This window comes from Bufo gargarizans, chromosome 5, assembly GCF_014858855.1.
Source record: "Bufo gargarizans isolate SCDJY-AF-19 chromosome 5, ASM1485885v1, whole genome shotgun sequence".
Classification (NCBI taxonomy): domain Eukaryota; kingdom Metazoa; phylum Chordata; class Amphibia; order Anura; family Bufonidae; genus Bufo; species Bufo gargarizans.
The window spans coordinates 316,484,394-316,621,121 of record NC_058084.1 but is presented as its reverse complement, the minus strand read 5'-3'; the positions used below and the strand labels follow the sequence as shown (position 1 = coordinate 316,621,121).

The window sequence follows — 136,728 nt, the reverse complement described above, 5'->3', positions numbered from 1 at the left end:
TTGCGGATCCGCAATTTGCAGACCAAAAAATACATATAGGTCGTCTGCATGTAGCCTTATGGTGTGGATTTTCTCACAAATGTGTGCTACTAATCTACAGCTGATCACTGCATATAAATAACCTCAAGATGGCAATAAAAAGATAAAAATACCTTATCTTACCATGTATATATGACATTTAAAGGAGTTGTCCCATCTCACCGCTTCCATGCTGAAATGAAACTAAGCGCTGGCCCTAAGTGGCCGGACGTACGGAAACAGCTGGGTGCCCTGGAGCTCTGCTTTTCAAGTGACTCACATTGCAGTGATTGGGAACTACTCAAACAGCATAGTGGAATAAGATACATTGCTTACATAACTCCCAACAACCCCTTTAATCATCCATTCCCATGAAAGCTGTGACAAAAATGTTCAGGTTATGATGGAATACACTGACATCATGTGGAATATAAAAAATGTGAGGCAGGAAGTTTTGTACATCCAAAGGTGACCAGAGAAGGACTCATTTTTTTCTTGATCTGTTAGATCGATATTTGAGCTGTGAAGGGGCTGAACGTATTGGAAGAGTTTGATACTGCTTAAAAGATCAGACCCAAGAACCAGCCACAGATCATGCAGCTATTGAGGGGCCCCATGAGATAGAGGGCCAACCCAGTTTGGCTATATCCATTAACTCCTTAACCACCTCAGCCCCCCTAGCTTAAACCCCCGTAATGACCAGGCCACTTTTTACACTTCTGCACTACACTACTTTACGGTTTATTGCTCGGTCATGCAACTTACCACCCAAATGAATTTTACCTCCTTTTCTTCTCACTAATAGAGCTTTCATTTGGTGGTATTTCATTGCTGCTGACATTTTTACTTTTTAAAAGTAAATTAATCGAAATTGACCGAAATCTTTGCAAAAAAATAAAAGACATTTTTCACTTTCTGTTGCAAAATGTTTCAAATAAAACTACATTTCTATATAAATTTTTCTCTAAATTTATTGTTCTACATGTCTTTGATAATAAAAAATGCAATAAGTGTATATTTATTGGTTTGCGCAAAAGTTATAGCGTTTACAACTATGGTACAAAAATGGGAATTTCTGTATTTTTAAGCAGCTCTGACTTTCTGAGCACCTGTCATGTTTCCTGAGGTTCTACAATGCCTAGACAGTAAAAACACCCCACAAATGACCCCATTTCGGAAAGTAGACACCCTAAGATATTCGCTGATGGGCATAGTGAGTTCATGGAAGTTTTTATTTTTTGTCACAAGTTAGCGGAAAATGATTATTTTTTTTTTCTTACAAAGTCTCATATTCCACTAACTTGTGACAAAAAATAAAATTTTACATGAACTCGCCATGCCCCTCACGAAATACCTTTGGGTGTAAAAAATGCCCTATGAAATCCTAAAGGTGCTCTTTAGAATTTGGGCCCCTTTGCGCACCTAGGCTGCAAAAAAAGTGTCACACATGTGGTATCGCCGTACTCAGAAGAAGTAGGGCAATGTGTTTTGGGGTGTATTTTTACATATACCCATGCTGGGTGAGAGAAATATCTCTGTAAAAGACAACTTTTCCCATTTTTTTATACAAAGTTGTCATTTTACAGAGATATTTCTCTCACCCAGCATGGGTATATCTAAAAATACACCCCAAAACACACTGCCCTACTTCTTCTGAGTACGGCGATCCCACATGTGTGACACTTTTTTGCAGCCTAGGTGCACAAAGTGGCCCAAATTCCAATGAGTACCTTTTAGGAGGGCATTTTTAGACATTTGGATCCCAGACTTCTTCTCACGCTTTAGGACCCCTAAAATGCCAGGGCAGTATAAATACCCCACATGTGACCCCATTTTGGAAATAAGACACCCCAAGGTATTCCGTGAGGGGCATGGCGAGTTCTTAGAAGTTCTTTATTTTTGGCACAAGTTAGCGGAAAATGATTTTGTAAGAGAAAAAAAATAAAAAAAAAAAACACATTTTCAGCTAACTTGTGCCCAAAAAAAATATTCTAGGAACTCGCCATGCCCCTTACGGAATACCTTGGGGTGTCTTCTTTCCAAAATGGGGTCACTTATGGGGTATTTATACTGCCCTGGCATTTTAGGGGCCCTAAAGCGTGAGAAGAATCTGGAATATAAATGTCTAAAATTTTAATAAGTGACAGGGGGGGGGGGGTGTACTGTAGTGTGGTGCTTGGTGCTACTCACAGAGCTGCCTGTGTCCTCTAGTGGTCGATCCAAGCAAAAGGGACCACCAGAGGACCAGGTAGCAGGTATATCAGATGCTGTTAACAAAACAGCGTCTGATATACCTTTCAAGGGTTAAAAAAATCGCATCTACAGCCTGCCAGCGAATGATCGCAGCTGGCCAGCTGTAGATCAACTCGTTTACCTTGCGATCCTGTGAACGCGCGCTCCTGTTCACGTTCGCGTTCACAGGAAATCTCGCTTCTCGCGAGATGGGCGCCAGCAGGATGCATCCCTGCGTTAGGCGGTCGGGAGCTGGTTAAGGACACAGCCTTATTTCATCTTAAGGACCAGGCCACATTTTTGCAAATCTGACAAGTGTCACTTTAAAAGGCTTCTGTCATCCCCCAAACACCAATTTTCAGTTTTTGACTTAATATATTTGCTAATGTTTACAGATTCGATATATACCCCTCTTACCTCAGGCTGTGGTGTAATTTCAGTAAAAATTGGACTTTAGTGATATGTAAATTTCTTCACTACCAGCAAGGGGTTAGGTCATGTGATATGTTAATAGAGCCGGTCGATAGCGCAGTGACGCAGTGATACCTTATATGTCAACTTTTATTTTTCCCTATTTTTTACCAATTTTTTTAACTTTATTTGGGGAAAATGACGTTTTTGTTGATTTTTACTTGAAACTTTTAATTTTTGGGTGGGAAAACTTTATTGTTTTAACTTTTTTTTTACTTTATTATTTGCCCCACTTTGGGACTTCAACTTTTGGGGGTCTAATCCCTTTTACAATGCATTCCAATACTTCTGTATTGGAATGCATTGACTGTATGGGTAATACAGTGTGTATTACTCATACACTAAATACCATATCGATTCGCTGACCTATCTATTTGAGCACAGTACAATACATGCTATTACCATATTCTGATACTGATCTGATACTAGTGGAGAATACACGATGAACCCTATGCAGCCCTATGGACTCAACATTGAGTTCAATGTGAATAACATTGAATAGGTTTAGTGCATTAAGTGGATATAATATGGATTCAGTATAGGTGGATGCATTGGTTTTTAATGATTTTTTATTGTTTATATGGATATATTTAAGTCACAATAGTAACTTGATATATTTTACACTTGTTTACAGTATTTTATTGAAGCATCTCAGTCTGTCTCCGGATCCGCAGCTTGCCTTTCACTGGTCTATATTTCTCCAATAATTTATGTAATCTCCACTAGTACCCCTGGTTACATGGGGATACAGTTGTTTATATAAATATTCGCTATTGATATCAAGATTTACATTTATATGCATTTATACGCATATTCATATTTATCTCACATATATCCCATACATATTTAAGTGTGGATGAACAGGAGGAGACTAGGAGGAGATTATGTAGTCATGTGATGTTCACATGACCATCATGTGACCAGGGTCACATGACCGGTGTGCTCCCCAGGTCCTGAGCACTTATGGATAATAACACTGACATGCAATGTGAGTCCCGCTGGCTGTGATCAGTGGCGGATCCAGGGGGAAGGCAACGGGGTAATTGCCCCCCCCCCCCGAGCTGGCGGCGGGCGGCGGCTGGGCACAGGGAGATGAGCGCTTCCATTGTGGAAGCGCTCATCTCCAGTCATCTGTATCGCCGTCCTGAGGACAGCGATACAGATGCCTGCCTGTGCTGCAGCAGGGAAGGGAGAGGCGTGTCCCTTTCCCTTCCTCTGATAGGCTGCCGGCCTAGCGCCAGCAGCCTATCAGAGGCCGGCGCAGGCGGTGCGATGACGTCATCGCGCCGCCTGAGCCATACAGCGTGGGACACAGGCCAGAAGAGGCCTGCATCGCATCGCTGACATGGAGGTAAGTATGTGTGTTTTTTTTTTTTCATTATATACAATACTTTTACTGGCACCTGGGGGCGGTTATTATTGGCAAAGGGGGGCTATTATTGGCAAAGGGGGGCTATTACTGGCAAAGGGGGGGCTATTACTGGCAAAGGGGGGCTCTTATTACTGGCAAAGGGGGGGCTCTTATTACTGGCAAAGGGGGGGCTCTTATTACTGGCAAAGGGGGGGCTCTTATTTCTGGCAAAGGGGGGGCTCTTATTACTGGCAAAGGGGGGCTCTTATTACTGGGGGCTGTTATTACTTGCAAAGGGGGGCTGTTATTACTGGCAAAGGGGGGCTCTTATTACTGGGGGCTGTTATTACTGGAGGCTCTTATTACTGGCTCAGAGGGGCTGTTATTACTGGCACAGAGGGGCTCTTATTACTGGGGGCTGTTATTACTGGCACAGAGGGGCTCTTATTACTGGGGGCTGTTATTACTGGCACAGAGGGGCTTTTATTACTGGGGCTGTTATTACTGGCACAGAGGGGCTCTTATTATTGGGGGCTGTTATTACTGGCACAGAGGGGCTGTTATTACTGGGGGCTGTTATTACTGGCACAGGGGGGGCTGTTATTACTGGGGGCTGCTATTACTGGCACAGGGGGGCTATTATTACTGGCACATGATTGGGGGCACTATAGGGGCATCTACTGAGGCCACAAAGAAGGGGTATTTTATATGGGCTCTCTGTACAGTACAATTTTATACTGGGACACATTATGGTGGGTTCTATGGGGAAGGGGGGAGAAGAGTACTATGGGGTCATCTACGGGGGGCACTAAGAAGGGGTATTTTATACTTGCAAATTATGGGGGACACTGAGGGCATCTACTGGACATTATGGGGGTACTAGGAGGAAGGAGGGTGTGGAGCACTATGGGGTCATTTACTAGGGGCACTATATAGGGGCATTTTATACTGGCACATTATGGGGGCACTATGGGGACATTAGCTCAACTGGGGGCATTACAAGGGGGTATTTTTTCCACTGTCACATTATAAGGAGAATTATTTCTACTGGGGGGGGGGAAATATGGTGGGCTTTATTACTCCCCCATGGTATGACCCCCTAGTAGCAGCACCATCCTCTCCCTGCTCTGCTATCCCTCTGCCCCTTCTCCAAATACTTATTATGAAATCTTTCTCATTAGGATAAAAAACATCAGCTCCGCCGAGCCCCCGGCCAAAGTGTGGAAGTGGTGTCCAAGATCCCCAAGGGCCAAGCCAAGTAACTGTAAGTTTTCATGTGAAATATGATTGTTATACACATATAGCCTACACTGTGTAGTCTGTTCTATAAGCACCATTGTTTTGTGGCGGTGGACAGAAAATAATCTGAAAGTACCCCTCCCGAGACCAGGCTCTGGATCCGCCACTGGCTGTGATGAACTAACAATACTGCAGTGAACTGTTTAAGGTGAGCACATGTCATGCACCTGCGGGTGTATGCATTTGAGTTTGATTATAAGACACTATTCATTGGGTGTGATGCTAATTGTAAAATGGCTCCCCCCTTTTGTGGGTGGAGCTGCATGTACTTTAAAAGGGTAGAGATTATCACTCTGTATTAGGCTTGAAAAAGGCTGGGATACAGCCGAAACGTTGCCGCTTGATTTTAGGGCAGACTTTCTGTAAAGTCCACCCAATAAAGGATTCACTGGAGGTCTGTGCGGCGCATTGCTTAAAGCACAGATCTGTCACTTACCAGTAGGAGGAGCACCCAGCCGGTCACAGACCGAGCAGCAGGTAAGTATAATGCTTTTAATATTGCTAAGTAACCATGGCAGCCAGGACTGCAGTAGCGCCCTGGTTGCAATGGTTACCGATCGGAGCCCCAGCGATTAAACTGGGTCTCCGATCGGAACTCTCCGCTGCCACCAATGATGGGGGGCGGAAAGGGGCCGCACTGGCCACCAATGAAATTAATACAGGGGAGAGAGGGGGGGCGAGGGGGGGCTGCACTCACCACCAATGAAATTAATAGAGGGGAGGGAGGGGGGCAGCACTAGCCACCAATGAAATTAATACAGTGGAAGGAGGGGGGCTGGGGGGGTCCCGCACTGGCCACCAATAAAATTAATACAGTAGAGGGAGGGAGGGGGGGGGCCGCACTGGCCACCAATGAAATTAAAACTGGGGAGGGATGGGGGTCTGCCCCCTGCTGCCTGGCAGCCCCCTGATCTCTTACAGGGGGCTATGATACGCTCAATTAACCCCTCAGGTGCGGCACCTGAGGGGTTAATTGTGCGGATCACAGCCCCCTGTAAGAGATCAGATGCTGCCAGGCAGCATGGGGCAGTCATGTACACAGTTCTTAGTATATTCTAACTTGAAGCGTCCCCATCACCATGGGAATGCCTCTGTGTTAGAATATACTGTCGGATCTGAGTTTTCACGATGTAACTCAAATCCGATGGTATATTCTAACATAGAGGCGTTCCTATGGTGATGGGGACGCTTCAAGTTAAAATATACCATCGGATTGGAGAAAACTCCCATAGGGACTCCTGACTTTACATTGAAAGTCAATGGGGGACGGATCCGTTTGCAATTGCACCATATTGTGTCAACGTCAAACGGATCCATCTCCATTGACTTGCATTGTAAGTCAGGATGGATTCGTTTGGCAATTTTTTTTTTTACTTTCCTTCATGTCTGGTGATCCTCCAAAAATCACGGAGGAAGAAAAAACGGACACGGATCACGGAACAATGGAACCCAGTTTTGCAGACCGTGAAAAAATACTGTCGTGTGCATGAGGCCTAAATGAGATCATAGATGAAGTATGTCATAGAGGCCTCATTGATAGTGACTTAAGTGATTACCTCAAAGTGCAACATCCAATCACCCCGCTGCTATATATTCTACCCAAGATTCATAAGAGTCTTGAGGATCTGTAACATCCTGAAGTATGTCACTAAAACTACTGTCACCCAGCTACATGATGTTAAATGTATATGTGTAATCATCCTGTGTAATCTTACATTGCATTTTCCATTATATGGATTTCCTATATCTGTTTTATATAAATTGCTGTAATTCTCTATGTACACCAGTAGGTGGCGGCAATGTGTAGGCAGTCTATAGACTGTTTAGTATATATAGGCTGGAATAGTCCATTCCAGGCTAGCTCCCCCCCTTTCTGAGGAGGAGTGGATTGTTCCCACTTCCTACCTCATGGGGAGGAAGGAAAGTTCTAGGCAGTGTACCAGCCACCCCCGCTGGGGTAGGTTGTGTTATTAGGAGCAGAATACATATACATTCCTGCCACATATTGCCAATACCTGCTAGGACCTAAAGACTAAAGCTGTAACTTGTACGGATTTAAAGCTGCCATTAAGTAAAGACGAGTTGGACTATACCTCCTGTCTGGATCTCAATTATTCCATCAAAACTCCTATTGACAACACTCAATTTTATTGCATGTGATCAGGATCCAGGAGTCCAGCCATACCAAGGTAGGAAACACGGTTGACACTACACAGAGACATTATCCCCCTCTGGCATTCCTCACCTGGTATATGAGCTATAACATCTTAAAGGGCCCTGCTACAGTACCTGCGCAAGCTGCAATTGGCATCACAAACTTTTACACATATATACTGACCCACTGCATAGCAACCCCACTGACCCAGTGTCCTGCTTATTGCAGATCTTCCAGGGGATCAGTTTTTAGTACAATAGCCATTTTCTTGGATAGATTGTTGCGTGTCCATGCCACCAGTGCCCCTTCCTATATAAGTGATACGAGTAATTTTCTGATTAAGTTGCGAGACATTCAGTTGCCCATTTTTATTTGGTTAGCTTTGATGTGGTGTCCCTATACACATCCATTGAACATGAATTCAGTCTAAGTGTCGTCGATGTGGCTCTGGCCAGCACGGGGCTCTCCCTGAATAGGCGCTGATTTGTCCACCTTCTGGAGGTGGTCCTGAAGAATAATTATTTCCTCTTTAGGGACACCTTCTTCCAACAACAACTGGGTGTGGCACTGGGGTCCAATGTGGCCCCAACTTATGCCACCATCTTTATGGGGGAGGTGGAGGACAGACTGGTTGATCCTTCTGCACATCTTGGGGGAGTCCTGTGATGGTGGCACTAGATCGACAACATTTTTATTATTTGGAGCAGGTCTATGGAAGCGCTAGATGAGTTTCATCAGCATCTGAACGGTGGGATCCTGGGCCTACAATTTACGGAGACATCTTCTCAAAGAGTAACAATTTCTAGACGTTAGGGTATATGTAGAGGAAGGTAGATTGTAGACAAATCTCTTTCAGAAACCAACGGATAGAAATAATTTGTTATCATATGACGGCAACCATCCCCAACGTATGCTTGATTCGCTCCCTTGGAGCCAGATGTTACGGGTAAGGAGGGTTGTATCAGAGGATGACACATTTGAAGTGAGAACTAAAGAGACGGGTAAGAAATTTGCGGAGAGGGGCTATCCGAGAAAATTATTGCAGAGTACCAGAGTTAAGGTGGGTTTGGTTGACAGAGAGACCACACTTCATTCCACATCTACTGTTAAGATTGGTGAACGCATTCCCTTTGTTTCTACATTTGGTATGCATAGTGGGGCTATATCCAAAGAGTTCAACAATCCTCCATTGATGTCATGTAAAAGAAGTGCCAGTTTAGGTGATAGACTGGTGAAATCTGATGTGGGTGTAATACGTGAGGATGGACAGCGGTATCTAACACCTAGGAAAATGGGCAACTTTCCATGCCTAGGTTGCTGCAACTGTGGTAACCTTATTAAGGGCGATACCTTTGCCCATCCCTACAGTGGGAAGACTTATAAAATCAAACAGTATTATACCTGTAGATCGAGAGATGTTATTAATATGCTACAGTGTCCGTGCAGCTTAATATATGTGGGAGAGACCACAATGGAGATTAGGGAATGTATTAACAAACATAAGAGTACGATCAGAAAACAGACAATGGACAAGCCAGTAGCTAAACACTTTGTGGAATGTGGTCACTCTGTCAACCAGCTCAGGTTTAGGGTGATAGACTCGGTAGGTGCCCTTAGAAGAGGTGGGGACAGAGCGCTTATCCTCAAGAAAATAGTTAGTGGATTTTCACGCTGAACTCTATGCAGCCCTATGGACTCAACATTGAGTTCAATGTGAATAACATTGAATAGGTTTAGTGCATTAAGTGGATATAATATGGATTTATGCTGTATATCTGATTCAGTATAGGTGGGTGCATTTGTTTTTAATGTTTTTATTGTATTGTTTTATATGGATATATTTATGTCACAATAGTAACTTGATATATTTTATACTTCTTTACAGTATTTTATTGAAGCATCTCAGTCTTTCTCCAGATATCGGGACTCCAGTTGCAGTATCCAGATGTAGTAGGACTTGTGCTTTTTTGGCCCTAGTTCAGTGTGGTTTACATTACATTAGTCCATACCGGGGATGGGCGGGCTGCGGCTATCAGCCTGCAGCGGGGCATGGTGGGATTTGTGGTGTTGCAGTGGCTGGGGAGCTGCAGTTTGCCCTTCACTGGTCTATATATCTCCAATAATTTATGTAGTCTCCACTAGTATCGGAATATGGTAATAGCATGCATTGTACTGTGCTCAAATAGATGGCTCTGCAGTGTGGGCGAATCGATATGGTATTTATATGCATCCTTTTTTAGACCTGGTTACATGGGGATACGGTTGTTTATATAAATATTCGCTAGGTATATCAAGATTCCCATTTATACGCCCGGATCTCACATATATCCCATACATATTTAAGTGTGGATAAACAGGAGGAGACTAGGAGGAGATTATGTAGTCATGTGATGTTCACATGACCATCATGTGACTAGGGTCATATGACCGGTCCGCTCCCCAGGTCCTGAACACTTATGGATAATACCACTGACATGCGTAATGCGCCTCTGGAGATGCGCAATGTGAGTCCCGCTGGCCGTGATGAACTGACATTACTGTGGTGCACTGTTTATGGGGAGCACATGTCATGCGCTGCGAGTGTATGCATTTTAGTCTGATTATAAGACACTATTCATTGGGTGTGCATATTAATTGTAAAAAGCTGTTATATATTGTATTGTCTCCCCCCTTTTGTGGGTGGAGCTGCATGCACTTTAAAAGGGTAGAGATTATCATTCTGTATTAGGCTTGACAAAGGCTGGGATACAGGCAAAACTTTGCTGCTTGATTTTATGGCACACTTTTGTCTACTATCCTCAGGATATGTCTTTAATAGAGATGAGTGAATTTCTCAAAAATCCGATTCGGTCGGTTTGCCGCATTTCTCGACTCGAGGCCTGGAAGTGCTGCATTCTGTCAGCCCTCTGTGATGGTGGTAACATTTCCGCCACTGTTTGTTTGTACCGGGGGTCTAAGTGCGTTGCCACCCAGTACTGGTCCTTGCCCTTTATGCTTTTTATACGGGAGTCCCTCTTAAAACACTGGAGCATGAAGGCCCCCATTTGCACTAAACTGGAAGCTATGTAGTGGCCTGGCTTCTGCTCATCATCCAGGATAATGTCGTCCTCATTCTTCACCCCCATCCACAGACAACACCAGGGATCCCAGAAAGGTTTAAAGCATGCTATTTTTGCTCCTCCTCATCAGCCCCGGCACCATCCCCTCTGAATCCTCTTCAGACTCCTGTTGACTTGTCTCAGATGGAGTAGCCGCCCCTGGGAATTCATCCAGCATTGCGACTTCCTCATCTTCCTGCTCCTCGACGGCTTGATCAATGACACGACGCAATACACGCTCCAGAAAGAAGGCGTAAGGTACGATGTCACTGATGGCACCCTGGCTGCGATTGACCAGTTTGGTGATCTCATCAAATGGCCGCAGAAGTCTGCATGTGCAACCACTGGCGCAGTGAAGAAAAAATAAGCTCCCAAGAACCTGCAGCAGAGTTCGTACAGGTAGTCGTTAACTGCATGTTTCTGCTAGAGCAGCCTATCAAGCATATACAAGGTTGAGTTCCATCGCGTCTGGCAGTCACAAATCAGACGTCTGATGGGCAGGTGGTGTTAACGCTGAATGTCAGCAAGGAGAGCCATGGCCATGTAAGATCTTCTGAAATGGCCAGAGATTTTTCTGGCCTGCTGCAAGATGTCCTGGACCCCGGGGTATTTGGCAACGAATCGCTGCATGACCAAGTTCAAGAGGTGTGCCATGCACCGCATGTGTGTAAATATATATATTTTTTTTTTCTGTTTCAATAGTTTTTATTGGTTTAGTATCAATAAAAGATAATAGAGGACAATAAAATGCAGTTTCCCTAATACAATTAGGGATCATTTGTTTGCTTTTGTTTCCCCCTATGTATGTGTGTAATTTTGCCCTGTTTCAGCGCACTCAGCATATTGGCACCGTTGTCGCACACCACTTTACCAACTGTCAAATTGACTGGGGTTAGCCACTGATCTGCCTGTGAACACAAAGCTGAAAGGAGTGCAGGAGCGGTGTGGCTCTTGGCTTCCAGGCACAACAGATGCAGCACAGCATGGCAACGTCTCACCTGGCATGTCGAATAGGTTCTGGGGATCTTGGAGGGCACAGTGGAAGAGATGGTAGCAGCGAAAAGGAGGAGTCAGCTAAGTAGGAGAGGGAGGATGGAGTAGGAGGAGGAGGAGAAGAAGAGGCAGGCCTGCATGCAATCTGTGGCGGTCTACACAGGTGCCACGGGTTGCATGCTTGACGGCCGTCAGAAGGCTCACCCAGTGGGCAGTAAACGTTATGTACCTTCCCTGCCTGTGTTTTCTACGTGTCTGTGGTCAGACGTATCTTGGCACTGACACTGTGTGCCAGAGATACATTCACTTGCCCCTCAACGTGGCCATATAGCTCTGGGATGCCCTTCTGGGAGAAATATTTCCTTCCTAGGACCTTCCATTGCAGTGTTCCAATGGCCACAAATTTTCTAAAGGCCTCTGAGTCCACCAGCTTATATGGCAGTAGTTGGCGGGCTAGCAGTTCCGACAAGCCAGCAGTCAACCGTTGGTCAAGAGGGTTATCCGCCGTCATCATCTTTTTATGCTCGAACATTTGGGCCACGGAAGCCTGCCTTTTGCCAGATAAACGTGAGGACGGCACGATGAAAGGTGGAGTGGAGGACAATTGGGAGGAAAGAGGAGAAGGAGAAGAGGCTGGACGGTGAGCGCCTGGAGAGTGGCTTTGTGGGTTCTGACGGCGTTGCTCCCACTGGGCTCGGTGATGGGAGGCCAGGTGCCTTCTTAAGGCGGTTGTCCCTAGGTGAGTGTTGGGCTTACCGTGACTTATGCGTTAACAGAAAAGACTGCAGATGGCAACACTATTGTCAGCAGCCGACACGTTAAAAAAAGCCCACACTGCAGAGCCATGTGCCGGTGTCCTGGGAGCGCCAAATGTTACCGTGCATGGTAGATGGCTCGCTCCTGAAACATTAGCAGTCTGGCTTTTCCCTCCTGTGCAATGTAAATTCTGCCTGCTTCTCCTCCCTATATGCTGTTCCAGCAACAGCGGGGACCAACCTCCTTGGGCTGATCTGGGTACTGTCGTCAGTAGTGGCGGCCGTTGCTACCTCCTCTTCCTGATCTGATGCCAAGAATGTCTGCTCATCAGAAATGTCTTGTAATGGATCGGGAAATAATTCCTGTGACTCAGGCGGAGGGTATATGGTGGTGTTGGTGGTGGTGTCTTTGGGGGTGCACACAGCAGAGAGTGATGAGGAGGGTCCAGAAGCGGAAGGCTGAGTGAGCCACTCAACCAAGTCTGGTGCGTCCTTTGACGTAACCGAACGCACCTTCTGCAACTTCTCACTTAGGCTCTGGCCTGGTGCTCCTGCCCTACCCCTACCACCCCTGCAGAAGGGCCTGCCTCTTCCTGTCTGACAAAAGTGTCTAGAGATGCGCAGTGTTTGTGGAAGAAGGTATATCACACCCCGCTTTAATCTGTCGTTTTGGGGGCCACTGGTATATAACACCAGTTATAATACTTTTTTTCCAGTACCATTTGTCACTGTGTGTAGCAGAGGGAACGCAGCAAAACAGGCAAAAAAATTCTGCAGTACCCAAATACACTATTATGAAAGTATATTGGTATATAACACCCTGCTTCAATCTGTTGTTTTACCATATGTTCGTATGTTTGGTGAATCGCGAACGAACAAAGTTTGCGGCGAACCGACCGCCGGGTGAACCGCAAGGCCATCTCTAGTGACAATTCGGCTGTCACTACACAAGCAAGCGAGCACGCATCGGGCCATTTGCGCAAGTGAGTCGGAGGGACACCCTGCCTCCATCTCCACTGCATTCTGCTATGGTGTGTCTGAGTCATCTGCCTCCAAGAAATATATGAGATCTGCACACCCTAGATTGTGGGTGCTCGTAGAGGACATCTCCAGAGCAGACACTGCATATCCAAGCCACAGATCCCTTGATAAAGGTCGACACCGACCGAAACGTTGGGGTTGTACTGCTTAACTTAAAAATATTGCTCACATAATTGCTCTGGATGGAACATTAAATTGATGTGAAAACTGCTATGAATTAAAAATTACTAACTGATAAAATGTATTTGGTGTGCCGTGGATTTCTCAAGTGGGTCATCTGCCTCGTCTTCCTCATCTCCTTCTTGCTCCTCCGGCTGCTCCTACTCCTCCTCTCCTGTCATCTGTGTAGAAAAACCACCCATTTCGGTACACATTGCTTGTGCTCCAATGTCCTCCTCCTCCTGTTCAGCCCCCACAGGGCTCATGTGGCCGTGAGATGTAGGCGCCACGTCGCCCGTCCCCTGAATAGCCAGATTTACCAGCATCTTTTCCAGGATATGAATCAGTGGAATGACATTGGCAACTGACAAATAAAGCACATACAAGGGTCACGCATGAGCTGCCACTGGCTTACATCGAAGTTACACAGTGGAGTAGCTCTGTTCGCCTGTATCATCAAGAAATCGTTTATGGCCTTTCTCTGTTCGTATAGTCTGTCCAACATATTGAGGGTGGAATTACAATGGGTGGAAATGTTCCATATCAGCCTATGTTGGGGGATGCCGTTCTGCCGCTGTTGCTCAAGGAGGGTGTGCTTGGCAGTGTACGAGTGGCTGAAGTGCATTCAAAATTTCCTGGCCATTTTTAGGATGTCTTGCAGATGGGTGGAAGACTTCAGGAAACGCTTGACAACCAGATTGAACATGTGCACCATGCAGGGCACATGGATCAGCATTCCTTGATGCAGCACCGACACCATGTTCTTCCCATTGTCAGTCACCATGGTTCCGATTTTGAGTTGTTGCAGAGAAAGCTAGGATTCGATTATTTTTGATGAGGGACACTGAGCAGTTTCTCCCATGCACAGGCAAACGAGGTGCAGAACAGCGTGACACCGCCATGCCCTGCACATGTGGTATGCTGATGGGGCACTGTAAATTGTCCCTGCAGTGTAGGCTGAAGACATGAGGAAGCAGAGGCGGACATTTTCGCAGGACCAACTGCGTGAGAATGTGGAGGCGGAAGCGGCGTCAAGTTGCTGGTTTGGCTGGGCTGGAACCACATTTACCCAGTGGGCCATAAAGGACATATATTGTCCTTGACCGTAGTTACAGCTCCACATGTCGGCGCTGCCGTGCACTTTGGCAGACACACCGACAGGCTCAAGGACTGGCCCACCTTCTGTTCTACATATGTGTGCAGGGCTGGTACTGCCTTTTTGGTAAAGAAATGACGGCTTGGGACTCTCCACCTCGGCTCGGCACAAGCTGACGGAATTACTGACTAGGAGGAGGAGCTGGAGCATCAGGACCAGCAGATGATGGTAAGGACAGACAGATTCCTTCGGCTAAGGTGGTGGAGCCTTGACTGCCTGAAATCGGGTGCATGCCACTGGGTCATGCAGTTGTTGCTGCGGCAGGCTGGACCACCACATTAGAGCCACGGTTCTCCCATGCAACTTTATGGCGACGCTTTCTGGGCCGGTAGGCTCCTGAGTAGTGGGTGGTCTACCCCGGGCACATTTGGCTCCCGACCTCCCACTGCTGCTACCCTGCTGACTTCTGGTCACGCTATCGACTTGCTAGCTCTGCCGCTGCCTCACGCGCAATCCGCCACCCTCTTCTCCTGATGATGATGAAGCCCCTTCGTCACATGGCTCACAACTGCAAATGGCTACATCATCATCGAGTACTGTCTGCACATCACTTATGCCCTCCTTAACTGTCTCTGAACCAGGAGCCTGACCACTTGCAACAGTAGCTCCCACGCCACTCTCCTCATTACTACTTTCCCACCTACCGGAGGAAGCGGCGGATGTCTCCTCCAGATCCTGGCTGGGCAGTAGCTGCTGACTGTCCTCTAGTAGCTTGTCCTCGTTGTATAGTGGAGCTAAGACCACAGAATATAGTACTTCTCTGGTTGAGGGAACAGAAAAAGACAGAGGCAGGTTGAGGACAGGTGAGGGCACAGGGCCTGCTCCTGGGCCATGCCAACTAAGGGTTGTGTCTGACAACCCACCGACTCTTGGCTGGGGGTGTCTGATGTCACTTGTGACAAAGTCGAAGATCGAGTCGACCATTCAAGAATCGCTGGGTTGCTGTCAAGACACGACTGCTAGCTGCCACTGGGAGCTCAGGCCTCTGGAAGTGACCCCTTCTGCCACGCCCCCTTACTCTGCTGTGACCTGTGCATGCACCAGAAACATTTAGGCCTCTGCCCTTCCCCTGTGCAGGGCCTGTCACTTCTCTGTCTGACATACTGTTAGATCAAATGAGTAAATAAAAAGGAAATTAATACATGCCAAAAAGGGCTTTAATTTTCTCACTTCACCACACAGCAGCTAATAATGCCCATTTTTTATCCCCCACTAATGTGCACCAAAAAAAGGCTTTAGAACATATAACTGCGGCCATGAACGGAAAATAAAGTTTATTTTTTGCCACTAATACACAACAAAAATGTGTCTCCTCCAGATCCTGGATAGGCAGCAACTGCTGACTGTCCGCGCTGTATAGTGGAGCTGAGACCACAGCATATAGTAGTTCTCTGGTTGAGGGAACAGAAAAGGACAGAGACAGGTTCAGGACAGGTGAGGGCACAGTGCCTGCTCCCGGGCCATGCCAAAAAAGGGCTGTAATAAGCCCTTTTTCTTTTCCCCCACTAATACATGCCAAAAATAGACTTTAGAACATATAACTGCGGCCGTGAACGGAAAAAGAATTTTTTTTTGCCACTAATACACGACAAAAAGGGATGTAATTTTCTCACTTCACCACACAATGGCTAATAAGCGTCACTTACACATGACAAAAAAATGCTTCAGAACATACAACTGCGGCCGTGAACGACAAATAATTGTCACCGCCAGCTCTCTGAGAAGGTCTGGCAGACGTTCTTCTGTACATTTTGCATGATGTTCTTTGTTTTGGTTTCACTTTGTCATCTCTTTTCCTTCTCCCAGCTGTCACCTATTCACACTAATTGCCTCCCTTTATATTCCCTCTCATACTGCCTCACTTTGCGGTTTATACTACTGCCTGGATTGAAGTGATCACTGCTGGAGACTTCTGTTACTGCGTGTTCAGATAAGTCCTTTCTTGTATTGTGTTTCTTTGCTGGCTTGATTCTAGGTGACCCTGACTCCCTCCGTATTAAGTGCAGGGAGCCGGTGGTCGTGTCCCCTCACTATTATAGGGTTTTCAGGTGTCACACAGTCTAGGTACGAGGGCATGCAATTGTCTACCTCTGAGACCCTTGTATGTGCTTAGCAGTCAGGGTGAACTCTTAGGGTTTTACAGGGGTCACCTTTATGCTCTTTAGTTTGGGATCAAGCCAGTCGGATGTTTATGCATAACTTCCAGCTATCTGCAATATCATCCGTGACAATAATACGTTTTTGATTAAATTCTCCACATATATTGGAGTGGAGAAATTTGTAAGGAGATTGTGTCTCAAAAAATATTTGATAAAGAACCCTATCCTCTCCAATTGTCAGGAAGAACAAGAATATTCACACACTACTCTTAGAGAAAAATATAAAAAATATCCTAAACAAGAGCCTGTTGAGCATATAGCGATATTTAAGAAAAACGTTGAAAGAGAACTGAGACAACTAAATATTAGTAGAATCCCAAATAATCTCAGTCGCAAAGAAATTGAGGTGATTTAACTACAAGAGATGCATGACATCACAATACGCCCTGCGGATAAGGGCGGGGCAGTGGTGATTTTAGACACCTGCCTGTACAGAGACGATTGCCTGAGGCAGTTAACTGATGTAATGACTTACAGACTATTAAAGGGGTTGTCCCACTTCATTAAATAGGGTTTAACTAATTCATTTCCCCCACTGAACATATCCTCCTATATATGTCATTTTCAAAAAGTTCGCATTCGTCCTAAAAAAGGTTCTATGAGAACCCTTTGTTTATTATTGTCTCCCATGGATACGGCCTCATCTCGCCGGCCGCATCCATATGCCGCGCCTGCGCACCACAGCCGAAGACATTCATCGGCCAGCCTCTTCAGTATTACGAGAACGCGCACGTCCGCGCATGCGCAGTATATCCAGCGTGTCTGAGATAGAGCTGCGCATGCGTGGGCATCCGAACAGTTCGGGCGAGTCAGCGGAGTGAGCGGACGGACGTCAGAGGAACGGGATACTATTTCCTAAAAGGTAAGTATAATATCTACTGGCCCACTAATCCACCAACGATTATTGAATACTGGGCAACACCTGGGGGGCAACTATATGCTATATATGGACACCTGGGGGCAACTCTATGCTATATATGGACACCTGGGGGCAACTCTATGCTATGTATGGACACCTGGGGGCAACTCTATGCTATGTATGGACACCTGGGGGCAACTCTATGCTATGTATGGACACCTGGGGGCAACTCTATGCTATATATGGACACCTGGGGGCAACTGTATGCTATGTATGGACACCTGGGGGCAACTGTATGCTATGTATGGACACCTGGGGGCAACTCTATGCTATCTATGGACACCTGGGGGCAACTCTATGCTATATATAGACACCTGGGGGCAACTGTATGCTATGTATGGACACCTGGGGGCAACTCTATGCTATCTATGGACACCTGGGGGCAACTCTATGCTATATATGGACACCTGGGGGCAACTGTATGCTATGTATGGACACCTGGGGGCAACTCTATGCTATGTATGGACACCTGGGGGCAACTCTATGCTATATATGGACACCTGGGGGCAACTCTATGCTATGTATGGACACCTGGGGGCAACTCTATGCTATGTATGGACACCTGGGGGCAACTCTATGCTATGTATGGACACCTGGGGGCAACTCTATGCTATATATGGACACCTGGGGGCAACTCTATGCTATCTATGGACACCTGGGGGCAACTCTATGCTATATATGGACACCTGGGGGCAACTGTATGCTATGTATGGACACCTGGGGGCAACTCTATGCTATGTATGGACACCTGGGGGCAACTCTATGCTATATATGGACACCTGGGGGCAACTCTATGCTATGTATGGACACCTGGGGGCAACTCTATGCTATGTATGGACACCTGGGGGCAACTCTATGCTATGTATGGACACTGGGGGCAACTATATGAATTTTATGCAGACTGGGGGCAACTATATTATATGAATGGACACTGGGGGCAACTATATGAATTTTATGCAGACTGGGGGCAACTATATTATATCTATGGACACTGGGGGCAACTATATTATATGAATGGACACTGGGGGCAACTATATGAATTTTATGCAGACTGGGGGCAACTATATTATATCTATGGACAGCAGGGATAACAGGGATATGTAGCAGAGCTAGGTATGCGCTGGTACATTCTCAGTGATCGAAGAGGTGGGGATTATCAATATATGTCATATAAAGAATGGTGGAGAGATATTACAGGTGTAGGACTGAGATAACAGGGATATGTAGCAGAGCTAGGTATGCGCAGGTACATTCTCAGTGATCGGTGAGGTGGGGATTATCAATATATGTCATATAAAGAATGGTGGAGAGATATTACAGGTGTAGGACTGAGATAACAGGGATATGTAGCAGAGCTAGGTATGCGCTGGTACATTCTCAGTGATCGGTGAGGTGGGGATTATCAATATATGTCATATAAAGAATGGTGGAGAGATAGTACAGGTGTAGGACTGAGATAACAGGGATATGTAGCAGAGCTAGGTATGCGCTGGTACATTCTCAGTGATTGGTGAGGTGGGGATTATCAATATATGGCATATAAAGAATGGTGGAGAGATAGTACAGGTGTAGGACTGACATAAAATGGATATGTAGCAGAGCTAGGTATGCGCTGGTACATTCTCAGTGATTGGTGAGGTGGGGATTATCAATATATGTCATATAAAGAATGGTGAAGAGATAGGGTAATACACTGATATGTGGCCGAGTTCCATATAAGCTGGGTAATAGGTCAGTGATAATATCAGACACCGGGAAAGCTGGGTAATAAGTCTATAAGACTTATTACCCAGCTTTCCCGGTATCAGATATTATCACTGACTTATTACCCAGCTTTCTCGGTATCAGATATTATCACTGACTTATTACCCAGCTTTCCCGGTGTACAATATTATTACAGACTTATTACCCAGCTTTCCCGGTGAACAATATTATCACTGACTTATTACCCAGCTTTCCCGGTGTACAATATTGTACACCGGGAAAGCTGGGTAATAAGTCAGTGATAATATTGTACACCGGGAAAGCTGGGTAATAAGTCAGTGATAATATCTGATACCGGGAAAGCTGGGTAATAAGTCAGTGATAATATCTGATACCGGGAAAGCTGGGTAATAAGTCAGTGATAATATCTGATACCGGGAAAGCTGGGTAATAAGTCAGTGATAATATCTGATACCGGGAAAGCTGGGTAATAAGTCAGTGATAATATTGTACACCGGGAAAGCTGGGTAATAAGTCTGTAATAATATTGTACACCGGGAAAGCTGGGTAATAAGTCAGTGAATATATCTATCTATATCTAGCACAGATCATATGGCTACTAGCTAACATGCATTTATGCTGTAGTGATTTATTGTTTTTGCTGCACAGAATGGGTTTGTAACACAGGTTTTATGTGTAAGTGTATTAGAATGCAGGACAGCCACAAGTTACTCCATTAGTTCACTAGCATTGGTCAGTGGTCACTGAGTGATTCCCCAGCAGGGGGAGGGGCTTTACATACTCTGCAGGCTCCATGTGGATGACTCATCCACATGAACGAGCACGGACTGAGCTCTGAGGGTGAGTCATGAGGAGGCGTGGCCTTCACTCAACTGCCTGAGAAGCAGGAAGTTATCAGGACATCTACTGCTGGTAAGATTGAAACAGCAAAGTGGGACAACCCCTTTAACATCAGATCCCACGGATGAGTACTATAAAAAGATAGTCCAAATATATAATAGAGGTTTGAGGGAAGGATTCATGATTGAAGAAGAGACTAAATTTATCTTGGGAACGCAGAGAAGAATACCAGCCTTCTACTGCGTCCCAAAGATACACAAGAATCTAAGATCTCCACCAGGGAGACTGATTGTCTCGGGCATAGACAGTATTTCCTTCAATCTGTCAAAATACATTGACCAATGGTTGCAACCATTGGTCAAAGAGACCCCGTCTTATATCAAAGACAAAACTGAGATAGTGAAGGTTCTAGAACAGATAGAATGGGAGGACCAGTATATTATAGGAACTCTAGATGTCAGTTCTCTATATACAGTAATAGAACATAATAAGGGCTTGTTAGCCGTGGAGGACCATCTAATCAAGAAGGAAGAATTAAAAGTGGAAGAAAAACAGTTCCTTGTGGAGACCGTGAGATACATACTGTCCCATAATTATTTTATGTTTGAGGATCAATTTTATTTACAGTTAACCGGTACAGCCATGGGCACCAGATTCGCCCCCAGCTACGCCAATCTCTGGCCCATTGGGAGGATGAGGTCATCCGCCCTCGGCTGGGGACGAGTCTGATGCTCTGGTGCCAGTATATTGATGAGATTATTTTTAATTGGCAGGATAGTAGAGAACATTTAGATCAGTTCCTGGCTGATATTAATCAAAATACTAGGAACTTGCAATTTACCCCAACAATAGATTCAGGGGAAGTTACTTTTCTAGATCTCAATATCAAAATAGAAGCATTAAAGATGGTATGTAGCACACATGAAAGAAGTAGCAAGAAACAGCTATATACGTTATTCGAGTTGCCACCTACCCAGGTGGCTCACTAATATACCGGTGAGACAATTCAGGAGATTCAAACGTAATTGCACAACTAATGAACAATTTGAAGAAGAGGCCCAGCAACTTAGTCAATTATTTATTGATAGAGAATATCCCATCACAACCATAGACGGTGCACTGCATAAAGTCCGGGACATGAATAGGGCTGATTTTTTTCGGGCCAAGTAAATTGACACCACCAGATGAGACTATACATTTAATATTACCATTCCACTCTCCATATCGACGGGTCGAAACTATTATCAATCGTCACTGGCACTATTTGCGGAATGATAAGATTGTGGGACCTCTATTGACAACAACTCCACGAATTACTTACACCAAAGCTGCTAACCTTGCTTCTAAAGTAGCACCCACTGTTAAAAGAAGCTGTGATATAAGTACAGGTTCCGACTGATTAAAAATGAAGGCGTTTTTTATGTGTGAAAAATTTCTCAATTGTAAAGTAACCCCCTTTTTCTAAGAAAACTAGAAGAGTGAAATCGACACAGAATGCTTTCTTAATTGATATCTGTGACAGAACCATCTGTCTTTGGAATTGTATTGTATATTATGTGAGGGTACCCAGATAGCTATGCCATGCCTGTTCGTGAAATTTAAGACTTTGGCTCCATGTTGAGTTTATTGTATTCGTGTAGTCTGAGTGCCATTCACCTAATAATATGCTCTCAGACTTGAGCTATCTGGGGATATGTTAAATGTCTGTGTTTACTGTAAGCACCAAAAATTGTTAGGTCAGCACTACTCACTGGAGTCCCAGTATTCCGATTTGTGGTGGTGCCTGCAGCGTTGGATCCCGGTCTGGGGGTTCCCATAATAGATAGCAACAAATGAAGAAGCTGCGGCACTCAGATGGATCAATCCCAATTTCTTTTATTTCACCTCTTGTGGCAACGTTTCGACCAAACAGTCTTTATCCAGCACAATACAACCATGGTATACTGAACATATAAATACCTCCCCTTGGCCTCACATTGGTTACAATTTAGACATACCCTTTTAACCCTCTATGTACATTCTATACCGTTTCAAGCATATAATACAAAACACAAATCCTCATTAATTCAGTTATTTAGGTCTTTGCCTACCGTGCCTCCATGCTGTTCGAGCCCCGCCCGGACCTACATCGCTCCGGTGTATTAACACACTGTGTATTTCCTCGCCTGGCGTCCCTCAATTCCAGCTGCGCTTGCGCCGGTAACGTCACTTCCTCCCTTCTGATTCACTTCCGCCAGTCCTTCTGACATGCGACGGAGTTCCCGATCACATGACTGGAAGTCTATGGTGACGTATTGTCACCTGATCATAGGTTGCTATGCTACCGGACGCCAGGCTCTAACAATATACACACAGCTTCTGGAGAGGGTCTTTCTGTGACATAATGCGGGCGATCCAGAGCACACCAGAGCATACCCATTCAATCCAGCATTTATTTTATTTATTTTTACCATACTGTACATGGAGCACTGTAACGCGGGAACTACTGATGTCATTCAGGGTCCATTTTTATATTATATTGCATTTAATTTCTTTTCTGGGTGAACCACATGGTGCTAAATTAAATCGCTGTTTGGCTTATCCACCATTCAATCCACAGCTGGTGCATAGACCATAAGCTCCAGGGGGGTCAATCCCCAGCCCTCATGGCCATCCAGCCCTTAAATCACATTCATTCTTACGGGATCTGGGGAGTGGGGGCTATACTCCAAAAATTGGATAAGCCCACTCCCTTACCCCTTCTCCTTTTAATTTTTATGGATAAATTGCCATTTCATTAACCAGCTCAGTCACCATCTCACTCCATTTTCATTACCATTTATCCCTAAAATGACAGCAGCAAATTCCCCCGTTCACAGTCACCGGTCATTAAATCCAATTTCTCCAGTATACATCTGGATAGCATCACACTACCTTCCAGAGACTCCCCTGATGGATCCACTAGTAAATCTTTTATAGATTCCAGGTACGGTTCTCGCACAGCATGTGCACGGCTGCATCTAAAAGTCAAGATAAAAATAGAAAAATATACATAAAAAATGAGGACACATAAAAGTGAAATAATATGGTACATAAACAAAGGGGTCAAATTATATAAAAGGAAAACACACACATGGCTATTGGCCAGGTGTGTAGATTGCACATCCTGATTTAGGGTTCAGAAGAGTGAGCCAACCTTAAATTCCCTATTCAAGCCTTTTGGCTCCATGGTCTCTAATTCATAGATCCACGTGGCTCTTTCTTTTTCAATAGCTTCTCCCTATCACCACCTCTCCTCAACTTGGGAACACTATCTATTATCCTATATCTAGAGGTGAAATAAAAGAAATTGGGATTGATCCATCTGAGTGCCGCGGCTTCTTCATTTGTTGCTATCTATTACGGGAACCCCCAGACCGGGATCCAACGCTGCAGGCACCACCACGAATCGGAATACTGGGACTCCAGTGAGTAGTGCTGACCTAACAATTTTTTGTGCTTATGGAGGTCTGAGGGCATGCACACTCGTACAGCATATTCTTTGTATTTTATGCTGAAATTGTGGGCGGATTAAAATGGATTCACCTAAAAGCCTTCTTTAGACAAGTGAACAAATTTCGCACATCCTGCGGGGTAATAAAGATGAGGGAGCATTCCTGAACAAACCCACAGTGGATTTAATCAAACGAAAATGGGAGATAGAAAAGAAACAGCTGATCAACACCGAATTACACCTATCCACACTTAGGGAATACTATAAGGCTGAATGCATTCCAAGAGGGATAAGGACACATTTAAGACCAATTTTGTTCCCAAATAATCCAGAATTTCTGACGAAATTTAAGTTTTTAGCAGACAGATTTTCTATGGACATGATGTTGCTGAATATGGACTATCTACAAAAATACCTACTAAATATACAAATAAAAATATCTGAATATGAAAAACAATTACAAGCTCTTCAGAATGAACAAGAACATCAATTGATAAAGGAACGGATGGGGCAGGATCTACGGAAATACCGTGAGAATATAGAAACAACCAAAAGGCAAAAGTGGAGTAGAGACCAGGATGATTACAGTAAAGGCAACATCTATAAAATTACAACAACAAATAGAAATAAGTATGCAAGGACCCAAAGACGATATAAGACACAGACACCGAGAGCAAACCGGGGAAATTTGACGGATACAGAATCTTCAGGGGAGCAAAGTGAAGCTTTTTTAGGAGAAAGAACAAGAGAAACACAAGGAGAGGGGGATTAAAATGCCAACACCGGGGACAAAGGAGAAGAAATGGGGAGAGTTACCCGATCGAAGAGACCACCGACGGGAGCCAGATATTACAGGAAATGAAAGAGGGATTGAATACTACCTTGGTGGTAAATATTTCCTCCTATGAGTTATCTAGTGATGAAATGACACTGCTTAATAGGGAACTCTCTTTCAGCCCTGTGGCTGAGATTGATTGGTTCTAGGTAGAAATGGACCTACACAATTTCCTTAGACGGATTAAGCTTAAAGTGCATTTTAGTGAGAATATACCATCAAAGAATGTAAATGTTAAAAAAGAAATGTTATCACTTAAGGATGTAGGCCTTTTTCTAAAGAGTGACTTTCAGCCGCCAATATATAATAAGGCCATTGAGACCTTTGTCTCCCTCGTCAGATTGGGGATAGAGAAACTTAAGAGAACTAGAGTGGATGTTAATATCACCAATCTGACCAGGGGCGAGAAAGTGGCACTGACGGCACTAAAAAATAGGAGGGAAATTACCATTAAAAAAGCAGACAAGGGAGGAGCCACTGTGGTGATGGATATGGATAGGTATAAAGCTGAGGTGATGAGACAGGTAAAGGATAGAGAAGTTTATAAACCTCTAAGTCAGGATCCAAAATGGGCCATTATGCGTAAGATTAGGTTAATACTAGATAACGCTTTTGCGAATTATCTTATTGATGTGAATCTACATGCCTATCTTGTTCCACAGAACCCAGTGACTCCTCTCTTGTATACACTCCCAAAGATACATAAAGGGCTAAAGGACCCACCAGGACGTCCTATAGTGTCTGGAATAGGATCTGTATTCTCAAATGCCGCTACATTCCTTGACAAAATTCTTAGATCATATGCAATGGAGGCCAGATCCTATGTCAGGGACACTACAGATTTTTTTTATCCAAACTTGCGACACTGGAATTTCAAGAGGGAGATTTATTGGTATAATTTGACGTCACTATCCTATATACGAGTATCGATCATGAGCTGGGTTTAGAGGCAGTGAAGTGGGCCTTGGAGAGATCTGATTTTGGACTTGAAATTAAGTCCTTTTTAATCTCCCTTCTTGAAATTTTACTGTACAATAATTATTTCCTGTTTGAAGATGTGTATTACGAGCAATGTCGGGGCACCGCGATGGGGTCCAACGTGGCCCCGACATATGCAAATATATTCATGTCCAACTTAGAGGAGTCATCTATATACCCATCCACCTTCTTTTTGAATGTGAGGGGGTGGATGAGGTATATAGATGACATTTTCCTCATCTGGAATGGTACGGAGGTAGATTTGCATGGTTTTCATAACTTTGTGAATCAGTTGCATGACCAGTTAAAGTTTACCATAGTATACTCGACAGAATCCTTACAAATCTTAGACACAATGGTTTATGTTAGGGAGGGTAAACCGACAGATAAAAATAGCATGCTTTGTTTTGACAGTGCACACCCAAGGAGGACAGTGGAATCCCTGCCTTTGAGCCAGTTTTTACGGGCAAGAAGGATAGTATCAGATGAGAGTATGGTAAATGATAGGTTACAAAAAATGGGACAAAGATTTAGGGACAGAAAATATCCCAAAAAGTTGATAGATCGACATCTTGAAAAAGTGAGGAACCAAGATCGACAGCAGCTATTAAATACAACAGAGAAAAGTAAGGAGCAAAAAGCTAGTCGAATCCCATTTGTATCTACATACACAAAGATGAGTAATAAGATCTCCAATGTACTAAGACAGAGTTGGCATATATTAGGACAGTCCTTTCCGAAGGTATTAGAATTTCAATCTCCCCCGTTAATATAAGAGACCAGAAAATCTTAGGGACAGCCTGGTGTCGGCTGATGTAAAAATTAAAAAGAAAGAGGATGGAAAGAGGGGATGTTACCCTTGCTTGGGCTGCTGCAATTGCGGCAGCCTAATCAAGGGCGACTCCTTTTTCCACCCGAGAACAGGGAAAAAATATGACATCAGAGGACATTACACGTGTAATACAGAGTTTGTTATTTATAGTTTGCAGTGCCCATGTGGCCTTCTCTATATTGGTGAGACAACACAACCATGCAAAAATAGAATAAGCCAACACAGGTACACAATACACAAGCTATTTGCTAAAAAAGAAAGTCAGCAAAACCAGGATTGTGAGGATGAGGTCAAGCTACCGGTACCAGAGAATTTTTGGAAATATAGGCATAATGTTTCCCAATTAAGATATAGGATAATAGATAGTGTTCCCAAGTTGAGGAGAGGTGGTGATAGGGAGAAGCTATTGAAAAAGAAAGAGCTACGGTGGATCTATGAATTAGAGACCATTGAGCCAAAAGGCTTGAATAGGGAATTTAAGGTTGGCTCACTCTTCTGAACCCTAAATCAGGATGTGTAATCTACACACCTGGCCAAAAGCCATATACGTGTTTACCTTTTATATAATTTGACCCCTTTGTTTATATACCATATTATTTCACTTTTATGTGTCCTCATTGTTTATGTATATTTTTCTATTTTTATCTTGACTTTTAGATGCAGCCGTGCACATGCTGTGCGAGAACCGTACCTGGAATCTATAAAAGATTTACTAGTGGATCCATCAGGGGAGTCTCTGGAAGGTAGTGTGACGCTATCCAGATGTATACTGGAGAAATTGGATTTAATGACCGGTGACTGTGAACGGGGGAATTTGCTGCTGTCATTTTAGGGATAAATGGTAATGAAAATGGAGTGAGATGGTGACTGAGCTGGTTAATGAAATGGCAATTTATCCATAAAAATTAAAAGGAGAAGGGGTAAGGGAGAGGGCTTATCCAATTTTTGGAGTATAGCCCCCACTCCCCAGATCCCGTAAGAATGAATGTGATTATAGGGCTGGATGGCCATGAGGGCTGGGGATTGACCCCCTTGGAACTTATGGTCTATGCACCAGCTGTGGATTGAATGGTGGATAAGCCAAACAGCGATTTAATTTAGCACCATGTGGTTTACCCAGAAAAGAATGGACCCTGAATGACATCAGTAGTTCCCGCGTTACAGTGCTCCATGTATATTATGGTAAAAATAAATAAAATAAATGCTGGAACAAATGGCTATGCTCTGGTGTGCTCTGGATCGCCCGCATTATGTCTCAGAAAGACCCTCTCCAGAAGCTGTGTGTATATTGTTAGAGCCTGGCGTCCGGTAGCATAGCAACCTATGATCAGGTGACAATACGTCACCATAGACTTCCAGTCATGTGATCGGGAACGCCGTTGCATGTCAGAAGGACTGGCGGAAGTGAATCAGAAGGGCGGAAGTGATGTTACCGGCGCAAGTGCAGCTGGAATTGAGGGACGCCAGGCGAGGAAATACACAGTGTGTTAATACACCGGAGCGATGTAGGTCCGGGCGGGGCTCGAACAGCATGGAGGCACGGTAGGCAAAGACCTAAATAACTGAATTGATGAGGATTTGTGTTTTGTATTATATGCTTGAAACGGTATAGAATGTACATAGAGGGTTAAAAGGGTATGTCTAAATTGCGGCCAATGTGAGGCCAAGGGGAGGTATTTATACCATGGTTGTATTGTGCTTGATAAAGACCGTTTGGTCGAAACGTTGCCACAAGAGGTGAAATAAAAGAAATTGGGATTGATCCATCTGAGTGCCGCGGCTTCTTCATTTGTTGCTGTGTTTACTGTAAGGGTTGTGACATTGTATGTTTAAATGGTGATTTCTGTCCTGTTGTCCCCACATGTGTATTGCCGATTTCCCTTTGTCCTGAGAGATAATTGAATTGCTCCTCGGTTGTCACCAGGGCAGAGGGGAGGAAACCATGATGCATTGTGGGGATGTATTGTGTCTGTGTATCCTGAATTGCTGCATATCTGTCCTGTGTCAGTCTTCCATCTGGTCCCCTAGGGGAGTGTCCACCAGATGGGGACCTGCATAAATACAGGCGGGTAGCCCTCAGTAAAGGTGATTTCTGATTTACCCTCAACACAGAGCTTGGTCTCGTTTTTTTTTGGGGGGGGGGGGGGAGTTCTTCTAAATAGCGGTTTCACCCTCTCCTGCCGAGAGGATCGTAACAATTGGTGGCAAGCGACGGGATGAGTCCCATTGCCCAGAAGGACAGCTACAAATGCAATATGAGGAACTAAATCGGATTGCCCTTAAAAAAAAATATATATTAGTACGCCGAGGACGGCCAACAGGTAATCTCAAGAAAAGGGAGATTATTGCTCAACTAGTGGAAATGGATACAGTGCAAGGAATAGAGAGAGCTAATGTACCCAGCATCCTGAACTTAACACCTGAGGAAATACAATTCAACCGGGCAGTCCAGATAAGGCTGGCACATTTTGGCCCCAACCCTACAGCAGACATTGTGGAACGTGTGCAAGCGGCAGTAGTGGCACACTAGGCACTCCAAGGAAGAGGAGCTGCAGCCGAGGGAGAGATTGAGGGGTTCCTGGCTGATTTTGAAAGGCAGTGTGCCTTGCACAGGGTGCCCACGGACAAACGGACCATCCTCTCTGGGAAATTATTAGACCATATTGCCAGGGGACGTTATCTCGCCACCATAGACCTGTGTAAGGGCTATTGGCAGATTCCCCTGGCCGGCATTGTACCAGTTTAAGGTCATGCCATTCGGGATGAAAAATGCCCCGTCTACCTTCCAGTGTATGGTGGATAGACTCCTCGATGGCTTCCAGGAATTTGCATACCTGGACGACATTGTGATCTACAGCGAGTCCTGGGAGGAACACCTGGTCCATGTAGGGGTGGTGCTGGATAAAATTTGGGCCGCTGGTCTGACATTGAAGCTAGAGAAGTGCCATCTAGGTATGTGCACTACCTGGGTCACAGAGTGGGGTGTGGGAACCAGAGACCGGAGCCAGCCAAGGTAGAGGCAGTGGCTAACTGGCCCACACCTACCAGTAAGACTCAGGTGTTAGCCTTCTTGGGGACAGCAGGGTACTGCCGACGCTTTGTCCCTGACTACAGCGCTATCGTTAAGCCACTGACTGACCTGACTAAAAAGAATCTTCCTAAGCAGGTCCTGTGGTCTCCGGCGTGTGAAGCCGCGTTTCAGGCACTAAAGCAAGCTCTTGTGAATTCTCCTGTCTTCGCTGCCCCATCCCTAACAAACGCTTTCTTGTTCATACCGATGCTTCCATGTATGGACTGGGGGATGTGCTGAGCCAAGTCTGGGAGGATGGAGGAGAGCACCCTGTCGCATACCTCAGTAGAAAGTTACTACCTCGGGAAGTGAGCTATGCGGCAGTGGAGAAAGAATGCTTGGCCCTGGTCTGGGCCCTAAAGAAGTTGAGTCCCTATCTGTAAGGGCAGGAATTTTCCCTTGTAACTGACCACAACCCATTGGTCTGGCTTAACCGGGTCTCTGGGGATAATGGCAGGTTGCTACGCTGGAGCTTAGCCCTGCAACCATACAACTTTACCATCAGTTAGAGACCCGGTAAGTACAACGGCAATGCCGATGGGTTGTCCCGACAAACAGACCTCACTCCGGCTTCTTAGTTCCGGTTATCCCCAAGTTGACCCGAAATGGGTCAAGCCGGGTCTACCGGAGTGTCCCACAAGGAGGGAGGCGTGTGACAGAACCATCTGTCTTTGGAATTGTATTGTATGTTATGTGAGGGTACCCAGATAGCTATGCCATAGAGCCTGTTCGTGAAATTAAAGACTTTGGCTCCATGTCGATTTTATTGTATTCGTGTAGTCTGAGTGCCATTCACCTAATAATATGTACTCAGACTTGAGCTATCTGGGGATATGTTAAATGTCTGTGTTTACTGTAAGGGTTGTGACATTGTATGTTTAAATGGTGATTTCTGTCCTGTTGTCCCCACGTGTGTATTGGCGATTTCCCTTTGTCCTGAGAGATAATTGAATTGCTCCTCGGTTGTCTCCAGGGCAGAGGGGAGGAAACCATGATGCATTGTGGGGATGTATTGTGTCTGTGTATCCTGAATTGCTGCATATCTGTCCTGTGTCAGTCTTCCATCTGGTCCCCTAGGGGAGTGTCCACCAGATGGGGACCTGCATAAATACAGGCGGGTACCCCTTAGTAAAGGTGATTCTGATTTACCCTCAACACAGAGCTTGGTCTCGTTTTTTTTTTGGGGGGGGGGAGTTCTTCTAAACGGCGGTTTCACCCTCTCCTGCTGAGAGGATAGTAACAATATCCAGGAAACATTAACATGTGATTCAAAGGATGTTTTTTTATCTATTAGAATGTAGTTGTCATAAAAAATATCTAGGCCGAACTAAGAGAACTTTAAAAGAAAGAGTGAGGGAACATATCTCCAATATTCGTAAGGGTTATTAATTTCACTCCCTTTCTAAACATTTTAAAGACACTAATACACAACAAAATGTGTCTCCTCCAGATCCTGGCTAGGCAGTAGCTGCTGACTTGTCCTTGCTGCATAGTGGAGCTGAGACCACAGCATATAGTACTTCTCTGGTTGAGGGAACAGAAAAGGACAGAGGCAGGTTCAGGACAGGTGAGGGCACAGTGCCTGATCCCGGGCCATGCCAAAAAAGGGCTGTCATTTTCCCACTTCACCACACAACGGCTAATAAGCCCTTTTTCTTTTCCCCCACTAATACATGCCAAAAATACACTTTAGAAAATATAACTGCGGCCGTGAACGGAATTTTAATTTTTTTTTGCCACTAATACACGCCAAAAAGGAATGTAATTTACTCACTTCACCACACTTATACATGACAAAAAAATGCTTTAGAACATATAACTGCGGCTGTGAATGACAAATAATACTTTTTTTTTGCCACTAATACACGCTGTATACAGGGCTGTATACAGGGCTGTAATTTTCTTACTTCACCACACAATGGCTAATAAGCCCCTCCCCCCCTACTTATACATGACAAAAAAATGTTTAAGAACATATAACTGCGGCCGTGAACGACAAATAATACTTTTTTTTGCCACTAATACATGCCAAAAAGGAATGTAATTTTCTCACTTCACCACACAATGGCTAATAAGCCCCTTCCCCCCCCCCCACTTATACATGACAAAAAAAATGCTTTAGAACATATAACTGCGGCCGTGAACAACAAATTATACTTTTTTTGCCACTAATACACGCCAAAAAGGGCTGTAATTTTCTTACTTCACCACACAATGGCTAATAAGCCCTTTTTCTTTTCCCCCACTTATGTACGCCAAAAAAGACTTTAGAACAGATAACTGCAGCTGTCAACGGCAAATAATATTTAATTTTTTTGCCACTAATACATGCCAAAAAGGGCTGTAATTTTTTCACTTCGCCACACAACAGCTAATAAACCCCTTCCCCCCCCCCCACTAATACACGACAAAAAAAGGCTTTAGAACATATATATATATATATATATATATATATATAACTGCACCGCTAATAAGACCCCAATAACAAGAACGGTTTGCTGCAATTACAGAGGTATCATATATTGCAAACCTGAAATGAGCAGCAGTATAATGGCAATTTGGATCCCCAGTCAGTGCAGCAAGGTGTAATAGGTTTGTTCCTATTACCCAGGCTGTACACTCCCCTATTGAACCCTGTTCTGCTTCAATAATGTGGAATAATTCCTCCCTATCCTTTCCCTACACGTCTAATGCCCTTTCCCTGAACTTCTATTGAGCAAAATATAAGTTTTCAAGTCTTTCCTAGCACTGTCCCTAGTTCCTGCTAACGTCTCTCCCTGCACTAACTACACTGGAAAATTGCTGAATCCAAGATGGCTGAGGCTATTTATAGGGCTGTGACATCACAGGGCTGACTGGCTGCTGATTGGCTGCATGCATAGCATTGTGGGTGATTCCTCAGTCCCAGAGTTCTTGGCTCCATGTCCTAACATGTGCAGCAGCCATTTTAGGAAAAAATGCAATTCGTTACCACAAAGCGTGAGAAAATTCGGATTCGGTGCAAATCTAATTTTTCCTGAAATTCGGATTGAATTCTACTTCATCAGCTTCAATACGCTCCTCTCTAGTCATCAATATCTGATGGCAGAATGTCACACCTGGCACCCCCACCAATCAGGTGTTTGCAGAGGAGGTGGAGCTTCATGCAAGCACTGCTTTCTCTTTATTACAATGCCTGTCGTCTCGGAAGTCTCGATGGGGCAGTGTTATTCGAAAGTACTCGCTACATTCAAGTGAATGGAGTGAGTACTTGTAATTACACTGTGCCATTGCTACAAGGGAGACAATGCGCAGTGTAATGAAGAGGAAGCAGCGCTCACATGGAGCGCTGCCTCCCCTTCAAAGAGCTGATTGGCGGAGGTGCCATGTGTAAGACCCCTGGTGATCCCATATTAATGAACTATAATCATATATATTGCCTGCACAACCCCTTTATTTTAATAGGAAGTGAGAACTTTTGCGGGGATCACTTTGTGTAGCCTACAATTCAAGCTTCCAAAAATGAACTAAGGCTGAGAAACTCTGGGAGGGAAAGAAAAATGTCACTAAACTTTTCAAAGCTACTTATTTCCAGTACTAAGGCTTCTGTCCTCGTTACTTCCAGTTCCCGGCAGACCAGAAGTGATGATTTCCAGTTCCCGGCAGACCAGAAGTGGTGATGTCCTATTGGTGGTTAGATGGACCGTATGACCATATGACCGCAGTTGAGACATATAATTTCTAGTTCACTTAGGACAGCAAACAGTGCCAAAGAAAATGAAGCAGCTTTGAAAAGGGGAGTGGGTGTGTTTCTTTCCCACCCACGGTTTCCAGACCTAGCTCTTTTTTTTGGGGGGGGGGGGGGGATGGCACAAGGTCACACAACTGCTTTAACCCAAGAAACATGAAAAGGACAAACAAGAACTACCAGGAGGGGCCCCATTTTACTTTTCTCCATGGTGACTCTTCACCTCTATGTATGGTCCTGATCAGACTTTCAATCCTTACTATGCTGTCATCGATACTGCCACAGTTGCGGTTTTGTGGCCAGTGTCAGTGAAATTTCTGTCTATCAGACTGGTGATACCAATCGCTTTGTAAATGAAGCATGTACCTGTAATACCCAGGGGTGGAATTTCCATTTCTGCACTCAGCCACTGTCTCTAATGGTCTAACATTAATGCCATCTGTGTATTTATTTCCAGGTCCTTCAACACTGTGCATTTCTATTATTGATATGTAACTGTTATGTTCATGTACTATGCCTGGTTCACCAGCAGGTGGCAGCATATATGGCAGAGCTATAATTAAATAGAATGGAAGTCACCATTCCATTCGACCCCCCACCCCCCCCCCCCACCCCCCTTGGGCAGAAGAAGTTTCTGTCTGAGTTGCAGCAGCAAAGAGCACCAGAGCTAACAGTAGCAGCGATGAGGATGTTCCGCAGCTTAAAGAAGGACTTTTGCACCCTCAACTATGGGACCCAGGAGGAAGACTCCCAGCCTCCCCATCTATTGGACTACTGGAGCCACTACATGGACTGAGTCTGAAGGTTGAGAGCTTGTTGGCCCGCTTGCTTTTTTGTTGCCCTGAGTTAACTCTCTCCCAGAAGAGCACGGATTGTTAGGACTCCACTCAGTTGCTAATAACTTTATCTCCAAGTTACACCCAACAGCGCGAAATTCCCTTTTCTTTCCCCTTCTCAGATTAAGTGGGAACCCCACCTGCTTGAAGGGTTCTTATTAAAATTGCTGCAATTTATAATGTTGTGCTCAATAGTGGGAGCCCCGCCTGTACTTTTTTTCAAGCACCTTCCATTCGTCATTTACAGGTCGGGAGCCTTCCATATTTTTGCACTAAAGTTTTTATCGTTTAGCAACGTTCAAGTAATTTTGCTTATTATAGTAACACTAAAGTGGATAGCTCACCTTCCTTATGGTATGGAACTGGTGCTCTAGTCCAAAAACTGATCACCCAATCAGTATAAGGAGGTTAAAATGAAATAGTATGAGACTGGCACTTAATTATGTGGATCTCATAGAACGCGGCAATTTATTCCTGTAATAATTGATATAAAAACACATATATCAATATACAATAAAATACAATAATAAAAATACAATTAAATAGTACAAATAATCGCAGATGGTGTGCACACTGGCGCAAGCTGCATGGGGTGCATATATGTCTGGTCCTTCAGCTGATTGGCTTATAGAATCACATAAAGTTCATAGAGAATACATCCAGGTATAGGACTGAAAGGGTTAGACTGGTATATATCAGTTTTGTAAATGTCACTGCATACCCTTATTGGTATTCCCTAGATTAGGGATAACACGGACGATGAATATAGTCGAAGGCGGGACCTTGATATGCCGGTTTGTATAGTTATTGAGTGTAGTTTAGTGGATAGGGCGTGAGATAATTTCTTACCCCTGTTGCATCGGGAACGCCACTAAGATTTCCACTCACCACTCCGTGCCGGCGTCTTCTCCTCCCGCTTGGCGTCCTCGTCCGAGACTTCCGCGTCACGTGATATCTGTCTCGCGGGACATGCCTGTTTGGTCCGGTCTTTCGTACAAATATCGATTTGGAAGATTTGTATGGAGCGCTCCGCAAGTAATGTAGTCCTCAGTCCTGTGCACTAGATCCGGATCTTTCTTTATGGGGGTGAACTCTGCCAACTCTGTATTTTATTGTATATTAATTTTGCTTATTGTATGGATTCTTTTATGGGTATCACAATGTGACCTTTTTTGCATTTTAGATGGACTTTGGACTTAATACTGTTAGCTAGATAGTGTCCTTACTTCCTTGCTCATATGGACTGCCTCTGAGGACGCTGAATACTAATGGTCCCACTTTGCCTTGTGTCAGTTTAGAAAGTCTAGGTATTGTATTGTATAATTTGTATATGCCATTAACCTTTTTCTCTCCACAGACTTGGGAGGGGAAGGAGCCAGTATGTCCTGTGTCTTGGGTTCATGTGCTGTTGCTACACAGGAAGGACCAAGTGGTAAAGTCACAAGCAGTCTAACATCATTGAGGGTAAGGGTACTTTCACACCAGTGTTAAAGTTTTCCGGTACTGAGTTCCGTCACACAGGGGCTCAATACCAGAAAAAAAAAAAACACTTCAGTTTTATACTAATGCATTGTGAATGAAAAGCAATCCGTTCAATATGCATCAGGATGTCTAGAGTTCTGTCCCTTTTACGGTATTTGGCCAGAGAAAATACCGCAACATGCTGCAGTATTTTTTCCGGCCAAAATTCCGGAACACTTGCCGGAATGCTGGATCCGGCATTAATTTCTATTGAAATGTATTAATGCCGGATCTGGTACCAAGTGTTCCGGAAAAACGGATCCGGTTTCCCAGTCTGCGCATGCGCAGACCTTTAAAAATGCAAAATATAATAAATACCGAATCCGTTTTTCCGGATGACAGTTTTTCCGGTATTTCAATGCATTTGTCAGACGGATCCGCATCCGGATCCGGAAACAAGTACTATCCGTTTGCATACGGATTTCCGGATACGGCACTCAGTTCTGGCAACGGAAATGCCTGCCGGAAAGTACCTTAACCCCGCTGCTAAAAATGTGCGTTAAGAAGGGATCAGCCCTCATGGGAGCTAAGGAAGGTGGGCTTGTTCCTCCTCCTAGTTATAGGTGCCTTAAAGTACTGTGCACTGCCTTAGAGAAAATGTTTGAAGCTACCAGTTCAGAAATCAAGGTGATGAAGCATAAAGCATTATTATACCTTGGACATAGGAAGGGATTACAGGATGAAGCCACCCTTCTATTTACAGGCTTTCATAGTATCGTAGAGGGATTACAGTACATGACACTCCCACGCTTCGTGTGGTACTAGGGATTGGTATCCACAAAAGGGAGCAGTGTCGGACTGGGGTACCTAGGGTCCATCAGTAAAATTTATTTTGGGGGCCAACCCTAAGGATACATTTAAATATTGCCTATGCACATAGCAGCAAGATGCTACCAGATGATTGAATATGGGGGTCCCTGCAGGTCCTGGTGAGAAGAGGACACTTGTAGCTTTCCTCTATACCTAGAAGTCATCTCAGCTTTGATCATGTCTATAATAATAAACTGTGGAGTTTTTTATGTAAACATAAGCTGGTTGACATGCTGCACATTGAATATATGTATGTAGTGCAGTAAGTCTAATGTGTTGTGTGCCACTTGTGCAGGGGGTGGGAGACTAGGGGCCCACCTTGCTCAGGAGCCCATCGGGGGATTTACCTGTACCTCTGTGGGCCAGTCCGAGCCTGAAAGGGAGTATATGATCACTTAGTGCAGACTTTTGGTTCTGTGGTTTTACAGAGACGAAAACAGGAAATAGACACCCTACTCAACTGGTCAGATACCTGGAGGTGGCCATTGCTATGTCAGTGTATGTATGTAGACAAATAGTCTAAAGCAGCAAATAGGGAACCTTAGAGCATGCTCTAAGCCGAGGGAGGCTTGGTTTTGAATAAGGGTGTATGCAATACCCCGGAACGGCATTACCATTTCTGCACTCTGCCACTGTCTCTAATGGTCTAACATTAATGCCACCTCTGTATTTTTGTCCAGATCCTTCAACACTGTACATTTTTATTATTGTTATGCAACTGTTATGTTCATGTAATATGCCTGGTTCACCAGCAGATGGCAGCGCATATGGCAGAGCTATACGTAGAATGGAACTCACCATTCCATTCTCCCCTCCCCCTTTGGTCAGAGGTGGGCCAGTCCTGCTTACTACCAGAAGGGAGGGGTGGCAGTTCTAGATTATTCTATTATTATTGTTTTCTGCACTATTTATTATTAGATGGCAAAATTAAAAGCATGGTAGGAAAGCTACTAGAGCCCTATTACGTGGTTGTGATTGTGTAAAGTTTAAAATCCAGCTGACAGGCTCCCTTTAATGGTTGTTTGGTATAGCCGTGGTAATCTCTAATATATTAACCGCTTGCCGTCACAATAATGCAGAAAGGCGTCAGTGCGGCGGCTCTCTCGGGTTACACGTACGCCGAAAGGCGTCATATCGGCGCGCTGCTTGGAAGTTATACTACAGCCTGCCAGCGATGAGCATTCGCTGGCAGGCTGTAGATGTTAAAATAATCGTATCAGAAAGGTATATCAGATGCTGTTTTGTTAACAGCGTCTGATATACCTGCTACCTGGTCCTCTGGTGGTCCCTTTTGCTTGGAGCGACCACCAGAGGACACAGGCAGCTCTGTAAGTAGCACCAATCACCACTACACTACACTATAACCCACCTGTCACTTATTAACCCCTTATTAACCCCTGATCCCCCCCATATAGACTCCCTGATCACCTCCCGTCATTGATCACCCCTCTGTAAGGCTCCATTCAGAGGTCTGTATGTGTTTTGCGGATCCATGGATCCGCAAAACACAGACATCGGCAATGTGCTTTCCGCATTTTGCGGATCCGCACATTGCCAGAACTATATAGAAAATGCCTTTTCTTGTCCGCAATTGCAGACAAGAATAGGACATGTTCTATATTTTGCAGAATGGAAGTGCGGACCCGGAAGTGCAGATCCACAATTCCGGATCCGAGCGGAACAAAGTCTGTCCCCATAGAAAAGAATGGGTCTGCAATTCCGTTCCGCAAAATGCGGAACAGAATTGCAGACGTGTGAATGGGGCCTAAGGGTCCCTTATCACCGCCAGTTAGTTAGCTACTTTTTTCACACTTTTTCCACAAGTGAGCGGAAATTGTTTTTGTTTTTTTTTAAATGGCAATGATAAATAGATAAAGTCAATATAATTACATAACAGCAGCATAAAAATTACATATAAATGAAACACATTAATAGCAGCAATAGGTATAGCATAAGATACTCATCAAGGTGCAAAAATGTGGATGACCGCAATTCATATGTCTGGTTGATAGCAGCATTAGGTACAACGTTTAAGACTACAGTCAATTGATAATCAAGATGCAAAATATGGTAAACCGCAATACATTTATTTTTAATGGATAGCCCTCTTGAATAATCGCATGCCTGGATAACACTCTTGAATAATCGCACTCTTAAATAATCGCACTCTTGAATAATCGCAGTTCCGTATATTGCTGCTGCTGACTTTCAGCAGCGCATAAGTGAGTGTCACAAGTCCTTGAAAAAGACAAAGAGGACAAAGAGGCACAGTGCGGTATTGTACTGAGGTGGCGTCCCACCTATTGACGCAACTGTGTCGATGTTACCTCAATCCAGCCAGTGTCCTCTTGTCCTTGTGGGGGCTTGGAAAGTTCACAATGAGCCAGATATCAGCTGAATATGAGCTCACGTAGCTTGTTGGAGCTTCGTATAATCAGAGCTTTCTCCAGTAATCGCCAGTCTTTAACACAGCCGTTTCAACTTCAGAATCCAGGAAAACTACCGTCCCAGCATGCCGGTGCAGGGTATAAACCATACGCATTTCAGGGATATTAGAATGGCCCCTTCCTCAGTGGACTCAGTGAAGGTCCCCATGGGTTTTCTACAGAGCCAGTTTCCAGGTCTCTCAGGTGGTTGAAAATGGCTATTAACCAATCTGTCCCTCAAATTGCGCCCCTTTCTGAATGTAATCTGGGGGTATGATCCTAGAACCTTATCTAAGTCTGGGTCCGCTTTTAGAATATCCCAGTGTCTGGATAGGACTTGTTTTATTGCTTGATGTCCGCTGTCGAAGGTACCAATAATTCGAATATTATTCTGGCCTATGGCATTTGCTGTTCTCTGTTTTTTGGGGATGAGGAGTTGTCCTGTTTTTCATTGCACGCGATTTCATAGGCCGTGCGTAAAATTCCATCGGGGTAGCCTCTCTCCCTGAACCTCACTCTCAGATCTAATGCCTGTTTTTTAAACTTTTTCATTGTGGAGCAATTGCTCAAAAGTCTAAAGTATTGGCCCTTGGGAATTCCTTTGCGTAGAGGAAACGGATGTGCACTGCACCAGACGCCCCGACGATATACCTTTTGTCCCTGAAGAACCATAATTCTTTGTGGTGAAACGCATCGGTCATCTGCACTTTAGGAAGGACTATTTGTCAGGGCTTGACAGCAATAGACCCAAGGTTCCAGCGGCTGGGGGTCGCCCTTTTAAGGGCGGGTGGCCGGAATACCGCCTGTTAGGGTTCTCCCAGCTCTCATGAATTAGCTTATATAGGGAAAGAACCTAGGCCGAGCAGCCCACAGTAACACATTGTCTAAGCAACCCCTCTGACAAACTACTGCTTGACATACATGGGACTAGAGCTGCCAGTCATACCTGACACCCTTCCAACAAAGCAGTGCATCAACAGCATTGTTTTAATTTAGTGTCACAATATCTTAAAAATTATATGAAATAAATGTTATGTTTTAAATAACTACAATAAGGTACACTCAGTTCAACAGTGATATTTAAAGACACCTCTAAGTAATTATACACTGTGCCACGACTACCGTACCTCTGACCCTGAGTATATAGTTATTATTGATGAGTATCTTATGCTATACCTATTGCTGCTATTAATGTGTTTCATTTATATGTGATTTTTATGCTGCTGTTATGTAATTATATTGACTTTATCTATTTATCATTGCCATTTTAGGGAGTAAAATCTCCATTAAATAGTTCTCATTTGATTGCATATCTGAGTGCCTGGTCTTATTGTTTTGTTATTTATTTCTCTTTTGTGACTGGGTGGGTCACAAAGACTAAGGCCTCTTTCACACGGGCGTCATATTTTTTGCCCGGATAAGATGCGGGTGCATTGCGGGAAAATGCGCAATTTTTCTGCGCGAGTGCAAAACATTGTCATGCGTTTTGCACTCACGTGAGAAAAATCGCGCATGTTTGGTACCCAAACCCGAACTTTTTCACAGAAGTTCGGGCTTGGGATTGATGTTCTGAAGATTGTATTATTTTCCCTTATAACATGGTTATAAGGGAAAATAATAGCATTCTGAATACAGAATGCAGAGTATAATAGGGCTGGAAGGGTTAAAAAATAAAATAAAAAAAAGTTAACTCACCTTCTCTTGATCGCGTAGTTCCCGGTCTCTTTACTTCTTGAATGAGCTGTGGGCTAAATGACCTGTGGTGATGTCAGATCACATGCTCCAATCACATGCTCCATCACCGTGGTGATGGAGCATGTGATCTGATGTCACCACAGGTCCTTTAGCCCACAGCTCATTCAAGAAGTAAAGAGACCGGGAACTACGCGATCAAGAGGAGAAGGTGAGCTAACATTTTTTTTTATTTTTTTTTAACCCTTCCAGCCCTATTATACTCTGCATTCTGTATTCAGAATGCTATTATTTTCCCTTATAACCATGTTATAAGGGAAAATAATACAGTGAATAGACTGTCACCTAGCAACCATGCGTGAAAATCGCATAGCATCCGCACTTGCTTGCGGATGCTATGCGATTTTCACGCACCCCATTCACTTCTATGGGGTCTGCGTCGCGTGAAAATCACACAATATAGAGCATGCTGCGATTTTCACTCAACGCACAAGTGATGCGTGAAAATCAACGCTCATGTGCACAGCCCCATAGAAATGAATGGGTCAGGATTCAGTGCGGGTGCAATACGTTCACCGCACGCATCGCACCCGCACGTAAAACTCGCCCGTGTGAAAGGGGCCTAAGAGCACCTTATCCTAATTATCCAGCTGTAGTGATCCACAGACACCTTGTTTGAACTTACTAAATGCCACTTTGTTCCATTGGCAAAGCTCTCATCTCTCGGGAGGCTCCCAACGGACCAGAAGTGCCTCAGTGGTCACATGCACCATTACAGCTTTTCACTGTCCTCAGCCTCCTGTTGTATATGGATGGTACAGTGGTTCCATATTTTGTGCATACCATATAATAATAATGTTAATCAGATAAGGATGGCTCTACTGAATATAAGGAAGTCTGGTTAGGTGCACAATCTGATATAAACCCCCGTTTACCAGATAAAATGTATTGGATAATTAAATTAAGCGAGTGCCAATCTAATTATCCAATACATATAATAATAATGTCAAAAAGCCACGGAGTCAAAAATTCCAAACCTGGGAATTTTTGGTTGCAGTTCACAAATTACATGCATGGACTTCAATGAATGACATGTTCAACTGTAACTCTCTTGCACACGTGTGCAATTTTTCCTCTGTCTACTAGATGTTGCAAATCCTAAATCAGAGAAACCTCACAGCCATAAAATAGTTGCACAACATCACATTGCAGCCAAATTGCAAACACTTTTTTGTTCCACCACTTGTATCTGACTCCCACTGGTGCCATGTAGCCCTAACCTAAGGAGGATGTTCAGAAAGTGAATCAAAAGAACACCAAGGGATGCCATTTTTGTGATAAATACAACTTTAATAAAAAAAATTATCTAACTGGTCACCCCTTTACATTATCTCATTTACTTTATATACTATCTGTTTTACATTTGGTTATATCTCTGTTCCCTTCTCTTTCAGGTTTATAGAATTTTGCTTTCCATTTAATTTCAGCAATAATATAAAAGTAGGGGATAATAGTACAATTAAGCACTGTGCCGTAGATACTGGCAAAGAACAGAGCAAGTGTTTGGATGTCTTTCGACAATAAATTGAAGTACAATAGAAGCCATAAAAAGTTAACTGGAACAACAGATACGATAAAAGCAATAACTGCTAAGATGATGAAAGCATAAAGTTCTGTAGAGACCTGTTGGTTGAATTTCTTCTTTATACGGATGATAAGAATTAAACACGAAGTCACCATGATCGGTAGGCAGACGATGATAGCTAAAGCAAATGTTACCAGCTGAATTGCTGTGCATCCTGAAGTAGGAGTCACGAAAGCTTCTGGTGTGCACGTAAAGTTTTCAGAGAGGCTGACCAAGCAGCCAACTAACCAAAGAATAACACACATGATTATAGACAAAGTCTTAGGGCGATGGCACTCATGCCAAACAGGGAACGTGACGGAGATACATCTTTCCAAGCTGATGGCTGTGAGGATGAATATTCCTGAATAGAATGTGCTGTCATAAATAATTTCTATAAGTATGTACAAGGAATCCTTCCCTGGAAAATCAGGATGTGTACTGGTTAATGTGTGGATACTAAGACTCAGTACACTCACAGTAGATAGTAAGAAGATGAAGTAAGCCACCGCCAAATTGATGCTGTAAGTAGTAAATTTGTTCTTCTGAATCTTGAAGCACAGGTACCACAGCACGATAGAGTTTCCCACCAAGCCTATCAGACACAGAAGTAAAGCAATGGCAGCTGCAATTGTAAAATGTATATAAGCAAATTGTGAGTGACCATCAATATCTTCAGCATTAAGGTCAGTTGTCCCTGTGTTGTTAAGTGCCATTTTTTTTTATGTTTTTTTTTCAATATCAGTTATAGTCCTCTGTCATCTTCAAAACTCAATATCTTCTTATTCACCTAGTATGAAGAATAAAATACCATAAGTTCAAAGATGAAATATCAGTACCTCAAATAAAACAAGTGACAAGCAACAGAAAATAATAATGTTCTAGAATTGACACTTGAACTTTTTATAATTGCTTCTGTATGCAGACAGGTAAGTGACCCTTTGAGCCAAATCTGAAATTCCCACTTTGTGGAGGGTCACTTTAATAGGGTTCACATAATAAGATGTCAATGAGTAAATCTTTTGATACTGCTCAACAGGAGCAGCACTGTAGTAGCAAGGAAATGCAACTTGAATGTCAATGGGGCTGTGTACTTTTTTACTTTTGTCGCCCAAGCTACACAGACCAGCTCGTTGGCAAGGTGTACGGCTCTCACCAATCAGCTAGTGGTGACCTATTCTAAGGCATAGAAAAAAATTGGTTAAGCCGTTCTCCAAGTCCCAATCTAGGGACAGTTGCCAGTAGGAAAATAGATAAATCGGTGCTCGCGGATGGGGATCCTGGCTGGGGGTCCCATAGGTATACAAATAAATAGAAAATCCACAGTACTCCTCAGTTCTGATGAAAAAGCTGGTTACTTTATAGGTAACAGCAGCATAGGGATAGCAACGTTTCAACCATCTCTGGTCTTTCTCAAGCTTGAGAAAGACCAGAGATGGTTGAAACGTTGCTATCCCTATGCTGCTGTTTCCAATAAAGTAACCAGCTTTTTCATCAGAACTGAGGAGTACTGTGGATTTTCTATTTATTTCTATTCTAAGGATAGGCCATTACTTGAGAACAACTTTAAGTGGGGCTCAATCAGTGCATTGAGGTCTGTCTTACAACAGATCAGCCATAGCTCTGTGGCTTTCATTATAAACATAAGCCATGACGCAGATATAAACTTAGTTCATACTGTCTTGGCAACTCCTGTGCAAGAATAACATTTACACAGCAATAGTTTAGTAATGAAGAGAAGAGACAAACAAAACATTGTGCATATTACATGTTAAGATATTTAAAGGGATCAAAAACATACGCTATGTGTTTAGATGTGCCTGCCCACTGATATCTATATTAATAACATATCTATCTGCTATGCAGTGTTGAAAATTGTAGCAGGATTCGGTATTTCTCACTTTGCAAAAAAAATATTCTGATGTAAATCAGTCACACATATGCTAAACAGGAACTGCTTTGTCATGTAATTGACCTATAGTAACCTACTGAATGAAGCATGTGTTTGGTAGTATACTGTAAAAGCAGATATTGCATATCAAAAGTAAAAGAAGACCAAGTAAGAAAAATAAGTCATACTACTAAATAGAGGGAGAAAAAGAGAAACAAACCAGAGTCAGTCGTCTTCCTTGGATTTGCTTAGAGGATACTGATTCTGTCTTAGGCTGCCTTAAATAGTCTGTAATGACAGTACGTGCAGTATAGCTTTGTATAACCTGTAATTAACCAATCACATAATGATGTCAAGTCCCACATTTACACAACAATCTATGTCTTTTATTATCCCAGCAAGATATTAATAGTACAATATTTCGTAATCCATAATAATCTTCCTCAATTAAAATGTATAAATCTAAAAATATATCTGCCACCTTCAAGGAAAGATTACTCATCAGTAGTTCCTATGTAAATAAAAAGAAATAACCTAGTTAGAAAAAAATAATAATAAAAAAGTTTACCTGATGTTACAATACTACTATTTTTTTTGTATTGAAAATGTAAAAAAATAGATATTCAATTATCACAAAGCACAGGAGAAGAAGTAAACCCCACCATGTGGTTGTCAGATACGGCTTTGGTCTAAGACAGATGCCAGAGATTGATGGATTTTGCTTTTTCAAATCAAAATGCCCATCATGGTGGTATGGACTACGTATGTTGGTAATCCCCAAGTCATGTCACTTGAGTAACCCGTACCTACCACCAGATAGTATACAGATAGTATACAAATGCAAGTAGAGATGAACAAATCCATTCTTCACTAATCCAATTTGTTAGAAATTTGTCAAAAGTTTCAAATTTTGTGATCTGGCCACCATTTTACAAATTAGAAGGAAAAGAAGACATCTGATACTAAACTAGATAATTTGTGGCCCAATTTTTTTATTTAAAAAGAAGAATCTGTTTTTACACAGGATGGATGTTACCACTGGCTACTATGCATTTACCTATAGACATATACTGTATATCGCTGTAATTTTGACATTACTAATGCTGATTTGGTATAAATGAGCTCGAAAGGATTTGTACACAATCTTAGGAGAACTCAGAGTTTCATACACAACTTTTCAGGGCATCTAGAGCACTTGACTGGGACCAAATTTATTCAGATCAAATCGAATATACCAACCAATTTGACCAAATCAGACCCAAAACGAGTTATAGGAAATTTGCTCGTCTCTATATGCAAGTTTAAGAATCTTGAGGCACAAGCATGGTGTTTCAGATTTGAAGTCAGAGTAGACAGAGTTCAATTAGATATAGTCAGGACAGGTTACGGAACAGTCTAGATAAAATCTAAATATGTATAAAAAAGAATAATCACACCTTCACTAACAGGCACCTTGGGCTCTATCCAGGTGAAAGTGGGAAAGACAATCAGACATTCCCAGGCATTAGATGAGCAGAGAACTATGTGATCACACTGCCACTTTAAGAAAAATGGTTCAGTCCTTCTGCACCTCTATAGCCGCCAACACATGGTCAAGTACATGTCTTATTTAAGAATCCTACTACGATACAGCTGGAGACTGTGCATGACAAAATTACAAATGAACAGGGTTGTCATGATGCTGTGGCCCGCATAGGCTTAGGCTACAGCCTAGAAAGAGCAGTCTAGCGATCTCTGAAATGACACCATTCAGGTAGTAGGTGTGCCATGTGGCAGTCTGTATAGGAATACTCTGGAGTCATCACCTGCCATTTGATTTGCCATGAGGACCACAAACATACACAAGGATTAGAGGTTGTCCTCATCTCCAGAGGATAGGTCATCAGTAAAAAAAAAAATCTTGAACAAACCCATTAAGAGTAGCTTTGAACCCTCTTGGCATTCTCTCAGTCATCTTCATGAGTGGCCTGAAATGGTTTTCATTTAACAGGTAAGCCTTGTCAAAAGTTAATTTGTAGACTTTCTTGCCTTCATAATGTGAAACCATTAATAGTGCTGTGCAGAAGTAGGATTGATACACATAACTATACAAATTTGTCTCGCAGTTTCTGTATGTGTGTGGATTATAAGCGTGTCAAAAATCCTGTAGTTAAAATATTCTCACCGAATGTCATATAAAGCAAGAAGGCATTGTTCCTATTAAAATGTGGAGTTACCAATTCATAAATTATAATAGATACATCCTTATTAGTGTTGGGCGCGAATATTCGAATCGCAAATTTTAATCGTGAATGTCGCCACCATGAGAATTCGCGAAGATTTAAAATATAGTGCTATATATTTGTATTCACGAATATTCGAGATTTTATTTTCATCAGTAACCTCCCTTCTTGCTTGTGGGCCAATGAGAAGGCTGCAATGTCTTTGTCTGAGCTTAGCAACATCCCTAGTAACCAATAGGAAAGTTGTCAGCCTCCTCAGCAGCCATTTTCAGATTTTTTTTTTCTCCAGTTCTGAGAGAGACAACAGTGTCAATGCTGTGTCATTACATTAGATAGTTAGATAGCTTATATATATATAAAATACAGCTAGTTAGGGGGAGATAGTCAGTGTAGGTTATATCCTGATATAGTGTAGCTGATAGGTTCTGCTGTCCATACATACATGCTACAGACATAGTGCTGTGATGTCACAAGTTCACATCAATACTTAGTGCACCAATCAGTAATATGTAGTCAAACCTGCTAAAATGTGAAGTTGTACGTATTGAGACAAAATATGAGCATCATTAGCATCATTAATTGCCTATTTGCGCAATTGCGAATATATTGGAGCACTCTATCTGCATATAAAGCTATTGTAATGTTCTGCTGTGCCAACCATTTTCTCCAGTCTCAGGAAACTTCTAGTAGCTTGAAAAATGTAGCAACAGTGACCCACGCCTGTATTGCATGCGCAATACGCACATATTACATTGCTAATTTTCACGATCAAGAAAATAATCGCAAATTCTCAAATTGCCCCTGCCGCTCATCACTAATCCTTATACATATGCATTATTGAAGGATTACTGGCTTTACGTCTTGCTGTTGATCAGCCCAATGGCATTTACATTTTCCAATGAGTCATAGAATAATTGTAACATAACAGTTAATAAATGCATTCATTTTTGGAGCACTGGAAACTTGTGTCTTATTCCTTCCCTAATTAACTTCCTCGTTTAATTATGCAATAGCGTATTAAGGTCATTTCCTGCTATTATAAGAAACCTGGGTCATTGTCAGACATTATTCACACTATTGTTCTTTTCAAATCAGGTCACAATTTATTTATTTTTACTTAAAATGTATGAATACCTTTAAGGGGTTGAGCAGCAATATTAATGACTAGAGTTGAGCGAACACCTGGATGTTCAGGTTCGAGAAGTTCGGCCGAACTTTCCGAAAATGTTCGGGATCCAAACTCGACCCGAACTTCGCCCCGAACCCCATTGAAGTCAATGGGGACCCTGAAATCTTCGGCACTAAAAAGTCTGTAAAATAGCCCAGGAAAGGGCTAGAGGGCTGCAAAAGGCAGCAAAATGTAGGTAAATCCCCTACAAACAATGTGGATAGGGAAATGAATAAAAAAAAAAAAAAATAAATTAACCAATATCAATTGGAGAGAGGTCCCATAGCAGAGAATCAGGCTTCATGTCACCCACGACTGTAACAGGCCACTGTGAGATATTTAGGCCCCGGCGCCCAGACAGAGGAGAGAGGTCCAATAGCTGAGAATCAGGCTTCATGTCATAGCAGAGAATGAGGCTTCATGTCACCCAACACTGGAACAGGCCACTGTCAGATATTTTTAGGCCCTGGCACCCAGACAGAGGAGAGAGGTCCCATAGCAGAGAATCAGGCTTCATGTCACCCACCACTGGAACAGGCCACTGTCATATATTTTTAGGCCCCGGCACCCAGACAGAGGAGAGAGGTCCCATAGCAGAGAATCAGGCTTCATGTCATAGCAGAGAATCAGGCTTCATGTCACCCACCACTGGAACAGGCCACTGTCAGATATTTTTAGGCCCCGGCACCCAGACAGAGGAGAGAGGTCCCATAGCAGAGAATCAGGCTTCATGTCACCCACCACTGGAACAGGCCACTGTCAGATATTTTTAGGCCCCGGCACCCAGACAGAGGAGAGAGGTCCCATAGCAGAGAATCAGGCTTCATGTCACCCACCACTAGAACAGGCCACTGTCAGATATTTTTAGGCCCCGGCACCCAGACAGAGGAGAGAGGTCCCATAGCAGAGAATCAGGCTTCATGTCACCCACCACTGGAACAGGCCACTGTCAGATATTTTTAGGCCCCGGCACCCAGACAGAGGAGAGAGGTCCCATAGCAGAGAATCAAGCTTTATGTCATAGCAGAGAATCAGGCTTCATGTCACCCACCACTGGAACATGCCACTGTTAGATATTTTTAGGCCCCGCCACCTAGACAGAGGAGAGGTTTATTCAACTTTGGGTTGCCCCGCAATATAATGGTAAAATTAAAAAAAGAGGATTGAATGAAGAAGTGCCCTGGAGTACAAGAATATATGGTTAAGGGGAGGTAGTTATACATTTCTAATCTGCACAAGGGAAGGACAGGTCCTGTGGGATCCATGCCTGGTTCATTTTTATGAATGTCAGCTTGTCCACATTGGCTGTAGACAGGCGGCTGCGTTTGTCTGTAATGACACCCCCTGCCGTGCTGAATACACGTTCAGACAAAACGCTGGCAGGACAGCACCTCCAAGGCATAAAAGGCTAGCTCTGGCCAGGTGGACAATTTGGAGACCCAGAAGTTGAATGGGGCCAAACCATCAGTCAGTACGTGGAGGGGTGTGCACACGTACTGTTCCACCATGTTAGTGAAATGTTGCCTCGTGCTAACACGTTCCGTATGAGGTGGCGGTGCTGTGTGGCGTGGTGACAAAACTTTTCCACATCTCTGCCATGCTAACCCTGCCCTCAGAGGAGCTGGCCGTAACACAGCTGCATTGGCGACCTCTTGCTCCTCCTCTGCCTTCACCTTGTGCTTCCACTTATTCCCCTGTGACATTTGGGAATGCTCTCAGTAGCACATCTACCAACGTGCGCTTGTACTCGTGCATCTTCCTATCACGCTCCAGTGCAGGAAGTAAGGTGGGCACATTGTCTTTGTACCGGGGATCCAGCAGGGTGGCAACCCACACGTTAAAATGTGGGCAACTCTGCTGTCGTTGCGCAGGCACTGCAGCATGTAGTCGCTCATGTGTGCCAGGCTGCCCAGAGGTAAGGACAAGCTGTCCTCTGTGGGAGGCGTATCGTCATCATCCTCCGTTTCCCCCCATCCACGCACCAGTGATGGGCCCGAGCTGCGTTGGGTGCCACCTCGCTGTGAACATGCTTCAGCCTTATCCTCCTCCACCTCCTCTTTATCCTCGTCCTCCTCGTCCTCGAGTAGTAGGCCCTGGCTGGCCACATTTGTACCTGGCCTCTGCTGTTGCAAAAAACCTTCCTCTGAGTCACTTCTAAGAGACTGGCCTGAAAGTACAAAAAATGACCCCTCTTCCTCCTCTTCCTGGGCCACCTCCTCTTCCATCATCGCCCTAAGTGCTTTCTCAAGGAGACATTGAAGTGGTATTGTAACGCTGATAATGGCATACAGGGCACACAGGTCTCACATGGAGGCCCAGTGTCACGGCCACGGTTATGGCCGTGACTCCTTGGGAGCCGCATACAGTTGCCCGCGGTTTGTGTTGTTGCTTCAACCGCAGCTTGAGGCATGATGTTGTTTGCCTCAAGTGCGGTTGCCGCGGACAACAGGTATGTGTGCGGTTCCCTTGGAGTTTGTGTGTGTGTATGTATGCACTGTTGTTTGTCTGTGTGCACTCTGTGTATTGTGTGGTGCGCACTGACACCTTTCCTGCACTGTGGTTGCCCGTGGCAACGTTTGGTGATGTGTACATGTGGTGGCAGTGTTCCGGCCTTTGGGCTGACTCCCAGGACACTGTTGCCACCCATGTCATTGCCAGCGGTAACAGCCACAGTGTGTTCTAGTGTTGGACACTTTCTCTTTATGTTGGTGTTTCCCTTCCCTGGTGCTGGAAGGGTTAACTCCCTTCCCAGTGTGTGTGAGTCACTGGGTGTGTCTGACCATTGGGTGTGGTCTCTTAGGCCTATAAAGCCTCTCTCTTTGGCATGGCTCAGTAGGTTGCTTCAGTCATGCTTTGCTGTAGCAGCCTCCTGTGATTTCCATCTTCTTGTAAGGGCACCCTTCCGGTCATAAGTTCTATTACCGTGATGTGTTGTTGATGTCCTATGTCTTTGCTTTTTAGTGCGGCTATGGATGTCCTGGTTCCTGAGTGTTCGTATGTGTGTGCTGTTTCTCTTATGTTGTGTGGACAGCGTTTTCTGAGCACGGGTTCCAGTCAGCAAGGCTGAGACAGGTTTGTGTGGAACTGTTTGGTTCACCTGTCTTATCCATAGTCCTGTTTATGTTCCCCATCTTCATGCTGCTTGGCCAGTGAGACTCCTGCTCCTCCGTGCCTAGGAGGAGTGGGTTGTCTTACTCTGTTCTCTAGTTCAGGGCCGACTTGAGGGCTTGTAGGGACTATAAGGTTCCAGCGTATGAGCCCTCCTATCACCAAGGTTGGCTCATACAGACAGGAGACAGGGTCAGCGTTAGGGACGCAATAGGAGGTGACCTGCTCCCTAATTCTGTGGTCCTGGCCGAGTATCATCCGGACATCTCTCAGCATCACACGGCTGAGGGTTTCCCCCATCCTCAGCCGTGACACCCAGTCATTGGTGGCGAAGTGGTGCTGTTCCGCAGTGTGACTGACCCGTGCGTGCTGCAGCTGAAACGCCACTATGGCCTGTTGCTGCTCGCACAGTCTGTCCAGCATGTGCAAGGTGGAGTTCCACCTGGTAGGCACGTCGCATATGAGGCGGCGAGCGAGAAGGCCAAAGTTACGCTGTAGCGCAGACGGGCGGCAGCAGCAGGATGTGAACGCCGGAAGCGCGCACAGATGGCCCGCACTTTATGCAGCAGCTCTGGCATGTCGGGGTAATTGTGAATGAACTTCTGCAACACCAAATTCAGCACATGCGCCAGGCAAGGGATGTGTGTCAAACCGGCTAGTCCCAGAGCTGCGACGAGATTTCGCCCATTATCGCACACCACCAGGCCGGGCTTGAGACTCACCGGCAGAAACCACTCGTCGGTCTGTTGTTCAATACACCGCCACAACTCCTGCGTGGTGTGGGGCCTGTCCCCCAAACATATGAGTTTCAGAATGGCCTGCTGACATTTACCCTGGGCTGTGCTGAAGTTGGTGGTGAAGGTGTGGGGCTGACTGGATGAGCAGGTGGAAGAAGATGAGGAGGAAGCCGAGTAGGAGGAGGAGGCTACAGGAGGCAAAGAATGTTGCCAATGCGATCCTTGACGGCAGAAGAACGTGCGCCAAAGAACTCTCTGCCTGGGGCCCAGCCGCCACTACATTTACCCAGTGTGCAGTTAGGGAGATATAGCATCCCTGGCCGTGCTTACTGGTCCACTTATTTGTGGTTAGGTGGACCTTGCCACAGATGGCGTTGCGCAGTGCACACTTGATTTTATCGGATACTTGGTTGTGCAGGGAAGGCACGGCTCTCTTGGAGAAGTAGTGGCGGCTGGGAACAACATACTGTGGGACAGCAAGCGACATGAGCTGTTTGAAGCTGTCTGTGTCCACCAGCCTGAATGACAGCATTTCATAGGCCAGTAGTTTAGAAATGCTGGCATTCAGGGCCAGGGATCGAGGGTGGCTAGGTGGGAATTTACGCTTTCTCTCAAATGTTTTTGAAATGGAGAGCTGAACGCTGCAGTGTGACATGGTGGAGATGCTTGGTGACGGAGGTGGTGGTGTTGGTGGTACATCCTCTGTTTGCTGGGCGGCAGGTGCCAACGTTCCTCCAGAGGCGGAGGAAGAGGCCGAGGCGGCAGCAGCAGAAGAGGTAGCAAGGGGAGCCTGAGTGAGTTCCTTGTTTTTAAGGTGTTTACTCCACTGCAGTCCATGCAGATGCCAGGTCATGCAGGTTGTGCTAAGGTTCAGAACGTTAATGCCTCGCTTCAGGCTCTAATGGCACAGCGTTCAAACCACTTGGGTCTTGTCATCAGCACATTGTTTGAAGAACTGCCACGCCAAGGAACTCCTTGAAGCTGCCTTTGGGTTGCTCGGTCCCAGGTGGCGGTGGCCAGTAGCAGGCGAACTCTCTTGGCAGCGGGTGTTCTGCTTTTGCCCCCTGCTCCCTCTTTTGCTACTCTGTTGGCTTGGTCTCACCACTGCCTCTTCCTCTGAACTCTGAAAGTCAGTGGCACGACCTTCATTCCATGTGGGGTCTATGACCTCATCGTCCCCTGCATCGTCTTGCACCCAGTCTTCCTCCCTGACCTCTTGTTCAGTCTGCACACTGCAGAAAGAGTTGGCACCTTTGTTTCGTCATCATCAGAGACGTGCTGAGGTGGTATTCCCATGTCCTCATCATCAGGAAACATAAGTCGTTGTGCGTCAGTGCATTCTATGTCTTCCACCGCTGGGGAAGGGCTAGGTGGATGCCCTTGGGAAACCCTGCCAGCAGAGTCTTCAAACAGCATAAGAGACTGCTGCATAACTTGAGGCTCAGACAGTTTCCCTGATATGCATGGGGGTGATGTGACAGACTGATGGGCTTGGTTTTCAGGCGCCATCTGTGCTCTTTCTGCAGAAGACTGGGTGGGAGATAATGTGAATGTGCTGGATCCACTGTCGGCCACCCAATTGACTAATGCCCGTACCTGCTTAGGCCTTACCATCCTTAGAACGGCATTGGGCCCCACCAAATATCGCTGTAAATTCTGGCGGCTACTGGGACCTGAGGTAGTTGGTTCAATAGGACGTGTAGCTGTGGCAGAATGGCCACATCCTCTCCCAGCACCGGAGGGTCCACTAACACCACCACGACCATGTCCGCGTCCCTTACTAGATGTTTTCCTCATTGTTACCGTTCACCACAATAAGAAAAAAATTATTTGGCCCAATGTCTTGAATTCAAATTCAGGCCTATTTTTACAGGCACCTAACACTATCTGCCTATCTATTTAAGTACCGTATTACACTAATACAGGCACAGCAGTAACCACAGATTCAGGGGAATATAAATTGTAGGCCTAGTATTTAGGCCCTGGATGAAAGGTATCCTTTTACGGACAGAATTAGACTTGGAGATGCACGGTAGCGTGTGAAGTTATTGAGGATGACCCTATCAGCACTTGAATTTGCACCTTAAATGTAATATACCCTTTTACGGACAGAAATACACTATAGTGCGTGCAAATTTAAAGGCTTATTTTTTCAGCAATTGTAATTTAACAGTTTGTGTAACATAACCTTTTACGGACAGATTTTAAACTTGACCTGCAACAGCAGAAACCACTGATTTAGGGTATTGCTATTTTGGCAATTGAATTTCACCCCAGAAAAAAATATATCCTTTGCCAGACAGCAGACAGTATTACAATTGGCTAGCCACAGCTGAAACACCAGATTTAGGGTATTACTAATTTGGCAATTGTATTTCACCCCTCAATAAAATAGCAAGCACAGCCAAGCCCCTGATGTAGGATATAGCAAAAAAAAACAAAAAAAAAAACACACTATTGATGGTTAAATGGACTTGGTGGCAGCTTGTGCTGGCGCACCACAAGACACAAAATAGCCGCCGATCACCCCAGAAAAAAGTGACAGAAAAACGCTCTGGGCAGCCCGAAAACACTGATCAATTAACTAGCAGAAGTTGAATGATTCACAGCTGTAGATCGATCACTTCATTAAGTGTTTTTGCTGAGTAAATCCCAGCCTAATCTCGCCCTAACAGCAGCTGCATCCTATCCCTACACTGATCAGAGCAGAGTGACGTGCGGCGCTACATGATTCCAGCTTAAATAGAGGCTGGGTCACATGCTGCACTGGCCAATCACAGAAATGCCAATAGTAGGCATGGCTGTGATGGCCTCTTGGGGCAAGTAGCATGACGCTTGTTGATTGGCTGCTCTGCAGCCTTTCAAAAAGCGCCAAGAAAGCGCCGAACACTGAACCCGAACCCGAACTTTTACGTAAATGTTCGGGTTCGGGTCCGTGTCACGAACACCACAAAATTCGGTACGAACCCGGACTATACAGTTCGGGTTCGCTCATCCCTATTAATGACATATCAAGTGAATGGGACGAGCAGCTGTAATTACACTGTGCCCTCTCTACAAGAGAGACAACACAGGTAATTATGAAGAAGAGTTAACCCCCGTCAACCTAATATTGATGACCTTTTCTTAGGATAGGTCATCAATACTGTATTTCTGCACAACCCCTACTGCCCAGAAGCCTAAAATACAGTGCAGTCGAGGCTCCATCCCCAAAGCTAAACTTATAAATCCATGAGGTATTCAGCCTACCTGCATACTCAGGTCCCCAGCAGTGGTTGTCATGGTCTACATGATCTGTGACTCTGTTCATGCTCTTAAAGTTCCGGCCACACTGAGACTTTTTGTAGTGCAACTGATTGATTTTAACTATTTAGACAAAGAACCACAAGATTACATACAATTCAGTGTATATCCATTGGACTGCAACTTTTTCCCAATTCTTAAAGTTGTCTGTTTTTTGTATGAGAGCTACAGAAACAGCATAGCATAGCTAATTCATCAGTTTTTGTATTTTCAACCACCCCTAGCTCCTGCATCAACCACAATGATGTAACTGGTCGGACCAGTTTCTATTTGATATTTATGACATATTCTTTGAATATACCATAAATATTTGATACTTCTTTAAGTGCTAACAAAACACACAGGAAAGTGGGATAACAATGTAAGAGCTGATTCTACACATGGGAGACATGATGCTCAGAAGCTGCTGTAGGTAGAAATACTTTTCTAGCTTTGCTCCTTAAACTGCTATTTATCTGTTGAATTTGTGTAGAATGTTAAATGATGGCCAGGGGTCACTTTATGTAAGAGAGGATGTGACATGAGATCCTATGCAGTAGTCCCATGGGTGTTTTTTTACAGCGGTGTACTGCACTGATTAAGAAAGATATTCTCCCCTTAAGCAGAATTAATAAAAAATTAAAATAAAAACCCTGTGATAACCCTTAAAGGGAACCTGTCCCCTGGAAAAGACAATTTACACTAATCACAGTACCTTAAAGTATCTCTCATAGTGTGCCCAAAGATGTATTCATATCTTCTTTCTGCGTTGTGCTGTCTCATAAAATCAACTTATAAAACTGTGTTTGGCACCTTTTTGAAGTCGTGCTGAAGTCACGGGGTTGATTCAACCGTCAGATAAGCCCGCCCCTATGCCGCTCCTCCGCATATTGATGGACATTTTTCCCTGTAGCCGGGACCGCGCTCTTCTCGCGCGTGTCCTGCCACAGCATGATCCCGGCTACGGCTCCCTACCTCCCTGGCCACAATGTTAATAAGACCCTCAATCAGACCTCAGATCAGACTCCAATGTTAATAAGTATAGATGGCCTTGCGGTTCGCCCGGTGGTTGTTTTGCGGCACCATATTCTTTTACATTGTGAAGAACTTTGAACCATGACACATTCATCAGGTGATACAGAACAGCCAATTGAGACGTTTCAGCATATGGATACACCCCCTACCTTGTTTTTTATCACTGTGCCAGTGGCTGCTCATGTGCGATACCTGCAGACTTCTGCGGCCATTTGATGAGATCACCAAACTGGTCAGTCACAGCCAGGGCTCTATCAGTGAATTCGTACCTTACGCCTTCTTTATGGAGCGTGCATTGCGTCATGTCATTGATCAAGCCGTCAATGTGCAGGAGCAGGAAGATGAGGAAGTTGCAATGCTCGATAAATTCCCAGGGGTTGGCTGAAGCTGGCTAGCTAAGACCTGTTCTAGGTTGCTAGTATAGCTTATATGTTTATTCAGCTAAACCTGCTAATAACCTTAATACAGTTCCTTTGTTTATGTGTTAAAGACAAAAGCAGACTTATTTACTGTGGCATCATGTTTTGGATGTCATATAACTGTTATATATTTTGTCTTCACAGAAGCAGAAAAAGAGAATATGCCTTTAAGATAAATTTTGTAATAAAAGGTAAGCTCAGTGACACAGCAGAAACAACAGAAAGTATAGTGTTAATCTGTTGTTGCTGGGCAGAAGTCTAGACCAATCATAGCCAGCTTCTCACACAGCAAGAGTTTTCACCCTTCACAGCCAGCCTCACACACAGCCTGTCTAGGAACTCCCCCAGCTCCTGCTGCTAGAATCATTATTCACCAGAGACAGGAGCTGAAGAGACATTCACTCCACTGAGAGCTGAGTTTTATGGGGACAAGAGGCCAATATAGGTAATGAAAACTGTTCTATAATGTTCATATTGATAGTATTGTGTTTAGAACTGTATACTAAACTAGATATATATGTGTTTACTTTCAGTTCCACCAATTGCAAATCCAAATTGTCAGCATACAAATTGCAAATACAAATTGCAAGCTACAATTGAAAATTACAAAGTTCACAATCCAAACTCAAATTCCATATTGTAATCCAAATTGCATACAACCATACTAGATCATACGCAACCAATTTGCAAATAGTTACTGCAAACTGCAAACCCAGTTTGGCCAGTAGAACTGTTAAATCTCAGATATACCTCTCAGAGAGATCATAAAGTGCTTAAAAAAACTTAAATTCACAGTACAGATACTGAAGAGAGAAATATATCCACCATTTTATGTTGAATGACAAGATTAAACAGTTGAACCACCATCTTAATCATACCGCCATTTTGTGATATCTTTTCAACACTTGTTTTGTACATGGACTGTCTGCTGCAGAGTTGGCAGTGTTATATATGAAGAAAAGTTGAAGTTATTAAAGAAGTTATTTGAAGCATTTGGTGTGCTATTTAAACTTACTGTTTCCATAGAACGGCGCTAGAGGAATTACAGTCTGGTTAGACTAATAGTCAAAGATATCAAAATTCTTCTAATTCCACAGCACAAAAGGCACTTCATAGTGCTGCGCCTGCCACAGTGGAACTATAACCCTCAGAGGGCGAAGTTATAGCGCTCCTCAACTTGCACAGTAAAAAGCGCATTAGAGCAGCAGAGCGCCAGCATATACCGCCACGCAGCCACTGTTCCCTGAGCGAGCAAGCAAAGACACCTCAGCGTAGCTAACATAAAGGCCATAGAACGTGTGCATTAGTCAAACTGCAGTTGACTCTTAAAGTGGCAAAACGGCAAAGGCAAGATAGTGTCACTACCAGAGCTTTGAGACGTTCTCACAGCTCTGTGTCTCCACCCCTGTGATGATGTCACTTAGAGTTTGGAGGTGTTCTCACTGTTCTGTTTCTCCGCCCCTGTGATGAGGTCTTTACTCCCATCTGTTCCTCCTGCGTTTGATTTCCCTGCCTTTAAATCACCCCTCCTCCTATTGCAGGGCGTGGATTATATTTCTCTTTTCAGTTGTAGCTCTGCCTTGAGTATCTTCACTTGTTAAGCTATTAGTTCTCTGGTCCTGTGTTCTGTTGCTGCAAGCACTCCGGATATTGCCAGCGGCCCTTGGATCCGTCTTCTCTGCGGCTGCAGCTCCATCAGCTAAGTGTGCAGACATTGTTGTGTACCTGGTGATTTTCTGACTGGATCTGAGGTGGCCACGGTTCCCTCCATATTCTGAGCAGGGCATCGGTGGCCGTGCCCCTTCCACTATTGTAGGGGTTACAGGGCTCATCAGTCTTAGGCACGCGGGCATGCCTCGTTCCACCACATGGATCCGGGCATGTGCTTTAGCAGCATAGGGAGAGTGTTGAGGGTCTGACAGGGGTCACCCTTTCTCTTCCCTAGTTTGGGTCCGGTCAGTAGCTCTTTTTACTGTGTATGCTCTTGTTACCCTTAAACAGCTGTGACAGATAGCCAGAGAAAGAGCACCAACCCTCCTATGATCCCTAGAGAGAGAAAGAGAAGCACTGTGGGAAACCAAAGTCCAGAGCAAGAGTGCCTGCACCGCTATCCATGGAGAGACCACGTACTACAATCAGCTAGTTTCCCGCCACTAGGCCCAAAGCCTGCAGCAACGTATCCAAGACAGCGCATCACAAGTCATCAGAAAGCCTCGCAAGTCTACACTCAGCATTGCAACTCAGCGCAGAGCATTGCAAGTCGGCACAGAGCATTGCAAGTCAGCGCAGATCATCGCATCACATCAAGAAAAGGCAATTCTCCCTTAAGACAGACATTTGTTCCAGCAGCCTTTAGATCGCAGTATCCTGCTCTTCCGAATAAAGTCAGAGCTTTCTTTTTTATTATTTATCATTGCATATAGGCTTTGGCATAAAGAGACATTTTTTGGTGTTCAGAAATAAGAGACTTTGAATAAAAACAAAGGACAGTTTGTAATACACTGACTCTATTTAATTTAAAGTGAAAGTCATTTATTGCCTGCATTTATCGCTGTTACATTTAGGGTGAAAGTCATTAGTTTCTGCATTTGTCAATATTGCATTTAAAGTGAAACGCATCTTATTATTCGTATTAATTGGGATAGCATTGAAAGTAAAATGTCTGAGCCTTGTATTTCCATGCCACTGTTAGAGGATACAAAGATAGATAGAGTAGAGGTAGAAGAGTCTGTTGTAGCATTAGTCTTGCCTCAAAAAAAATATCCCAAAGAGCTGAACTAAGACGTTCATCACGTGCCAGAAAACCGACCGCAAAGATGCTGGAAAATTTGGAGCAAGAAGCAGCACTGAAAGGAAAAAAGTTCACTAGAATGTATGATAAATGGAAATTATACATTAAAGACATATGTAAAAAGCTAAAGCAAGAAAGTATAAAAGGGAACTTGAGTTATATGGAAGAGACGGTAGAAGAATCTGAACCAGATCTTATGGCAGGATATGTCAACCTGCGGTTGTTTACGAGACCTTCCCAGGATATTGTAAGGAACATGGACACATGTACTGCGGTCACTAAAGATTTAGTAAAACTCATGAGAGAACTATCAACTGCAGCAAACTATGATGAAGTTAAAGCAAGAAGTAGAATGAACTGTCTTTTAATGAGAGACTATGCTAGGTCCTTAGGGGGAACCACAATCTCAAGTGTGACTTCCTTTGCTAGCAGAAGTGCCACCCACATATCAGAGTCCTCAAATACTATAGCCAAAACAAAAGGAATTAGCTGAACAACTTACTGTTAAGAAAGCAGAAATTGAGATGGAAGCTGCCGCCGAGGCGCAGTGTCAACTGATGGCTGAAAAGCAAGATGAAATGGATGCATAATGCCATCAAATGGAAGCTGAAATGGAGGCACAGCGCCATCAAATGGAAGCTGAAATGGAGGCACTGTGCCATAAAATGGCAGCTGAATTGAAAAGTCTCGAAAGGCAGAAAGAAGTTAAGATCATAGAAGCCAGACTCAGAGTACATGAGGAGGATATGAGTCAGAGTAGTCATAGGTTCAAATCTGTACTAAGTAAAGAAAAAGACTCCTACTTTCCTTCATATGCTCAGGAGAATGGAAGGAAATCTCCAGCATGTAGTGAAGAAATAAGTTATTATCCTTCCATCCCTGCTCATAAAAACAAAGAGAGGCCTAGTCCAGTGTTAGGAAAAAGGTGTGTAAATTTACCCTCTATCTCTACCAAAAAAAGATAAGGAAAAGGACTCACCTAAATCAGAACTAAGTGAGAAAATAGAACCGGATGATTCTATTCCTAGATGCCACGGCAATGCTCAGGAGAGTGTTACAACTATTGTCCCAACAGAACAACAGAAAACAGTCCTCGCTAGACTTCCCGTGCTGGAACCCACTGTATTTTCAGAAGACATACTGAAGTTCATAGAGTGGAAGGCAAGTTTTGAAATTATCATTGAGCATCATTGCTTCAGTCCAATCAACAAATTATTCTACCTTCAGAGATATGTTGGTGGGGAAGCAAAGAAAGTTCTTGAAGGTAATTTCCATAAAAAAGACGAAGAAGCCTACAAGCAAGCTTGGGAAAAATTAAATGCAAGATATGGTCGTCCTTTCTTAGTACAAAGAGCTTTTAGAAAGAATTTGAATAACTGGGCTAAAATAGGTCCTAAAGAAGACTTCAGACTCCAAGAATACGGTGACTTCCTGCAAGCATGTAGCAATGCCATCCCACACATTCAAGGACTGGAAGTACTTAATGACTATCTAGAAAACCACAGGATGTTAACTAAGCTACCTGAAGAAGTGGCTTTTAGATGGAATTGCTACGTGACTGAACAGTTAGATCTAGACACAAACTTCACAAGTTTTAAAGAGCTCTCTGAGTTCGTCAATAAGGAAGCACGGATAGCATGTAATCCAGTAACATCATCTTATGTCTGATGGTCTCATAAGTCTAGAGTCTACAGAATCTGCAATCAAACTAGTGAAAGAAAGCCAAGAGTTATGCGCAAAAGGAAACCTGCGCCTTCATGAATTCATCTCAAACAACAGAGAGGTACTGAAATCCATCAGTGTCTCTGATCGTGCAGCAACAATGAAGAATGTAGATCTCAATTATGATCATCTTCCAGTTCAGAACGTACTTGGATTAGGATGGAATGTAGAGAACGAACAAGTTCTTCTTTGAAGTATCTATTAAAAGAGAAAGTTGCAACTAGATGAATTATTCTTTCCGCAGTTGCTTCTAAATATGATCCATTAGCCCCAGTAATCCTCAGAGCAAAATAAATACTGCAAGAATTATGCAGACAGAAGTTGGGATGGAATGAGCCCATACTTGAAAGTTTGAGGCCAAGGTGGGAGAGTTGGATAAGAGACTTTCAAAACTTGAGAGAAGTTCGGATACCCAGATGTTTTGTATCTCATGATTTTGGAAAGTACAAGAAAATAGAACTTCATCCTTTTTCAGATGCCAGTAGTTATGGTTATAGTCAGTGCTCCTACATCAGAGTAATAAGAGAAGAAAAATACACTGTGCCCTGGTTATGGGAAAAGCCAGAGTTGCACCTATTAGTATTCAGACAATACCAAGACTTGAACTGACAGCAGCCGTAGTTTCAGCATCAGTAGGCAAGTTTCTGAGAGAAGAATTGGAATTGAAAATAGATGAAGAATATTTTTGGACAGACTTACAAGTTGTCCTAGGATACATAAACAATGAAGCTCAAAGGTTTCATATCTTTGTCGCCAACAGAGTTGCAAAAATTCACGAAATAACAAAAACGGACCATTGGCATCACAATGACACAAAGCATAACCCAGCAGATCATGTTTCAAGAGGCCTAAATGTAACAGAATTGAAAAATTCTAACTGGTTCACCAGTCCAGAGTTCCTTTGGGAAAAGGAAATCACGCCCCGTACAGGTTACACAGAATTGTCTATGGGTGATCCAGAAGTAAAAGTTGTATAAACATTGAGCACTGCTGCCAAGTGTCAGGATGACATACTTTAAAGACTAGCCAGATGTTCAAAAACGTTTGGCAAAGGGAATCAGAAAGAAGGAATTGTTGAATGTAGAAGAATGAAAGCTGAAGAAACAGTCATAAGACTCATTCAACAGAGATTCTACAGTGAAGAGTTGAAGAGATTTAGTCAAGAACCTAAAAGGCTTCCAAACAACCTACCCATTGTACAAGCTTAATCTTGTTCTGCAGGATGGTATACTGAAGGTGGGAGGGAGACTGGAAAATGCATCATTATCTAGCAGAGTGAAGCATCCAGCAATTTTACCCAAAAACTCTACCTTCACAAGATTGATTATTGATCACTACCACAACATAGCCTTGCATCAAGGAAGAAGCTTTATCCAAAGCTGTTTGAGAGAAGGTGGTTACTGGATTGTGAAAGGAAGCAAAGTTATAGCAAAATATATAAGTAAATGTGTAGTTTGCAGAAAGGCACGTAGACCTACAGAAGAACAAAGAATGGCAAATTTACTGGCAGATCGCGTAAACCCATCACCACCATTTCTTTATAGCGGAATGGATTGTTTTGGCCCATTCATAACCAAACAGAACCACAAGGAGTACAAGAGATATGGACTAATATTTACATGTCTGAGCTCCAGAGCAATTCACCTGGAAATGTTAGAAGATATGTCAACTGACGCATTCAACGCCGTAAGATGTTTCTTAGCCATTAGAGGTACCGTCAGAGAGCTTAGATCTGACCAATGATCTAATTTTGTCGGAGCAAAGAATGAATTGAAGAAAGCTCTAAAAGAGATCGATAAAGAAAAAGTAACTGAGCATTTGTTAGAGAAACAGTGTGATTTTTATATGAATGCTCCACATGCAAGCCATACAGGAGGAGTTTGGGAAAGACAAATCAGAACTGTGAGAAATGTGTTAAGTTCAGTGTTAATAAGGAACGCCAGAAGAATAGATGATGCTTCACTTAGGACCCTATTCTTCGAAGTAATGTCTATTGTTAACAGTCGTCCACTTACAGTTAATAACATCAACGATCCAGCAAGTTTGGACGCTTTAACTCCCAACCATCTACTTTAACTTTAGTTGGATTATATACAGCCACCGCCTGGCAAGTTCACCAAAGAGGATTTATATGCTAAAAGGAGTTGGCAAAGAGTTCAATATCTATCAGAACAAATTTGGAATAGATGGAGGAAAGACAACTTAGCCAATCTTATGCTAAGAAGTAAATGGCAAACACCCAGAAGAAATGTCTAAGTTGGTGACATAGTGTATAGCTTATATGTTTATTCAGCTAAACCTGCTAATAACCTTAATACAGTTCCTATGTTTATGTGTTAAAGACAAAAGCAGAGTTATTTACTGTGACATCATGTTTTGGATGTCATATAACTGTTATATATTTTGTGTTCACAGAAGCAGAAAAAGATAATATGCCTTTAAGATTCATTTTGTAATGAAAGGTAAGCTCAGTGACACAGCAGAAACAACAGAAAGTATAGTGTTAATCTGTTGTTGCTGGAGAGAAGTCTAGACCAATCACAGCCAGCTTCTCACACAGCAAGAGTTTTCACTAATCACAGCCAGCCTCACACACCACCTGTGTAGGAATTCCCCCAGCTCCTGCTGCTAGAATCATTATTCACCAGAGACAGGAGCTGAAGAGACATTCACTCCACTGAGAGCTGAGTTTTATGGGGACAAGAGGCCAATATAGGTAATGAAAACTGTTATAATGTTCATATTGTTAGCATTGTGTTTAGAACTGTATACTGAACTAGATATATACAGTATGTGTTTACTTACAGTTCCACCAATTGCAAATTCAAATTGCCAGCATACAAATTGCAAGCTACAATTGCAAACTACAAAGTTCACAATCCAAACTCAAATTCCATATTGTAATCCAAATTGCATACAACCATACCAGATCATACTCTGCAAATAGTTACTGCAAACCCAGTTTGGCCAGTAGAACTGTTAAATCTCAGATATACCTCTAAGGGAGATCATAAAGTGCTTAACCCCTTAGTGACCACCCATACGTGTTTTTATGGCGGTCACTAAGGGGCCTTAGGCTGGGCCGCCGCGTTTTTATGGCGGCCCGGTCTAAGTGCTGCACGGATCCCCCGTGCAGCGGGGAGCACAGACCCAGCTCTCACATGAGAGCCGGAACCCTGCTCTAACAGCCCGGACTGGCAGGAGTGCCGATCCGGGCTGTTTAACCCTTTACATGCCGGGCGCAATGGCGCCCGCTGCATGTAAAGTGGTGACAGAGGGAGCGGACTCCCTCTGTCTCCCATCAGCACCCCGAAAATAAGATTGCGGGGTGCTGATGTGTTCGGAAGCTTACCTTGCTTCCGATCAGGGCCCCGAGCCTGTCTTCAGTTATCTCCAGCAGGCTGTGCCTCTCTGGCGCAGCCTGCTGGTCAAGGTTTGAATAGCATTGCTATTGAAATGTAATGCCTTATAGAGATAATGCATTACATTTTAAAAGCAATCAAAATACTGTATATTATAGTCCCCTTGTGGGACTTTTAAGTAGTAAATTTTTTTTAAAAAAATACACATTTATTAAATAAAAAAATTCCATAAAATAAAAAAATAAGCTTTTTTTTCCATTGAAAATACGCTTTTCAATGAAAAAAATTGCAAAAAGAAAATATCCCCCATATGTTTGGTATTGCCGCGTCCGTAACGACCCGGACTACATAAATATTACATAAATTATCCCCTATGGTGAACGCCGTAAAAAATAAAAAAAGACAGAATTTCTAATTTATTCTTAATTCTTAGAAAAAAACGTAATAACAAGCGATCAAAAAGCGCCATTTACTCCAAAATGATACCAATGAAGAATACAAGTTGTCCCTCAAAAATCAAGCCCTCACACAACTCCATAGAAAAAGAAAAAAAAAGTTATGGGTCTTGTGAAGTGGCAATGCAAAATCATTTTTTGGGTTAATAAAAGGGGTTTTATTGGAAAAAAAAGTAGTAAAACGTAAAAAAAATTATACTAAATAAGTATTTAGTATCACTGTAATCGTACTGACCCAGAGAATAAAGATATTATGTTATTTGTACCAAAAAATGAACGCCATAAAATTTATAATGTAAAAATGGAGTGGCAGTATTGCTATTTTCCCCCATCTCCCTCCCAGAAAGAGTTAATAAAAGTTAATCAGAAAGTTATGTGTACCCCAAAATGGTGCTATTAAAAACTACAACTTGTCCCGTAAAAAACAAGCCCTCATAAAGCTATATAGATGGAAAAATAAAAAAGTTATAGCTCTTGGAACGAGACCATGATAAAAGGAAGAAAAACGCTTGGTCATAAAGGCCCAAACAGGCTTGGTCACTAAGGGGTTAAATAACTTAAAGTGACAGAACAGATCCTGAAGAGAGAAATATATCCACCATTTTATGTTGAATGACAAGATTGAACAGTTGCACGACCATCTTATGCATACCACCATTTTGTGATATCTTTTCCACATTTGTTTTGTACATGGACTATCTGCTGCGGAGGCGGCAGTGTTATATATGAAGAAAAGTTGAAGTTATTAAATAAGTTATTTGAAGCATTTGGTGTGCGCTTTAAACCTAATGTTTTCATAGAACAGCGCTAGAGGAATTACAGAGTAATAGACAGTCTGGTTACACTAAAAGTCAGAGATATCAAAATTCTTCTAATGCAACAGGGCAAAAGGCACTTCATAGTGCTTCTCCTGCCACAGGGGTTACTCCATCTGAGACAAGTCAACAGGAGTCTGAAGAGGAGTCAGAGGAGGATGGTGCCAGGGAGGAGGAGGAGCAAGAAGAGCATGCTTTAACCTTTTCTGGGATCTCTGGTCTGTCCGTGGCTGGGGGGAGGAGACCGAGGACAACATTATCCTGGACGATGAGCAGGAGCCAGGCCACTCCACCAATTCCAGTTTATTGCAAATAAGGGCCTTCATGCTCCAGTGTTTGAAGAGAGACCCCCGTATAAAAAGAATAAAGGGCAAGGACCAGTACTGGGTGGCAACGTACTTAGACCCCCGGTACAAACACAAAATGGTGGACATGTTACCAGCATCACAGAGGGCTGTTAGAATGCAGCACTTCCAGGCCTTGTTTTGAGAAAGGCTGCATTCTGCTTTTCCACTCACAGAGAAACTGTTGCAGGTACCAATCCAACAGAACATGCAAGAAGAGGGAAGTTGGAGATGTGTTGGTTACTTTGGATATGAGATCATTCTTGCAGCCAATCCATCGACAGCCGCCCTCCGGATCCAGCCTCAGGGAACGCCTAGACTGACAGATGTCCGACTACATTGGGTAATGGCCTAAGTGGAGGCTATGAGAAGCGAGAAACCCCCGGACTACTGGGTGTGCATACTTGACCTGTGGCCAGAGATGGCACAATTTGCCATGGAACTCTTGGATTGCCCCTTATCCAGTATCCTGTCTGAAAGGACGTTCAGCGCAGCAGGGGGGATCGTGACCGATAAGCACACTTGCCTAGCTCACAACAGTGTGGACTACCTCACATTTCAAAAAATAAATGAGGCATGGATCTTGGAGGAATTCAACACCTGTGACGACCACGTGTAATTGAATTTCCTCATGCCAGCCCACCAAGAACAAAGAATGGTCCCTGTCTTATGTAAATAATGAGGCATAAAATGCCTTTTCTGTCCGTTGTTTTGGGCCTCGGAGGAATTAAACACCTGTGACGACCACGTGTTTCAGCTATATCATTAGGGTTTATTTTAAGAGGGGGATTTCGTTAGCCATGTTTTTAATCCAATTTTATATTTTTAGTTCTTTTAAACATATGTATTTGACCTGTATTTGTACTGACCTTCAGTAAAATTGATATCCATTGACCGTCTAATATACCTCCAGCCACATAATCACTTGAACTTTTCTGTATGGTGAATGCATAATTTTTGGGGCCTGTATTTGTACTGACCTTCAGTAAAATTGATATCCATTGACCGTCTAATATACCTCCAGCCACAAACGTACTTGTTCTTTTCTGTCCTCTGAATGCATCATTTTTGGGGCTTGTAGTCCACTGGCCTGCTGTAAATTGATATCCAATGACCGTGTAATCTACCTCCAGCCACATACTTACTTGTTCTTTTCTGTCCTCTGAATGCATCATTTTTGGGGCTTGTAGTCCACTGGCCTGCTGTAAATTGATATCCAATGACCGTGTAATCTACCTCCAGCCACATACTTACTTGTTCTTTTCTGTCCGCTGAATGCTTAATTTTTGGGGCCTGTAGTCCACCAGCCTGCTTTTTTTTTCAATAGGGGGGATTTCATTAGCCATGTTTTTATTCCAATTTTATATTTTTAACATATGTATTTGACCTGTATTTGTACTGGCCTGCAGTAAGATTGATATCCATTGACTGTGTAATATACCTCCGGCCACTTAATTACTTGATATTTTCTGTCTGGTGAATGCCTAATGTTTGGGACCTGTAGTCATGTGGCCTACAGTAAAAATTGTATCCATTGAATGGATAATGTACCTCGAGCCACATAATCAGAATTTATTTTATTTCTTTTATGTCAGGTGAATGCCTAATTTTTAAGGTCTTGCTCCTGTGGCCTAAAATAAAAAAATTCTAGGCTCCAACAGAGCACATTTCAGAGAATTTACCTTTAAGACGCATTAAAATGTTCCCCGATTAAGATACATATTTTTTGTTGGCGTTTTGTCATTGATCCCCCTCTAGTATGTCACTGTCCATGTTTTGGGACTATTTGTGCACTTCTACTAAGTATTTGGTGGCTGGAAATATAAGATGAAGGTTTTTCAGGTTTGCCTGCCATTAAAGTGAATGGGGCCCGCCGCGAACTTGCGGTTCGCGAACATTTTATCACGTTTGCGAACCACCCCGGCCGAGGTTCATCCATCACTATTAATAAGACCCCAATCAGACCTCAGATCAGAGCCCAATATAAAGAAGACCCCCATTCAGACTTCAGATGAGACCCCATGCCTCATATTAGCTCCCTGCTATATCTCATAACCCCCAGACATATTTCTCTGCCCCAGCCATGTTTGATCAGCCCCAGCCATGTTTGATCAGCCCCCAACCATGTTTCAGCAGCCCCCAACCATGTTTCAGCAGCCCCCAGCCATGTTTCAGCAGCCCCTAGCCATGTTTCAGCAGCCCCCAACCATGTTTCAGCAGCCCCCAACCATGTTTCAGCAGACCCCAACCATGTTTGATCAGCCCCCAGCCATGTTTCAGGAGCCCCAACCATGTTTCAACAGCCCCTAACCATGTTTGATCAGCCCCCAGCCATGTTTCAGCAGCCGCCAGCCTCAGATCACAAAATAAATTAACCACTTACCTCTCCTGCTCCTGGATGCAGCCGCTCCTCACTGCCTGTGCTCTGTCTTCCTCCACTCCGGCTGTGCTGTGAACTGGTGCGCACAGCGTGAGGTTACAGAGAGCCCTCATGCTGAAAGCAGCCACTGCACAGCCGACAGCCGAGGATCAGGAAGCGGTGAGTACAGAGCCTTTACCGCTTCCTGGTCCTCCGATACTAATGAGCGCTTCCATAATGGAAGCGCTCATTAGTATTCTTCCCACCCCTGGTGCCGGCTACAGGGATCCTGATATGTAACAGAAGGTAAGATGATTTATTAATGTAATTATTGCAGTTGTCTGGTGCAAATACATTGAGAAATATGGTGTTCAGAATGAGTGCAATATTTATGAAGAATAGGCACGTATAAAGAGAAGGCACTAGCTGTGCGTGTCTACCATCTCCTGTCTCTCTTCCTGCTCGCTCCTGCCACGTCTATGGCAATATTACATCACAAGAGGAATTGAAATGATTATTGCATTAAAACTTAGCTTTTATTACCCTTAAACTAAAATAAATAAGTAAAGGTAAATAATGGTTAAATGTGCTCAAAAAAAGGTGAGAGAATAAAGTAAAATAATCCGAAAAAATATATCTAAGAAAAATTGTATAAATATACCAGAAAGATACAAACGTATAGATGGCATATGGAACATTCTTAACAAATCAGACGTATATAAGATGCCATGTATCTACTGGATCATTGTCCTTCTTGATAACAACATCTTAATGGTGGAGCAGGAACTCATTGAATGTGAAGGTATTCTTGGCACTACCTCCTGAACCTGCGGTGAGAAAGGGCTAGATGGGGACACTTTCCCACCGATCTTAGGGTAAAGACCACTGTCAGCCATGTGCCCGTTTTGAGATAGGTGATTGGAGCTTACAAAACAAGCATCTACTGCTCCATCCTGATAGTAAGCCAATTATTGGCTCATGACTTTTTAGCAGTATTTAATTAGTAGTCATCGATAGCTGATAACAAAGGAGACCTAATCATTCTACTGCACTGACCCAGATCATATACTTTTTGTCCTTATTGTTTTATATTTTATATCTTTTGTTTTTCTTCACTCATAAAATCCCCTGATGAGTCTGTTCTAAGGAAAAACATATCATGTTGGGACAATAGTGAGGGATACATTTAGTAGTGTTGATCAAGAATACTCTAATTGCAAATTTTTATTGTGAATATTGGCACTTTGCGAATTTGCGAATATCTAGAATATAGTGCTATATTTTTCGTAATTGTGAATATTCTAGATTTTTTTTAGGCTGCAAAATCTTTGACTTGATTTTCGTATTGTGAATTTTTATTGCAAATTTTCCGATTGGCGATTTTCGCCATAAAGAAAATAATGAATGGAGATCAGGAATTCTCGAATTTGCGAATATATGACGAATATTTGAAAAATATTGCAAATTAGAATATTGCCCCTGCCCCTTATCACTAACGTTTAGGGATACGGCCCCCTCCAGGGACAGGTTCCATTGACTGCGGTCGCCCCTATCAGGGCGTGTGCTCCATATTTGATAGGCAGGGACTACTAGCCCCCATTTCCTACTTACTTAGGGTCATTTTTTGAGGGTAATTTAGTTTTTGTCCCCAAAGAATACCTGCACATTCAAGGAGTTCCCGCTCCACCATTAAGATGTTGTTATCAAGAAGGACAATGATCTAGTAGCTATATGGCATCTCCGATAGGTCTGATTTGGTAAGAAAGCTCCATTTGCCATCTAGACGTATGTATCTTTCTGGTATATTTATACAATTTTTCTTTTATATACCGGTATGTATATATATATATATATATATATATATATATATATACAGTCATGTGAAAAAATTAGGACACCCTTTGAAAGCATGTGGTTTTTTGTAACATTTTTAATAAAAGGTTATTTCATCTCCGTTTCAACAATACAGAGAGATTAAAGTAATCCAACTAAACAAAGAAAACTGAAGAAAAGTCTTTTCAAGATCTTCTGTAAATGTCATTCTACAAATATGCCTATTCTAACTGAGGAAAAAGATAGGACACCCTCACATGTATTCCCTCTTAAATTGGCTCAGATCTCACACAGGTATATCACACCAGGTGCACATAATTAGTAGATCGTTACTCTGCATGTTGAATGAGGCTTGCCCTATTTAAACCTCAGACATTTAGTTTGGTGTGCTCCTGACTGTTGAAGTGAGAGTGAGCACCATGGTGAGAGCAAAAGAGCTGTCAGAGGACTTCAGAAAAAAGATTGTAGCAGCCTATGAGTCTGGGAAGGGATTTAAAAAGATCTCAAAAGATTTTGAAATCAGCCATTCCACTGTCCGGAAGATAGTCTACAAGTGGAGGGCTTTCAAAACAACTGCCAACATGCCCAGGACTGGTCGCCCCAGCAAGTTCACCCCAAGAGCAGACCGCAAGATGCTAAAAGAGGTCTCCAAAAACCCTAAAGTGTCATCTCGAGAACTACAGCAGGCTCTGGCTACTGTTGATGTAGAAGTACATGCCTCTACAATCAGAAAGAGACTGTACAAGTTTAACTTGCATGGGAGGTGTGCAAGGAGGAAACCTTTGCTTTCCAAGAGAAACATCGAGGCCAGACTGACATTTGCCAGAGATAAAGTTGACAAAGACCAGGACTTCTGGAATAATGTTCTTTGGACAGATGAGTCCAAAATTGAATTATTTGGACACAACAGCAGAGGACATGTTTGGCGTAAACCAAACACAGCATTCCAAGAAAAGAACCTCATACCAACTGTGAAGCATGGAGGTGGAAGTGTCATGGTTTGGGGCTGCTTTGCTGCAGCAGGACCTGGTCAGCTCACCATCATAGAATCCACGATGAATTCTACTGTGTATCAGAAGGTGCTTGAAGAACATGTGAGACCATCAGTTAGAAAATTAAAGCTGAAGCGGAACTGGACCATGCAACATGACAATGACCCAAAACATACTAGTAAATCAACCAAAGATTGGCTGAAAAAGAAGAAATGGAGAGTCCTGGAATGGCCAAGTCAAAGTCCAGATTTGAATCCCATTGAGATGCTGTGGGGTGACTTGAAAAGGGCTGTACGTGCAAGAAACCCCTCAAACATCTCACAGCTGAAAAAGTTCTGCATTGAGGAGTGGGGTAAAATTTCCTCAGACCGATGTCGAAGACTGGTAGATGGCTACAAGAACCGTCTCACTGCAGTTATTTCAGCCAAAGGAGGTAACACTCGCTATTAGGGGCAAGGGTGTCCTATCTTTTTCCTCAGTTAGAATAGGCATTTTTGTAGAATGACATTTACAGAAGATCTTGAAAAGACTTTTCTTCAGTTTTCTTTGTTTAGTTGGATTACTTTAATCTCTCTGTATTGTTGAAACGGAGATGAAATAACCTTTTATTAAAAATGTTACAAAAAACCACATGCTTTCAAAGGGTGTCCTAATTTTTTCACATGACTGTATATTTATTTATTTATTTTTTCAGATTATTTTGCTTTATTCTTTCACCTTTTTTTAAGCACATTTAACCATTATTTACCTTTACTTATTTTAGTTTAAGGCTAATAAAAGCTACATTTTAATGTAATAATTATTCCAATTCCTCTTGTGATGTAAGATAATTTATGGTAAGAGGCGTATTTGTTGTTACACCATCACTTCTGTGTACTGGCCTGGGTTTATAATTTACGGCGCATGCCTACTCTTTATCCAGATGATTGGCAGGGTTGCGGGGTGTCAGATCCCCGCCAATCTGATATTGATGTCCTATCCTGAGGATAGGTCATCAATATGAAAAGCTTGGATAACCCCTTTAAAGGATGCAGCAGGATGGGAGTGGATTTGTGAAGAGTGTGTGCTAGGAAAACATGAAGCCAAAGATGTCTCTGCTACAAACTCTACAGAGGCAAGAAACATAGCTGGGAGAAGTTGACATGGCGGTCTGGGACAGATGCAGAAGATGGGTAAACAAATTACTTAATAATGTGTTTTTATTGTGCAAAAGTAGAAAAACATATACACATTGCTATAATCATACTGAACCATAATAAAGTTATTTACACCACACAGTGACACATGCATCTATCAAAATGTACATTTATCAGTTTGTATCTGGTATTAAATATTTTCTTTGAGAAATAAATGACTAAGGCTACTTTCACACTAGTGTTTTAGTTTCCCGGTGTTGCGATCCGTCATATGGGCTCAATACCGGAATAAAATGCATCTGTTTTGTCCCCATTATTGTCAATGGGGACAAAACTGAACTGAACAGAATGGAAAGCTCTGCAACATTATTGTAGTTTACTTTCCATCCTGGGATGTGGAACAAGGCGGATCTGGCATGACCCCCAATGCAAGTCAATGGAGACGGATCAGTTTTTTCTGCCACAATCTGCCACAATAGAAAACGGATCCGTCCTCCATTGACTTTCAATGGAGTTCATGATGGGTCCATCTTGGCAATGTTAAAGATAATACAACCGGATCCGTTCATAACGGATGCAGATGGTTATATTATTAGTAACAGAAGCGTTTTTGCTGAACCCTGCCAGATCCAGCAAAAACACTAGTGTGAAAGTAGCCTAAGGCTCTGATCACATCTGCCGTGGAGGGTCAGTTAGGAGCTTCCATCACATATTCATCACATTTGATGGAAACAACAGCAATTTTTTTTCCATCAATCCACACCTTGGTAGAGGGGTCTTGCAGGTGCTGTAGGTATCCATCATTAATGGAATTATTATGATGCATATGTGAACAAAGTCTACATGTTAGTACCAAATGAAAAGATGTTTGGGTAAAAAAAAAGCTTAAAATTGCGCAATAAAACATTTTGAAACTTTTTATATACCTTCCATTTTTTCCTGAAATGCAGAACCATTTTTAAGCTCTCTGCCTGCTCTTAAGTGCGATCAACAATGACATATTTATATTTAGTGGCTGAGACTCCATCCTAATCATATTTTACTGACCTAGGTTTATGGCTGGTTATCTCTCTTGTGACAAGGTGATAAGTACAAGGACTTCCTCATGGAGCCGTTGTCTAGACATCCAAATAGCCCCATGTTCTCCTAGCTTACTGTAACTAGGGATGCTCCACTAATTACTTTGATCAGTCATCTGTTCCTCAATGAAAACTAGTATGTCTGAGGACTTTCATCCCTCATAATGTCTTTTTTGTTTCAGTAAGTGTAGACTTTGCGAATGGTTACAGACAGGGCAATAATCATTTGTACAGATATACCTTCTTTACCTTTTCACCTGTTTTGAGATAAGCCAAGAAAATTGCTACCACATGACTAATTGTGTATGGTACTGTAAGAATTGCTATAGATTTTACTTTCAAAGCTAGTAATTAGAGTTGAGCGAACACCTGGATGTTCGGGTTCGAGAAGTTCGGCCGAACATCCCGGAAATGTTCGGGTTCGGGATCCGAACCCGATCCGAACTTCGTCCCGAACCCGAACCCCATTGAAGTCAATGGGGACCCGAACTTTTCGGCACTAAAAAGGCTGTAAAACAGCCCAGGAAAGAGCTAGAGGGCTGCAAAAGGCAGCAACATGTAGGTAAATCCCCTGCAAACAAATGTGGATAGGGAAATGAATTAAAATAAAAATTAAATAAATAAAAATTAACCAAAATCAATTGGAGAGAGGTTCCATAGCAGAGAATCTGGCTTCCCGTCACCCACCACTGGAACAGTCCATTCTCAGATATTTAGGCCCCGGCACCCAGGCAGAGGAGAGAGGTCCCGTAACAGAGAATCTGTCTTCATGTCAGCAGAGAATTAGTCTGCATGTCATAGCAGAGAATGAGGCTTCACGTCAGCCACCACTGCAACAGTCCATTGGCATATATTTAGGCCCAGCACACACACAGGCAGAGGAGAGAGGTCCCGTAACAGAGAATCTGTCTTCATGTCAGCAGAGAATTAGTCTGCATGTCATAGCAGAGAATGAGGCTTCACGTCAGCCACCACTGCAACAGTCCATTGGCATATATTTAGGCCTAGCACACAGGCAGAGCAGAGAGGTCCCGTAACAGACGATCTGGCTTCATGTCAGCAGAGAATCAGTCTGCATGTCATAGCAGAGAATGAGGCTTCACGTCAGCCACCACTGCAACAGTCCATTGGCATATATTTAGGCCCAGCACACACACAGGCAGAGGAGAGAGGTCCCGTAACAGAGAATCTGTCTTCATGTCAGCAGAGAATTAGTCTGCATGTCATAGCAGAGAATCAGGCTTCACGTCACCCACCACTGCAACAGTCCATTGGCATATATTTAGGCCCAGCACCCAGGCAGAGGAGGGAGGTCCCGTAACAGAGAATCTGTCTTCATGTCAGCAGAGAATTAGTCTGCATGTCATAGCAGAGAATGAGGCTTCACGTCAGCCACCACTGCAACAGTCCATTGGCATATATTTAGGCCCAGCACACACACAGGCAGAGGAGAGAGGTCCCGTAACAGACAATCTGGCTTCATGTCAGCAGAGAATCAGTCTGCATGTCATAGCAGAGAATGAGGCTTCACGTCAGCCACCACTGCAACAGTCCATTGTCATAAATTTAGGCCCAGCACCCAGGCAGAGGAGAGAGGTCCCGTAACAGACAATCTGGCTTCATGTCAGCAGAGAATTAGTCTGCATGTCATAGCAGAGAATCAGGCTTCATGTCAGCCACCACTGCAACAGTCCATTGGCATATATTTAGGCCTAGCACACAGGCAGAGGAGAGGTTCATTCAACTTTGGGTAGCCTCGCAATATAATGGTAAAATGAAAATAAAAATAGGATTGAATGAGGAAGTGCCCTGGAGTCCAATAATATATGGTTATGGGGAGGTAGTTAATGTCTAATCTGGACAAGGGACGGACAGGTCCTGTGGGATCCATGCCTGGTTCATTTTTATGAACGTCAGCTTGTCCACTGCAGAAAGACGCAGCAGTTGGCACCTGTGTTTCGTCATCATCAGAGACATGCTGAGGTGGTATTCCCATGTCCTCATCATCAGGAAACATAAGTGGTTGTGCGTCAGTGCATTCTATGTCTTTCACCGCTGGGGAAGGGCTAGGTGGATGCCCTTGGGAAACCCTGCCAGCGGAGTCTTCAAACGGCATAAGAGACTGCTGCATAACTTGAGGCTGAGACAGTTTCCCTGGTATGCATGGGGGTGATGTGACAGACTGATGGGGTTGGTTTTCAGGCGCCATCTGTGCGCTTTCTGCAGAAGACTGGGTGGGAGATAATGTGAACGTGCTGGATCCACTGTCGGCCACCCAATTGACTAATGCCTGTACCTGCTCAGGCCTTACCATCCTTAGAACGGCATTGGGCCCCACCATATATCGCTGTAAATTCTGGCGGCTACTGGGACCTGAGGTAGTTGGTACACTAGGACGTGTGGATGTGGCAGAACGGCCACGTCCTCTCCCAGCACCAGAGGGTCCACTAACACCACCACGACCATGTCCACGTCCGCGTCCCTTACTAGATGTTTTTCTCATTGTTATGGTTCACCACAACAACAAATATATTATTTGGCCCAATGTATTGTATTCAAATTCAGCGGGATATAAATTTGAGGCCTTGTATTTAGGCGCTGGGTGACCGGTATGGATTTAGTGACAGAATTAGACTTGGAAATGCACAGAAGCGTGTGTGTGAAGTTATTCTGAATGACCCTATGTGCACCTTGAATATTATATACCCTTTTAGGGATAGATTTCAAATAGCTCTGATATAGCAGAAACCACTAAATTATGAAATTGCTAAATTGGGAATTGTATTTCAACCCAGAACAAGAAATGTGCTTGAACGGACACTAAATAACTCGCCCAGCTACAGCACTAAGGACAGATTTAGCGGGATATAAATTTGAGGCCTAGTATTTAGGCGCTGGGTGACAGGTATGGGTTTAGTGCCAGAATTAGACTTGGAAATACACAGTAGCGGGTGTGTGTGAAGTTATTCTGAATGACCCAATGTGCACCTTGAATATTATATACCCTTTTAGGGATAGATTTCAAATAGCTCTGATATAGCAGAAACCACTAAATTATGAAATTGCTAAATTGGGAATTGTATTTCAACCCAGAACAAGAAATGTGCTTGAACGGACACTAAATAACTCGCCCAGCTACAGCACTAAGGACAGATTTAGCGGGATATAAATTTGAGGCCTAGTATTTAGGCGCTGGGTGACAGGTATGGGTTTAGTGCCAGAATTAGACTTGGAAATACACAGTAGCGGGTGTGTGTGAAGTTATTCTGAATGACCCAATGTGCACCTTGAATATTATATACCCTTTTAGGGATAGATTTCAAATAGCTCTGATATAGCAGAAACCACTAAATTATGAAATTGCTAAATTGGGAATTGTATTTCAACCCAGAACAAGAAATGTGCTTGAACGGACACTAAATAACTCGCCCAGCTACAGCACTAGGGACAGATTTAGCGGGATATAAATTTGAGGCCTAGTATTTAGGCGCTGGGTGACAGGTATGGGTTTAGTGCCAGAATTAGACTTGGAAATACACAGTAGCGGGTGTGTGTGAAGTTATTCTGAATGACCCAATGTGCACCTTGAATATTATATACCCTTTTAGGGATAGATTTCAAATAGCTCTGATATAGCAGAAACCACTAAATTATGAAATTGCTAAATTGGGAATTGTATTTCAACCCAGAACAAGAAATGTGCTTGAACGGACACTAAATAACTCGCCCAGCTACAGCACTAGGGACAGATTTAGCTGGATATAAATTTGAGGCCTAGTATTTAGGCGCTGGGTGACCGGTATGGATTTAGTGACAGAATTAGACTGGGATATGGCCAAAAAATAAACAGACTATTGCTGGTTAAATGCACTTGGTGTGACAGCTTCACCCTGATGTAGGCTTTAGCCAAAAAACAACCACACCATTGAGGGTTAAATGCACTTGGTGACAGGCGCAGCTTGCCCCTGATTTAGTATATGGCCAAAAAATGAACAGACTATTGCTGGTTAAATGCACTTGGTGTGACAGCTTCACCCTGATGTAGGCTTTAGCCAAAAAACAACCACACCATTGAGGGTTAAATGCACTTGGTGACAGGCGCAGCTTGCCCCTGATTTTGTATATGGCCAAAAAATGAACAGACTATTGCTGGTTAAATGCACTTGGTGTGACAGCTTCACCCTGATGTAGGCTTTAGCCAAAAAACAACCACACCATTGAGGGTTAAATGCACTTGGTCGCAGCTTGTGCTGGCGCACCACAAGACACAAAATGGCCGCCGATCACCCCAGAAAAATGTGACTGACAAACGGTCTGTGCAGCCTAAAAACAGTGAGCAATTGAGGATCAGCAGCTCAATGATCCACAGCTGCAGATCGATCAGTTAATCAAGTCCTTTGGAGGAGTTAATCTGCCTAATCTCGCCCTACTGTCGCAGCCGCAACCTCTCCCTACGCTAATCAGAGCAGAGTGACGGGCGGCGCTATGTGACTCCAGCTTAAATAGAGGCTGGGTCACATGGTGCTCTGGCCAATCACAGCCATGCCAATAGTAGGCATGGCTGTGATGGCCTCTTGGGGCAAGTAGTATGACGCTTGTTGATTGGCTGCTTTGCAGCCTTTCAAAAAGCGCCAAGAAAGCGTCACAAAAGCGCGAAGAAAGCGACGAACACCGAACCCGAACCCGGACTTTTACGAAAATGTCCGGGTTCGGGTCCGTGTCACGGACACCCCAAAATTCGGTACGAACCCGAACTATACAGTTCGAGTTCGCTCATCCCTACTAGTAATCTTTTTTTTTTTTTTTTTTTTTTTTTGATACCTCAAAACAGCCAAAAAGGTACGGAAGAGCACATCTATATATGAAAAGAAGCATTTTCCTTTTGCAAGATTCTATACACTACATTGTGGCTGGTCCAAAAGTAAACCGTCAGCTGAGATAATGTAATAATTAAAATATATATATTCCCTTGATATATCCCCACAGCTCCACTACCCATGCGCTGATGGTTTGCTGGCAGTCTTTGTTTCCAGCTAATCACTAGCCATAGCAAGTATGTCCTGTACTTACAGACACAACTGCTGCTTTCTGCTGTCTTTTTTTTGTACTGTTAGACGTTTCTATACACTATTTGTTTATGGAAAATAAATTAGCTAATAGATACTCTTTAACGTATTTCAGCCCTCATTGTCTTGCGTGGTACTGTAGATATGCTTATATTAATTATGGAGTAAATCGTTTTATCATAATAACAGGTTAGTCTTGCTTTATTAGTCAGAGACACGATTTGCATTCTGACAAGCTGGTCGTCCAAGATAGCTGTTTAATTTCCATTTATGCTGCATACCATCCTACCACATTCCTCTGTGATGTCAGTAGCAGGCAGAACTGTTCACACAGGCTATACAATGGATTAGTGAAGGGGTTGTTCTGTAAATAAAGCCCAACCACTATATTACATATCACAATACCTGACCACTTCAACGATAGCTGTTTGCTGTCTGCAATTAATATACAGTATGCTTGATCACTTCCAGGGCCTGTGTTTTAAGGTACTGTTCACACTTGTATTATGGTCTCTGTTGTGGTTTCTGAAAACATGGCGCATAGCTATACCATTGCAGGACAGATACCACCAGGACCTGACAGACATCCACTGACTTACAATATGATCCATCAGGTTTTGCCCAAGTGTTGTTCATTTTGAATGAAAAATAGCTAAAGGCATCCTCCACATTCTACATATGAGATGTACCCTCCTCTAACATACATAACATGTTTGTGTTAAAAATGATTGCAGCTGCCACACATGGATGGTTTTCAATATGTCTGCGTAGAACATGGACCTAGTGAGACCATTGTCTTAAATGATCTTCAGGTCCACCTACTGAGAGACATGCTCCAAAATAGGACATGCTTTTGAGATTCTGGGCCCGTGATGAAAAACGGTGGTGGAAATGGCATTACTTACTTCTATGGATCCGTGTGCTGTCCATGTTCAGGTAGTTCACATGGCCAGCAAACAGGTAAAAAATACATTTGTGTGATTAAGCTCAATCTTTTTAGATCAAAAGAAAGGTACACATTAAGTAAGGTGTTGGCCACTCTTTAATTATACTAGTCTAAAATGTGCTGGAAACAGCTGTGCTGGTTCCTTGTTGTAAAACTGTTGCCAGATGGTTTACACAGGTCCACATCTCAGGCCGTGCTGCATACCGGTCCCAACATGGTCACTAATGGAGGGTCATGTGACCCAATGTGTCCATCATAGAACTTCACTGTGCATAGCACTGAGCATGCACTAGATCTCCTTGCATTTTTCCTTGAGGGGAATTCAATATGGATTCGTAGCAGAAATAGGAGGGACACAATTAAGATTTTAGTCAGTATGCTATGGAGAGCAGAAAGCAGAAGACACTTTAATGAAGTACAAAACGGGTGTGCTTTAACAGTTCAAGACTGGATCATTCATCTCATCCCTCACCCCCCAAATCTTGACCAGAAAAAAACATCTCCGTCTTCTCTATGGGGAACCTGGCTATCACTGACAACAAGCATCCTACTCCTGCACCTCCATGATCTTCATGCAGCTGCTAACTCTGCAAGGCATTCATTCAGAAATGTGCTTGCAGGGTTAAATGCAGACTAAATGCACTCAGACTTAGGCCTCATGCACACGACCGTTGTGTGCATCCGTGGCCGTTGTGCCGTTTTCCGGTTTTTTTTCACGGACCCATTGACTTTCAATGGGTCCGTGGAAAAATCTGAAAATGCACCGTTTGGCAGCCGCATCCGTGATCCGTGTTTCCTGGCCGTGAAAAAAATATGACCTGTCCTATTTTTTTCACGGCCAACGGTTCACGGACCCATTCAAGTCAATGGGTCCGTGAAAAATCACGGATGCACACAAGATTGTCATCCGTGTCCGTGATCCGTGTCCGTTTTTTCCTATCATTTCAATGGCAAACTTGACTTAGATTTTTTTTTTCATTTTTCATGTCCGTGGGTCCCCAAAAAAACAAGGAAGACCCACGGACGAAAAAACGGTCACGGATCACGGACCTACGGACCCCGTTTTTGCGGACCTTAAAAAAAAACGGTCGTGTGCATGAGGCCTTATATAACCAAAAGGCAGCCGAGAAATTGTTAAAAGGGTTGGCCACTTACCTGTAGCTGTAGTCTCCAGCAAAAGTGATCAAAAATGTACTTGAACTGTAATCCAAGTATAAATATATAAAATCATTCTCATCCTTGAAAATATAGGTTCATAAATGTCAGTGCAATAACCCAATGTCATATGTATTGTTTCTTAGAAATGAGAGAGATCCTTAAGAGAAATCCTTAACAATATATTTATGTCAGCGTGAGAACATTCCATTTACAATGGTTTAGAGATACATACAATGTAATTTCAAATAAAGAAGCCATACTCAGGTTTCTTGCTCTGTGAGAATATTAGCCACAGGCCAACCTGTGCTTGACTCAGTTCTGGAAGAGGAGCATCCTGAGCTTCTGCAACCACTAACAGGTACAATATTAAGATTTTAAATACACAGAGAAAGACAATAGTAAAAGATTTACAGATACAAACAAGGGTAAACAATTGCTAAGTGAAATTCCAGCTAGTCTGAAGAATATGTATCTATTTAGTAAAGTTTGCAAGGTCAGTTTTGTGATCAATTGAACAAAATATAGAATTTTTTTCATTTTATTTGGGTTTTTATTTACGTTTATAACTGTGTATTTAGCATTATGTAATTTTTAATATATTTAGAATTAAATATACAAGCAAAGGTTTAATAATACAAATATTACGGTATGTTGCAAGTAAGTTTTTGCCTTAAAACCATGAAAATCAACTTATGTGCACTGTTAATGAATGATTCACAGTTAGGCTACATTCGCATGACAATGACAAAATGGACAATGACAAAAATGTACGTGATGACTGTTTTTTAACAGCAGTCACAAGTCCATTTTAAGGGTACTTTCACACTTGCGTTTTTCTTTTCCGGCATAGAGTTCCGTCACAGGGGCTCTATACCGGAAAAGAACTGATCAGGCATATCCCCATGCATTCTGACTGGAGAGTAATTCGTTCAGTTTGCATCAGGATGTCTTCAGTTCAGTCATTTTGACTGATCAGGCAAAAGAGAAAACCGCAGCATGCTACGGTTTTCTCTCCGGCGAAAAAAACTGAAGACTTGCCTGAATGCCGGATCCGGCATTTTTCCCCATAGGAATGTATTAGCGCCGGATCCGGCATTCAGAATACCGGAATGCCGGATCCGTCTGCGCAGATCGGTAAAAATGTGAAAAAATGTACAAGACGGATCCGTCGGTCCGCATGACAAGCGGAGAGACGGATCCGTCCTTGCAATGCATTTGTGAGACGGATCCGCATCCGGATCCGTCTCACAAATGCTTTCAGTCAGCGGCAGATCGGCGGATCCGGCGGCCAGTTCCGACGACGGAACTGCCCGCCGGATCACACTGCCGCAAGTGTGAAAGTAGCCTAAGAACAATGGTAGTCTATAACGTTATTCACACAGTAGTTTTTTTTAACAGCCAGTGAATAACCAACGTCAAAGGTATCAGTAAATGTAGCCTTAGAGTTAATGTACACAAATGCACTGCAGTAGTGTTGGGCGATAGTGATGAGCGTCAGGGGCAATATTCGAATTCGCAATATTTTGCTAATATTTGGGTGAATATTCGCCATATATTCGAGAAATCGTGATCTCCAGTCATTACACATTATGAAAATTCGCAAAATTCGCTAAAGATATTGCAGCCTTCTCATTGGCCCACAAGCTGGAAGCAGGGAGGGATCATGTGCACTGAATCTTGAATATTCAAAATGACAAAACTATCACTATATTCAAAATATTCGTGAATTCTCGAAGTGCAAATATTTGCGATAAACATTCGCAATTCGAATATTCGTGATCAACACTATTGGGCAAGCATGCTCGGCCGAACACCATTTTGACTGGCTACACAGCCAATAAACGTGCAGAGAAGTACTGGCACTCACTGCAATGCCGTAGCCATGTTGGTTACTGGCATTACAGTGATTGACTGGCCGGAACGTGTCATCGGGTGCTATATAGCACCCGATGACACGTGGTTCAGCTCAGTCATAGTCAGGGCGAGCTGCAGCAGAAGGGACAGATAGTGTAGGGACAGGAATTGTTTTTTTTTTGGGCAGGGTTTAGTCTTGAAAGGTGTTAGAGACCCAAAAGTCCTTTTAGGACTATAGTTTTATCTGGCTGCAATATATATTATTAGCGCAACCTGCGCTATATTGCATGCAATTGTTTGGCCGCTGCTGACAGTGACACAACCTCTGCTACATCTGTTGTGTTACATTTGCGCATCCTAAATATCTGTGACATTCAGAGTAATTCTTTCTTAGCCGCTGGTGACAGCGACATTACCTGCGCTACACCTCCTGTATAACGTTTGCGCATCCTAAATATCTTTGACATTCAGTGTAATTTTTTCACCGCTGGTGACAGTGACATTATCTGCTCTACATCACCTGTATAACGTTTGCGCATCCTGAATATCTGTGACATTCAACTAAATTTTTTTGCAGCTGGTGAGAGCAACATTACCTGCGCTACATCTTCTGTATAACGTTTGTGCATCCTAAATATCTTTGACATTCAGTGTAATTTTTTCACCGTTGGTGACAGCGACAATACCTGTGCTACATCTCCTGTATAATGTTTGCACATCCTAAATATCTTTAAAATTCAGTGTAATTTTTTCACCATTGGTGACAGCGACATTACCTGCGCTACATCTCCTGTATAACATTTGCGCATCCGAAATATATGTGACATAAATTTTAATTTTTTCGCCGCTGGTGACAGCGACATTACCTGCGCTACATCTCCTGTATAACATTTGGGCATCTGAAATATCTTTTGACATTCAGTTTAATTTTTTCGCCAGCGCCGCTGGTCACAGCGAAATTACCTGTGCTACAGCTCCTGTATAACGTTTGCGCATCCTAAATATCTGTGACATTTAGTGTAATTTTTTTACTGCTGGTGACAGCAACATTACCTGCGCTACATCTCCTGTATAACGTTTGCACACCCTAAATATCTTTGACATTTTGTGTCAATTTTTCGCCGCTGGTGACAGTGACATTAGCTGCGCTTCATCTCCTGTGTAACGTTTGCGCATCCTAAATATCTGTGACATTCAGTGTAATTTATTTGTCCATACACTTACAAAACCTGCGCTTCTGTATGTGTGACATACTTGAAAGCATATATACAATTTAATATGCTCAAGGCGAGCAGTAAGGGATGGGGAAGTAGCCGTACTGCTGATGGTGCGCGCAGATGCCGTGGCCCCGGGCGCAATGAAACTGTGCCTGCTGCCAGAGCACAAGAAACACACTCATCCACGATAGCTAGCTTCATGTCCCAGTTTGCAGGGCGGCACAGGACACCACTCTCGAAGTCAGACCACTGAGACCAGGTGGTCGATTGGATTGCAGCAGATAATGCTTCCAGTCGCTTAAGCAAGAACCACCCTGTCTTCCACAAAGTCCAGTCTCAGTAGCCAAGAGTCTGGTCAACAGAACCCTCACCCTGATCCTCCTTCCTCCCACCATGGAGAGTCTTGGCAAACAAGTGATCCCACACTCGGATATTCCGAGGAGCTCTTTTCATCGCCATTCCTTGATTTGACCCTCTCGCCAAGCCCGCTTGAAGAGGGACATGAGGAGATCTTGTGCACTGATTCCCAAACTCTTGAGCATCCACAGCCAGAAAAAGATGATGGTGGAGAATGGCAATTCGTGTTTCACGAGGTGGATGATGATGATGAGACACAGTTGCCAATAAGTCAACGGCAATTAGTGTCTCAAGAGGTTCATGATGAGGATGAGACACAGTTGTCAATAAGTGAGGTTCTTGTTAGGTCAACAAGTCAGGAGGATGACCAGAGTGAACGAAGTGGAAGAGGAGATGGTGGACTATGAAATCACTGACCCAACCTGGGAAGGTAGCAAGCCGAGCGAGGTCAGCAATACAGAGGGGAAGGGATCCGCAGCACCGCAGAAGGCTGTAAGAGGCATTGGGGTGGCAAAAGGGAGAAGGCGGAACACACTAAACAGGCCCTCAACTGTTCCCCGGAGCACCCGCTTGCTGCAATCTCCCTTGCCAAGGGGTAGGTGTTCCACAGTCTCGCGCTTTTTTGAGGAAAGTGAGGACGATAAAAGAATTGTGATTTGCAACCTGTGCCGTACCAAAATGAGCAGGGGCATGAACACTAGCAACCATCATCTAGCACATCCACTTCTGTGTCCCAGGGCAGCGTACAGATGTCCATACCCCAGGCCTTTGAATGAAAGCGCAAATACTCAGCCACTCACCCACAGGACATAGCACTAAATGAGTAGCTTTCCAAATTGCTGGCCCTGGAAATGTTGCCATTTAGGCTTGTGGACACTGAGGCTTTCCGCAGCCTGATGGCAGTGGCCGTCCCTAGTTACTCAGAAGAGAATGACAGTAACTTCAGAAGAGAATGACAGATCCTTATCACACAGCTGGTTGGTACAAGAAGGGAGATGACCTTAAAGTCACCTCCAATCCATATATTGCATATTTTTTTCATATTTTCCTCATATTTCATGGGTTAGGAAAATACGGAATGAACAATCTCTTCCAAAATGGTTGAGGTTATTATAACACACCTTCCAGGAAATCCGCAAGCAAATCCCGCTTCGAGATATAAAGCTTCTCAAGCACACTGTATTGTCTTCCAGTCATATTTAGTATCAGATGATTCGTAAAGTTCTACTGATTATAAATATATTTCTTAATTTGACTTACGGGTACCGAGAAACTCGCAAAGCAAGGATGCTACCAGATTTTCTCTATCTGGGGCAAGAACTGCCCCCTGTTACAATTACACAAGGCTGGACTTGTGCGTGTCATAGCCACTCCCAGATACACAGTGGATTCGCCTCCAGAAGTCTCTAGTGGACGAGACCTGTATGGCAACTGTGGCATAGTACAACGGGATTGGCGGTGGTTGTCACAGGCCCTACTTCCATCAGGATTTCCTCCACCACCTACATTAGTGGCTGCAACCCCCCCTTCTCCTCCTCCACCTCCTCCTCCACTTCACCCTCTGAATTCTCATCTTGTAGCACCAGTCAGCCATCAGTCAGTAGCTGGAAGCAGTGTAGCACTGCAGTGGGAAACTGGCAGCAGGCCGTGCTGAAACTAATTTGCTTAGGTGACAAACAGCACACCGCTGCAGAGCTTTAGCAGGGTATAAGTGACCAGACTGAACTGTGGCTCTAGGGACTCAACCTACAACCAGGCATGGTTGTGTCTGATAATGGCCGTAACTTGGTGGCGGCTTTGGAACTTGGCAAGCTCACACACATACCATGCCTAGCCCACGTGTTCAACTAAGTGGTTTAGCGGTTTCTCAAAACCTATTCCAATTTACCTGAGCTACTGGTGAAGGCGCGCTGTGTGTGTGCCCATTTCCGAAAGTCATCCACAGCTGCCACCGGGCTGGCAACGCTGCAGCAGCGTTTGCAATTGCCACCAACTGTTGTGCGACGTGAGCATGTATTGGAACTCCACGTTCCACATGTTGGCCAGGCTTTGTGAGCAGCAGAGAGCAGTAGTGGAATACCAGCTGCAACATGGTCATCGCCTTTCCTGTCAGCTTCTGCTCTTCACAAGTGATGAGTGGGCATGGATGTCTGACCTCTGTCAGGTTTTATGCAACATTGAGGAATCAACACAGATGGTGAGCAGCGATGCCGCTATTGTCAGCGTAAATCAGCGTAACCATCCCAATTCTGTGTCTACTAAAACGCTTCCTGATCACAATGAAGAGCAGGGGTGCTTGGTTTAATTCTCTGGTTCTCCCATTGGCTTCCATTGTGCTCTGGTGTTCTGTAGAGCACCCGAGCATCCCACAGTGTTCCATTCAAGCACCAGAGCACCCGAGCACTTTGGTGCTCGATCAACACTACATTGCAGCTCCGCACAGAGACAAGAAACAGCACTCATACAAGTATAATGTTCCCTTAGTACACCTTCATATGCCTCTGATTTCATGTGAAGAAAAAAAGGAAAGGAAAGAAATCATGGCACGTCCCATAGCATTTATTCTAGTAAGGAATATCTTGGAACCTGACAAACCCTTCTCCATTCTAGAGAAAAGCAAAACAAAGTCTGTTGGCAATTGGGAAGAAAATCTTCAGACTCTAAATGTGAAGTTTATATCTGCAGTCCTGGAACAGCCAAAATGTTCAAAATGTGACCAAATTGTTTGGAATCATACATCCTGTATCTATATGAGCTTATTTTAACATTGAGATACCGTGGCAATATGGAAAAGAGTTGGCTGCTCACTGAGTAAACATTCTATCGGGTAAATGCGGAGGAGGGTGGTAGCATAAAGAATCAGGAAAGTGAGGTAGGTAGCTGGATAACAGAAAGCCCTGATCTGACACACCCCAACAAGTTTCCAAGAGGGGTTTCTCAGTTCAGGGAGAGCATTGCTCCAGCAAGACACTTCCTCTGCCAGCTCAGGGAATGTCAGCTCCAGTAAGCTGGGAACCAAGAGAGCAGGGCAGGCCAGACAGGTGCTGGTAGTGGCAGACTCAATTATTAGAAGTACAGACAGGGCAATCTGCCACAAAGACCAGGATTGTCAAACAATGTGTTGTCTTCCTGGCGCTCGAGTTCAACATATCACGGATCGTGTTAATAGTCCATTCACATGTCCGCAAGTGTTTTGCAGTCCGCAAATTGCAGATCCGCAAAACAAGGACACCAGGCATGTGCATTCCGCATTTTGCAGACTGCACATGGCCGTAAATTTAATGGAAATGCCTTTTCTTGTCCGTGTCTGCAGACAAGAATAGGATATGTTCTATTTTTTGAGGAACAGAAGTGCAGGTGCGGAACGGAAGTGCGGAGGCTGACAGCACACTGTGTGCTGTCACATCTTTTCAGGCCCCTTTGAAAATGAATGGGTCAGGATCCGTTCCGCAAAATTGCGGAATGGATCCGGATCCATTTTGCTGACGTGTGAATGAACCCTAATAGATTACTGGTAGTCATTGTCCACACTGGAAACAATTACAAAGTTAGAGGTAGGTGGAGCATCCTTAAACTTGAGTTCAGGTACCTAGGTCACAAGCTTAGGGCAAGTATCTCAAAGGTAGTATTTGATGAAATACTACATGTACCACAAGCCACACTAGAAAGGCAGCGGGAGATTAGGTAGGTGAACAAGCGGCTCAAGAACTGGTGAAGGAAACAGCGGTTTGGTTTCATGAAGAACTGAGCCGACTTCTCTGTTGGCTACAGGCTCTATCGTAGGGATGGGCTGCATTGATGAAGTTGCAACTATGTTGGGGGTGTAGGTGGCTAGAAGGTTGGATGACTGTTTAAACTATAAACTGGGGAGGGTAATTATATTATAGGAGGGGAAGATAGAGCAGATAGTGACCTGGGGAAAGATAATGGGACTGGAAGTGGATTACAGGGTGGGACTAGAATAGTTCATAAGGAAAGGTGTAGGGTAAAAAATATACAAAAGCCTCCTAAGTTAATGACTAATGCCAGAAGCCTGAATTATAAAACTTGTGAACTGGAAATATTTATGTCTGAGGAGTACTATGACATAATGGGAATAACTGAGACATGGCTGGATGATAGGTATGACTGGGCAGTTAATGTACAGGATTACAGTCTGTTTAGAAAGGATAGTCAAAACCAGAGAGGGGGAGTTGTTTGCTTTTATGTAAAGTCCTGTCAAAAGCCCACACTCCAAGAAGATATAAGTAAGGGAAATGAACATGTAGAGGCACTCTGGGTAGAAGTACATGGAGGCAAAAACAATAATAAAATACTGATAGTGGTTTGTTAGTTTGTTATAAGCCACCCAATATACCAGAGTCCACCAAAAATCGACTATTAGGGGAAAAACATGTAGATAAGGTGGCAAATCATAATGAGGTCATTATTATGGGGGACTTCGACTACCCAGATATAGAATGGGAAACTGAAACCTGTAGATCTTATAAAGGAAACAGGTTCTTGGCAATTACCATACACAATTACTTTTCCCGACTGGTTCAGGACCCGACTAGAGGGACAAACATATTGGACTTAGTACTAACCAATAGACTTGACAGAGAAACAGGTGTGCAGGTTGGGGGACACCTGGGAAATAGTGACCATAATATAATAACCTTCCAATTTTTATTCAAAATAGTGTTTCTTCAGGCACAAAAATGGCAAATTTCCAAAAAGCATAATTTGACCAGCTAAGAGAAGCCATTATAGCCTCATTAACTGGGACAACGTCTTTGCTAATAGCAATGCAGCCACCAAATAGGATATTTTTAAAGGCATCCTAAACACTAGTTGAGAGAGGTACATACCATTTGGGAATAAAAGGACGAGGAACAAGGAAAGAACATTGTGGATAAGTAGAAATGTAACAGGAGCAATGAATGACAAAAAGAAAGCATTTAAAAGGGTTGTCTGGGTTAAGAGCTGACCCCCTGACAAGATCATCAGAGCAGTTCTTGCTCCGATGCTCTCCTTTGCCCTGCGCTAAATAGCACAGGACAAAGGCTCTTTTGTTTACAATAACAAACTGCTAGGCGGAGCCTTCTGCCCGGCAGTGTGTTCGGTGACATCACCAGCTGTGATGGGCGCAGTGGCGCACATACAGGGGGGGGTCCAGCGGGTCTGGACCCCCCCCCCCCCCCCTAGAACAACCAGACCAATTATTAATTTTTTATCCTTCAGGGCCGCACCGCCGACCACCACAGGCGGCGCGGCCCTGGATGTAATTGCGGCAGCGGCAGTGGTGGGGGGGGGGCCGGGGGGCAGTAGGAGATGAGCGCTTCCATTGTGGAAGCGCTCATCTCTATATCTAATCCATCTGTATCACCGTCCTTAGAACAGCGATACAGATGCCTGTGCTGCGGCAGAGCAGGGGAGGGAGAGGTGTGTCCCTCCCCTGTTCTTCTGATAGGCCGCAGGCACTAATGCCTGTAGCCTATCAGAGGCCGGCTCAGGCGGCGCGATGATGTCATCATTGCGCCGCCTGAGCCGGGCAGCACACAGCAGGGACACAGGCCGGAAGAGGCCTGCATCGCGTCGCTGCTGATGGAGGTAAGTATCAGTGTTTTTTTTTTGTTTTGTTTTTAGAGGGGGGGAGCTGGCACTATGGGGGCACTAAAGGGAAGAACGGCACTATGGGGCATCTGGTGGTACTTATTTTTTGGGTGGCACTTCTTACTGGCACATTATGCGGGGGGCACCATGGGGAGAGGAGCACTATGGGGGCTCTAAAGGGGCTTTTTATTTTTTACACACTATGGGGGGCACTATAGGGGAGAACGGCACTATGGGGCATCTGGTGGCACTACAGGGGCATTATGGGGGGCACCATGGGGGAGAGGAGCACTATGGGGGCTCTAAAGGGGCTTTTTTTTTTTTACACATTATGGGGGGCACTATAGGGGAGAACGGCACTATGGGGCATCTGGTGGCACTATAGGGGCATTATTTGGGGGCAATATGGGGAAGTGGGAGTTCTAAAGGGGCCTTTTTTTTATTGGCACATGGGGGCATTATGGCATCTGGTGGCACTAAGGGGGCATTTTTTACTGGCACATTATGGGAGGCACTATAGGGGAGGGCGGCACTATGGAGGAGTGGAGCACTATTGGGGCATATGGTGGCACTTTCGAAGGGGCATTTTTTACTGGCACATTATGGGGCGGCACCATGGGGGAGAGGAGCACTATGGGGACATCTGGGGGGTCTAAAGGGGCTTTTTTTTATTGACACATTATGGGGGCACTATAGGGGAGAATGGCACTAAGGGGCATCTGGTGGCACTATAGGGGCATTATTTGGGGGCATTAAGAGGAAGTGGGGGCTCTAAAGGGGTTTTTATTCTTATTGGCACATTATGGGGGCATTATGGCATCTGGTGGCACTAAGGGGGCATTTTTTTACTGGCAAATTATGATAGGCACTATAGGGGAGAGCGGCACTATGGGGGAGAGGAGCACTATTGGGGCATATGGTGGCACTTAGAAGGGGCATTTTTTACTGGCATATTATGGGGGACACTATGGGGAAGGGGGAGAGGAGCACTATAAGGGCATTTACTGGGGCACTATATAGGGGTATTTTATACTGGCATACATTATGGGGACATTAGCTCAACAGCGGGCACTAAGCGGGGGTATTTCATGTACTGTCATATTGTAGGGAGAATTATTAGTACTAGGAGGTATTATGCGGAGCTTTGCTACTACTGGGGGGCAATGAGGAACATGATTACTAGTATGGGCACTATAGGGGCATTATTACTACTAAGTGTGCTCTGGCAGAGAATTATTTCTATTTTGGGGAGCCCTGTTACTTTGGGGCGCACCCTGCCACAGTATCAGCTTAGCACAATAATTTTTGGGGGACATTATCTTTATACTATTAGTGTCTGGGCGCAGTTATTTTTTTAGAGCACTGTGTGCCAATAATTGTTGAAGGGGGCACTATCTGTGTGGTAGTAGTATTTCCAGGGGGACTGTTTCTGCAGTATAGTATTGGGGGCACAGCGGGCACAGTATTAGGGGTGGCAGGAAAGGGTGTTCAGAAGATGTGAAGATGATGGAAATGTGGGAAACTAATGTCTGTTTGTTAATCTCTGCAGAGATGGGAGATGGCTGAAAAATCATCATGGCGGTCTGGTCTGAATGGAGAAGATGAGGAAAGAGAACATCTACAACAAAGGTGGCATCACTGGATGTAAGAGGTATGTGGTGCTATGTAGGAGAGGAGAGGCTCCGGCATCTCCCCCTGCCATTTGCAGAAGGAGGATTCAGAGCTGGGTGAGGACGGTCAAGGGGGGCAGCAGGCCACGGGCGGGTGGCAGATGGTGGGGGGAACCACAGGCCTTGAGCAGGATCTGGGGAGGGAGGAGAGCGGAGGAGCTTTCTGTAGCCTGCTGTTTATTGTATGATGTGAAGCAGGCAGTGCAGCCAGGACAGACCTCCCCCTCTCTCCGTATGATGTGTAAAGACAGGCTGCAACTATAGAATGTCAGCTGTACAGTGTTTGTTGGGAGTGGCTTATTATATGTAGGAGGGGATTTTAATAATGGGCGGGGCCCAAAAAGTTGCAGCACGCTTCGCTCCTGCTCATTGTTATTTTCCTACAGAGCTTTTAGGATCGCCAAGTAAAAGAATCAGCGCAACACACTACACTCCTTCCCTGCATTTTTAAATATAAAGGGGGCTTTGAAAAATTGAATTAGCACGGCGCACTACACATGCCACATTTTTTTGCCTTTCGGACCCCCCCATGACAAAATTCCTGGGTGCTCCCCTGGATGGGCGCGCTCTAGAGCTGTCCTAGCAGTTTTACTGGCTAGAGCAGCGCTAAAGCCTGACCATCAGTGCCGGTGATGTCACCGGGCTCCCTGAGCAGCTGGAAGAAGAGGCTTCAGCGCTCCTGCAAGGGACCCGGTACGTCACTGAGTCTAAGAAAACTTCATTTCCGGCGAAGAATTTCCTATAAGAAAACTGGACTTCAGAAACATGTGCAAAAGGTAAGACATGGATGTATGTTATATGTATGTCTGTCTTGTACTAATAGAACTAAGTCCTCAATCCCGGACAACCCCTATAAATCAGAAAGGTAGTGAGGAAGCATTGAAAAAAATGTAATATGTAAAGGACAGATAAAAGCAACCAAGGTGGAGACAGATTCATTGCCAAAAAAGAGTAAAACTAAAATGTTCATAAATTATATAAATGGCAAAAAGTTTAAACCTGAAAGTGATGGCCCCTTAAAGAGTAATGAGGAAGAAGTGGTAAAGAGTGAAGAAGAAAAAGCAAAGCTATAAAAAACAAAAATGTTTCCACTGTATTCACTGAGGAAAATGAACTGTCAGATGTAATGCAGAATGTCAAAATAAACTCCCCAATAAAAGTGCCCTGTCTGACCCAGGAAGAAGTGCAGTTGCATCTTAAAGGGATTCTGTCATCTCTTTTTACCCTATAGAGATACGGACATGCACAGCTAGATCGCCGCTAGCATGTCCCCAATATACCCGTCCCATAGCGCTTTGTGCTTTTATTATGTTTAAAAAATGATTTCATAGATATGTAAATGAGCCAAGAAGGTTAGTACAGTCCCTTGGGCTCCTTATCAGGCTCATTTACATATCTATAAAATCATTTTTTAAACACAATAAAAGCACACAGCGCTATGGGACAGGTATATTACGGACATGCTAGCAAAGATCTAGCCGTCGTCACGACAGGTAGGTAAGTGGGGAAATAACCAAACACAGGAAAACAAACAGAACAAATGACTAGGCACAAAAGCTAGGGAGAAAAGGGTCACCTCCTAGCGATCCCTAAAAGTTTTCCCTAAACTGCTGTGCCCATGTGCATACTCTAATGGTGGATATGCACATGCCCTCGTGCCTAAACCTATACACCCTGGGCAAAACCTAAGCTGTAGGGAAAAGGGAAGAGGCAACCTGCTTCTTCAAACCCGGAGCAAGCAAGCTTCTCCCTAGAGGCAAAGACACAAAGGGAAATAATGGACATCTTGAGCAGAGCTGGAGCAGACGATCCACCACACATCCAGAGCTCACAGGAAAGAACTATAACCCGCACAGGCCACTGGGGGAAGGAGGGATAAATAGCCTCACTAACAATCAAACCCAGTACACCTGAGGGAAGGTGGATCCAGCTCAAACCCAAACCAAACAGAGAAGTCAGACATGTGCAGCCAGTCTGACAGACCTCTGCACATTCACATGGTAAGGTGTGACAGCCGTGCATGTCTGCAGCTCTATAGGCTAAAACAAGCTGACAGAATCCCTTTAAAAAGATAAAAATAGACAAATCACCAGGTCCAGATGGCATATACCCCATATCCTAATAGAATTAAGTAATGTAATAGATAGAACCTTTCTTCTGATATTTAAAAAGAGGACCTTTCATGGTTTTATATTCATTTAGATAAATACCTTTACTTTCGAGGATGCTGCCACCCTGCCTGATATTTTAAACTATCGCTCCTACGCCTCTCTGTGTCCCTCTGTATTTTTTGTGCTCAGTATGCTAATACTGAACATCGGTACAGGAAGGAGGAGATGCCAGGGTTACTCAATGGGCGTCTCCTTCTCCCTGGCTGTGCAGCGATCCAATCACAGCAGAGAGGGTCACAGCCAGAGAGAGAAAAAAAACTCTCCATGAAAGGTCCTCTTTAAGGACTCTATATTGACAGGGAGTGTTCCACAGTATTGGTGCTTAGCAAATGTGCTGCTAATATTCAAAAAAAGTTCAAAAATAGAGCTCTGAAACTATAGGCTATAACTAGGGAGGAGCGAACACCTGGAAGTTCGGGTTCGCCGGGTTTGGCTGAACTACGGCTTAAAGTTCGGGACCCGAACTTGACTGCAAACCCCATTGAAGTCAATGGGGACCCAAACTTTGGGACACTAAAATGCTGGCAAAATAGTCATAGTAAGGGACAGAGGGCTGCCAAAGGAAGCAAAATGGGGGTAAGAGCAGGACAATTGCCCTGCAAACAAATGTGGATAGGGAAATTACATAAAATAACATAGAATATTTTTTTTTTTAAAGATAATAATCTAGAACTAGGTGGCGGAATTAAAAGTGGAGTAGGAGGTTGAGGAGGCGGTGGACGTGGCAGTGTAGGTAGAAGCTGTGGTGGAGGAGGAGGAGGTACCCAACACTGTTTTTGTTCTTTTTATTTTTTTCATTTTTAAAAAAAATTAATTTAGGAAAACTCCAAAACATTAGGAAATAGAAAAGAGGATGCAAAGAGAAAGTGCACTGGAGTATAACAATGGCTGGGTGCGGCCAGTATACTTGTCTATTCAGCACAAGGTACAGACAAGTCCTGTGGGATCCATGCCTGGTTCATTTTAATGAACGTGAGCTTGTCTACATTGGCTGTGGACAGGTGGCTGTGCTTGTCTGTGATCACCCCCCTGTCGTGCTAAACACACATTTGGACAATACACTGGCCGCAGGGCAGGCCAGCACCTCCAAGGCGTAAAGGGCAAGCTCAGGCCATGTGCTCAATTTGGAGACCCAGAAGTTAAATGGGGCAGACCCATCAGTCAGTACGTGTAGGCTTGTGCACACCTACTGTTCCACCATGTTGCTGAAATGCTGCCTCCTGCTAGGATGTTCCGTATCAGCTGGTGGTGCTGGTTGTTGTGGATTGCTGACAAAGCTTTTCCACATTTTTGCCATGCTAAGGGTTAGCATGGCCAAAATGTGGAAAAGCTTTGTCAGCAATCCACAACAACCAGCACCACCAGCTGATATGGAACGTCTTAGCAGGAGGCAGCATTTCACCAACACCTTCTGAGGTGCTGGAGGAGCCCCAGCTGCATTGGCGACTTCTTCTTCATCCTCTGCATTCGCCTTGTGCTTCCACTGAGCCCATGCTGTCAGGTGGAAATGCCATCAGCAGCGTGCGCTTGTACTCGCACATCATACGATCACGCTCCAGTGACGGAATTAAGGATGGAACATTGTCCTTTTAGCAGGGATCCAGCAGGGTGGCCACCCAGTAATCAGCACTGGTTAGAATGTGGTCAACTCGGCGGTCGTTGCGCAGGCACTGCAGCATGTAGTCACTCATGTGTGCCAGGCTACCTAGAGGCTACGACAAGCTGTCCTCTGTGGGAGGTGTATGGTCTGCATCCCCCCAGCCACTCTCCAGTGATGCCCATGACCTGCTTTGGGTGCCACCCTGCTGTGAACAAGGTTCCTCCTCATCATTATCCTCCTCCTTCTCATCCTCAAGAACTGTACCCTGGCTGGACAGTTGTGTACCTGGCATCTGTTGGTGCAGGAACTCACCCTCTGAGCAACTTGTGAATGACTGGCCTGATAACCGTGGAAATGATCCCTCTTCCTCCTCCTCTTCCTCCTGTGCCACATCCTCTACCATCATCGCCCGAAATGTATTTTCAAGGAGACATAGAAGTGGGATAGTAACGATGAGGATGGCGTCATCAGCACTGGCCATGTTGGTGGAGTACTCAAAAAAGCGCAACATGGCACACACGTCCCTTCATGGAGGCCCACTCGGTGGTAAAGTGGTGCTGTTCCGCAGAGTGACTCACCCGTGTGTGCTGCAGCTGAAACTCCACTATAGCCTGCTGCTTCTCGCACAGTCTTTCCAGCATGTGCAAGGTGGAGTTCGACCTTTCGGTACGTCGCATATGAGGCAGTGAGTGGGAAGGCCGAAATTACGCTGCAGCACAGAACAGGGGAGAAGCAGCAGGATGAGAACGCCGAAAGTGCGCACAGATGGCCCGCACTTTCTGCAGCAGCTCTGACATATCAGGGTAAATTTTCAGGAACCTCTGCACCACCAAATTCAGCACATGCACCAGGCAAGGGATGTGCGCCAAACTGGCTGGGCCCAGAGCAGCTACAAAATTTTGCCCATTATCGCACACCACAAGGCCGGACTTGAGGCTCAGTGGCACCAGCCACTCATCAGTCTGTTGTTCCATGCCCGTCCACAGCTCCTGCGTGGTGTGGGTTTTTTCCCCCAAACAGATAAGATTTAAAACAGCCTGCTGTCGTTTACCCCTGGCTGTGCTGAAGTTGGTGGTAAAGGTGTTATGCTGACCGGATGAGGAGGTGGTAGAAGAGGAAGCAGAGTAGGAGGAGGAGGCAACAGGAGGCAAAGAAAAAACGCCCTGCAATCCTCAGTGGCGGAAGAACATGTGCCAAACTGCTATCCGCATCAGGCCCAGCAGCCACTGCATTTACCCAGTGTGCAGTTAGGGAGATATAACGTCCCTGCCCGTGCTTACTGGTCCACGTATCGGTGGTTATGTGGACCTTGCCACAGATGGCGTTTGCGCAGTGCACACCTAATTTGGTCTGCCACTTGGTTGTGCAGTGCAGGGATGGCTCTCCTGGATAAGTAGTGGTGACTGGGAACCACGTACTGTGGGACAGCCACCACAATGAGGTTTTTAAAAGTCTGTGTCCCCATCAGACGGAATTACAGCATTTCAAAGGCCAGGAATTTTGAAATGCTGGCATTCAGGGCCAGGGATCATGGGTGGGTAGGAGGGTACTTCCTCTTTCTCTCTAGTGTTTGGGAGATGGACAGCTGAACGCTTTAATGGGACAGTGGGGAGATGTTTGGTGACGGAGGTGGTGGCGTTGCTGCCACATCCGCTGTTTGCGGGGTGGCAGGTGCCACTGTCACTCCAGAAGGGGAGGAAAAGGCAGAGACTGCAGCAGAAGAGGGAGCAGGAGGAGCCTGAGATATTTTGTTGTTTTTGAGGTGTTTACTCCACTGCAGCTCAACTGCTTTGGATTTAGATGCCTGGTCATGCAGGTGGTGCTCAGGTTCAGAACATTTATGCCTCTCTTCAGGCTCTGATTGCACAGTGTGCAAACCACTCGCGTCTTGTCGTCAGCACATCATCTGAAGAACTGCCACGCCAGGGAACTCCTTGGAGCTGGCTTTGGTGTGCTCAGTCCCTGGGTGCTGTGGGCAGTAGCAGGCTTACTGGCTAGGGGACGGCCACTCTGCTTTTGCACCCTGCTCCCTCTTTTGCTGTGCAGCTGGCGCTGTGTGACCACCACCTCTTCCTCCGAACTGCACACGTCACTCGCATGACCTTGATTTCATGTGGGGTCTAGGACCTCATCATCCTCCACATCATCTTCCACCCACTCTTCACCCCTGCCCTCCTTGTTGGTCTGCACACTTCAGAAAGCCGCAGCAGTTGCCTCCTGTGTTTCATCATCATCAGAGACGTGCTGCGATGGTCCTCCCATGTACTCATCCTGAAACATAAGTGGTTAGGCATCGGTGCACTCAATCTCTTCCACTTCTGGGGCAGGGCTATGTGGACGGCCCACGGAAACCCTGCCAGCAGAGTCATCAAAAAGCATAAGAGACTGCTGCATGACTTGGGGCTCAGACTGCTTGGCTGATTTGCAAGGGGGTGAGGAAAAAGACAGATGCCCATGGGCTGGAGGTGCAAACTCTGTGCTTTCAGCAGAGGACCGGCTGGGAGCCAATGTGAAGGAACTGGAGGCACTGTCAGCCACCTAATCTGCTACCGCCTCGACTTATTCTGGCCTCACCATTCGTACAGCGGTATTCAGGCCTACAAAATAACACTGAAGGTTCTGTCGCCTACCGTATGTGCACCTGAGGAAGATGTTTCATTTGGGCGTGTAGCTGGCACAAATCGACCATGTCCTCTCCCTGCAACAGGAGCTCTACCAGCAGCACTATGACCAGGACCACGTTCTTATTTGATGCTCTCCTCATTCTTTGAGGTCACCCACCAAACTAACAGATGGATTAACTATATTAATATCCCTGTCACGTATGCAGTGCAGGTGTATCTCACACAGAAATCGGGTATATTTCACCCACCGAACTAACAGACGGATTAACTATATTTATTTCCCTGTCAGGTATGCAGTGCAGGTGTACCTCACAAGAAGAATGGGAATTTGTCACCCACCGAACTAACAGATGGATTAACTATATTAATTTCCCTGTCATGTATGCAATGCAGGTGTACCTCACACAAAAATTGGGTATATTTCACCCACCGAACTAATAGACGGATTAGCTATATTTATTTCCCTGTCAGGTATGCAGTGCAGGTGTACCTCACACAAAAATTGGGTATATTTCACCCACCGAACTAATAGACGGATTAGCTATATTTATTTCCCTGTCAGGTATGCAGTGCAGGTGTACCTCACACAAAAAATAGGAATATGTCACCCACCAAACTAACAGACAGATTAACTATTATATTTTTGTGTCACGGGTACAAAGATGGTGGATTGTACCCACAATAAAAATCGCTATAGGTCATCCATGGAATTAACAGCCAGATTAATTATTATATTTCTTTGTCAGGGGTGCAAAGCTGGAGTATAGCAACCACAAAAAATTCACTATAGGTCACTAACAGAACAAATAGCCAGATGAGATTTCTAACACTGTCCCTCACGTCAGCTGCCTGCTTTCTGTCCCTGCACTACTCAGAACTGATGGGCAGTGCTACATGTAATCAAGCTTTTATAGAGACTGGGTCACATGATGCACCGGCCAATCACAGCCATGCCAATACTAGGCATGGCTATGATGGCTTCTAAGTGCCCACAGCTTAAAAGCTTGTTGATTGACTGCTCTGCAGACTTTCAACAAACTTTATTAAATGCCCGAACACCGAACTCGTACCCGAACTTTTCCGGCAAAGTTCAGGTTCGGGTCCAGGTACCCAAAATTGTAAAGTTTACAGTTCGGGTTCGCTCAACACTAGTTATAACTATAGTGGGTTAATTGTTTGAAGGTTTTCTAAGACATGGTGTTTTATGATGTTAATTGAAAATATTCATGTGTATCTTGTGCCACCTTATAATATACTTCATAAAGTTGTATCAGTCATAAAACATTTGTCCTTTTTTCTAGCAGGGCCTAATCATAACATCAGACTTTGTCGACTACATAATGGCAAACGGATTACACAGTAGCACAGATGATTAGTACAATCTTTCAGAACATTCATCTGATAGAAAGTTGCCTTGAGACCTACGGAAGTTCAGCTACACTTTTTGGTTCTCTGACACTGCTGTGGTGCGTATTAAATGTATTTATATATTTTACCATCTCACTTCTTTCCCAACATTTCTAGAGGCTATATAATAGGCATTTTCATGTTTTACTAGGCAGAGGAGACAACTTTTCTATTTTTATTTAATGTAATGACATTGACCTTGTTCTAGTTCTTCAGATTAAAATGACATTTGCATTTGTAGTGAATTTTGGTTAAAAATGTCAATAATTTACTGCTAGTGTTTATTTCTGAAAGCTTTAGTAATATAATATGTATTTTATATAAATGTGCTGTCTGTTTTACTCTGTCTTTAGTTATATGATTATAGACTATGTTGCTCACCATTTAGCTGATGTGTCTAGAATAAAATTAAAGATGGGTAGGGCAGCTGTGAAACTGATCTGATTTCCTTCATTGTTCTACAAGCCCAGACTGGAAAAGTAGAAAGTGGTATCATATATCTACTATGGAGATCCAACACACCTTACATTACTCATGATCGCATTCAACTATACGTTTTTTGAGTATGTTTCATTGTTGAGAATCTGGTGGCCCTGTTATTTTTTTCTTTTTTTTGGTGGGGGTGTGGGGTGGTTATGTGTTTTTAAGATGGTTTATATTTTCCATTTCCATTTGCAGAATGATCATTCAGCAGACAGCTATCTTCCCAAACCTTCCAATAAACATGTATATTTGGCTCTGTTCTTATGATGCTGCCATACATATCAACTAAGACAAAAAAATTGGAGCTCACAAAGTACCCACATAAAAGGTTTTATATTTTATTGATGCATAGTATATAACAATATATGCCATTAAAAAGGGGGAAGTGACAGGAGACTTCCCTCTTTTTAATTGCATATATTGTTATATACTATGTTTCAATAAAATATAAAAACTTTTATGTGGGTACTTTGTGAGCTCCAATTTTTTTTGTCTTAGTTGTTTTGTACACTCGGGAGCTTGTACCAGGTTAACTATTTAGCTGGACCCCTTTATATAGCCACAATATTCATTGATACACTAAGTATTGGCAATAGGGATATCCATGGTCGTTTTTTGACTTGCTGCCATACATATTAGATTGTAGTCGGATACTATCTGTGTTTGTCTAATGTGTATAGGTGGCACAGCAGCTGGGGCGTACATAGATCTCTTAGGGTCCCATGGCAAAATTTGTGTTGAATTTATGATTTTATTATTAAGTGGAGGTAATTTTTAATAATAAAAAAGTAGGCCACTGCGTCACCCACTGTGCCAACCAACTAGTTTGACTGAGGTAGTTCTGATGGAATTATCCTGGTGGTCCCCAAGTTTTTCCTTCATCACAGGCTTGGCACAGCGTAAAAGTGTAAAACATAAGAGTGCAATTTTGTAAGAAGTCCAATGCTCATTTCAGTTGACTTTAACATCCTCATAGACAGCCCTATCTCCTAGTGATGAGCGAGCATGCTCGGCCGAATACCTCTTCGGCTCAAGCATCGCTATGCTCGGCAGATCTGAGTGCTCGGCCTGAATAATTCGGGTGCTCGAATACAATTTAATACAATGTAAGTCAATGGGAGACAACCAGGCACCCCCTGCTCGGAAGAGAAGAGGGTGCCTGGTTCATAAAAAAAAGTTAGAAATTGATGGAAACCCCATCAAAATGATTTGGCAACAGCATTAAGAGGATAGCTGGATGCATCTTATACTCCTATTATGTACAACATACAACCACACAAAGGCTATATGCCAAAAGTAAGGTATGTACAAGCCATCCATATATCCATGAGATAGATAACAGCCAGCATACCTTACAATGGCAGCCTTGTGCACTATGAGATATTCCAAACCAGCTCTCATGTGACTGATAAACAGTAAACCTCAACGTTATTTTGCATCTGTTGGATGGCTTGAGTGGACATGCACACCTAGATCAGGCATGCTCAACCTGCGGCCCTCCAGCTGTTGCAAAACTACAACTCCCAGCATGCCTGAACAGCCTACAGCTATCAGCCAACAGCAGGGCATGGTGGGAGTTGTAGTTTTACAACAGCTGGAGGGCCTAAGGTTGAGCATGCCTGACCTAGATCAATATCATTAAGGCAACAAAAAGTTTTCCCATTGTCTTAACATAATATTCAATAACCTTTCTATACAGTTTTATCATGTAAAAACTAATTAGCATAAATATGGGCAAATGGGAAAGACATGCAAAAAATCAGACTCTGCCTTGTTTTTCAGCTGTCATAAGACTATGAAAACGAATAGAGGGCGCTATTGAGTTATGAACAGCGCCCTCTATTCGTTTTACAGTCTTAGGCCGAATGCACAACAATGACGCTGTGCGCTCCTGCTGCCAGCAAGATGCCAGGCCGGGATACCATGGACCGCTCACGGCCGTGGAACACGGCCGTGTGCATTCGTCCTTGTGACAAGACAAATATTCTTGTCAGAAGACTATGAAACCAATAGAGGGCACTGTTCATAACTCAATAGCGCCCTCTATTGGTTTCATAGTCTTCTGACAAGAATATTAGACTGATTCTTATGACAAGCTTATTAGTGTAGCCTTTTGCATGGAAATTTCGCGATTAGAATATTCGTGATTACAATATTCGCGATCAACACTAGGATGATATCTGAGACTGGAAAAGCTGGGTAATAATAACTCAGTGTAGATTGCGAGTTATTATTACCCAGCTTTTCCAGTTTCAGATATTATCACTGACTTACTACATAAGTATTGCATAATATTTGCTATATTGCTATATATTCATTTTTTAGAATATTCGTAATATTGTAAAAAAAAAAAAGCCTGTCATCTGGCTCATGGATAGATTAATGGCTTGCACATACTTGGCTTTTGGCATACAGCCTTTGTGTGGTTGTCTATTGTATGTTGTACATAATAGGAGTCTAAGACCCATCCAGCTACTGTATTCCCTTAATGCGATTTCCAAACCATTTTGATGGGGTTTCCATCAATGTCTAACCTTTTTTTATAAACCAAACACCCTTATCTCTTCCGAGCAGGGGGTGCCTGGTTGTCTCTCATTGACTTCCATTATATTTGAGTGCTCGGCCGAGCACACGAATATAGCGATGTGTTCGGGCCAAACACCCGAATACTTTGGCACTCGCTCATCACTACTATCTCCCCATCTGCCTCCCAGCTTCTAACTCTAACCTTTTCTCTTGGCCTCTTACAACTTTCTAACTCTCAGACACATAGAGACAGAAACAATGTTTCTCACTCCCGTTTTTCTAAAATTCACATCCCCACCTATACGTTGATTGAACTTAATGGACTTATGTCTTTTTTTCAACCATATTAACTATGTAACACACTTGACCTGGTCTTTTTATGGCTGTGCTCCATTTTTGACTAACTCTCCTCTCCCACTCTCCGACCACAACCTTCAACATCACAAGTCCTCATCCATCTCCTATTTATCACACATTCAGATATCAACATGCCATTGACACTAAGAAACTTACAGACACTCTACAGTCATCATTGTCCCCGATCTCTACCCACTCCTGTCCTTAACTAGTTGCAAAACATGATAGTGACAATGTCAGAATCATCCTGAGTGAATTTGTGCCCCCTACACTCACCTTGCCAAACATAACCATGATCTTCTCACTATCCAATAATCCCAAAAAAACTCTGACACTTTTCACTCTCTCCTCAGTCCAAAAGTGCAAGTGCCTATATTACAGATCAAATTGATCCCCCTTCTACCCCGCATAGCCTCTTGTTCACTTTCCACATTTGACCCAGTTACAGAAGGAAAAGTCTTCAGAATTGTCACTTCTTCTCGCCCTACCACATGCACTACTGACCCTATTACTTCACATCCTCTCCAGTCTCTCTTCCCAGCTGTAACTTCTCACCTAACTTAAATTTTCAAACTTTCACTCTCTTCTGGTATATTACCCTCTTCTTTCAAGCTTTTATAACCCCATTATTAAAAAAAAACTTTTCTTGACCCATTCTATCTAACTACACCTGTCTCTAATCTCCCCTTCCTTCTTTAGACTCCTGGAATGTCTGGCCTGGTCTCTCCTCATCTGCTATCTCTCTGGTAACTTTCTCCTTGATCCATTGCAATCTGGTTTCAGAATCCTATATTCTACAGAAACTGTCTTTACTAAAGTGACAAACGACCTCCTGACAGCTAAATGCAACAGAGACTACTCTCTCCTAATTCTCCTGAATCTCTCTGTAGCATTTGACATGGTAGACCACAATTAGAGGTGAGCGAATTGACTTCGGATGAAACATCCGAGAGAGCCAAGCCCTGTTCTGGACAGCAGAGACATGGAGCATAAACATGATTGACAATGCTCTTTGCCTCTCTGTGATCTTTTTACTACAAAATCATGGTGACAACTTTATCTCACTGTGATTTTGTAGTTAAAAAGTCACAGAGAGGCAAAGAGCATTATCAATCATGTTAATGCTCCATGTCTCTGCTGTCCAGAACGGGGCTTTGCTCTATTTCACACAGCGGATTACCCGCACGGCATCCGCTCGTGTGAAAGAGCCCTTATTGTTGCCTTGATCCATTCTAGTCTTGATTAATTTAACCCATTACTAATTGATCTCCCTAGCACCAGACTTTTCCCTCTCCAATCTGTCCTTAATGCAGCAGCCAGGGTGATCTATCTGTCTAACTGCTACTCTGATGCTTCCACCCTGTACCAGTCCTTGAACTGGTTGCCCATACAGTATAGGATTCAATTTAAATTGCTCATTATCACCCACAAAGCTCTCCACAGTGAGGTACCCCCCTCTATATCTCCTCCCTCATTTCTGTCCTACCTGTGCTCTCTATTCAGCCAATGATTTATGACTAATATCCACCATAATTCCAGTGGTGTACCTCCAATGGAGGCAGGCCACGCAGCTGCTATGGGTCCTTTAGGGGAGGGGGGCCTACAGTGGACCAAAGAACCCGCTCCCTAATTACATTCAATACAGGCTCCCATCAGGTATAGATGTATAGTGTATCGAGCAGTGTACTGATATGTGAGGTATGAAGTATAATACATGCAGTGGGTATATAAAGTAAATCCAGCAGTGTACTAATATGTGAGGTATGAGGTATAATAGATGCAGTGCGTACAAATATGTAATATATACAGCACTGTATGTAAGGTATGAGGTGTAATTTATACCTCGTACCTCACATATCAGCACACTGATGTATATACACTACGTGCAGAATTATTAGGCAAATGAGTATTTTGACCACATCATCCTCTTTATGCATGTTGTCTTACTCCAAGCTGTATAGGCTCGAAAGCCTACTACCAATTAAGCATATTAGGTGATGTGCATCTCTGTAATGAGAAGGGGTGTGGTCTAATGACATCAACACCCTATATCAGGTGTGCATAATTATTAGGCAACTTCCTTTCCTTTGGCAAAATGGGTCAAAAGAAGGACTTGACAGGCTCAGAAAAGTCAAAAATAGTGAGATATCTTGCAGAGGGATGCAGCACTCTTAAAATTGCAAAGCTTCTGAAGCGTGATCATCGAACAATCAAGCGTTTCATTCAAAATAGTCAACAGGGTCGCAAGAAGCGTGTGGAAAAACCAAGGCGCAAAATAACTGCCCATGAACTGAGAAAAGTCAAACGTGCAGCTGCCAAGATGCCACTTGCCACCAGTTTGGCCATATTTCAGAGCTGCAACATCACTGGAGTGCCCAAAAGCACAAGGTGTGCAATACTCAGAGACATGGCCAAGGTAAGAAAGGCTGAAAGACGACCACCACTGAACAAGACACACAAGCTGAAACGTCAAGACTGGGCCAAGAAATATCTCAAGACTGATTTTTCTAAGGTTTTATGGACTGATCAAATGAGAGTGAGTCTTGATGGGCCAGATGGCTGTATTGGTAAAGGGCAGAGAGCTCCAGTCCGACTCAGACGCCAGCAAGGTGGAGGTGGAGTACTGGTTTGGGCTGGTATCATCAAAGATGAGCTTGTGGGGCCTTTTTGGGTTGAGGATGGAGTCAAGCTCAACTCCCAGTCCTACTGCCAGTTTCTGGAAGACACCTTCTTCAAGCAGTGGTACAGGAAGAAGTCTGCAAGGTAAGAAAAACATGATTTTCATGCAGGACAATGCTCCATCACACGCGTCCAAGTACTCCACAACGTGGCTGGCAAGAAAGGGTATAAAAGAAGAAAATCTAATGACATGGCCTCCTTGTTCACCTGATCTGAACCCCATTGAGAACCTGTGGTCCATCATCAAATGTGAGATTTACAAGGAGGGAAAACAGTACACCTCTCTGAACAGTGTCTGGGAGGCTGTGGTTGCTGCTGCACGCAATGTTGATGGTGAACAGATCAAAACACTGACAGAATCCATGGATGGCAGGCTTTTGAGTGTCCATGCAAAGAAAGGTGGCTATATTGGTCACTGATTTGTTTTTGTTTTGTTTTTGAATGTCAGAAATGTATATTTGTGAATGTTGAGATGTTATATTGGTTTCACTGGTAAAAATAAATAATTGAAATGGGTATATATTTGTTTTTTGTTAAGTTGCCTAATAATTATGTACAGTAATAGTCACCTGCACACACAGATATCCCCCTAAAATAGCTAAAACTAAAAACAAACTAAAAACTACTTCCAAAAATATTCAGCTTTGATATTAATGAGTTTTTTGGGTTCATTGAGAACATGGTTGTTGTTCAATAATAAAATTAATCCTCAAAAATACAACTTGCCTAATAATTCTGCACTCCCTGTACTATATATCTTTACACACTGCATCTATTATACCTCTTACTATCTGACCATTGGCAACATTTGACCTGTGATGTCACACCTCCTTTTATCCACTCCATTCTACCAGAATGCTCTCTCCCTCCAACTCCAACCACACTGCAGAGGTTACACATTTAAATAGGGACAATGCTGCTTCCAGTGGGCGAGGGGTTGTCAGGGGACAATAATGCTGGGTAATTTATACTTCATGGGCGCATTTATTTGGCACAGTTGGGGAGATAGTTTGTGCTGCAATGTTGTATTTCTATGGTGAAGTTGGGGAGGTAATTTGGCTATGCATGCTGGTATCAGACCCTGCTGGGGAGGTTTGAGCTTAATCATGGTATGTGTTGCTGTTGGGGAGGGTAATGCATGTCTCTGCCCATGTGAGTAATCATTTTTGTGTTCCACTTTTATTTCCTTTCTTGTATTGCTGGGTTACATAGGGGCATGACCAAGTAAAACAAAATTCACCTCTGCGGTGTGCATTGCATCACATGTACAGTGCTGCCCATAATTATTAATACCCCAGGCAAATTTTGACTTAAAGTTACTTTAAGTTGCCTTATCTGGAGAAGTGGTGTCCTCCTTGGTCTGCATTGTGCAGTGTCCGTTGGATTGTCTGCCTTGAGACATTGCCACCAGCAGAGCCCAGATTCACCAGGATGGCCTTGGTGGTGATCATTGGATTCTTTTTCACCTCTCTAACTATCCTCCTGGACAGCACAGGTGTCACTTTTGGCTTCCGACCACATCCTCTGAGATTTTCCACAGAGCGGTATTTTTTGCTCAAATGTAAATAAAAGCTGAGAATATTTTTTCTTTCCCCACAATAATGCATCTTGTACATCGTCTTATTATCTTTTGGGAGACACCTATGTCATTTCCCGTCAAATTTGCCAAGGGTATGAATAATTGTGGGCAGCACTGTAGCAGGTGAGGTTTGTGTGCCAGGGCTGTTTTGTAATCCCAGTCTGGCCTTGATGGCACAATATATAACACACAGCAGAAAGCACGGTTCATGGAGCAAGGGAAGGAGCCAGGAATGGGTAGTGGGAGGGGCTATGGATGGGGCATGGGGGCCCAATTTAGATTCTTGCTATGGGGCCCAATGATTTCTAAGTACACCCCTGATCCGAACCTCTGACTCCCGTCTTCAGAGCTTCTCCAGAGCTGCACTAGTTCTCTGGAATGCCTAACCCCAAGCAATTAGGTTAATCCACAACAGCCACAGTTTTAGGCGCTCCATAAAAACACATTTTTAGGGTGGCCTATCACATTCCCTACTCTAAGGCTGGTTTCACATGTTATAAGGGAAAATAATACAGGTCGGGTCCCCAGCCCGGTCGTCACCTAGCAACCATGCGTGAAAATCGCACCGCATCCGCACTTGCTTGCGGATGCTTGCGATTTTCACACGGCCCCTTCTATGGGGCCTGCGCTGCGTGAAAATTTCAGAATATAGAGCTTGCTGCGATTTTCACGCAATGCACAAGTGATGCGTGAAAATCACCGCTCATGTGCACAGCCCCAGAGAAATGAATGGGTCAGGATTCAGTGCAGGTGCAATGCGTTCACCTCATTCTTGTTGTTTTAATTGTTGACTTGTTTTTTGCTATGTTACTAATTGTAAAGCGCTGTGGAATATGTTGGCGCTATACAAAATAAAGATTATTTTTAATTATTATTAAGTGTAAGGCATTTGCATTTTACCTTCCTTATATGTGTCTCATAAAATAGAATGTAGCCCCCCCCCCCATGTAGCCCCCATGTAGCCCCCATGTCCCTACTAGAATCCTCCTTTCACTTCTACGGGAGTTACAAGAACAGCCAAAGAAGTGTGCGTGCTGGGATTTGTAGTTTCACAGCTGGAGTGCCGAAGGTTGCTGATCCCTGATCTAGACTAACAAGTAAAAACATAGGAAGACTAACTCATAGGTAAAAGTAGAGCATGACAGTGCAGGTTTGGTAAGCCATTAATCCATGCAAAATAGGCCAAATATTTATCTGAAATCTTTTTACTTTATTCTTTTTAAACAGACAGTATTACCCCAAAAGAAATCCACTTCTACAATGGATATCATGTCAGTTATCAGATTTAAAGAAGCCGATTTCAGTAAAACAGAGGAAATAAAGTTCAAAGACCCCTCCAACATCCATTTCACGATCACCGCCTGCTGTATCTTTGTTGTCTGCTTGTTTGGAATGTTAGGAAATGGAGTTGCCTTCTGGTTCCTTTCTTTCAGAATTCCAAGAAATAAATTTACAGTATATATAATCAATTTGATCATCGCTGACTTCATGTACCTATTTTTTAATGCTACTCTCATGGTACTACAGATTGATCAGCTCATGGATTTGCATCCTAATTTTCCTGGAATGTCAAATATAATTCTTGTGTTTGAGATATTCTATGATTGTGCATATCAGGCTGGCATGCTTTTTCTTCTTGCAATTAGTATTGAGAGATGTCTTTCTGTTTTTTACCCAATTTGGTATCGTTGCTGTCGTCCAAAACACCAGTCACTAATTATTTGCTTGATCATGTGGTTTATTGCCTGTCTTGAAAGTTGTCTTGATAACCTTATCTGCTCTCCAGAGGCTTACACATCTGGATCAGCGAAATGTACAGGGGTGCAGTTTATGACATTTGTTTTATCGATTGTTATTTCTCTGCCCCTGATGCTGATATCCAGCATCATTTTGCTCATCAAGATCCAAAATACATCACTAAGATGTAGGCCTCCAAAGCTTTACATCACTATTATTATTTCAGCATTTGTTTTTCTCATGGCTTGTGTGCCAGTCAAATTTATGTGGCTTTTATTGTATCTGAAACATTTACCCGATGCTTTTCAATCTGTGCATTTATTCTTTGCTAGCATCCTATGTACTGTATTTAGCAGTAGTATTAATCCATATATTTACTTCATAATTGGAAGACAAAAAAAACAAAACCTTCGAGAATCAATTCACTGTGCTCTGCACAATGTTTTTCATGTGGAAGAAGATGAGACTGAAAAAACATTTGGAAACAGCTCAGGTATCAGCTATGTTAGCTAAACATTAAAGGATATGTATACCTTCGTAGGCCCAAAAAAAAATTATGATAGAATTTTACTCATTTTGAGCTAAAATTAAATTTTTCAATTGGTCTTTATTAAAAATATTGAGCTGTTCTGTCACAAATGGTTAACTGTTTGTCTAGCTGTGTGAATAGTACTTTTTGCTTTTACTTTGTGAAGGTCATCTAATAACCCTCATCTCTAATTTACTAAGAGGTTATAAACACTTATTTAAGCCACATTCCTATCAGTAAGAAAATAACTGAGCTATAATGAGTGTTAATAATGTCAGAGAGCAGAGATAAGGAGCCCATCAGATTAGCTAGCTGACAAAAGAGAGAAAATTCAGATCTCTCTGTTAGGGCATCTTAACTATATACAGAAAAGGGGTTCCATATTTGTAATAAAGACAAATTTAAAATATATTTTTTAGCTCAAAAGGAGTACAATGCAATGATAAAAAAAAAAAAAAAAAGATTGTTATAGCCTTTAAAGTAAATGGATACCTTTACACTGATTTTTGTTTTATTGGTAATTTCCTTCCTAAAGCCTCATTCACACATCAGTGTTTTGGTCAGTGATTTCCATCAGTGATTTTGAGCCAAAACCAGGTGTGGCTCTAGACAACGAACAGGTGCAGATCTTTTCATTATACCTTATGTCTGTGGAGGCTCAAATCCTGTTTTTGGCTCACAACCACTGATGGAAATCACGGACCAAAACACTGAAGTGTGAATGAGGCCTAAAGGGGTTGTTGGAGTTATTTTTTGTTTGTATGTTTCTAACTAATCGCATTTAAGGGGTTTACAATTCACTTACTTCATCTACAGTGGCTCCTTTCTCAGATTTCACAGAGGGTTACATGACCTGGGATGTCAGCTTCTCCCTGCTCCGATGAGGTTTCATGCACAAGCCTGAGGAGCAGGTCTGTGTCTGTGCATGACATCACTGTGCTGGCCATGCCCCCCTGCACTGGCCCAGCTGCTGCTGTCTGCCATGTGTCTTCCTCCCACTTAATTCTTCAGGAAAGATTAACCCCTTCTACCATCAGCAGCACAGACTCAGGGCTGGAGGCTCTGCTGAGCAGCTGCAGGCAATGAAGAGACAAATGCTCAGGATCTGCCCTCCTTATCCTGCTGACAAAAAGCTGACAGACTGGAGGAGTTCATTGCACAAGTGCAGATAGGGGGAGGACCCTGTGTGTATCAGCAGTGTCATTGTACAGCTGTGACTTGCAGTCCTACACATACAACACTTTTATTCACTCTCTTTGCAGAGCAGGAGGAGGGGGCTGTCTTTTTGATGCCCACAAATATTCATAAGTAAAACCTCAGAGATTGTTGTTACTGGAGTTAAACAAAGGCCAGAAGAGAACTAGGGAAATGAGGAAATCTAAAAATGTTTTGCCTAAAACTTGCATAGCTTAGTTATATATTGCTGACAATCGGATTTTTTTTTCATAACTCAGACAAACCCTTTAAATGCAAAGGCAACTTCCTAAATAGTATTTATTAATTTTGCTGTTGTAGAGTCTGTTTAAGGGCTCATTCAGATAGCCGTAAGTATTTTCTGGTCCACAAATTTTGGATCTGCAAAACACAGACAGCAGCCGTGTGAATTCCGCATTTTGCGGAACACACAGGGCCAGTGCTATGTAGAAATGCCTATTCTTAATTGTGGACAAGAATAGGACGTCTTCTATATTAGGACTCATTCAGACAGCCGTATGTGTTTTGCGGTCCGCAAATTGCGAATCAACGAAACACGGATAGCGGCCTGTGTGCATTCATCAATTTGCAGACGCACATGGCCTTCACTCTCATAAAAAGTGCCTATTCTTGTTCGCAATTGCGAACAAGAATAGGACATGCTCTATATTTTTTGCTGGGCCGCGGAATGGAACAACGGATGCAGACAGCACATGGTATGCTGTCCGCAAATTTTGCAGCCCCATTGAAATGAATGGGTCCACACCCATTCCGCAAAAATGCAGAACGGTTGCGGAACAAAACATACAGCCGTCTGAATGAGGCCTTATTTGCAAGGACAAGGAATAGAACTATAAATGTAGCCTATTGAAATAAATGTGTCTGCACCCATTCTGCAAAATTGCGGAACGAATGTGGACTCGTACATACGGTCGTCTGAATGAGCCCTAACTCCTTCACATAGTTGGTTGTCCTGCTGAATCTGAAAGACTGGATTTGGATGTACTGTAGATCCTCTGGATAGGTCATTAGAATCTAAACAGTGGGGGTCTTACACCCGGGACTTCCGCCAATCAGCTGTGCTAGGTATTGCAGCTCAGCCCCATTTACTTCTATGGGGCTTAGCTGCATCTAGGCCATGTGACTAATAAATGTGTCAACACTTGGCCTAGGGAAAGGCGAGAGAAGGCTGCAGCGCTGCCTTGGGGAAAAAACAAAAAAAACAAAAAACTGATCAGTTATTTTGAGCATCAGTTATGACGAGTTTGCGTAACTTCTGTCAGAGATCAGTTATTTTTTATGGGAAAAAGTACTCTTTCCCCTGTCAAAAATAACTGAATCCGTTTTTATTTTTATTTATTTTCAGTTCTTCAGAGGGATCATTACAACTAGGGATGAGCGAATTTCATATTTTGAAATTCGAGTTTGGGTTGTGGTATAATCTAAATAGTGGTATGGATTCCGTTACCACAGACCATAACGCAATTCCATGACGGAATGGAAGGCATTCCATTATTCATTCCGTCATAATAGAAGTCTAAGTCCTGCATAACAAATCCGTCCGGTTTCCGTTATGCAGGAGAGGACTCCAGCATAACGGAAACCGGACGGATCCGTTATGCAGGCCATAGACTTCTATTATGACGCAATTCAGATTATACCACAACCCAAACCTGAATTTCAAAATATGAAATTCGCTCATCTCTAATTACAACCAAACACTAAAAAATGATATGAACCTGACCTTACTGTTCTTATTAATACATTTGAGGTAACGGTATCTAAATATATGTCATCCAAACTTATGCCATAAAAACAGTCTTTTGGCATACGTCTAGCTATTGATAATTTACGGGCATGTTGAGACATATGCTCTGCATCCATAGATTGTCCTGCTGTACTTACTGTACATTGTCCCAAATAGGGTTTAAAAACTTGCCTCAATTGCATGTTACAAAGTTCGTCAAATTTTAAAATATGCACTTACAATCTTGCTATTGCTTTTCTTATATAGTGAAGGGATACCTAAAATGAATAAATGGTGTACCTGTGGATTTTTTTTGTTACTTATGTACATAAAGTGGAAGTCCTGGATCCTGTGAGGATCCTGTGCTGTTTCTACCTGCTTCTTGAGAGAAAATCACGCTTTATCATATTAGACTTGTTTGCTATAAAGTTATTAAAGATTAAGACTATTGTTTTTGCTCTTCTTACATAGTCTTGATGTACTTTTAAAAAATAAATAAAATCCTATTTTCAGTGGCATACCTGCACTTTTTAAATTATTTTTAATGACTAATTTAATGTCTGATTAAGGTGTACACAATATTTATCAAGAGTGAACAGATTCTCAAAATAGATACACTGTGATTGAATTCTATTAAGAGCAACTGATTCCTGGAGTGGAGAGCTGATGCGTTCATCATCCTCTTTCAATTCTTACAGAAGTGAAGGTAATATAAAATTTCAGAAATTGTTAAATCAATATATTTGGGTTCACAATGCTGTTCCAGACATCAGTAGTGCACAATGTAGCCCTTTGACTAATATTGGGGTATGTCAGGTTGCTTCAAGGTGTATGTTGTTATGACAAAATCACTGCATGCGGGTTATGGACACCTGTACACTGAATTAAATTTTTAATTTTTCATTCGATTTCTAAATACAAAAGCGAAGCAACTTTCTAAACAGCCTTCAGTAATAATTCCCTACCATTTTGCTTACCCCAGAGTGTGTGCTAGTCCTTCACCTAACCGGCGGAGCCGTCTAATGTGACATAAATCCATCATATCAGTGCCCCTGTTTCTGATGGTTCTTTCTGCCCTCTCACCCCTCCCTTCTCTCAATGTTATATTTAGTACCAGGAAGGGGGAGGAGATTGTACACAGCAAATAAGAGTGTGGCGAGGAGGGAAAGTATCCAAGTAGGGCAAGCTCACACATGCTGTAGATTGGGAGGGAAGCATAACGTTTTCACATAATCACATAGAGTTTGTACAAGTGTAGAAAGAAACAGAGCAGTCACTACAATATTGTTTCTATTGCATGCAGAGAAGCATGGTAATAACTATGAAGTGCCTTTTGCGCTGTGGCATTAGAAGAATTTTGATATCTCTGACTTTTAGTCTAACCAGACTGTCTATTACTCTGTAAACAGTAGGTTTAAAGAGCACACCAAATGTTTGAAATAACTTCTTTATTAACTTCAACTTTTCTTCATATATAACACTGCCACCTCCGCAGCAGATAGTCCTTGTACTTAACACGTGTTGAAAAGATATCACAAAATGGCGGTATGCATAAGATGTTGGTTCAACTGTTCAATCTTGTCATTCAACATAAAATGGTAAATATACTTCTCTCTTGAGTATCTGTACTCTCACTTTAAGTTATTTAAGCACTAGTGATGAGCGGCATGGGCAATATTTGAATTCATGATATATCGCAAATATTTGCCATATATTCGTGAATTTGAGAATTCGTTATCTCTAGTCATTATTTTCTTGATTGTGGAAAATTTGCATTACGAAAATTCGCAATCAACACTACTCCTAAAGGCAAAGATATCGCAGCATTCTCATTGGCCCACAAGCTAGAAGCAGGGAGGGATCATGTGTACTGATTAAAAAAATTCTCAAATATTCAAAATTACGAATATATATCACAATATTCTACATATTCGTGAATTCTCTAAGTGACGATATTTGCAATAAAAATTTGTCATTCAAATATTTGTGATCAACACTATTAAGCACTTTATGATCTCTCTGAGAGGCATATCTGAGGTCTAACTTGCTAAATTTGGTCGCAATTTGCAGTATGCAGTTAGCAGTAACTATTTGCAGATTGGTTGAGTATGATCTGGTATGGTTGTATGCGATTTGGATTGCAATATGGAATTTGAATTGTGAACTTTGTAGTTTGCAATTGGTGGAACTCTAAGTAAACACACATATAACTGGTTCAGTATACAGTTCTAATTACTATATTAACAGTAGGAACATTATATAACTGTTTTAAAGGGATCCTGTCACCTCCCAAAACCATCCCAAGCAGCCAGCAGTACCTACATGTAGCCAGCAGCGTTTTTCTGATGATGCCTTTCTTTCTGAAGGCAGATGCAGCAAAAGTACTGAAAACGTTGTTTTATCCCCTGCCCAGCGCACTTCTCCACACATGCTTGAAGTCAAGGTTGCAGCGGCCTCCTTGCTTCAAGTCACAGAAACCCTTCCCTGCCCCTTTGCTGTGACTGGCAGTGCTTATGCACGAGAGTTCAACTGCCTTTGCCGAACACCGGCTGTCAGTCACAGCGAAGGGGCAGGGAAGGGAGCATGGTTACCGTGACTTGAAGCAAGGAGGAAGTTGCCATCACCTCTCTGAAAGTACACTGGTCAGAGTGAGAGATTGAGAAAATCTGCTCCCTGATTGATTCCCTCCTTTGAAGGGGAAGAAAGTTCCTCTGCTGATGGAAGTCCAAATGGATTCCCAAAAACACACAAACTTGAGAGGGAACCAGTGTCACGAACTATGGATCCGACCGCTCCGGATCCCACAGCTGTAACGTAGTGGTCTGTGACGGAGTCTGCGCACACACAGAGACCTCACGTGACCGGGGTATTACCATTCGGCTAACACCCCCCACTACACTTCGGTAACTGCCACCACGTGGGTTCCCGGTCCACGAGCCGACTATCCGGGTCATTCACTATCACACAGATCAGTGGATGAACCGGATATCACTTACTGACCAACCGCAGTCAATCACCCCCAGCTACAATTCCTAAATGCAATTTAACTAACTACCTGGTAGCGTCTCTTCAAAGGCAAGGTACGTTGTTCAGCAGCTTAGAATATGGAAGACTTGGCCATTTAGATTTTATAATCTTTAATAAGAGGTAAAAAGCAGTGCATACAAGTCTAATGAAAATGACTATAAATCTACAGAATAATAATAACAATATAAATAATCACGACAGTTCAAATGAAAGGGAAAAAGATGAAAGAATACTTAGTTTCTCTGGAGGGTTTCAGATGGTCATTCATATGTTCTTTTTGAATCCTTGCAAACCCCTTTTCAGTATGTATCAGGGGAGACCCTCAAAGTTCTTCTGATACAGGGATATGCCGTCAATGTCCAATTAAGTGTCTGGTGATGTTCCATGGGTCTCTCTCCTCTGTCCTTGTGCATGGATTTTTTATGAACTCTTCCATGGGCAGGAGACTTACTCCTGTCAGCCAATGGCAGCAGAGTGACTGTGAAGCTTAGGGATTGGCCCCCAAGTGTTTTATGACCCCATCAAAGTTCAGTTCCTACAATGAGGATTATACTTAAGCTCGTATCTCCTTGATACATCGGCATATTTTTATACAGAATACATATTTGCGATCCTTATTTATTTACCTACAGAATGAGACCACACACGGTAATGCTGGGACCTGTAGTTCTTCTACCACCCATAGGTCAGCTACGGAATCACATCCTCTAGTCATATTTGATACCAAATTAACCACGATACTCTGTAGAGCCTGGACCTGGTGTCAGAAAGGGCATAAGTTGATTCATAAATGAAATATGAAAGTGGACTGGTTTTATGCCCAGAGCTAATTAAGGGCTATTAGCTCTCCTCAAACCAGACCTGGAAATTAATGACGTCACGCTCCAGCCAGGCTTGACAGCGAGCTGATCTTATCTTACAGGACAGGATGAGCTGGGCTTGGTATAGCCTTTATGACCTTTTTATAGCTGGCCTTAAAGAGTAGTGGTAATAAAAGTGTCCATCTATATCATAGGTAACCCAGGCTTCAGGAAGATGAGAGTTCACTGATTTTTTACATAGGCCAGAAGCATATAAGATGGCTACCCAGAGGAATTATGTATGTATGCCGGCACAACCAGGTTTGATTTTTTCCAATTTATTTTCCAGCCAAGTCTTTCAAGGTGGAGCAAAGGTATTTTATATCTCTTTCTAACCGCTCTTTTGACTCCGAAGTTATTCCTTAGTCTTACGAATGATGCTATCTCTGCTACCACCTTGTCAGAATAGACACCCTTCCCTACCTCTCTTTTGGGAATCGAGCAAACCACCCCCCTTGTCTAAAATGGCAAACACTTTTGATTCTAAATCTTGTCTTCTTTCGTTTTTTTTGGGGAAAACTGTTTGGGTAAAAAAATTCAGTGGACGTGAAAGGAATTCTAACTGAAAACCGTGTTCTATAATTGTAGTGGGTATAAAATATTTTCTGTCAGGATTTTTCCACTCTTTCCTAATAAGGGCTTTCATGTTTTTATGTACAGGAAAAACCTGGTCAGCTATTGTCTTAGGCTGTTTCATGTCCTCTAACTGCCTAGTGGCCATAACAGATTTTAATAAAGGTTCAGTATCTTCATCCGGAAACAGGGCCCTCCCTGCTGTATCCTCTTCTGAAGAGGAGAAATCATCCGACAAGTTCTGGCTGGATTCTATATCATCATCCTTCCCGGAAATTTCTGAAATCAGTGTCTCTATTGTAACCAGCCCTCTCTGGTGATCTCAGACGACTCCGTTTGAGTGACTTAATTGATGATTTAACATCTGATCTCACCAAAGCCTTAATACTCCTGGACAAATTGTGCGACTCCTCCATAACCAATTTATTTACACACACTTGACATAGTGGTCTGACATAAGATGCTAGTAATGCTACTCTACATCCACCACATTCTTTATGTTTAGATTTGCAGGATGATTTCTTTGGTGTTTTTGCTGCCTATAACAATAAAGCAAACAACACCCATCATTATTAGGAGATGATATTTCTCACTATTTGAAGAGGAAAAAAAACGTTGCCACTCCTCAGGTCCAATACCGGGCTTGTGGACCTCTAGAGTTACAAGGGATCGGCGCATCCTGATTCACCTGGCTCCGACATTATATCCAGACACCGGATCCTGCACAGCACTGTGTGCGCAAAGGTAGATCTGGCTCCCTTCTCCTGCTGCCATTTGTAGTGCACCTAGGCCACCTTTTAACACCAGGCCTAATCGCCTAATCCAGCCATCAAAGGTGCCCTCCCCCTCTGGCATCGTGCCACCAGAAGTGATGTCATGACGCCAGAAGAAGCTCCGTCTTCGCCACTCATGCTCTGAACGCTCCACGGCTTGCGCCCACCATCTTCGAAAAGGGACACCAGACACCCTGCTGCACCAGACCAGGAGCCTCCTGAAAGCAGCCCCAGTGGCTCCCCTTGAGGCAGGAGGAAGATAGGCTTTAGTGAGCTGCTCCCCAAGGAGACTAATCATACATGGGATAGGCCCCTTTACAGTGAAATAGACCCAGACCTTCCCCAGCCCCCCGGGGTGAGAACCCAAGTTAGGAGCAGGAGCTCCCTAGGTACATGCTATCTAGAAGACAGAAAACCTGAACTGAGGTGTGGTGGGGGTGTGAATCATTTTATCTCTTCAGGTTTCCTGTCCTGGATGGGAGGACCTAGTCGCATGGGTGCTGTCATGGGTGAAGGGAAAAATAGGGGAGCAAGATCTCCTCTTCTCTGCATGCTGTATATGAGAGACATAGCAGCTAGTCTTTACCCCCTTTTTTTTTTAGCAAAACACAGGGAAACCCAACAATTAGTCATAAGCCTACAGAAGAAAAAAACTGGTAAACAATTGCAGGATACAAATTGTATAATGGTCAGAAATACGGTTATTCCTCATGTACACACATCTGATGACTTATTCTGAAAAATCATCTTAATGGTTAGATATGCTTCAATTTGCATGACATCTAGGTAGTTCAGTTTGCATATTACAGAACTCAGAATAAGGAAAACTCAGTTTCACATTTTACTGTATAAAAAGACCAGGTGAACAATGCTCTTTTGGGCCAGAATGGGGCTATCAATATGATCCTTACCTGATCCTCCCATATCTTTTTCAAGACCCTGGGAATCAAGGGAAAAGGAGGGAAGGCATATGCTAGAGGAAAATTCCACCTGTGGAGTAAAGCATCCAGACCACAGGGGAATCCTTCTGGGGACAGAGAATTTATTTTTTTACTTTCCTGTTCTGTACTGTAGCAAAGAGATCTATGCATGGAAGACCCCAACAATCTTCTTTAAATTCTCTGGCTCAAACTCCATTCTTTCTGAGAAATTAAATGGCGGCTTAAATCTGCCCAAATATTGTCTGTCCCCATTATGTGAACCGTCGAGATGGACCTGCATTACTCCTCTGCTATATGAAAAATTTCACTCAACATTAACATCAAACTTCTGCTTCTGGTTCCCCCCTGTTTGTTTATGCAAGAAACAACTGTTTTGTTGTCTGACATTACCCTCAAGTTCCTGTCTGATAATAATGGGAGAATTTATAACATTGCAAATTAATGCGTCCGTCGTTAAATATAGGAGATCTTCTATTTTAGAAGGCACTCCCTGAATCAGATTCTCTGTCCTCAACCACCATTACAGTCTGATCTGAAATCACCAATTTTGTGTCTAATGGCTGTTTTCCCCCCTTCCAAGCTGTCAGTATGTCCCATTGAAGATTTATTAAATGAAATTGGGCCCATATAACTGCAGGAATGCACAATGTCAGACTTCCAAGAATCAACATACCTTTTCTCAGTGAGATTCTCAGTTTTCTGATTAGGATCTTTATCTTCTTTTTTAAGCTTAGGATCTTGTCTTCTGGTAAAAAAAAAAAAACACCAGTTTTTTTTAATCCAATATTAAGCCTAGGAACTGCTGAATCTGGATTCGGTTTTGACTTCTCTCTGTTTAGAATCCATCTAAATTTTTCCAAGATTAGAGCCACTTCCTATACCGCTTTGCTGCAGGTCTCCTCGGTTTCTGCTACTATTAAAAAGTCGTCTAGATAGAAAATTAAGAGTATGTCTCTTTCTCAGATATGGGCCCCCCATCTCTGAAACCTCCTTGGTAAATACTCTGGGAGCAGGAAGGGCCTGAAACTGCAAATGTCTGGTAACTCATTTTATCTTCACCACTACTTGAAGAAACTTTTGATGATCCTGATTGTTGAGGAAGGGTTGAGACGTATGCATATATATCCATGCATGCCTGCAAACACGTGCGGGCATGTATGGTATATATGTGCATACATTAACCACAGCATCATGGGACGATGTGCGCAGATGTGCCCAGCATCTGCACACGTCTGCCCATGGTGATCCCCAGGGGCTCATGGTGGCCCCTGTGGGAAATATGAACCTCCTTTAGACCATGCCCCTTATAATATATATATGGCTGTGGCCCCTTATGACATATAGAATACATTATGCCCCTTATATATGTGTATATATATTATCAGGAGGACATATATATGTATCTGCCCCTTATGGCCAGTGGGGACATATGTATGTCCCCTGTATGTGATGCCCCAGGTATATGAGAGTGTGTGTATATATAGATATGTGTGTATGTATTTGCACACATGTCTTTATGTATATACACTTGTGACTGCTGACTGGTGACTTCAAAGGCAATTGATTTGAGGTTTATCAGCCTATTTACTATGCGGCCCCACCTTATGTTTGTGACATGGCTGGGCGTGTGGTGCTGTGAGCCTCAGGGGGCCAGCCAGTTGTCTGCTGCAATCTGAGTGCATGCATTCCGTCACACGCACACGATGATGTCACATGCCTGAGGAAGGAGGAGGGGGCTGTTTTGGGGCTATAATAACCCAAACTGAACAGAGGCCTGGGGCCTTTACAACCAGACTGGATTCAGAGACACATGAGGACTGCTGCCTGAAGGAAGAGAGGCCATTTGGCCCTGGAGATGGCTGAGTATACTCTGGCATGGCATTGTACCTCCCTTGCAGTGCCAACCATATTCACCCCTTCCCTGCCTATCCCTTTAACCCTGTTCCCCTGATTTACCCTGTGCATTCTGTTACCCTGTTATTAACCCCTGCTACGCCAGTCCCCTGTTAACCGCCTTCTCCTACTCTGCACACCTTCTCCTACTCTGCCCTGCTGTGTCCCTGGACCCTTGCTTGTAACCCTGTAGGGACAGTATAGAGCTAGGCGGGTGGGTTGTTATACTTGTATGAGTGTATTGTATAGTTAGTTTATGGGTGGAATTGGGAACTTGTAGCGTAGTTTGAGTATTGTATATGTGTAGTGCTGTGTATTGTTAGTGTATTGCGTGCTTAGTGTGTTAAATAAATACCGTTATATTTGTACCCTTTGTGTAGCGTGTACTTGTTAGCGGTAGCGAGTTAGTAAGGCGCATGCAGCTAGCATTAGTGTAGTTGATTAGTGTAAAGCATAGCGAAGATATTGTGTAATTGTTATATTAAAGGTATAAATAGGCGGAGCCATCACTAGACGGCTCCTCCTATTTAGGAATATTAATTATTGATATTCGCATAATATTGGTGATTAATATTCCCCCTTTACATTGGCGAGTCAGGCCCACTGCTTAGATTTTGAAATCTGTGTTTGGTTTTGAGGTTAGAGGTCGGCCATCCTGTGAATTATCAGGCAAGAGAGACGTGGTCAGCGGTCTGAGCGTCTAGGAGAGACGTGGTCAGCGGTCTGAGCGTCTAGGACCTGATAATTCGGACAGGTAACGCGACTCTTCCTCACAGCACCAAGCGCAGATCAAAATCTTTAGCAGAGAATCTATAATTGTTCTGTGAATTAATATTTTGCTATTTGCTTTACACGGTCACTGCATCGCTCAAGTGATTGCGAGGGAGAAGAGGACACATAACTGAAGGAGATCCATCTTCATTGGAGCAGCGTAGAAGTCCAGCGGGAAACGGGAAGAAGCGATCCGGGAAAATGGACTTCTTCCAAGCAGCTGCGAGGAGGTACGGCCCCAAGGAGACGATGGATGCTCAAACGGTGAGTATGGACTTCCCCACACTGCAACACTTGAGCAGACACAGCACATTCAATCCCATCCTCCCCACCACATACAAGTCAGCAGAAATGCTGTGGTCCGATTTGTTTGCACAGGCTTGTAGTTATGACAAGCTTTGTGTTGACAAACGGACGGTGTTGAATAAGGCCACTAAACGGCTTCGGATGCTAGCCAAACTCGTTCATACGTTTGAGGCTAGCATCTGTAAGCCAAAGGAAGTGGCGCTGGTGTCTCAGTCAACAGAGACAATTCCTCCGGCTGTTCACTGCCAGTGCTGTGCCAATGATTCCGATCAGGTTTCGGCATTACGGGCACAGCTGGCAGAGAATGTGCAGTCTACTGTTGACCGAGATGCGCAGGTGGCTCGAATACAGTCACAATTAGTGGAAATGCAGAAGCAGAAGGAGGAAATTGAGGCTCAGTTGACTCAGTCTTATACTGAGGTCAAGGCCTTCAAGGAACGCACTGCCTCTACTAATGTGACGGTAGCCAAATTGAAGGCTCACGTTGCTGTAAGCTCCCAGATAATAACTGGCTTGCAACAGGTCTTCACCAAGTTGGTGCCGGCCCTTTCTTTTCCCATAAAGTCAGGGTCGGAATATCCCAAAACTTTGCCCTATGCAGGGCAAATAGGGGGGAGAGTAGTCTGTGACAGGCCAAATCACCAGACCAAGCCTGTCCAGACTAACAGAGATTTCTCCCTGACTTTGGGGAAAAGAAACATCGTGAAAAGTGCCTCCCTGAAGATGGAACAATTCAGGGAGCGCGGTTGCAGTGTGGACGGACCTAGGCCACACCGGGCAAACATCAAATGCTTTGCTTGTGGTGGCTTGGGTCATATAGCGAAGCACTGCAAAACACACAGGACAGAAAGCCCAATCAGGTGCTTCAGGTGTGGGAACAAAGGACACATTGCAAGGAATTGCCCTTGTGCAAGTAATTGCAATGTGTCCAGTGATGGGATTCAGGTAGCAAATCGTGCAGCGGGGTCTAGTCAGCTTGGCCATAAAGGGGTAACCTCTTGGCAGCATCATCAGCTGCTGAGGAGCCAGAGTGGCCAAGCTAGGCTAGGCAACATTTGACACCCCTGTACTATTTGTTACACCGTTTGTTCCCTATACATGTCCATGTTGTGTGTTTTTGTTGTCCATTGTAACGTTCTCTTTGACGTTGATGGTGGTCCTTGTCTATGAGTGTGTTCCACCAGGCTGATTTATGTAGTGTTGTAATGTCCCGTCTGCTGTCTTGTTTCATTCTGTGTCCCCTTGGAGAGGAGCAGTGTTATACTGTGGATCGAGAACGTATAGGGTCGCGAGCAGATAATATCACACAGGAAATCCTGCTGGTCGGGAGAAGGCATAAGGACCTTCTTCATGCAGCACACAAAGGATGATGTGATATTATTCTGGGCAACCAGGGTCTCGGATCGATACAGATAACACTGTTGTGCTCAAGGTTTTCGGTAGGGCTGTGTTGCGCTGGGGACTGGGGCGGACAGACAACATTGGGGTAATGTTGTGCTGCGCACTTAATTCTAGTCCGAGCAGGTAGCACAGCTCTGATAGGGATTGGACGCAGAGTGTTTGGCAGCAGAGTGTGGACTGTGTTCTTGTGTTGTGGGGTCCTGAGGAGCCGGGGCATGCCTATGCCGTTGGTTCTGCGGGCCTCCACAAGATGGGATCACAGGGGGAGGTCAGCCTGGGTACACATGAGTGGACAGGGATGCGGTGCCATCAAGATGGTGCTTTGTCCACAGAACTCCAGTTATCCTAACCTAGTAGGGAGGCCATCCTTATCTGTTGGTGCAGAGGGATGTGTAGCAGAGGACACGCTCCTCTGAAGGTAGGGTGTTCAGACACCAGTGTTGGGATAATGAGGAGTCCTGTGAGACAAAGGGCAGCCCAATACCTTTCTCTACCCATGGGTCAAAGGTATTGGTGCTGGGAATTTTTATACATTTAACTGCACCGTTAGGGGAGAAATTCCCCTGGGAGCGCCTGGTATTTTCTTCTGCCATAGGTTTTATATGGAGCGGAAGAAAAACCCAGGAGAGGCCACGGAAGAGGCCAGCTATTCCCCCTGACGCTCTTGGGAGGCTCCAGAGGATCCCACTGGATTTTGGCAACCAAGCGACTTCTGCCTAGAGGTGTTTTAGAGATGGAGGACTGTGCCACAATCCAGCGGGAGCATTATTTAAGGCTCTGGAGGAAGATTTGGAGACGTTCGGGTGGAAGAGCATATCACTTGTTTCACCCAGTGAAACTTCTTCTGGTTCTGGTGATCGTTGGAGGGTCAAGGGACTTATTGACCAAAATACACCAGAACCAGACAGAACTGTACAGAACTATCCGGAGGAGGAGGCTCAGGACACCACAAACATGGTTCCTGTAGCCAAATATTATTGTATGGACACGTTTTGTTTTCTATGAGGGTTCGGGATGTATACTTGTACTACCCTGAAACCTCATAGCACAGTGTATTTATTGATTTTGTTTGTCGGTCGATGGTGTACCCATAGACACTCTAGGTACAAATGGGTGACAGCCCAAAACTCGCCCAACGCACTGCGGTGAGCTATCATTTGACTGTACACATTTGTAACCTATAGTCGTTTCCCATTGACACAGGGGTCTACGACCTACCTGTGTCTTTGGAGGTAGAGAGGAATGCCAGGTTGCATGAGTCTCTATGGGTACACACATATAATGGAATTTGGTGTTGGGAGGGATATGAAATGTATTTTGTGTGAATGGGGATAAGGTTAGGTCACGATAGGGACAGGATCATTCATTTGCCACCTTGAACCCTGGAACGGTGAAGTTCTTAAGGGAAGGGCTGGATGTGTAGTGTGGCGGAGGTGTTCTCCGCAGTAGAATTTAGGTACTATGACATCACCGCTTAAGAGTCTGACCTGCCTTGTAAAGACCTATTAATCTGTCCACGGGAGAACCGCACCCGTCAAGATGGAAACAGACGTTGGAAAGTTGTGATAGAAGAAAGTTGGGACTGAGACTGTGAGGGTGAACCCGCTCCAGATTCCTTGGAGGCGGGCCATACCGGAAGATCGGCTTAACTACCGAGAGACTGTGGGGGTGTGGTCACTCCAAAGTGGGGGTGGCTGACACCAAGAGACGGATAAAAGAAAGGCCAGTTAAAGACTGTAAGGGTGAACCCGCTCCAGAATTGGGGGGGACGAAGATACCTGAAGATCGGCAGAATTACTGAGAGACTGTGGGGGTGTGGTCACTCCAAAGTGGGGGTGGCCGACACCAAGAGACGGATAAAAGAAAGGCCAGTTAAAGACTGTAAGGGTGAACCCGCTCCAGAATTGGGGGGGACGAAGATACCTGAAGATCGGCAGAATTACCGAGAGACTGTGGGGGTGTGGTCACTCCAAAGTGGGGGTGGCCGACACTAAAAGACTGTTAAAGAGATTGTGGGTGTGTGGTATCCTACTGTGTATCCTGTGGACGGAGTGGTAGGTTACGGTGAAGGGCAGGTCGGAGGAAAATGGATTAGGGATGTCTAAGTACCTAAAGAACAGTGTACACTACAGTTCTTCCTGAACTTCCACCTAGGATGGGGTTGAGGGGGGGCAAATATATCTCAACCCATTCCCCCAATATATTGTCGTATTAAATAGTCCGACAACAGGGGGATTGTTGAGGAAGGGTTGAGACGTATGCATATATATCCATGCATGCCTGCAAACACGTGCGGGCATGTATGGTATATATGTGCATACATTAACCACAGCATCATGGGACGATGTGCGCAGATGTGCCCAGCATCTGCACACGTCTGCCCATGGTGATCCCCAGGGGCTCATGGTGGCCCCTGTGGGAAATATGAACCTCCTTTAGACCATGCCCCTTATAATATATATATGGCTGTGGCCCCTTATGACATATAGAATACATTATGCCCCTTATATATGTGTATATATATTATCAGGAGGACATATATATGTATCTGCCCCTTATGGCCAGTGGGGACATATGTATGTCCCCTGTATGTGATGCCCCAGGTATATGAGAGTGTGTGTATATATAGATATGTGTGTATGTATTTGCACACATGTCTTTATGTATATACACTTGTGACTGCTGACTGGTGACTTCAAAGGCAATTGATTTGAGGTTTATCAGCCTATTTACTATGCGGCCCCACCTTATGTTTGTGACATGGCTGGGCGTGTGGTGCTGTGAGCCTCAGGGGGCCAGCCAGTTGTCTGCTGCAATCTGAGTGCATGCATTCCGTCACACGCACACGATGATGTCACATGCCTGAGGAAGGAGGAGGGGGCTGTTTTGGGGCTATAATAACCCAAACTGAACAGAGGCCTGGGGCCTTTACAACCAGACTGGATTCAGAGACACATGAGGACTGCTGCCTGAAGGAAGAGAGGCCATTTGGCCCTGGAGATGGCTGAGTATACTCTGGCATGGCATTGTACCTCCCTTGCAGTGCCAACCATATTCACCCCTTCCCTGCCTATCCCTTTAACCCTGTTCCCCTGATTTACCCTGTGCATTCTGTTACCCTGTTATTAACCCCTGCTACGCCAGTCCCCTGTTAACCGCCTTCTCCTACTCTGCACACCTTCTCCTACTCTGCCCTGCTGTGTCCCTGGACCCTTGCTTGTAACCCCGTAGGGACAGTATAGAGCTAGGCGGGTGGGTTGTTATACTTGTATGAGTGTATTGTATAGTTAGTTTATGGGTGGAATTGGGAACTTGTAGCGTAGTTTGAGTATTGTATATGTGTAGTGCTGTGTATTGTTAGTGTATTGCGTGCTTAGTGTGTTAAATAAATACCGTTATATTTGTACCCTTTGTGTAGCGTGTACTTGTTAGCGGTAGCGAGTTAGTAAGGCGCATGCAGCTAGCATTAGTGTAGTTGATTAGTGTAAAGCATAGCGAAGATATTGTGTAATTGTTATATTAAAGGTATAAATAGGCGGAGCCATCACTAGACGGCTCCTCCTATTTAGGAATATTAATTATTGATATTCGCATAATATTGGTGATTAATATTCCCCCTTTACACTGATGTATAGGGATATGGAAGTACAGATGTAGCAGCGCTAGCGATTATAGTAGAATCGCGTAAGCGCAGAGTGATATCCTGTTTAATTAGCTACAAAGTGCATAAAAAGAATAGTAAGAAAATTCAGTATGCAATTTGGGGTTGTAACCAGCAGATGGCCCATAGATGAAGTAATGAATGAATGACACCCTGCAACTTTGTCATTTAAAACTACAGGTATTGCGATCCTGAAAGAAAACACCAATACTCTAGACTTGTTTTTTTTTATAGTTATTATTCTATCATTAATATATTTTTTTTATAGTTATTATTTTATTTATGAATATTTTTTTTAAATAAATCATTATCTATGACATACAATAGACAACATAGAACAGGTAATCACACAAAGACTGTATGCTGAAAGCTAGGTATGTGCAAGCCAACAACCTATCCAGGAGACAGATACTATCAGCATAGCTTACAATGGCAGCCTTGTGTGCAATGAGACATTCAAACCCATCTAACTGAGAGCTGGTAAGCCTCAAAGTTGCTTGAATCCTTTTGGATGGCTTGGGGGACTTGCGCACCTAAACCATTATCATTAGGGCGACAAAAATAGTAAAAAAAAATTGGGATGACAGCTAACTCTTCTCTGACTGCTAAGGAGGGCTGCATAAAAATGTTCAATTGTTTCATTTTTTATTTGTCCTAACATTAATTTAATAACCATTCTATACTGTTTTGTCATGTAAACTCATTTGCATAATCATGGGCATATAGGAAAGACATGAAAATAGAGTTTCAGCTGAAAAATAAGGCAGATTCTGCTAAATGCTAATTTGCATTTCTTTCCCATAGGCCCATGTTTATGCAAATGAATTTACACGACAAAACAGTATAGAAAGGTTATTAAATTAATGTTAGGACAATAAAAAAATGAAAAATTTTTATGCAGCCCTCCTAAGCAGCGAGAGAAGAGTTAGCTGGCATCCCCCAAAAAAATATTGTCACCCTTGGGTACTGCAGAAATGTAGCCTCTTCCGCTGCGTTACCTCTGCTACACACAGTGACAAAAGTTACTGTAAAAATATTATAACTGGTGTGATATACCAGTGGCCCCCCAAAACGACAGATTGAAGACGGGTGTTATATAACAATATACTTTCATAATAGTGTATTTGGGTACTGCAGATTTTTTTTTTATGTTTTGCTGCATTCCCTCTGCTACACACAGTGACAAACCTTCCTGGAAAAAAAGTATATAACTGGTGTGATAGACCAGTGGCCCCCCAAAACGACAGATTGAAGCGGGGCGTTATATACCTTCTTCCACATACACTGCGCTTCTCTAGAGACTTTTGTCACAGGGTCATTTAAAAAATGACAAGCAGAGGAAGAGGCAGGCCCTTCCGCAGGGATGGTAGGGGTAGGGCTGGAGCACCAGGCCGCAGCCAAAGTGGAAAGTTGCAGAATGTGCGTTCGATTACGTCAAAGGACGCACCAGACTTCTGCTTCTGCACCCTCCTCATCCACGCTATCGGCACCCTCTTCACTCTCTGCTGTGTGCACCCCCAAAGACACCAACACCATCACCACCATATACCCTCCGCTTGAGTCACAGGAATAATTTTCCGATCCATCACAAGACATTTCCGATGCACAGCCATTCTTGGCATCGGATCAGGAAGAGGAGGTAGCAACAGCTGCCACTACTGATGACAGTACCCAGATCAGCCCAAGGAGTTTGGTCCCCGCTGTTGCTGCCTACTCCGAAAACTCTAATGTTAGTGGTGGGGAAGGTGACGTTGATGATGACGTGTCTATAGATGTCACGTGGGTGCCCACAAGAGAGGAGGAGGAGGGGAGTTCAGAGGGGGAGATGGACCAGCAGATAGGGAGGAGAAGCAGGCAGAACTTACATTGCACAGGAGGGACAAACCAGACTGCTAATGTATCAGGAGCAAGCCATCAACCATGTACGGTCACATCTGGCACCCGTGTAGATTTGGTTTTACCGCCACGGATTGCATGCAGGCCTGCCTCTTCTTCTCCTCCTTCATACTCCCTCTCCTCCTCGGCTGACTCCTCCTTTTCCGCTGGTACCGTCTCTTCCGCTGTGCCGCCCAAGATCACCAGAACCTATTCGACATGCCAGGTGAGATGTTGCCATGCTGTGCTGCGTCTGTTGTGCCTGGAAGCCAAGAGCCACACTGGTCCTGCACTCCTTTCAGCTTTGCGTTCACAGGCAGATAAGTGGCTAACACCGCTCAATTTGACAGTTGGTAAAGTGGTGTGTAACAACGGTGCCAATCTGCTGAGCGTGCTGAAACAGGGCAATTGCACACATGCCATGTATGGCACACGTCCTGAACTTGATCGTGCAACGGCAGGCCAGGAAAATCTCTGGCCATTTCAGAAGATCTTAAAATGCCATGGCTAACTTTGCTGACATTCAGCGGCGACACAACCTGCCCGTCAGACGTCTTATTTGTGACTGCCCAATGTGATGGAACTCAACATTTTATATGCTTGATAGGCTGCTCCAGCAGAAACGTGCAGTTGACGACTACATGTTCGAACTCTGAGGCAGGACAGGTTCTGGGAAACTTTTTTTTTTTTTCACTGCACCAGTGGCTGCTCATTCGCGACGCATGCAGACTTCTGCAGCCATTTGATGAGATCACCAAACTGGTCAGTCGCAGCCAGGGCGCCATCAGTGACATCGTACCTCATGCCTTCTTTCTGGAGCATGCATTGCGTCGTGTCATTGATCAAGCCGTCGAGGAGCAGGAAGATGAGGAAGTCGCCATGCTGGATGAATTCCCAGGGGGGCTAGTCCATCTGAGACAAGTCAACAACAGGATTCTGAAGAGGAGTCAGAGGAGGATGGTGCCAGGGAGGATAAGGAGAAGCAAGAAGAGCATGTTTTAAACCTTTCTGGGATCCCTGGTGTTGTCCGTGGATGGGGTGAGGAGAACAAGGATGACATTATCCTGGATGATAAGCAGGAGCCAGGCCACTACACCGCTTCCAGGTAAGTGCAAATGGGGACCTTCATGCTCCAGTGTTTTAAGAGGGACCCCCGTATAAAAAGCATAAAGGACAAGGATCAGTACTGGGTGGCAACATACTTAGACCCCCGGTACAAACAAAAAATGGCAGAAATGTTACCACCATCACAGAGGGCTGTCAGAATGCAGCACTTCCAGGCCTTGCTTCGAGAAATGTTGCATTCTGGTTTAGCGTGCGCTACCAATCCAAAAGCGCCTGCAAGAAGAGGGAGTTTTGAAGATGTGTTGGTCACTTCTGATATGAGATCATTGTTTCAGCCTATCCATCAACAGCTGTCCTCCGGATCCAGCATCAGGGAACGCCCCAACTGACAGGTGTCCGACTACATCGGGTTAACGGACGATGTGGACACTCTGAGAAGTGATGAACCCCTGGACTACTGGGTGGGCAGGCTTGACCTCTGGCCAGAGCTTGCACAATTTGCAATGGAACTGTTGGCTTACCCCTCGTCCAATGTCCTGTCCGAAAGGACGTTCAGTGCAGCGGAGGGATCGTGACCAATAAGCGCACTTGCCTAGCTCACGACAGTGTTGACTACCTCACACATTTCTAAAAATGGATGAGGCATGGATCTCGGAGTAATTCAACACATGTGACCAGTAGACCATCTTTGATTCAAATTCCTCACGACAGCCCACAAATATCCGCCACCACCCATAACAATTCATGGTCCCTGTCTTAGGCAAATACAGCGGCATAAAAGGCCTTTTATGTCAGTTAAATGCCTAATTTTTGGGGCCTGTAATGGCTGACACTTACTTATTTATCCTGTGAATGCCTAATGTACCTCCAGCCACAGAATACAAAGTTCTTTGCTGTCAGGTGAACGCCTGTTGGCTAATTTTTGGGGCCTGCACTGGCCGACACTTACTTATTTATCCTGTGAATGCCTAATGTACCTCCAGCCACAGAATACAAAAGTTCTTTGCTGTCAGGTGAACGCCTGTTGGCTAATTTTTGGGGCCTGTAATGGCCGATGCTTACTTCTGTATCTGGTGAATGTCTAATGTACCTCCAGCCACAGAATACAAAGTTCTTTGCTGTCAGGTGAACGCCTGTTGGCTAATTTTTGGGGCTTGTACTGGCCAACACTTACTTCTTTATCCTGTGAATGCCTAATTTTTCAGACTGGAATTGAAAATCAATGGGTCTGTAAACGTTCAGCTAAATTGTGGAACGGATGTGGACCCATTTTACAGGCGTGTGAATGGACCCTTTATGTATTTTACATGTATGTAAAATACCGGCTGTTGTCAGTTTTGGCTGATTTAGGCCGAGCTATTACACTAAAACAGAGCAATATAAAAAAATATATATATACACGTTATAACTGTATAAACGATTTATATAACTTATTAGAAAAAACATTACAAAATTTATGGCAACTTTTCCAATAGCAGAATCATCTCCTGCACCCCCTTCATGGCCTGGCGTTGCCTATCCTCCATGGCCTTCATGCGCTGAATGGCCCGCAAATCGTGGCTGTGCTCCTTCTGCATTTTGGCCAATTTGGCCTTCAATGTCTTCAGTACTGTTTGAAAAATATATATATGAACATTATTTGCAATTCTTATTAAACCTTTAAACCTTTATTTTGTAGTGCATCTGACTTTATGATCACTTGCTAGCACTTCTTTTTTGTGATAAATGTTGTCCAAAAAAAAGCCTTTTTTGGGGGTTTTAAATTTTTGTTTTGAAAGGTGTCCACCTGAGGGGTTAATTGGTATGATATTTTTATACAGGTGGTTGTTACAGATGCGGCAAGACCTAATATTTTTCCTTATTTTTCAGTTAATTCTATTTTATACAATAAAAGCATTGTTGAACCAAAAACAATTCATGCTTTACTGTCTCCATAGTTTGAGAGCCATATTATTGTTTTTATTTGGCGATTGTCTAATGTTAGGGTCTCATTTTTGGCAGAATGAAATGACCGATTATTACTATTTTGGAGGGCATATGCCCTTTTTGATAGCTGGGTGTTGCACTTTTAGTGATGTTAGGTGACTAAATTAGTATTTTTTTTTATTGTTTAATTTTTATTTTTTTACAGTGTTCACCTGAGGGGTTAGATCATAGTATATTTTTATAGAGATGATCGATATGTACACAGAGGTACAAAATATGTCTGTTTGTCTATTTCTTTAAACTTTTTTTTAATTTAAAGTCTTTATGAACATAGACAATTTAAATCTCAATACGTTAGTTAGTGATATTTATGATGATTATATAGATTAGTTAGTGATATTTCAGTACAGTATAATTTTATTTTGTTTGTTAGTTAGTGATAGTTCTATAGAGTTTAATATTATTTATTTGTTAAGTTAATGGTTTTATTGTAGATTAAAGAGTTATTGTCCGGTGTTCTTTTTTGTATTACTATAGTGTATGTTGTCGCCTCATTGTTGGCCCTTTTAATGTTTATGTACATGTTATGGATACATAATCATATTGCTATGTGCACATATTTACCCTCCTGGCGGGGGCTGTTGATCGCCTCCTCTTCCTCCGAGTACTGAGATGGGGCGGTGCTGGAGGGTCCAGCACTTTTTACCTCCACCTCCTTCACTTCTCCCACATCTGGTGGGGGTGGTCCAATAGGCTGTGAGTGTCCAGTCTCCTCCTCCTCTTCCTCCTCAACCTCCACAACCTCCACCGATCGCCTTCTCCGAATGGAGGGAATAGGAACTTCTGTGATCACAGAATGTTCCAATTTTAGATAAACAACTCCGAAATCTTACAACATTAGATATAAAGAAATTCCAATATGGAGGGATCAAAATATAATTGCAGTGGCTGCCAGCTTTATGAAGCATAACTCAATAAAAAATGAACAGTATGCAAAAAGACATCGCCTCCACAGTGTCTTGATGAAACAATAGGGAGAGAGGAGACCCCTGGGATGGGATTATCTCCTGAGTGTATCATAGGATGATCTACTTCTCTACACTAGAGTCGGCTACTTCTTAATCCCATCACTAACACAATAGAACAAAGGGGAAAAAAACTAACACATTCATTGGGAGTCTCAGAGCAGTGTTAACCTTTATTACGTTTATGGATTCACATGATGCAACTTTAATGGGGAATAGGAAAGATGTGGCCTATAAACTCAACCAAAAAATCATGGTTTATAGTTCCCTCTAACCCAAATAGGTCAGAGTAGTCTCCATAGTCCTGTGTCCATAGCCTGTAGGAAGGAGGCTAGCCCTCAGGCTTTTACTGCAGATACAGTGATGATTCAGTCCGTCACTTGTCTGGCACAAACCCAACACATCACATCACCCAAAGAACACCATCCCCACAATGAAACATGGTGGTGGCAGCATCACGCTGCGGGGATGTTTTTCAGTAGCCGGGACTGGGAAACTGGTCAGAGTTGAGGGAAAGATGGATGGTGCTAAGTACAGGGATATTCTTCGGCAAAACCTGTCCCACTCTGTGCGTGATTTGAGGCTAGGACAGAGGTTTACCTTCCAGCAGGACCATGCCCCCAAACACACTGCTAAAGCAACACTTGAGTGGTTTAAGGGGAAACATGTAACTGTGTTGGAATGGCCTAGTCACAGCCCAGATCTCAATCCAATAGAAAATCTGTGGTCAGACTTAAAGGGAACCTGTCACCTGGATTTTGGGTATAGAGCTGAGGACATGGGTTGCTAGAAAGCTGCTAGCACATCCGTTATACCCAGTCCCTATAGCTCTGTGTGCTTTTATTGTGTAAAAAAAAAAAAATTGATACATATGCAAATTACCCTGAGATGAGTCAGAGCTTGGAAATATGACTCTCCTCTGGTCACACAGGTAAGATATGACTCTGTTATGTTAATTTGCATAAAAGGTGGAAGTACAAAAATGGATAATAGTTATTGAATTTGTCTGCAAATGAAATTAAAAGTGTAATTTATATGTTTAGTGTAACAGAATGAACATTTAGAAACGCTCAGTGAGGGTAGCATAGTAGAGGTGACAGGTTCCCTTTAAAGATTGCTGTTCACAAGCACAAACCATCCAATTGGAAGGAGCTAAATTAGTTTTGCAAGGAGGAATGGGCAAAAATCCCAGTGGTAAGATGTGGCAACTGCTCATAGAGACTTATCCATTTGAAGCTGTTATTTCAGCAAAAGGTGTCTCTACAAAGTATTGAGTTTAGGGGGTGAATAGTTATGCACACTGACCATAGAGACTTATCCATTTGAAGCTGTTATTTCAGCAAAAGGTGTCTCTACAAAGTATTGAGTTTAGGGGGTGAATAGTTATGCACACTGACCTTTTCTGTTATTTTGTCCAATTTGTTGTATGCTTTACAATTAACCAATTTAAAAAAAGGTCTAAGTTGTGGGCATGTTCTACAAATTAAATGATGCAAATCCTCAAACAATCCATGTTAATTCCAGGGGGTGAGGCAACAAAAAAAAAAATGAACAAAGTCAAGGGGGGTGAATACTTTTCCTTAGCACTGTATACATCTCGGCGTCGGACCGAGTGTGGTAATATCCCCGCCGCAACATCCGTAGCAAGATAAAAATGCAAGCATATAATGCCAATTTTTAACAATAATAGCATTGAAAATAATTTACTCAATTAAACTGCAAAAAGTATTTAATGCTTTGAAGTGGAAATATTAGATTTAGGCCGCCTGCACACGGGCGTGTTTTTTCCCAACTACGGACCATACAAACCCGTCCTGCCGTCCTGCAGAGTGGACTAGCGCATGGCGTCATCGGTTGCTTTGACGACGTGCGCTTCCAGCCACCACCGCTGTACTGTGATGCACTTGTATGATCTATACAAGAGTATTACTGTACAGCGGTGGCGGCAAGAAGCCGTGCGCTCGTCCACTCTGTAGGACATCAGCCTGGGTTTTTACGGTCCATAGTTGTGAAAAAACATGCCCGTGTGCATTCGGCCTTACTGTTACGGTTAGAAGATGGGATTGTATTACGATTGTATGTGGGTGGGGTCTGAGCTATCAGATATTGTACAGCTAAGCAGAGATGTACCTGTCTAGTGAAGTGACGGTACGGTATGGGGTGTAAAGCTGGTTCGCCTCCCCGGGATGCACCCTTGGTAACTCTAAATGAACCCGCAAATACTGACGGTCTGACAAAGAAAGCTTCTCCTGAGTCCTGTCCAACAGGATACAAACTATAATCTATAGACTCTGTGTGTGTATGTGTGGTTTATAGTGTGTGTGCCTGTGTGTGTGCGGTATATAGTGTCCGTGTGTGTGTGTGCAGTATATAGTGTGTGTGTGTGTCTGTGTGCGGTATATAGTGTGTGTGCGGTATATAGTGTGTGTGTGTGTGGCATATAGTGTGTCTGTGTGCGGTATATAGTGTTTGTGTGTGCGGTATATAGTGTGTGTGTGCGGTATATAGTGTGTGTGTGTGTGCGCGATATATAGTGTGTGTGTGTGGTATATAGTTTGTGTGTGTGTGTGTGGAATATAGTGTGCGCCAGGACAATAGATGTGCAATGTGCATGTGAAATATATTTCTATGCTTTCCATACAAATATGCTACTAATATAGTGGGTGTGATGTCACAGGAATACTTAGTGCAAAAATCTATAATATCTAGTGAGTAGGGATGAGCGAACCCGAACTGTATAGTTCGGGTTCGTACCGAATTTTGGGGTGTCCGTGACACGGACCCGAACCCGGACATTTTCGTAAAAGTCTGGGTTCGGGTTCGGTTTTCGTCGCTTTCTTGGCGCTTTTTGAAAGGCTGCAAAGCAGCCAATCAACAAGCGTCATACTACTTGCCCCAAGAAGCCATCACAGCCATGCCTACTATTGGCATGGCTGTGATTGGCCAGAGCACCATGTGACCCAGCCTCTATTTAAGCTGGAGTCACATAGCGCCGCCCGTCACTCTGCTCTGATCAGCATAGGGAGAGGTTGCAGCTGCGACGTTAGGGCGCGATTAGGCAGTGATTAACTCCTCCAAAAGACTTCATTCAGAGATCGATCTGCAGCTGTGGATGATTGAACTGCTGCTATTGAATTGCTCACTGTTTTTAGGCTGCCCGAAGCGTTTTTCAGTCACTTTTTTCTGGGGTGATCGGCAGGCCATTTTGTGTCTTGTGGTGTGCCAGCACAAGCTGCCACCAAGTGCATTTAACCCTCAATGGTGTGGTTGTTTTTTGGCTAAATCCTACATCAGGGTCAAGCTGTCACACCAAGTGCATTTAACCAGCAATAGTGTGGTTATTTTTTGGCCATATACTACATCAGGCGCAAGCTGAGCCTGTCACCAAGTGGATTTAACCCTCAATGGTGTAGTTGTTTTTTGGCTAAATCCTACATCAGGGTCAAGCTGTCACACCAAGTGCATTTAACCAGCAATAGTGTGGTTATTTTTTGGCCATATACTACATCAGGGGCAAGCTGAGCCTGTCACCAAGTGCATTTAACCCTCAATGGTGTGGTTGTTTTTTTGGCTAAATCCTACATCAGGGTCAAGCTGTCACACCAAGTGCATTTAACCAGCAATAGAGTGGTTATTTTTTGACCATATACTACATCAGGGGCAAGCTGAGCCTGTCACCAAGTGCATTTAACCCTCAATAGTGTGGTTGGTCAAGCTGTCACACCAAGTGCATTTAACCATCAATAGTGTTGTTATTTTTTAGCCATATCCCAGTCTAATTCTGTCAGTAAACGTATACCTGTCACCCAGCGCCTAATCAATAGGCCTCAAATTTATATCCAGCTAAATCTGTTGTTACTGCTGTGGCTGGTCAAGTTATTTAGTGTCCGTCAAAGCACAGTTTTTGTTCTGGGTTGAAATACAATTCCCAATTTAGCAATTTCCTAATTTAGTAGTTTCTGCTGTATCAGAGCTATTTTAAATCTATCCCTAAAAGGGTATATTAGATTCAAGGTGCACATAGGGTCATTCTGAATAACTTCACACACACGCTACTGTGCATTTCCAAGTCTAATTCTGTCAGTAAACGTATACCTGTCACCCAGCGCCTAAATACTAGGCCTCAAATTTATATCCAGCTAAATCTGTCATTACTGCTGTACTGCTGTGGCTGGTCAAGTTATTTAGTGTCCGTCAAAGCACAGTTTTTGTTCTGGGTTGAAATACAATTCCCAATTTAGCAATTTCATAATTTAGTGGTTTCTGCTGTATCAGAGCTATTTTAAATCTATCCCTAAAAGGGTATATAAGATTCAAGGTGCACATAGGGTCATTCTGAATAACTTCACACACACGCTACTGTGCATTTCCAAGTCTAATTCTGTCAGTAAACCTATACCTGTCACCCAGCGCCTAAATAATAGGCCTCAAATTTATATTCAGCTAAATCTGTCGTTACTGCTGTGGCTGGTCAAGTTATTTAGGGTCCGTCAAAGCACAGTTTTTGTTCTGGGTTGAAATACAATTCCCAATTTAGCAATTTCCTAATTTAGTGGTTTCTGCTGTATCAGAGCTATTTTAAATCTATCCCTAAAAGGGTATATAAGATTCAAGGTGCACATAGGGTCATTCTGAATAACTTCACACACACGCTACTGTGCATTTCCAAGTCTAATTCTGTCAGTAAACCTATACCTGTCACCCAGCGCCTAAATAATAGGCCTCAAATTTATATCCAGCTAAATCTGTCGTTACTGCTGTGCCTGTATTAGTGTAATACGGTACCGAAATAGATAGCCAGATAGTGTTAGGTGTCTGTAAAAAAAAGGCCTGAATTTGAATTCAATACATTGGGCCAAATAATATTTTTCTTATTGTGGTGAACGGTAACAATGAGGAAAACATCTAGTAAGGGACGCAGATGCGGACATGGTCGTGGTGGTGTTAGTGGACCCTCTGGTGCTGGGAGAGGACGTGGCCGTTCTGCCACAGCCACACGTCCTAGTGTACCAACTACCTCAGGTCCCAGTAGCCGCCAGAATTTACAGCGATATTTGGTGGGGCCCAATGCTGTTCTAAGGATGGTAAGGCCTGAGCAGGTACAGGCATTAGTCAATTGGGTGGCCGACAGTGGATCCAGCACGTTCACATTATCTCCCACCCAGTCTTCTGCAGAAAGCGCACAGATGGC

At 43.6% G+C, this 136,728-nt stretch overlaps 1 protein-coding gene across 2 annotated transcripts; it reads right to left on the bottom strand.

The window, feature by feature from the left end:
* Positions 1–41,899: 41,899 nt before the first annotated feature.
* LOC122938968 (proto-oncogene Mas-like) lies at positions 41,900–112,511 on the bottom strand. Of its 2 annotated transcripts, XM_044294861.1 has the most exons (3): positions 112,418–112,490; positions 44,306–44,410; positions 41,900–42,984 (listed from the first exon to the last, which is right to left on the bottom strand). In XM_044294861.1, the coding sequence occupies exon 3, from the start codon at positions 42,908–42,910 to the stop codon at positions 41,972–41,974; it is 939 nt and encodes a 312-aa protein (XP_044150796.1). In that variant the 5' UTR covers positions 42,911–42,984; positions 44,306–44,410; positions 112,418–112,490; the 3' UTR covers positions 41,900–41,971. The 2 variants fall into 2 exon arrangements, with proteins under 2 accessions (XP_044150796.1, XP_044150798.1); XM_044294863.1 differs by lacking the exon at positions 44,306–44,410 and having other exon boundaries at positions 112,418–112,511.
* Between the last annotated feature and the right edge of the window lie 24,217 nt (positions 112,512–136,728).

What these genes read in the sequence shown, in the direction of transcription:
- LOC122938968 (XM_044294863.1), bottom strand. Translation starts at nt 42,910, where the DNA reads ATGGCACTTAACAACACAGGGACAACTGACCTTAATGCTGAAGATATT.